Here is a 136,761-nt window from a genome sequence, read left to right on the forward strand (position 1 = left end):
GAATGAAAAGAGAGGAATTACAAACATTGCGTATAAACATCATCCTGCAACTACTTTGCCGTAAAGATCTGTGTGTTTGATTCTATATTGATACATATGTATCACACTTCAATACAAAATAAAGGGAAAAGCACACTTAAATCCACCAAAAGAACATACAAGGATAACCGGAAGTGGCTTCACTCCCAGTAACCCCAAACTGGAACCCCATGTCCAGGGATGGGGGTGGGTTCCGTCACCCATGGAGGCCACCCCGTGCCCCAAGGTCCATGCATCTCATAGACATACTATTGAGTGAAAAAAGTGAGAGTGGACTGCCTGAGCCATTCAGATGGAATTCAAAGCAGGCAAAGCTGCTGAGCGGGGGGGAGGTCAGAGCAGCGCCGCCTGTGGGCAGCCTGACTGAGTGGCACCAGGATGCCCCGGGGGCACGTGAACACGGGTGATTACAGGGGCGTCTGCATGCGTGAACATTATCTAACTGTACACTTAAGATTTGGACACTACTCCTCAATGAAAACATGTTAAATGAAGAAACAAAGCATGATTTTTAGCGTACACATGAGACAAGCTTTTTTAAAAAGCAAAACAAAACAAAAAACCTCACATGAACACTTTATCCTGGGAGCAGCCCGGGCGGGGAAGGACGGGGTGGGGCCAGGGTACAATGATGGGAGGGAAACTGTGTGAGCCAGGACCTCATCCCAGCTCCCAGGACCTGCCCTCGGCTTGGCGTCCACTGAAGCCTCTCTCTCCCCTGCCTGGCCTGCCCTCTCCCTCCAAACCGCCCCAGCTCACCGAGGCCCTGGGTCCCGGAACCCTCTCCGACACCCCAGACCACAGTCGGCTTCCGTCCTGCGGCTGCCGGGCACAGGAAGGGGACAGTAATCCGTGCTGTCACCTGCCCCCGCGCTGAAGGCCACCGAGCCACGCCCACCCGCGTGGGCTGCGAGGGGATCCGACAGCACCTGGGGCCACCCACACAGCGCCTTGGGCACGTGAAGGCGCAGGGGGACGTCCCACTGCAGAGACCCCAGAGGGAGCAGCCTTGGGGAGCGGCTGCAGCAAGTGTTTTGGAGAGAATCCAGCAGAAGGGGGAGCCCTGGCACTGGGGCCCCCTAGGCCTTGGCCGCGAGCTACCCGGGCTCATGGCCCACAGGAGAGGAAGAAGCGGCAGAGGGCGGGCCAGGCACAGCAGCGAAACCCCCACAGTCCTGGGGGGCAGGAGCACAGTCCCCACAGCTCCTGCCCCAGGGCTGCCGCCCCCACGCCAGCCGTGCAGAGGCCCCTGCCGAGTCCCCACCCGACCCTGGCCTGTCATCGCCCCGCCCCGCAGACACAGGGCTGCCCTTCCAGGTCCCCCCGCGCTCTGCTGGGCTCCTCCAGTCCCTCACTGGCCGCTGCCTGCACCCACCCCACGGCTTCAACACAGGCCTGTGCCGGCCGCTCCCACAACCTGGTCCCCAACAGGCCTCTTCTGCTCCCCTGTTTCTACCACAGCCCCCAAGCCGGTGCCAGAGCTGAGGTCACCTCCCTGTTACCTCCCAACCATCCCTGTACCCTGGTACCAGGAACTGGGCCCTGCCTCACTGACCCCTCCTCCCATGCCGGGTCGACCACGCGGGCCTTCACCACTGCGGGGCGCCAGGACCAGGGCAGCAGCCCCCCAGCTCTCCGCTCAGTACACCAAGTCCCCTTCCTGCGTGCAAACCCCACCACGTCGAGCGCCCGCTTGAACCCCCTGCTTCCCATTTCTCCTAGGACCCCCGAGTTCATCACCAGTCACCCCTCTCCTCTCTAGTCTCCGGGAGTCCGTGTCACTGTAGACCTGAACTTCCCAGCTGCGGACAGGTCTTAGCACGTGCAGTCACCCCCACCGCGACGCCCTTCCACTTCCCCAAGAACACCCCCATCCTTCTTCTATCGCACCCCTGATTCCCGCGCCCCCGCAGACACTCAGCTTTCTCCCGTCCTCTTGCCTAGAACGGATGGAGAGGGGGCACCCCCAGTGTCTGCCCTCTGGGCCTGCGCCCTCCACCCCCGGCGGGAACCGAGTCCATCCGCGTCAGGAGTGTTAGAAGTGCTGCATCTCCCCTCAGTTCCGCGCTCGGCGGCGGCGGGGGTTTACGCCGCGAAGTCTCTTAGCGCAGCGCGGAAAGAGGGGAGCCCCGCGCGGGGCGCTATTGCGGCGCGGCACCGCCAGGTGGCGCGCTGGTCGCGGGGACCAGACCACGCGGCCTTGAGGCCACCCTGGGGATGCTGACAGAGCCCAGAGGCTAGGACAGGGGCCTCTCTCTATGAAGACACCCAGTTCCAAGATGCCTCTCGTAGCCACAGAGCACCAGCGCAGAGCTGGCCACCGTGTGGCCTGGGGATGACTTCGGATGCCCCCTGTGCAGCTGCCCCAGTCCTCACAGCTTCCCAAATGGAACAAACCACTTGCGGGGGGAACCGTCATTTGGGAACTTAAAGCGCGCGGTTTGCCCTGCAGGGCCGGCAGAGACAGCTGTGGCCCATCCTCCTAGGGTCCGGGTCACCCGAGCACAAGAACCGAGGTCCTGCAGCCTCCCACAGCCCGGCTCCCAGCCCTCCCACCGGCACCCCTGCACAGCTGGCTTGCGCTGTTGCAGACGTTCCTTCCTCCTCACCTTGTTGCGTCCACACAGCAGCCAGGGAATGCGGTCAGAATCCATGCTTGATCCCGTCCCTTAGCGCGACAAACCCTCCAGCAGTGCCCACTCACTTGGACTCCACGGGGCTGCGCGGCCTGTGTGCCTTCCCCATCCTCCCTCAGCTCCACACACCGCCACCTTGCTGCACCCACATGCCAACAAGCTATGCCTGTCTCCCTCTGCCCAAATTTCCTCAGGGCCCAGGCCAGGCAGGCCAGTCCTCACCTCGGCCTGTCAGCACCTGGCATCCCAAATACTCACTTTTCTATTTGCATATTGGGTCAGGGACTCTGGGGGTTATCACATACTTGCTCTGAATGGACACCACCGTGGCCTCTGAGTGCCACCATGTCAGTGTGGAGGGTTGGGGAGTAAGTTTGGACCAGGTCCATTTCATAGTGGGGCCAGGGGTCCCTTGGACCTGTCCTAGGTTGTCTCCCGAGTTCCTGAATGCACTGAAATTAGACAGACTTGGCCACAGGTGTCATCTCCATTTCGGGTCCCAGCGCTCCTGACATCAGATCTGGGGGCAGGGGGGCTGGCTCTCCCACACCAAGCAACTCCCTAATTCTAGGTGAACACCGACGGAGTGCCCTCTGAACCTAACTGTCTACATGAGATGGCATCAGACATCATAGACCAAGGACTCAGTCCCCTGAGATGGTGCCATTGCAGACGCCACCTGCACATGCAGGCTGTCACCTGTGCTTCTGACTATGATGTGACGATCGGGGTTCCTGTGCTCCCTGCTTGGGTTCAATAATTTGCTAGAGCGACTCACAAAACTCCGGGAAACACCCATTTCTTACAATGGACACTGATGGACAGCCAGATAAGCGGTCCACGGGCGGGGGGGTGGGGCGGAAGGGTCCCAAGCATAGGAGCTCCTGTCCCCGTGGAACTGGGGTGCGTTACCCTCCTGACTCATGGAGGGTAACCAACCAACAAGTTCATCAAATCTTGTTCTTCAGGGGTTTTTATGGAGCTTCATCTCCACCTTCCCCAGAGGTCCAACCCTCTACTCACGTGGTGTTTCTGGAGACAGAGGCTATCAAGGGACCCCACCCTAAGTCACCTCATTAGCATGAAGGCAGGTATTATCCAAAAGGGCTCCTTACATATAACAAGACACTCCTGACACTCAGGAAATTCCCGCTGTTTTAGGAGCTCTGTGCCAGGGACTGGGGACAAAGACCAAATATCTTTCTTACTATGCCATGGGCAGGAAGGACCAAGCAGCACTCCAGCCTTGCCAAAAATATAACCCAAAGACACAGCATATCCTTCAGGAAACTGAAATTAGTATCCCGTTAAAGACTTGAATAACAGGGATGGTGACTGTGAATAATGGTCCCCCAAAGAGGTCCATGTCCTAATCCTTGGAACCCTGGAAGCTGTGTACACAGGACCTCACACAATAAATGGGATTTTGCAGATGTGATTAAAGTAAGGGTCAGCCCTACTGACACCTGACCTCGAGCTTCTGGCCTCTAGAACTTCCAGAGAATAAATTTCTTGTTGCAAGCCACCCAATTTATGTCACTTTTTTACAACAGCCCTAGAGAACTAAATCAGAAGCACTGACCCACTTCTGAAGTATGGAGAGCAGTGGACAGTGTGGCCCTCAGCCCCAGAGTATGGGCACTGTCCCAGGGCCCATTCATTAGAGTCCCCTGCCCTGGCCTTCCTCCCACCCAGGGAATATGCCCCTCACAGCCTACCTCCCTTCCTTCCCCACCATGCTCCGGGAACCTGAAACCACAGAATTCCTGCCCAAACAGCACAAGCCTGCTTCCCCTGCTTGTTCAGGCCCTGTCCACAGGTCTGGCCTGGGTGGGACACGATGCTGGTGGGCACACATCCAGGTTCAAGCACGGCCACTTGTGCAACAGAGTGACATGCTTGGCCTCTCCGACTCCCTCTTGTACAGGCTTGCTTTGTGCCCATGGCCTCCAGGCTAAGGGCTCCTGCTTAGTCTCGCACACAGACATGCCAGTCCTTAGAGGGATTCTGCTCCTGGCTTGTTTTACAGAACGAGCCCTTACCAAAAAGTGCCTCTCCCAATGAGGCAGGAAAGTAGGCACAAAAATCATGATTTTTTTTATCAAAGATATGCAGGAACCTCATGACGAGACTCAGATCAACTAGAGTCAACAGACTAAGAACAAGGAAGTTTCACAATCTTCCTCGGACCCTTGCTGGCACTCCAATGTCAGCGGTGGTCAATCACCTCTTGCCCCTCCCATGTCCCCTTCTCTTGACAAAAAAGAAGCCTGAACATACTTTCTTGAGATGTATTTGAGGTACCACAAAGGCTCCAATCTTCCTGCCTCTTCCAGCTGCTGGTGGTGGGTGCAGGTGCTACATTCCTTGGCTTGTGGCTGCAGCACTTCAGCCTCTGCCTCTGTCGTCACATGGCGTTCTCCCCTGTGTGTGTGTGTGTGTGTGTGTGTGTGTCCAAACTCCTCTCTTCTTATAAGGACACCAGTTGAATAGGATTAAGGCCCACCCTAGTAACCTCATCCTAACTTGATGACATCTATAAAGACCCTATTTCCAAATCAGGTCGCATTCATAGGTAGCAGGGCTTGGGATTTCAACACAGTGTTTGGGGTACACAATCCAGCGCATAACCGTTACAGATAACAGAATCCACTCTAGCTTGTTTAAGCAGACAGGGATTTATAAGAAGTTATAAGATGACTCACCGAGCAGGCTAAGCTTCTGGGAACAGTGCGCAGACCCCCAGTCAGACAGGTCTGGATGAGGGATCTACTGTCCCCACCAAGCCCAGAACCACTGTCTCTGCAGCAGCAGGAAGTTGACACCGTTCCAGCCCAGAAGTATGCTGCCTTTACTGGGAGCAGACCCAGCTGCCCACAGATGTCCTGGTGTAGCAGCCCCTTCACACCAGAAGTCGGATGCCTGCCCTACTGGCGAGGGGAGGCAGATCAATGTCATTCTTCTGAATTCTAAGTGGGAAAATGAGAGGCAAGCAGGCCTGGGCTCAGGTGGTTGGAGTGCCGTGCTCCTAACACCCTAACACCTGGGAGTTCGCAGGTTCGAGTCCCACACGGGCCGGTGAGCTGCGCCCTCTACAGCTAAGATCGTGAACAACAGCTCTCCCTGGAGCTGGGCTGCTGTGAGCAGCCACCACCGACTGGGACCCGACTGGACTGGCAACTGACTGTCTCAACCGAGTGGAGCGCAAGGCTCATACCAGCCTGGGCCAGGGAGCTGTGTCCTACACAACTAGACTGAGAAACAACGGCTTGGAGAAGGAAAAAGAAGTGGGAAAGAGGATTCATGATGTGGGAACTATCAAAAGGCAGAAAGGATACTGAGAACTGCTGCGCAGCAGCCACAGTGCGAGATGTCCAGCACAGCCCTCCACTCTGCTCTTTTGCAGCCCCCGCCGCCCAGGCTTAGTGCCCACTCCGCTAACCGTGCTGCCCAGTCTTGGCCGTGACAGGCTTCTGGCCAGTGTGACGTAGCCGGAAGCGCAGTGGGGAGCTCCTCGGCTCCTGCTGCCCACCCTGGGTGGCCGCGGGGCGCTTGAGAATGGTTCGTCCGTGCCTCCAATATTAAGTAACAGTGCCAGGCACTGATGGACACGCCCAGAAAGACAGGGTCCCTATCCTCAGGTCGCCATCGCCCAGCAAGGAGGCGCACAGGGAAGGAAGTCCAACAGGTAAATCCGACGGGGAAGTCGGCGCCGAGTTCCAGCGAACGACTGTGGCTCATTCATTCAGTTATTCTCATCCAGCGCGCAGGAAGTCGGCCCCGCGGGCAGCCCTGAGGACACAAGTCAGCCGACTGCACAGTCCGGTCCTCCCGGAGCGAACACTGGAACCTCAGTCCACACGTAACTTAATCACCCAGCGCGGCCGAGCGGAACCCGCGGCCCCGCTCGCGTTTCCGGGGGGACTATATGGAGCGGGCCGCGCGCCACCCCACGTGACGCCTGAGCGCGAGGGATGGGCGACTGCGCGTGCGCAGTCTGGCCGGCGACTTCCGGGTGAGATGCCGGCGAAGTGGAGGGTGGCTGCTTCCCCGCCGGCTGAGTCGGCGGCCTGTGTCCTCCGTCGGAGGTGCAGGGCACTTTCTCCAGCAGCCCGCCTTCTGGTGCCACCTGTCCAGCCGCGGTGTCAACTCGGGGAGGGCGGGGCGTGACGACGTGTCTCTCTAGAAACGCCCCGGTGGCATCAAAGAAACGGGCAGGTGTTAATAGAGAGTGAGGAGGGGGCGTGTAACCTGGGACCCGGACGTTCGCACCCCAGTCCCCGAGCCCCAACCCCTTCTAGCCGCCCCGCCAGGGATGACTAAGGCGGGCATGAAAGCACCCGGAGCGAAGGTCCAAGGCTGGTGACGCCAGTCCTTCGGGCGCAGAGGCTGCGGACGGGCGCTGGGCGAGGCGGGCAGTGGGCAGGCTGGTCCTGGCGCACGGGGCGAGCAGAGTGGACGGCCTTCCGAGTGCACGAGAAGCGCACAACTGACAGGATCTAATTCAGCCGTTGTTAGACCGCTCCGGGGACTGTTTGGAGGCTGACTGGCTTGGACTAGGGTGTTGGCCCTGGAGGTGGAGAGACCCGACATATACTAGGCAGGCAGAAAGCACAGGACTTTGTGGGAGTGGGGAGTGCGGTAAGAACCAAGGGTGACATCCAGGCTCCCAGCTTGAACACGGGCTCACGAGGGCTTCTATCTAGTAAATGGGGGCAGCTGGGTGAGGAAGGGGTTTGTTGGGGGTACGGGCAGTTCATGTTGTGCTCCTGGAAGGTACTCAGGACGTGTGCGTGGGTGTTGCATACGTGAGTGGAGTCGGGAGCTTACAGCGGGCAGCATGGCTTCAGGGGGCACCAGCAAAAGATGGCACCTGTCGCAATGGAAAGAGACTCCCTAAGGAATGGGCGTTCACAGAAGAGAGTCAGCTGCGGCTGAGTGCCAGCCCGAGAGATCCAGTGGAGCTGAATAGCCGGTGAGGTAGAAAGAACATGGAGAGGCGCATGGGAAGGAGGGAGTCAGCTGAGCAAAATGCTGCTGAGAAATCGAGGAGGGAGTGTGATGATGTGAGAGCCTCGTGAAACTGTTTCTTGAGCAGTTTGGAGGAGTGGGAGAGAAGGTGTGTCGGAGTGGGTGGCAAAGTAAACAGCTTTTCCCCTTGAACTAGATGAGCTGAATCGAGACTTCACATGGAAAATGAACAGGCAAAAATAGTCAAGAAAACTCTGAAAAAAGAAGAGGAAGGAGAGCAGTGGTCCTCCCAGAGATCGTAACACGTGCTAAAGCCCCACGCAGTGCAGCCATGCAGCACGGCTGCAGGGAGAATGTGGACAGAGCGAAGGAAGGGGCGGCCACAAACAGCTCGGCAGTGGGAATTCATGCCATAAGGGTTGCTCTCTGGCCAGGGAGGGTGAAGATGGACAATTTTAGTAAATCTGAAGAATGATAAAGTTAGACCCATAGCCTGGTCACATACCAGTTAAAACTAAAATGATCAATGGTACAAATGTAAAGAAGTGAAACCATTAAAAAAAAAAAAGTAAGAAAAAAATGGTGATTTCCTTAACACTGCAATGGAAGTAGAAATGCCCAGTAGGAAAATGGGCAAAAAACATGAGCAGAATCACCCAAAGGAAATGGGTGAGCCATGCACACAGGAGGAGCTCTTTAACCTCACTCAGTAAGAGAGACGCGGGCTCAAATGATACTGAGGTGCCCTTTTTCACCCGTCAATTTTTGAAAAATCCCAGTTTGATAACCACCCGGGGAAAAGAAGATGGGCGCAGGCGGTCTGACTTGCTCACAGGTGCTCCTACACATTGAGGTCTGTGTCCCGTCCCTCCCTGTGCCACGGTGCACGACAAGGTTGTTTGCTTACAACAGCAGAACTTTGGGCACCACCCAGGTGTCCGTGTGTAGGGAACCACCCTGATGTCCTTCTCTAGGAGACAATCCACAGAGGTTTGACCACACTATGAAACACTGCAGCTGCGTACAAAGCAAAGGGTCATGGAAGTGTCCGTGTGCTGATGTGGAAATATGTCTGGTCTGTTTTTAAGTGAAAAAAAGCAACGTGCAGAACAGCATACGTGCTCTCATGCAGGGTGTCAGGCGGGGTCTCAGCTCCCGCTCCCCACATAAGAACACAGGATATGGTGAGGCCAAAAAGGAACACCCACGGAGCCATAGGTAGGGGAGTCATATTACTATATTCTCGCTGGTGGCTGGATTGGAGACACAGGAACCAGGAGCCACACTGTTCGCAATCCTCACTGTTCCACTTGCAGGCTCAGCCACCATCTTCTTAGTAGCCCCCATTTTCTGCTAGCGTAGCCACAGCAGTTATATTAGGGCCCAATGGCTCACTGGTTACAGCTGACGGCCAAGTAGCCACAGCTGCTGGCCATTTGATCACAGTCGATGGCCATTTACTACCTAAGCCAGCACCTTTCTATGTGAGGCTGAGAGCCTGGAAACTGCTCTTTGGGGCTCTGTCCCCACACGTGCTTTGCCACCTTTTGGGGGTAATGATGGGGAGGAATACTGGCTTGTATTTACAAAAAGAAACACTGGCAAATACCCAAGAAATGAGTAATCGTAGAAACCGAAGTCATGGACAAGTGGGGTGGGGGCACAGAGCGGGCGGGGGCAGGGTGCAGTTCCTGTCTATATCGTTTAATGACAAAGAATAAAGATAAAAACAATACTTTGGGGAAAAGGAAATAGAAAGTACACAGAATTAAGCAGTCACGTGAGAAGTCTTGTTGGAAAGAACAGGAAAATGCAAGGAAACATGGATGAAGGAAGAGGCTTCAAATTTTAATCCAGTTCATTTGTGTTGGTAACCAATAATCATTGGTAATGTGACTCAAGATAAAAAAAGGTCTCCCCGCTTTTCCCATGCTCCAGGCATCAAATTCCCTCCCTACAAGTGACCAAAATTTCCACGTTATCTATTTCTTAAACATCCTTCCAGGAATATGTTAGGCAAATGCAAATGTATATTCGCACGCTTGTAATTTCGCCTTTTTCCTCAAAGGGAGGGAGAGCTATTACAGACTTCTGCACTTTATAACTTTCACTTAATATCAGAGCGCCTTCACTTCCACGGCTCATAGTATCCTGTGCTACGCAAGGACCATGTTTATCCAGTCTCCTGGGAAGGACACTGCCGCCTTTTCCAATGCTTTCCCATATCGCACGACTCTCTAGCACCTCCCATGGAAGTGGGAGCTTATCCCCAGGACGAGTCCTAGAGCTCTTGGGTCAAAGCATTTGTGCCCTTGTAATGTGGACGGCAGTTGTCAAGTGGCCCTCCCAACCAACGGTGTGCCAACTCAGACCCTGCTGGTGACGTATTACAGAGTGGTTGCCCACAGCCTCGTACAGTAAGTACACTCCCTGCACCCACCCCCAGTTTCCACAGCTCTCGAGCCGTCATTCTGGGCACATCTAGACCTTCATCTGTTCTTGTCCTCCCAGGACTATTGTAATCTTTATAGTTCATGCATTGAAATGCAAAAATCTTAACTGTAAATTTTGACAAATGGCTATACCGACGTAGTACACCCTCTATAAAACTTTAGAAATGTCCACACGTCCCAAAGTCCCTCGTGGCCTTCCCAGTCAGGCACTCTCCCCGCACAGGAGCTCTGACAGGTGCGCGCTCTCTGCCCTCACAGCGGTGACATGCACCCACTGTCGTGTGTACGGCAGCCCCTCCCCTTTGCTATTGCATGCTCTCCATTGCGTGAATCAGTGTGTCAATTCTGCAACTGCTGGACACTTGGGTTTCTAGTCTTTGGTCATATGGACAAAGCTACTCTGACCATTGCGTGAGGTCCTTTTGCGGACACGTTTCATTTCTCCTGGATGACACCTAGGAGTGGAATCGTTGGGACAAATGGCAGGTGCATACTTAACTTCCTGAGAAACTGGCCACGCCTTTCCAAGGTGGCATGCCATGTCAGAATTCCCCCCAGTGCTTGCTGTGGCCACTCTTCCAATTTCACGGTGGCTGTGGCTGTGGCGTGGTATCGCACCGTGGCTCTCATTTGCGTCCCCATGATGGATGGTGCTGAGCTCTTTTCCATGTGTCTGTCATACAGCCTCCTTTGAGAAGTGTCTGTCAGACCTGCTGCCACAAATGCACACATCTCATTGGTTGCAGTTTCGGTTTTTTTCAAGGATGGGTTTCTTTCCAGTTTCTGCCATTTACTCACTCCATGCCTTCAAATAGATTTTTGAAAGCTATATGTTTTTGTCCAGAGTTTCTCACTGTTACCCACGGCAGGGGCGGGAGGGGGACCAACCCAGCCAAGTCAGCATTCCCAGATGTCATGCCGTTTATTTGCATCTCTCTTTTTTTTTAACTTTTTTTTTTTTTTATTTAAGTGTTTCTCCAGGACCCATCAGCTCCAAGTCAAGTAGTTGTTCAATCTAGTTGTGGAGGCGCAGCTCACAGTGGCTCATGTGGGGATCCAACTGGCACCCCTGGTGTTAGGAGCATCACCCAACTGAGCTGACAGGACGCCCCTATTTGCATCTCTTTGATTGCATTATTGGGAGTGAGGCTGAGCAGGTTTTCACAGTCCTGGAGTCTCCTGCCCTTCCTTTCTTATTGGCTGCACAGTGCAGGGAATGTCTGCATTCATCCAGGTTTGGGTTTTCCCAAGGAGTTTCGTAGGAAAAGAGGGGAGAGGCTGGATGCTTGGTCAGGGGAGGGAGTACAGAGCGGGGAGGGGAAGATGGTGAGAAGGTGGCCAGGTCAATGGATTCAAAACCACAAGGCCAAAGCGTGTTTACCGAGAAGCTGCTTGACCAGGCAGACGGGAAATGGAGCTTGTGTGGAGTGAGGGAGACTGAACTGCAGCTTCCAGAGTGGGTGCTGTTACTGGCCACACCTGAGAGCCGGGAGTGGGGGTGACGGGGCTGGGGGATGCAGAGTCCAGGGCAGGGGGTGGGTGCGTTTTCCTGCAGACCTGGATGGGCCTCGGTCACTAGAGGGGGAATGAAGGAGGCAGCGCCTGGAGCCAGAGCCTTTGAGAACAGGGGAGGAAGGCAGGGTGGTCCCCCCAGGGCACGAGCCTTGAGACAGCTGGGATTTTGTGAGAGGGACCTGGCAGAGATGTCCCCACCTCCCTTCCTGGCCCTGGTTGGTAGGGACAGATGGAAAAAACAGCTTGACTGTGACACTGAAGGGGAAGCAGAGTCTGGGAGGGACAGCCAGGTGGGACACAGCAGGGGACATTCTGGGAAGAGTGAGCCCTAGGGCAAAATGTCCATCTCACACCCAGGAAGTCGGCCCTGGGATGAAGCAGGCGACGATGTGAGATTCAGGTGATCGTGGACCGGGGAGCGCATGGGCAGAACGGGATCGGGCCTGGGCGGCGAGGGGATCCCCTGAGCTGTGGCTCTGAATGCCAGGCGGGGTCAGCTGTGCCCAGCTGCCCATGAGTTGCCCAGCACATGGAGGGTGAAAATGGAAATGTCAACAAACGTCACAGAGAAAACTGCAGGAGGCTCAGGTCTAGGCAGAGCCAGGTTGGACCTGGGCCTCCCGGCTCCCAGGCCAGGGTCCTGTGGCCTCCATGTCCCTCTGAAACACCAGTGTCCCCCCAGATTCATATGCTCAAGTCCTAACCCCCAGGACCTCACAATGTGGCTTTACAGAGGTGATCAAGGTAAAATGAGGTTGTGGAGTGGGCCTCAGTCCAGTCTGAGTGTGTCCTTCTAAGAAGAGGAGAAAAGGACACAGACACAGAGGGACGGCCACGTGAGGACGCGGGGAGCAGGCCCGTCCACGCGCCCAGGAGCGAGGCCTCAGGAGGAACCAGCCCTGCAGGCCCCCGATCTGGGACTTCCGGCGTCCAGGACTGGAGAGAATTCGTTTCTGCTGTTCCAGCTGCCCAGGTGTGGTGCCGTGTTATGGCCGCTGGAGCAAACAAATACAACCAATAAAGAAATACGGTGTGATATGGTGACTTATAATAAATACATATTGGGTCTTCATTCCCATTCCTGGCTCAGAGCTACCCAGACCCTTGGAATTTTGGGTGATGAGAGTGACAAAGGTGTCTTCTGTTATGTGAATGGGGTGACTTGGAAAGACCCAAGGTCACCTAAGGATGGCGGCTGGTTGCCAGGGGAGCCAACCCTGCGATTAGAGGACTGGAACTCTCCAGGAAGCGGAGAGGGCCTGGAAGTTGAATGGATCGCCGACGGCCAATCAGTTAATCGTGTGCCTGTGTGTGAAGTCGCCATGAAGACCAGAAGAACGGGCTTCTGGGAGCTTCCAGGCCAGTGCACACGTGGAGCTGGGCGAGAGTGGCCCCTGGAGGGGCCGGGAAGCCCCTCCCCTGCCCATAACTGGCCGGTCGTGTCTTCACCTGGCTGTTCCTGGGCTCTCTCCCCCTGACCTGCTGAGTGAAGGTCTCCTGAGGTCTGTGAGCAGCTCCAGCAAATGAATCAGACTCAGCAGGGGTCACGGGAACCTCCCATCTAGAGCCTGTTAGTTTCCTGGTCAGAAGAACAGGTGACAGCCTGGCAGGCGACTGGTGTCTGCAGTGGGGGAGGGGGAGTCCTTAGGACTGAGCCCTTGACCTGTGGGGTGTGACGCCGTCTCTGGGGTGATAGTGTCAGAATCGAGCCCAATTGTAGGACGCCCCGCTGGTGTCAGAGAATTGCTTTTGGGTGTGTGGGTCCCCCCCACCCCACGACACACAGTGAAATTGGGTCTAGAACCTGAGTTACAAGCTTCTCTTTACACAGACTTCTGTCCACACTGGTGAAAACAACTGTTTGGGTCCGACTTGGGGAGGTGAGTCCTGGCTCCCTCAGATTTCCCGGGATCCCACCCCCCCATTTTACCTCCCTCCACTGACTTCTCTGCGGGGCTACCTGGGGCTGGTGGGCATGCCAGACACTCAGCTGGCCTCTCTGAACCGCCCCCAGCCCCCAGCAATTCCAGAGGCAGAGTGGCTGGAAGTCTGGAACCACCCCAGCCCTCTAGCCAGCTGGCCCCAAGCTGGTCCACTGCCACCAAGGTGCACTCCTCTGCCCTTCGCCCAGGGCCCATCAGCGATGCTCCTCAGGCTGCTGGCACCCACGATCCCACCAGGCCAGCACCAAAGCCCTGGGGACGGCCCCAGGGAGCAGGCCCGTTACATCCTCACCGTCAACAGCAGCACTACCTGTGTGCTCACTGGGCATTGCCCCCTCACCTGGAACCCCGTCTGCCATTGTCCCCACTGCACAAGTGAGGTGGAAGAGGGACCTGACCTGGGACAAGGACACGTGCTGCTGCCTGGGACAGGGGCCAGGCGGCCCCCCCTCACTGGCGCTGGGGGGCCAGAGGGTGTGGGTGGAACAGGCAGGCCCCCACTTTCCCTCCGTACACATTTCCTTCTGCCCACGGCAGGGCTGGAGGAGCTGGGGGCTGCAGGGAGGTAGAAGGAGGCAGTGAAGTCCCACTGGGCATCACCCTTTCTCCACGCAGGACTCAGCTTACAGCCAGTCAAGCACGAGGTCCTCAACTTGGGGACTGGGCTAGGTTGAGGCGTCAGTCTCCTTGGGCGTACCACAGCTCCCAGGCAGCAGTGAGCAGTGGAGAGGGAGGGGAGAAGAGGCAGAGTGATGACAATGACAGTGTCAGTGCAGGCTCTGGCTTTAGAACGGAACAAGGACGGCACTGAGATGGGAAGGAAAGCCCAAGGAAGTGGGGAGGCAGGCCTGCGCCATCTCTGTGCCCAGTGTGACATCCTGAGTCTCCTTGGGCATCTGGGTGGTGAAACTCCCTCACCAACGCAAGCTGTGGTGCCATTCATGAATTTGGGGAAGGATGTGGGCAGCTGGCTGACCCCATGGCCAGGGGCAGAGCACGTGGGGGAGGCCAGAGGCCACCAGCACTGCTCTGACCCCTCCCTGCTTCCCTGCCTGGCTTCCCAGGCCCCCAGCCTCACACACCGCCAGTGACCACTCACCCTGTCTTATCACCTTTGCAGTGGCCCTCAGCCTGGACTGCCATCTCTGTGCTGTCCACCCGAGGACCCTGAGAGCCCACCCCGCTGGGGCCTTTGGGAGCCCTCTCACCTGGGCCGACCCAGGAGTCCCTGTGGGCTCCTTTGCTGCCCTGTGGCGCCACCGTCCCGGGAGGGCAAGTATGACAGTGCAGGGCCCATGCCAGCACTGCCAGGCAGGAGCCAGGGCTCCTGAAGTTGGGACAGGAAGTTCTGGGTTTGTTACCACCTGGCTTTGGGGCTGTGGGCGGGAGCCAGGCCCTTCCAGGTGTCTCAGTTTACCATGCAGACAAGGGGTGAGGCTGAATGGCTTCCAGGGAGGGTGCTAGGAGGGTTACCCTGCTCAGGAACCCAGGAGCGGGGCTCCCGTCCTGAGCACAGCTTGGCAGAGCTGGATGGGTGGGATGGGCCCCCTCCCTAGGGCAGACCCTCCCTGCAAGGGCATCTCCACCCCTGCCTGATTGGCATGGCAACAGCCTCCTCCCAGTTCTGAGAAGGAAGGGCTGAGCACGGACCCAACTGGGAAGAGGACAGGGCCTCCCTGCAGGACAGCGGCTCCGTGGGAGGCAGGCTGGGCGAAGGAGGTGCCAGGCACCACCTCCCAGAGGCAAAGACTTGCATTTGAGGTCAGGACTGGGAAGGCCTCAGAGGTTGGCCCTTGCAGGGTCAGATCAGCTCAGCCTGATGATCCCTGAGCACGCTTGGCAAGCACTATCCCCGCACCTTGCCTCAGCTCTGCCCCTGTTGGAGGGTGCTTGACAGGACTGGGCTTGGGGAACACATGAGGTGGTCTGCCCATCTGCCCCTCCTCGGGCAGGCCTGCAGGTGAGAGTGGGGCAGGAGGCCTCTGAAGGAGCTGGGGTACAAATCAGGTGTGTGGGGGGAGGACAGACGAGCGGGCAGGAGAGTTGGGGTAGCTTCTGGAAGACGGGAGCACGAGGACCCAAAACCACAGGCGTAGGAGGCCTCAGATCCAAGCCCCAGGGCTCGTGGCTGCTAAGCAAGGCCCCCCGCCCCCAAGGCAAGAAGCCATGATGCCTCCTTCTTGGTGCCAGTCTGCATCCTGCCCCTCAACACAAACCTGCCTCCCTGGACACCCCTCCCACAAACTCAGGGTAGGGTGGGGGGCAACATGGGGAAAGAGGGTGTGCCCTAGCCCACTCTCATGGGACACGGCTGGTGGTGGCATCTGGGACAGGGCTCCCAGAGTACCCACCAAGCCCCAGCATCACAACCCAGCAATGCCCACTCTCTACACACTGTCCCCAGGAATCATCGGGCTATCTCCACATCGGATGGGCTTTATTCACCACTGTCACCATGAAGACGACGATGTGAACACAGGGAAACAGCACTGAGTGCAGACTGCCTTGGCTGGCACGCTGTGCGCACAGACGATCTCCCACCGACAGTGAGCGTGAACAACTGACTGTCCTCCAGGTGTCCTCCCTGCCCCCCGCCCCCCAGGGGCAGGAGGCAGGGTGGGCCCTGGAGAAGCCCACACAGCAGGCACCACTCACAACGCATCTACATATGCCTCTTCTACATGCTCCCACACGATTAATGTCTTAAATATGTATATTTCATTTGAACTGTGCTGGTTATCAAATTAAAAACTGACCACTTCTCTTCACGTGAACTTCACAGTAACGGCTCGCAGAAGACAATGAATCCAGTGTTGATAACTCAGGGCCCACTTCCTGCCCCAGGAAAGTACTTTTCTTCCCCTACGGAAACCCCTGGGGAAAACCAGGGCCACTGCCACATCCCTGGCTGCCCATCACTGCTGTCGCGGCTCAGCCCTGCCATTTGCGGGATGCACGCGGACGCACGCATGCGCACGAGGACATCCAATCACAGAGTACATCACCGAGCACTGTCATGCGGCGCGGCCCTTCCGGCGGTGGGGCCGGGCCAGGACGATGGGAAGCAGAGGTGCCCTTCACCCAGCTCTCTGGTCCGCAGTCAGTCCAGGGCCTCCGAGCCGCCAAGCATCGATAGGCCGCCCACACACAGGGAGGGAGAGCCGAGGAGATGCACCCATCTGTCCACCTGCTGGAAGGTCCTTTCACTCAAGACCAGGCAGGTGAATAAATACGACATCAAGTGTTGTCAGGAGAAGGGAAAATAACTTAAACTTGGCCGGACTCTGTCCTCAGCACCACTTTCAGTCACAGCAGAAATCGCCCTTGTGGTCCAGGGAAACCGGCGCCCAGGCGGCTCTACCACCTGAACCCAGAACTTGGGGCAGCCCCCGCTCAGAACCACTGAGGTTCTGGCAGCGAGATTTACTCAGTGAGTAGGTGGGTAAAGCAGGGTGGCCCCCGCCAACTGCAAACGCAGTGCCTTTCACATTGTAGGAGCTTCAGCCTCCCAAGGCTGTGGATGAAGGTGGGGAGCTGTGACCCCAGCCCAGAGGCCAACTGCCCTCTCCCCTGACTCCTCCCTGTGCAATGGCCACTTTCACCCATGCCCCACTGTAGGGAAGAGAAAACCGACAACGAGTGGTCCACGCCTGGTAGGAGAGCAACCTCTGGCCCTTGCTCAGGGCTCTGGAAATGACCAGCAGTTCCAGGGATGGACAAGTGACCTTCAGGACCAGGCCCACTGAGGCCCAGTAGCGGCCTGTGATTCTCATGGTCCAGCGCTGCATTCCTGCCACCCTGTGCCCCCCCCCCCCCGGGAAGCTCAGAGGCACCCTGGCCCCTGGCTCAGGCAGGGAGGCGGCACGGCCCATCACCCACGGGCAGACATCTGGCAACCTCAGGAGGCTTGGCATTTAAAGAGAATCATCTCCAAATACCAACTTTGTCTGCCCTGAGTTACAGTGCGGTCAGGACCACAGCTGCCTCCGAACACCGTGCCTGTAACTCCACAGCCGGTCAGCTTCTGGCTGCTTCTGCTCCTGTCGCCCTGGGGTCCCCACTAGGGCCTGTACCCACCCCCCGCCCACCAGCTGTGCCTCGATGGCCCCTGGTGTGCCTGGGGCCTCCCCTGCAGGGGATTCTGCTGCCACCACCAGGAGTGGCCTGTTCGGTGAAACAGCCCGCCCTGTCCAGGGCCTCACACCCAGAACTGTGATTCATGGTCCTTCACCGAGTGGGGCCAGGCTCACAAAAATGCCAGTGAGGTCAGGGAAGCCCCAGGAGAAAGGATTCACTGGCCGTCCTACACCGAGGTGTTTGGGCCACACTTGAGGGCCCTTTAGACAGCCCTGGAACTGGCAGGAAAGGAAGACTGTGTCACAGTCTGGGCACCGCCAGGACAGAGTGAGATGGAGGGTGGGGGAGGGGGCAAAGGCATGGAGGAGGGCTGCAGGAATCACTCTGAGTCTGAGGCCGCTGGTCCAGGTCCAGGCGGCAGCAGGGTTCTTTCTGCTGGGAGGGTCCAGCTCGGGGTCCCTCACACTCCATCCCAGTGCCCCACCTGGGAGGTCTGGTCTCTCCTCCCCCCCCACCCCCACTCCCACCGCCCGCATCACACCAGCAGGGACTTGACCAGGCCGCAGTGAAACTTGCGGACGTGGCGGTAGAGGTCCCCGGACTGCGTGAAGCGGCGCTCGCACCAGCGGCAGGCGTGGGGTTTCTCGCGGGTGTGCACCACAGCGTGACGGCTCAGGTTGTGCGAGTACTGGAAGCTCTTGCCGCACTGCGCACACGTGTAGGGCTTCTCACCCGAGTGCGTGCGCTCGTGCCTCTTCAGCGTGTATGCGCAGGAGAAGGTCTTCCCGCAGAGCGGGCAGGTGGGCATGGTGCCGTCGGGCGAGAGCCGGGCCCGCGCGCTGTCTCGCTCCCGGAAGTGGGCGCTGAGGTGCAGCTGCAGCTCGTGGGCGCTAGGGAATTGCTTGCTGCACAGTGGGCATGTGCAGAGGTGCCCGCCGGGCCCCAGCTCGTCGTCGCTCGCCCCCGGCTCTGCATCCAGCTCCACCTCCTGGCTGCCCACCCCGCTGACTGGCAGTGGCTCCATGCCCCCTGCCAGGCGCTTGGCTGCAGGAACACAGGATGGCTGTAGAGGGCTGTGGGGTCCCAGAGGGCCCACGCTGTCCTGTTCGGACAGTGAGTTGCGCTCGTCCTTCACTGGCCGTGGGGCCCCTTGCTGCATCTGACTGCAGGGGGCTGCCTGGAGGATGCAGGGTGGGTGGACTGGCTCCCGCCTCTGGCCAGGCTTTAGCGACAGGTCGAGAGCCCGGTCTGACTCTCCTGGGGCCTGCCAGAGAGGAGGCCCCAGCGCTCGTGGAGGGAAGGCGGCCTTGACCCCAGCCCCAGGGAGCCTGGCCTTCTGGGCAGCTGGGCAGAGCTCAGGGGTCCAGGCGTGCAGGGGGCACAAGAGCTGGCCTGACAGCTCTGCCCCAGGGGCGGGGGTCTCCGGATGCAGCGCGTGATCCTTCTCCCTGAGCCTGCCCTTGCAGACCTTGACAATGTCGTACATGTGCAGGTAGCTGGCGGCGGCCAGGACGTCCTCGACCGGCAGGCTGCGCAGGTCCAGGCGTCCCTCGTACATGAAGTCCAGCAGACGGCCGAAGGCGGGCGCCGTGACGATGTCGCCGTTGAGCCGCACCGTGTCGCGGCTGCCCGAGGGCCGGTCCCTGTAGAAGAGATGGAAGTAGACGCTGCACGCGGCCAGCACGGCGCGGTGGGCCGGGAAGCGCGCGTCGCCCACCAACACGGTGCAGTCGCACAGGAAGCCGAGCTCGCGCTGCTGCCTCAGGCGGCCCAGCAGCCGCCCGCCGTGCTCCGGGAACTCCATGCTGCTGCCGTCATCACTTGGGCACAAACGGACGCCTGTGAGCGCGCCTGGAGACGCCGTGGCCGCCGCTGCCCCGGCCGCCCGACGCGCGTTTCCCGGTGCCGGCAGGGCGGAGAGAGGGGCGCCGGGCGCCGCGCGTAACCCTCCGCCCGGAGCCACCCTGGGCACCTGCCCCGAGCAGGAAAAACTCGATCGAAAGTAAACAGAAGCCGCTCCGCCGCGGGGGCGGGTCCCGGGGCGCGGGCGGAGGGGGCCTGAGCCGCGCGAACCTGCGCGCGTCCCCGTCTGGGGGACCCCTCCCAGCCCCGGCGCCCCCGAACTTCACTCTGGGGCGGCCGTCCGCCGCGTCCCCCGACGCCCGAGTCGCTACGCCGTCGCCGCCCCAGGTCCGCGCCTCCAGCTGTCGCCCGGCCCTCCAGATGCCGCCGCCGCCGCCGCCGCCGCCGCTGCGGGCCCCATTTATGGCAGCGCGGCCGCGGGGAGCGGGGAGCGGGCCGGCGGGCGGGGCGGGCTGAGCCGGGCGCCCGCCCTCCGCGCTCACCTCCGCCGCCAGAGCTCCTCTCCGGCCACCGCCCGCGCCACCCGCCCTCCCCGGTGCGGCCCCGGCGCGCGGAGCTACGGACAGCGCGCCCCGGCGGGGAGGGCGCGGGGACCGGGGGGCGCCGGGCGGGGCGCACTCTAACTTGGCCGACCCGGCACCGCCCGCCACTCGCCCCGCCCCGGAGAGAGCGAAACTCGGGGCGGGGGCTGGAGGGGGCGGGCCGAGGCGACTTCCCGGAGCGGCGGAACCGCTGAGGTCACCCTCGCCGCCCCTTCCCTGTCCGCCCCGCCTGACCGGGCCCTGCGCGCGGCCAGCTGGAGCGCTGGGGTGGGAGGGGATGCGGGGCGCGGCGGGGGAGGGGGGCTCTCTCGCGATACATGCCGCCTCCGTCTTGGTGTCTCCCCCATGGGGTCCCAACTGCGCCCGTCTGCTAAGGGACCCCTTCCGAGGACCGGCATCCGGGGACGCAGCCGGAACCCCGGCCTCCTGTCACTTCCCGCGGCGCCGGCTCTGGGATGGAGGAGGAAGGTCGTAAATTTGAAAAAGATGACACCCCTTTTCGTTGAAAGCCAGTTTTTTAATTTAACTTAATTTAGCTGGGACCCTCTTCCAAACACTTAAGCCGGATCTCGACCTTAGAGTCCACAACAGGGGACTCCCACCCTTTCAACGGACCCTCGCTCAGCGTTTGGGTGGGGAGCTGTTTCTCTGAGAGCCTAGAGGACAGGGCACGTCCCAGCAGACATGGCACTGTGATAGAGGGAGGCCAAGCCGCTCCAGAACCCAGAGTAGGCAGGAAAGTGTTCTGGGAGGAAGAGGCACCGGGAGGGGTGGAGTTGATATTCTGTATGCAGGTATTTCAGGTGGAAACGCACCCAAGGAGTGAGGGGACACCTAGTCCTAATGCAAGAAGGAACTGGCCCCCAGAGAAATAGAGACATGATTTTGGAGAGGTTGCCCCTTACGCCCAAGGGCGGGGGAGCACTTTCCTGGGGCCATCACCTAAGGCGGCTGCCCTTACACGAGCAGCATTGAGGCTTTGCTAAATACCGCGGGACCACTACTCAGCTCAGCTTCACAACCCCCTTAATTAGATGCTAGAATTATCACACCGCATGGGTGGGGCACTTTAGGTAAGGTGACTGCAGGCAGCAAGTCGCTGAACCAAGGTTCGAATTCTGCAGTCCCCAGAATTGCCAGGGTACTGACCAGCAGCCCCTAAATGGAAGGTGAGCAGGGGAGGAGGAGCCCCAGCCAGGAGCGGGGGTGGAAAGGAGGCCTTAAGTAGGGGTTGGGGAGGTGCTGGAGGAGGGGCTGGGTCACAAAGGATGGGACCCCAGTCGGCCAGGTATCCGTGGGCAGAGGGAACAGGGAGCCCTCCAGCCATTTTCCTTGATGCCCCAGAGGAGGGCGAGCCCTCCGTGAGAACAGAGTCCTGTTCAGCGCTGTGGGCGGGTAGGATGGGGTGGGGGGCTGAGGAGCCCCCAGAGGCCCTGGGGCCACTGCAGTTAGATCTGCTGTCTGTGGGAAGGAGAGGCACATTCTTCCACTAAAAAATTATTCCTTGTTTGTCTGATATTCAAATTTGACTGGACATCCTGCATTTTTATTTCCTAAATCCAGCAACTGCCGCTCGGAACCCTGGACTCTCACTGTACTTGGCCACTGAGACTGCCCTGGCTCCCAAGGCCCATCCATCTGGGGACCCTTGAGGAGGGCCACGCCCCTGCCTCCAGGCCCTCCCCCTGCAGAGGGAACTGAATTCAAATGAGGTCCCTGGGAGCCCAGAGGGTATTGCCCCCCCCTCCATCTGGCGGCTTCAGAGCCCCGCCCTGCCCCCTCCCAACCTTGATAACGACGCTTGATCTCCTTGAACCTTAATATCCTCATCTGCAAAATGAGAAGAATGACTGCAGGGCCTGGCACAGGGAGACCCCAGGCCATTCACTGGCCACTCAGGCCCCTCCCCAGAGAGCCCTCCTCCGGCCGTCCCCATTGCTGTCTGTTCCAGCGGGGCACCCCCAGTGGTCCATCATCACCACCCAGCTAAGCCCCCCCAAGGCCTCGTTTCTCTCTCACAGCCTTCTCCTGCTTCACAGCCCTGCCCGTGTGATGTGACCATACTGTGACACGGGTCCCGCCACCAGTGGGGTTTCAGTAAGTGTCTGAAGGGAGTGCATGGCTCCTGTGAGGACACCCACAAGAGTGCCACTGCTGCCCTGAGTGCCACAGCAGTCGATTCCGACTGCTGCCCGTTGCCCAGCTGTGCCCCCAGGCTTGGCCCCTGAGCCCGCGAAGGCAGGGCTCTGGGTGGCGTGAGGCCCTGGGGTGGGCAGCGTGCCCTGCTTGCCCTGCCTGGCTGGTGGGACAAAGCACTCCTTGGACACCTGACACAAGTTGTGGGGCACAGACAGGGACCAAAGCAGGCGAGGACACTGCGGGCGAGAGCCTGGGGCTGGGCCTGGGAGGCCAGCAAGTTAAGGATGGGCCAGGGAGGAGAAACATCCCTGGGGCAGGGGACCGTGGGAGAGAGGCCCTCTGTGCCTCTCCAGTTACAAGGTCTGAGTTAAGCCCTCCTGCCCTGCCGCACCCCGAGAAGGGACTGTCCTAGGCAGCCCCAAAATGGCACTCTGGAGCTGGCCACCACATGGCCCTTGGGTCCCCTATCTGGCCCAGCAAGGTCTCAGGCACAGGGATGACAGGAGGTGTCGCAGTGGTGCAGGCAGAGCCTCCCTGGATGCAGTCAGCCAGGCGGCCATCTGGCTTGGGAGCTGCCTTGAGGCCCCGCCCTGCAGCTGCTGCCCAGACTAGGCAGCCGGGGGCACTGGCCCAGGAGTCCTGCCCGATGGCCGGCAGCTGCAGAAGGTGACAGGGCTGGAGGCCCCTGTACTCAGGGAGGGATCAGGCAGCTGCCCTCCCTGGGGCCGGTGCAGCAGTTTTTGTTGGAAACATCTGGCCAAGGGGCTCCCCAGCGGTTCCAGCAGTGGCCAGGGCTGGCCAACAGGGCTCGTGCTCTCCTTGCCATTCTGTTTGGGGGGTGGGAGAGGAGTGTTCTTGGGGAGAGGAGCTCCCTCCAGGAGCTTTCCCTCCTGGAGTCCAGTGGAGGAGGGGGCTGGTCCTGCCCACAGGGATACGCCAGTCACAGGGCAGGCTCACACAGAGGCCAAGACAGGACTGGGTGCTGCACAGACAGGGTGGGTGCAGGGCTCGCAGAGGGTCCCGGGTACCCACTGTGCGCCAGAGCTCCGGACGGAGCATGTGGAGAGGCCCCTGGAGACGGGGGCTTTGGACCACCTCAGCGCAGCCTCCTGTTCAAGATGCGGATCAGCAGGCCGGAGAGGAGCCTGGGGAGTCGCCACGTCTTCCATGAGAAGGCACCTTCCTGGTCCCCCAGTCGCCACTCGCTGACACCTCACCATTCTCCTCCCATCTTCTGCCTTCTCCAAAGCATTGCTGAATCCAGGATGGGGTGTGGGTATGGAAACCCCACCTGGGAGAGCAGTATGTCGGTGGGACAGTCCCAGAGGAGGCCCCAGGCACCCATGGGAGGATTTGTGGGGTGAGCGATGGAGAGATGTCAGACATCTGGGGGTACCCTTAGGTCAGGGATCTGGCCCAAGCAGCACAGACGGGCTGGGTCTGTCACTTGGCCCCTGGAGGCAGGGCCCTGCCTGGGGGTACACAGTAAAAACTGAGACAACTGTGCTGGGGTGGGGACACAAGGGCCAAAGGGAGATGTATGGAACTGGGGCCCCTTTCTAAGGAGCGGGTGTCCCCTGAGCAGGGGAGAGAGTCCTTCCCTGAGAAGCATCCTTCTCTCAGTCAGCCTGAGAGGCTGGGACAGAGCCCCAGTTTCCGCTGTAGACGCTGTCCTGGGGGTTCAGCCGGGCTGCACCTGCTTCTGACCCAGATAAAGTGTCTATACACTCAGGCTGAACTCTGACCCTGGATGAAGAACAAAAATGTCCCCCCCCCCAAAAAAAAAGCAAAAACAAACATACCACCCCAGGAAGATAGCTCACAGTGGTCTTCATTTCACAGAAGGATTACTATCAACTTGGAGGCCTCAGGGCTGGGGGGAGGGGCAACTGTAGGAACCTGAGGCTCCCGTGGAGGGCCAGGGCCAGGGAGGGCTCCAGGGTGGAGCACAGTCTGCAGTGTCCTGGGAATCTGTAGGAGGAGGGTGCTAGACTCCCTCTGCCTCTGGTCCCTTAGCTGCCCCCCAGTGGACTGTGGGTGCCCAGGGCCCACTGAGACAACAGGGAGGGGCTTGGGCGGCCTCTGCTGTCAAGACCCTTCTCTTGAGCCTGCACCCAAACCTGCTCCCGCTTTGGGTATGTGCTCCCAGCTCAGAGAGGGCAGTCCAGGCCAGGTGGATGCCCCTCCACTGGTTCCTGTGCCCTCTTTTCCCTCTGTCACCGTGGGAAGAAGTCCCCATCCACTTTGTAGCCGCCACGTGTCAGCATCTTCCTTCTGGGGGAGGGGAAGTTTCTGGAAGCCCCCTGCCAAGGAGGGAGGGCTCAGAACCCCTGTCTCTCCAGGGCCTGGCTTGCCCTCATCAGTCCCCACGTCCCCGATGGCCCAGCCTTCCAGGCCCACCTCCAACCTGCCCTCCCCAGCCTCCTGAACCGGTGGGGCAGGGACCTCTGATTGGGTCTTTCAGGACAATCTTGGCGCCTCTCTCCCTGGACCCAGTAGGGTGCTACCCACTTGGGTCACAGCACATTCTGATATCAAACTAACCTACATCCCATCCCACCCCCATCCCATGGAGACAGAAGCCCTCATTCGTCCCCGTCGCCGCACAGAGAGGCCGAGAAGTGCGGTTCACCGGACAAACCGGGAAACTGAGGCCAGAGAGGGCGTGCCCGGGGACTGGCAGAGCAGTGGGCGCTGGGCGGGCGGGCCCAGCCCCGGCCCCCGCCCTCTGAGCCCGGGTGGGGGCGCAGGGCCGCGGAGGCGGATGTGGGCGGGCGGCCGGGCGGGGCGCGCGGGGCGGGGACGGGGCGGGCCGGCGGCGGCGGCGGGACGGAGCGGCGGCGGCCGGCCCAGCGCGCGCGCAGCAGGCACCGGAGGACGCGATACGCGGCCGCGCACGAGCACCGGGCCCGCGGCGCGAGGCCCGCCGGACAGCGCCCGCCGCCGGCCCGCGCCGCCCCAGCCCGCCCCCGGCCCGGCCCGCGGGGATGCGGAGCGGCGGGCGCCGGAGGCCGCGGCCCGGCTAGGCCCGCGCTCGCCCGGACGCGGCGCCCGGTGAGTCCCGCCCGCCGCCGCCGGGGCCCGGATTTCCTCCCCGCTCCGCCGCTTTGTTCCCGGCCGGCCGGGCCGGGGCGCGGGCGGCGCGGCCGGAATGGAGGCGCGGGAGCAGGAAGTGGCCGAGCGCGGCCTGGGCGGGGAGGGCGCGGGCTACGGGTGCGGGCCGCCGGTCCCGGCCTCCCTCATGACCTTGGAGAAGTGGCCCGCCGGCCGGCGAGGCCCAGGCTGGGGCGGAGGGGCGCGGCCGGGCCCGGACGGGGGCATCTCTGCGTCGGGGGCTCCCCGGGCGCTCCCTGGGCGCCTGGCCAGCGCTGCCCGGAGCACAGGAGGCTAAGGGGCCTTAGGAGAAGGCTCGCCCCAGCCCTCCTTCCAGTTTGTGGGTGGGCTCTTGGAAGGAGACCTCATCTTCCCATAGACAAAAAGTTGTCCCTGGTGGCGAGGGGCCCAGGCCAGTCCACAAAGGACTCCTATCCCTCGTGGGCCCTGAAACTGCTTCCTGACCTGAGTGGGCTGTGGAGGTGCTGCCCACCCATCCTAGAGGCTGGGGTCTGGAGGGCAGCTAGGGCTTGGTCCCCAGATTGGAGGGTGGGGGCAGATGGTGAGCTCAGTGGGTGGGACTGGTTTCAGAGTACTGCCCTGGTGGACAGAGTGGGGGCATGGGCCTGTGATCTCCGGCCACAGGGCCTCCTCCTTCACTCCTGGGCCCCTGGCCTGCCTCCAGGCCACCCCTGACTGCTCTGAGCCCCTGGTGGGAGTGAAGGCCCTGCAGCTTGGTTCCCTGCCCCCCCCCACCCAGCTGAAACATACAGTTTACAAACCAATGTTGGGAGGCAGAAGGAGGGTTTCCTTTCGGAGCACAGACTACTTTTTAAGAAGTTGTGGCTTTGGTAATGACAACAGTCGCGTAGTGTCTGGTGAAGGCACTCAGTACCGGGCAGCAGGACACAGGTCCCCTTGGTCCTGCCAGTCCTGTGCAGAGAGGCAGCCCGGGTGTTGGGCTGTGTGTGTGTGTGTGTGTGTGTGTGTGTGTGTACAGATGTATTTTTACACATGGGCTGTCGACAGCTGTCTGACTCTATCAGCAGCAGGCCCTTCTCAGGCCTGGGTGGGGGTAGGGTAGGGGGACATCCAGAGGCCTCGGAGTCCAGCCCTCTGTCTCCAGGCCACGCCCACTCCGTGTCACCAGAGCCCCCGGTGCCCACTGTGCTGGGGCTCAGAGCCCAATCCTGACACCCTCATATCTTCCCGCTGCTGCCCATGGGCCTGCTGAGCACTTCGGCACTTGCTTTCTTAGGCAAAGTGTGTCATCCCTGTCCTGGCATCACACACAGGCAGTGAGTGGGGTCTAACCACCCTCCTAAATTTAGCCTCAGACCATCAATGCACAGCAACCTTCTCTGGGTGCCCAGCCCCTGCCTCAAGAGGCCGGTGAGGTGATCTGTGGGAGACCATCTTCGTGGCTGTGGGAAGACCCATATTGGGATCCATTCCAGTGGTTCTCAGGGCTCCCTGCCTGGCCCGGGTGTCCCAGACTGGAGTCTCTTAGGGCCTGCCCTCCGATTGCCCATCTGGAGGGTAGCAGAATACTGGGATGCCCAGAACGGGTGATGTGAGCACTGGGTTTTGAGGGATGTGTAGGAGTTTATCCAGCAGGGGAGCCATGGGGAGGGTCATGCAAGATGAATGGCCAAAGTGTCTACTTAAGAGAGGGCCACTGGTGGGCCATTGCGGGCGGGTGCCAGGACCGCTGTGTGTGTACAGCGCCCCCCATTGTTTGCCTCTTGGATGCTCTAATTACAGACCTGTAACCACCCTGGACTGGGTACTCCTTATAGACGGGCCCGTCTGAACCCCTTTGTCACCAGTGCCCAGTGCTGAGCCTGGCAAACCAGAGGTGACTGATCTACACTGGCCAAATGAATGAACCAGATTCAGGCCCGCAGGGGCACCGTGGTTTAGGAGGGGCCGGGGGAGGGGTTCAGGTCACCCTGGCGGGCTCTGCCCATTTACGCCAGCCGCCCTTACTTCTGGTGCTGCCTTCTTCCTGTTTGAATGTCTCTCCCAGTCTGGGGCAGGGAGGAGGAGCCTATGGGTGGGAAGACTGGATGGAGAACAGGGCGCCCTCACCAGGAGCCTGGGGAGGTTGAGTGGTGTGCCCTGAAGCAGTCGGGCTGCCTGCAGGGGGTTGCCTGCCGGGCTGGCTGGTTAGGGAGGCTGGGGTACACTGGGAGGGCCTTTTGGGGATGGAGTGATTTGTACAAAAGCCAGGGGGAGTGGGAATGGGCTAGGTGAGAGGGACAGGGAGCTCTGAGGGCCTTTTATTAGGTGCCGTGGTGGGAAGAAAGTGAGGGGTGGCAGTGACTCAGGGCTGAGGGGAGCAGGCCACACGGGAAGGTGCACCCGGGCTGAGGCCCCAGGTGGGACGACCCTCCTGGGCTCATCACCAGGTCGGAGGAGTGGCCCCTAAGCTAGACACAGCCTCACACTTCCCTTTGCTTCTTCCAGAGGCTGTGGGTGCTGGCTGGGCTCCGGGAGACCCTACTGCGAGAGGAGCGTGAGTGACGCCTGGGCCGCCTCGGCCCGCAGCAGCGCACAGCATGACCGACGTGGCCATCGTGAAAGAGGGCTGGCTGCACAAAAGAGGTCAGTGCCCCTGGGGGCGGGGCCTGGAGCCGGGGCGGCCTGAGCTGGCCCACAGGCTTCCTTCAGGTGGCAGGTGCTTTGGTGGCCTGCTGGATGGGAGGGGCCTCCCTTGGGCTCCCAGACCTGCCCAGGTGAGCCTCCAGGGCCCAGTGTCTCCCACGGTGTGCAGGGCATGGCCTTGTGTGTCCCCTGGGTGGGGACATGAGGCCCGAGGCCTGTAGCCTGTCTGGCTGGCGGTGGAGTGACCGCCTGGCTGGGCCTGGTTGGCAGGGAGAGCTGCTGCTGCCTCCCTCCCCACTTTCCTGGAAGGCAGCAAGGACGCTGGGGCTGGTCCAAGGCCTAGCTCACTGGTGGCCCAGGGCACTGCCTGAGGGCTCCTGAGGGCAGGGCAGGGCTGCTGGGCCTGGGCTGTGGGACATGTTTGTCTGGATGCCCGCCCAGCCTGCCCGCTCCTCACTCACGCAGCCCTGTGCCCAGGGAGGGGCTCGGGCAGGAGCTGTTGGGATGGGGCTGAGGCTTTGGCCCCTCACCTTCCAGCCCTGCCCCCACCCTCTGTTGCTCAGGGACAGGCAGTGGGAGGATGGACAGGCCTTACCTCCAGGTGCCCTGGGCGAGTCACTCCCTCCTGCCCAGGACAGGGATTGGTCAGTCATCCCCCTCACTTCCTCTTCTTCCAGACCTGTTCCCTCCCAAAGTGCTGGTGACCCCATGCCCGCCAGACCTCCAGCCACCTCTCACACCCCCCTCCCACAGAAGGTGTGTGGGCATCCCCCTCGCCACCCCAGGATCCCTCTTGAGAGAGGGAACCTCAGAGACAGATGGAGCAGACAGGGAGGTGTGGCGAAAGCGGGTGTCAGGAGCTGGGTTTTGTGGGGTGCATAGGAGTTCCCCAGCAGAACAGGGAAGCTGCAGGAGCTGGGGTGGGAGGCAGAGGCGTGGCGGAGATGAGATCGGGGCTGCAGAGAGCTCGAAGCAGGGGACCGAGGATGTGGTCAGTTGTGTGTTTTTAGAGCTCATCTGGCAGCGGTAGGGAGGACTGCTGGGCCTTGACAGAGGCGAGGCAGCTGCAGGGGCCTGTGGTCATGGGGAGCCCTGGCTTCCCCCAGGCCTCCTGCACCCCCTCCCCCAGTGCTTACCCTCTCCTTGCTCCCCCTGTCCCACTTCCTGTGCTGGAGCACCCCTGCCCCGCCCCCCGTCAGGTCCAGCTCCCGCCCCACCGCCCATCCTGGCCCCTGTTCCTCTCCTCTGCGCCTGGCAGCCACATGAGGACACGGTCTCCCACCTGGGACCAGGACCTCTTAACCTTGGCAAACATTTGTTGACTGAATGTTAGACGAAGGACTCACCCGGAATGCCCCTGCGATGCCTGGGTGAGCTGAAGTTGTCAGTCAGGGTGTGTGCCTTCTGAAGGGGCGGGCGTCCAGAGAGCTGGCTTTGGACTTGATTTGAGTGCCCTGTCATGGGTCCCTCTGCAAAGGGCAGGTCCGTTGAGCTCCTTGGGCCTTGGTGTTCTCATCTATAAAAAGGGGGTCGTGTCCGGAATACCTGGAGGAGTACAGAGTGTGGTTTGTGAGGGGCCAAAGTTGGGGTGCAGCCAGCCTCCAGGCCAGGAGAGAGGGTCCTGTGCCCCCACCGTGCCTGCTCTTCCTCCTCTGTCCCCAGCCCAGGCATGTGTGCTGTGGTGTGGTGGGGGCGGGGGCAGGGGTGGCTCCTTGCATAGCCCAGGAGGGGATGTGGCTTGTGCAGGGGGGTGTCGTGCTCCAGCCTGGGCACCATGTCCCACCTGGCTTGCCCGCCCCTGCTTACCAAGGAAGGCCTGTCCTCATGGGCTTCCCTCATTCCCCCAACTCCCCATTCCTGGGGCCCCTGTGTCGCAGACACGTTTGACTGCCCCCGGCCAGCTGCCTCCTCCACAAATGCCTCTGTCATGTTCTCTGCCGTCCTCGCGTCCATCCTTTTACTAGTCTGCTCTTCCCCACAAATGTTTGGGCTCTTCCTGTGTGCTGGACTTTGGGGTGACTGGGTGAGGGGCACAGGTCACGGAGCGGGGAAATGGGTGGTTTTGGGTTAGCTGTTGGGGGAATCAGGAGCACCCCTGATTTGGGGCTGTTGGGGGAGTGTCAGGGTGACGTCCTTGCTTTGCGTCCAGCTGCAGGTCCCCGTGCACTGAGCAGACAGGAGGTGACGGCTGGAAAACCGTGCTCATGCCTGGCAGCGGGGGGCCCTCACCACGTTTCCTTGTCTCACCCAGCCATTCCAGAAGGTCCTACCTCCCTGCCACTCTCCGAGAAGCTGCCCCAAGCTGCCCTGTCACGTCTTCCTCCTCTGGCTCCTGGCTGTGGCCTCCGGTTTTGTCCTCAGGCTGTGTGCTCTGAGCTAAGTCTGCAGGCCCGAGTCTGGGCAGCTGTTCTGAGGTCCTCCCTGAGGCTGCCATCCCCGCCCACTTTCCCTACGCCTGATGGGCTGGCAGTGCCTAGGCTATTGCCCAGCTCGTGGAGAGCTGCTCTGGCAGAGCCGCTGCTGTGTCCCCAGCCCATGGACAGGCCGGCCGCACCAGGTGGGCCGGGAAAGGGGAGGAGGGCAGCGAGATGAGGGGACACAAAGTGAAGGAAGGGGCTGTGGGCTCTTGAGAGCAGGTTGGGCCTGGGACGGAGTGGGTACCTACCTGGGCTCATGCAGGCTGACTGCTGGCCGGGAGGGACCCAGCACAGGAGAAGGACTGGCTGTCCTCAGCAGGCAATGGTCCAGTAAGCGGGGCTCCCCTGGCCCTGGGACCTGCCTGGAAGTGGCACCTGTGCGGTATGTGGGTGTCTGTGCCATGTTTGTGTAGGAGGTGTGTCCGAGCCCCGGGTGAATTCCACCCCAGGAGCTGCATAGGGGCCGGGGGGCTGTGTCCACAGCGCAGCGGGTTCTGGTGTGTCTCAGGCCTTGCTGTGCCCCCACCCTGAACCTGTTCCTGGCCCAGACCCTCCCCCAGCTCCAGGCCCAGAAAGGGGAGGCCCTTGCCACCCTTGCTCACTAGGTCCCCAGCGTCTGTTCAAATGGGACATGGGCTGCTGGAGCCATGGCTCCTCCAGTCGTGGGTATTCCCTGCAGCCCTCATGTGGCTCTGACATGGGGACAGCGTGGGTGCACATTGCTGGCATGACCCCACCACAACTCTGGCCCTGGGGTCCCTGTGGGGAACGTGGAGTGTGCAGCCTGGCCCCCTTAGGAGGAGGCAGTGGCTTTGCTGAGCAGACCCCAGGGGATGCAGCCTGTGGGTGCCTGTGTAACCCACTTGTGAGTGCAAACTGCTGTGGAGGCCCCCCAGGGCTACTCGGTGTCACATGGATGTGCCCTGCAGGGAAGGGCTCAGCGGGATGCTGGGAGAGGGAGCCTGCTTCCCTCGCCCTGTGCCCCTCGTGCACCTCAGTTTCCCTGCCATCAGGCAAAGGGCAGCCCTCGATCTCATCCAGGTCGCACGCCTGTGGCTATGGCTTTGGTCCCAACAGTTTGTTTGGTGGGCTCTGCAGCTTGTGCAATGCCTTGCGTCCAGGACTGCACCCGAGGGTGGCAGCAGGGGCAGGGCCTCTGCTCTGAAGGGCAGTGCCTGGGAGGGCAGGCACCTGTTCCTCAGGCGCGGTCGTGGGTTCCTGGCCGTGGCATGAGGCCATGCATGTGGCCGTGGCCGTGGCCGTGGCCGAGGCCGGGCTAGCAATGTGGGGCTGAGTTTCCTGTTTTGTGAGTGTGTTGAGTTCTCCCTTCAAAACAAACAACAAAAGAGGAAGCTTGGGCCTTGCGCCGGGGGTGAGGGGTCGCTGCCCGCCCAGCCCTGGTCCCTGGGCCCTTGCCTGGTGGTCCCAAGTGGGCAGCGCTCCAGCCTCCTTCCTGGTTGCCGGGCGCTCTCTGGCCACAGCTGCCCTGCACTGGGCTGGACTCGATGGGGGTCACAGAGGGGAGGGCCTGGGGCCCCGGGACAGCCTCTGTTGATACCCCAGCCTCCCTAGGTAGCACAGTGCGTGTTGTGCAGAAGGGAAACTGAGGCCTGGAATGAGAGGGGTGTGGGTGGCATCGTCTTGAGCCCCGCGCCCAGATGCCGCCACCTCCAGCTCTCGGGAGCCCTGGCTGGGTTGCATCAGGCCTGTTCCTAGAAGTGCCGTGGGAGGGTGAGGGCAGGGAGCTGGCTCCGTCGCGGCTGGCGTCCCCTCTGCCTGGGCACACCCGGCCAGGCTTGGGGCCAGCACCCTCCCTGAGGGCCATCCCGTAACTGAATCTGGCGGCTGTCTCTCTGCCTGCTCCCCAGGGCCACCCCACAGTGGGCAGAGGCCACCGCCCCTGCCCACTCACCATGCCTGGCCCAGGCCCTGCCCGGCGGCCCCACCAGAAGACCCCGCAGCCCAGACCGGGCCCTGGAAAGGTTGGCAGAGAGCCCTGGAGCTCTGCGCTGGGCCTGGTCAGGGCGAACCCCTGCTCCCGGGAGCGGCGTGCCCCACTCCGCCCCTCTCACTTCCTTTCCTCCTGGCCTAATGCAGCTCTGACACAAGAAAGAACAGCCTGCAGTTCAGCTGTGTTGGAGTTGGTGTGGGGGGTTCTTTGGTGCCGTTGCTACCACCTCTGGGGGCTCTGGGGAGGATGCCCAGCTGGGCCCCAGGACTGCAGCCCCCCCACTCATCTCCCGGGGGTCCCGTCTGCCCAGAGGCCTCAGCTGGTGTGGTCCCTTTTGGTGGTGGGGATCCCAGGACACTGCAGGTGCCTTTGGGGGGAACCCAGTGCCCCGGGAGACCCACTTGGGCAGGTCACCAGGGCTTCTGCTGGTGAGCACTGACGGCCCTCTCGGGCTGGGGCGTGGGGGCAGCAGACACGGTGGAGGGCATATGGTGAGCCTGAGGCTGGGCAAGACGTGTGGGGACAAGGACAGGATGTGAGACGACAGGGCTGGGGGCTGGGAGGACACAGCCTCCACCAGGTCACTCGCAGGAGGGGCTGAGAGCACATCCCCCACCACGTGGCCCCGAGTTAGGGCAGAAACAAACGAGAGCGGGCGGCTGTGGGGCGGAGGCCCCTTCTGGAGGGCTCATCCCATGGCTGGCGTGTCCGCACCCCCACCCGTGCTTTCTCCTGGGGGTATCGAGGCTTAAGGCCCATGCCCCCGACAGTGCCGGGAGCCCTTTGCTCCAGCAGGAGAGGCTGGGGCCACTTAGATGCAGGGGCTTAGCTTCCCGCTTCTGAGTGTTTGCAGAGAGGGGCTGTGCGTGGGACTCGCACATGTCGCTGTCCTGGCCGCCAGAGCCCTGGGAGGAGCCTGCTGTCCTTCTCGGGGCCGTTCTTAGGGGTCTGGGCCATGTGCTCCTGTGCGCTCCCTCCTCTCTCCTTGTCCTGCCCAGGAAACCCGGCGCTTTCTTGGCACAGGAGTGACAGGTATGTCCCTAGGGCACGTTCTGGAAACCCAAAATCTGCATTATGTGGCCTCGGGCAGGGGCCACCTGACAGCCTGGGCCAGGATTGGGGCTCTCAGGACTCCCCTTTCCTGGGGCCTGTGACCTAAGAGTCTAGCAGATGGGGAACCTGGGGGACTGGCAGGCTCAGGGCTGCCCACTGCCTCTCCCGACCCCCCAGGACACCCTTCATAGGGAGGTGTAACTGTGTCTGCCCCTGAACCCCAGTCCCAGCCTGGGTCTTTGAAACCCAGCGCCCCCGAACCCCACCGTAGTGAGGCCTGGCACATATCCGGTGGGGAGGGCAGGTGACCCAGAGGCTGGCCTTAAAGGATGGCACTGAGGCGTGGGCTGTTGGCAGAGTGCCCACATAGCCCACCCAGGGAGGCCAGACAAAGCCCATGGGGCTGGTGCAGGGAGAGCGGCTGGCGGCACAGCCAGTGGGCACAGCAGGTGGCACCTGGACAGTGGGGCTGTGGCCCGAGAGGGTCTCCACACAGGCAGTGACATGGGTGAGGGCTGTTGGGCTCTGGCGCAGGAGACTCGGCGTGAGGCTGTGGGCACAGGACCAGGGCGGAGGCTGTGCGGACCGAGCCAGCGGGCAGGACTGGGGGTACCCTGGATGCAGCAGCAGCAGGGTGGGGCCAAGGGTGGTCTCTTTTTCTGGCCTGCAGGGGGGTGGTGACGTGTGGCACCTGAGGAGGAGGTGGGGTTTTGGGGGAGACGGCCAATGGGTTGGGTGTCCAGGCAGACGTGCTCCAGTTGTGGGTGGTTGGAAGGGGAGGTTGTCCTGACGCCCAGGTCCGGATGGCATCCTGGGCAGCAGGAAGGAGAGCGGCCCCCCAGCTCACCCGCTATGCTCGGTGCCCCGACTCGGCCCTCCCTCCTACCTACCCCACACATGCCTGTTTCCTCTAAGTTGACACTGGGCTGTGGCCTTGGGGCTCGGCCTGCGTGACGGCAGAACCGAAGACCTGTGAAGGGTTGTTTGTGTCAAGGAGCGAGCCCAGCCCCGGCATCAGGGCCTGGGTCCCTGGTCACCACCTGCCTCTCTGTGACCTTGAGAGTCCCCTCACTTGAGCCTCAGTTTCCCCTTGTGGGTGTAAGGATCCCTGCCTGCCAGGGCAGGATCATGGGTCGGGGAGAGGTCCGGGGGCTCGGTGCTGTGTCAGGAAGCGTCAGTCCTCTGCTTGGCCCCCGCAAGGAACCCGCGAGTGCTGTCCTTGGAAAGGCTCAGCCCTGTGGATTCGTGCCCGCAGACCTGGGCTGTGCTGGGCAGGGGGTGCGGCCCCCCCTTCCCCTGACCCTGCCGATGGGACAGGGACCATGCCTGGCCCAGGCAGAGGCCCCTCGAGGTGACCCGTGCTGCTGCCTGGCGGGTGACGATGAATGGGCCGCCGTCAGCAGGGCCATTTGCTCGCTGTGCTGGGGAAGGTAAATGGGCGCCCGGCAGCTGTCGGTGCGATGGATGTGTCGTCGGCGGGGGAGTGCGTGGTGGCCGCTGCTGTCAGCTGGCGGCGCTCCCCAGGCCTGCTGGGGCTCGCTTTGCTGTGGAGAAACAGCTCGGTGCCGCCTGGCGCCCTGCCAGCCACCGCCTGCCACCGCCACCACTGCTGCGGCAAAGTGTTTATCCAGCAGTTTCCCCGAGAACTGGGGACTTGGGGAGAATGCTCACGGAGCTCAGGGCGTGGTGGCCGGTGGTTGTGCCCAGGTGCCATGTGCTGGGCGCTGGAGGGGCCGAGACTCCTGGCAGCATGGCAGGACTTAACCCAAGCTGCCCACGGCACACAGTCCCCCAAGTCTGCTGCCTGGGTGCCTGGGACACGTGGCTGGGAGGTGTGGCGACGGGCCCTTGGCCTCTGCCCGGCTTGTCTTGCCCCCAAGCCCTGGCTATGTGGCCTGTGAGGTGATGAGGGCTGTGGCCGGTCCAGGCTGCCAGCCAGGAGTCTCCTGCCTTTGGGGGTCCTGCAGCCCCTTCTTGGGATTGCGCTGGCTCCTAGGATGATCAGGACACTGGAAGGGACCCCTGGTTAAGGGCACTTGGGGATGCCAAGGTGGCTGTGAACTGAGGGGCCCTGGGCGGGGGAGCCCTGGTCTGGACACACGAGTCTGGCTAAGCCTGTGCACCCCCACCCCACCCAGGGCAGCTGCCTCCTGGGACCTGGAGCCCTCACTGTGGGTGTGCTGGCCTGGAGGTTGAGGTGCAGGGGGCACAGCCCCTTCCCTGGTGCCTGGCTGGGAGGAGGTCTCGGAAGGGCAGTGCGGGCCCCTCCGCACCTCAGCCCAAGTCGGGTTCTGAGAACCCCAAGGGGGCACCACTGAGTTTTCACCTGGCCTGCCTGCCTGCCGGCGGGTGCCGGTGGTCCTTCGGGGTGGGGTGGGCACCGGAGCCCCAGTGCTTTCCCAGGCCTTGGAGTGTTTGCACGGGGCAGGACTGGGGGGCCCTCTGGCATCCAGGGCTGAGCGTCGGGCGTGAGTGGCAGGCAGGGAGGAGACACGCCCTGGGCCTGGTGGCAGCCAGTTCCCACTGCCCACGAGTGCCCACTGCTGGGGAATCAACCTGGTTGTGGGTGGATTTCTGGTCCTGGGGGAGCATTGGGGACCCTGTTTAGGGAGCAGTGCCCTGAGGGTAGACTTAGTTTCCCTTTGTCACCTGCCTATGTCTGTGCCTGGAGTGAAGGCTCCCATGGCCAGCACTGCCGATGTGTCTGTCCCCTGCCCCTCAGGACTCCAGGGCAGGTGCCCGCCCACAGGCATCCTGTGGCTGAGAGGATGGTGGTGGCTGGTTATGGGTGGCCACCTCCAGCCCCGGGATTGCGTGGGGCCCCAGGGCCCCTGTTTGTCTGGCCCAGTGCCTGCCTGGCATCCTGTCTGGGCTGGACTCATTCAGACCACAGGCCACGGCTCAGGCTGCAGCTGGTGCGGCTGATGGCCCCTGAGGGACCTCCTGGCTGGACCTTTGTAGGCGGGAGCATCCGAGACACTGAAGAAAGGGGTCTGTATGTCTGGGAGCCTTGGCCCTAGCCTCCCCAGGGCTCCCGCTCCTCCCTGCTGAGCTGCCAAGGGTGAGCAGCCAAGCGAGGTCCCCATTCCTGGCTCTGGGGCTCAGCCCTGGGGGGTGTAGGCAGGGGCAGCGCGGGTGACCCTGGCCCCTCTGACCCCAGCCTCTTCTGGCGAATGTTGCTCCCTTGGGCCCCCCAGTTCTGGATTCTAGAACCTTCCCAACCCTGGAAGTGGGCTTGTAGGGTGCAAGCTGGTGGAAGGCAAGTGCAGGGTCACATGGCTGGGTGCGTTCTGGGGGCCCAGCAGCTCTTGCACCCCCTAACTCACAGTGGGGAAACAGGCCCAGGCTGGTGTGCAGGTCCCACCAAGTGCAGGCACAGTGTGCCGACTGCACACGCAGGGCGCGGCACTGGGGGGCCGGCGGCAGTTGGTGCATCAAGATGGATTTTTGGGGCTGCCTGGTGAGGCGCTCATCACTCTCCTCGCTCAGTTAGCGTCCTGGGGAGCGGCAGCTGGCGGGATGGGAGGCACTCCATCAGGGTCCGACAGCTCCAGACTGGCGCGCAGGCGGGTGGGAGCAAGCGGCGGGCGGCTGGCATGCCCCTGGAGCTGGCTCTGCTGGCGCCCACCCGCTGCACAGGCGGGGAAGGGGCACGTGGGAGGCTGGTGGGGCCGTCCCAGGCCAGGGCAGGAGCCAGCGTACGCCTGAGGGTGGCTGGACCACAGCCTTGCCAGCCGCCCATCCCCAGGGGCCTAGAGGGTGGAACTGGATGAACGCCCGCTAAATGCTCAGTGCTGCTGGGTGGGAGCAGGTGACTAGCCGCTGCTCAGGTCTTTCCTGGGCCTGTGGTGTCTGGGCCAGGTGGTGATCCCCACCTGGAGCTGGGGACGCAGCCTGTCGGTGAGCTCCCTGGGAAGAGCGCTGGGAGTGGCTGGAGCCTCCATCTCCCCAGCGGCCCTGGGTCACAGACAGTGGGGGCAGGACCTCAGAGGCCACACCCAGGGGCACTGGGTTAGAAGGGTCCCGCGGGCCCTTTGGTCCTGTCCAGGGCTCAGCTTGGCCCAGAGTCAGCGACCCCACTCCCTCCCTGCCGCTGCCCAGTCGCTCCTGTGAGGAAGGGCTGCCTCATTAGTAAGTTCTCTGCTGTTGTTCAAACTCCTTGCTCGGCAAAATGTAAATGAAACATTTTTTCTGGGTGTCAGTATGAAAAATGACAGTCACTCGAATATCACAGAGGACATCTGCTCAGTTCCCTTGTGAATGCCTGTTTACGGCTGATGTCGCAAAACTTTGGGGGAAACTTTGCCGTGGACCTGGGTGACCTGTGGGTGGGATGCCGGGGTCCAGGGTGGCCAGTCTCTGCCTGAGGACCATACGGCCGCCCCCAGGCCTGGCTTCACCATGGTACCCATGATGGTGCTCTGTTGTCACACTGGCGGTGAGGGCTCTGTTCCTAGTGCCCAGCTCGGGGACGTGCTGCAGGTGGGCAAGCCCAGGAGTCCCACTGAGTGTGGTGCTGCCCTCACCACTGGATGCCAGGCTCCATCCTCAGCCAGGGGTCAGCCATGGTGAGCTGCCCACCTGCCATTGTTATCCCAGTAACTGTTTCGGCCAACATCTGGCCGGGGACAGCTCTTGGCATTGAAGCCCTGAGTGGGTGGCTGTAGCTGGTGCCTACTGGGGACGCGCTGGCTTGGCGCCACCTCCTCCAGGACGGCCCTCTGGATTGGGCCAGACTCCTGTCAGTTGCGCCCTTCCCCCCATGTCCAGGTGCCCACCTGGCCACTTTCCAACACTGGTGGAGGTGGGCTTTTCATCAGAGGTGGGTGCTTTCGCAGGGTGAGCCCTGCCATCTCTCCCACCCTTCCCACCTCCGTAGGAGGTGATAGTGGTCCCACATTTGGGTGTTCTGGGCACAGCTGTTGGGGGCTTGAGTGGGAGGGAGACATGGCCTAGCAGCACAGCCCCTCGTGGTACTGTGTCCCCAGGGGAGTACATCAAAACCTGGCGGCCCCGGTACTTTCTGCTCAAGAATGACGGCACCTTCATTGGCTACAAGGAGCGGCCGCAGGACGTGGAGCAGCGCGAGTCACCCCTCAACAACTTCTCGGTGGCGCGTAAGTGCCTGCAGGGCCGTGTGGGGACGGGAGCACTGGCTGGGCGGCAGGGCGGCAGGAGCCACGCTGAGGTCCTTCTGGGCCTCGTTGGGGCCGGCAGCTGCCAGGGACCAGCCTGGGTAGTGCTGGCTCCGAGTCACCTTGGGGACAGGTTAGCAGCCAGCTCTGTTTGGTGGGGGTCTCTGTGCCGAGTCCCAAGGCTGGCTACCCTGGAGTTGTTCTGGGGCGCTCTTGCTCTGGGACCGGAAGGCCTGGCCAACTGGGGCGGGGGCAGCCAAAACCAGGGCCCCTCAGCAGGGGTCAGAGGGAGCCCTCCAGGGCCTCTCTGCCAGCCCCTGGGTAGGGAGACAGGAACAGAGTACACAAGGGCACCCAGCTTCTGGGACCTTCGAAACTGCCAAGAAAAGCCTGTGGCTGTCCCCTGGAATTCTCAGAGGCCATGGGCCCCATGGTGGTGCGTTTGTTTTGCCATTAGCTAGGGTGGGGGCTGCCCCACCTGAGGGTGGGCAAGGGGGCATTGCTGGCCTGGGGCATCTCACAAAGCTGGGTAAACTGACACTTTTTCTAAACTATGTGCTGCTGTGTCCTCATTGTCTACCTGTGCGGACGGCAGGCATGACCCTCCCCATGGGGCTGGCAGGCCAGGCAGGTGTGGAGACGGGCCCTGTCCCGTGCTCTGTCTGGGGGCTGGCCCGTGACAGGCCGGTGGGTAGGTGAGTGACCAGCTCAGCTGAGCCCCAGGTCTGTCCTGAGCTGCTGTCTGTAGTACTGGGTGCCGTACCCCCCATGGGGGTCCCAGGCTCCACCCCTGTTTCCGTCTGATGTCCCCACCCTCGGGCCAGCTCTGTCCTCTGCCATTCAGCCCCGTACCTCTCCAGACCCCAGGTTCTGGTCCAGGGTCTCAGGAGGATGTAGCACAGCTGGGCTGTGCCCAGGCTGACGGGGAAGGACTCCTGTAGAGGTCGGGCCATCCTGGCACTGTGGCTGCCCTGCCTGGGCATTGCCAATGCACCCACTGAAGGCCTCTGGAGGTGGGCGGAACACAGCTGTTGCCACCCAAGGCCCCAGGCAGAGAGGCTTTATGGGGAGCGGTTCTTGTGAGCACTGACCCCCCACCCCTGCTCCTCATGCCTCTGCAAAGCAGCTGGTAGAGTAGGGGCCCCGAGTGAGGAGAGGCCAAGGAGGCAGACACCCCCATCCTGGCAGCTGTTCAGGCCTTGCCTGGCCTGGGAGCTCCAGGGCTCCAGAAGGAAGCTCGGCCCTGGTGGGGGCTGCCTTGCTGGGGGTGAGACCCCTTGGGAGTGCTCCCCAGGCCGAGCGCATGCGGCTGAGGAGGCACATGGGACGGCCAGGGGCTGTCTGAGCGGTGTGGGGGGGCGGGGCCTTGAAAGCAGGCCCTAGGCCGCTGGCACCGCCAAGGGACAGAGCTGTGCCAGACGGGGAGGTGGTGCTGCTGGGGCCTGCGGCCAGGGGTCGGGGCATGAGAAGCTAGGCCCTGGAATGGGTGTCCGGCGTTTAGGTCGCAGGAGCGGGAAGTGGGTGTGCAGGGACCTAGGAGGCCGGCCTGCCCTTACCCCCATGTTGACACAGGCCACCCTCCCACATGGCCAGCCCAGGCCTGGCAGAAGCTCCCCGTGCTTGGCTGAGCCTGGCGGGGTGCCCTTCCCGTTGCTGGGGCCAGACATTGGGATGTCAGAGCCCCTTCGCTGGCCCCACAGGCTGGGCCAGAATCCAGCCTGGGAGCCCTCAGCGGCCCCCACACTCATGCACGCCCCTCTCCGGGCCTGGGACATTCCCAGTTCCTTGGCAGCAGGTATGCACGCTCCAGGTGTGTGTGCTCAGGGGTGTGTGTAATCCAGCTGTGTATAATCAGGCCCGACAACCTATACTCCCGTGGAGCCCAGACTCCCCGCACCCCCGGTGGCAGGGCTGGCATCAGAGGAGTGTGTCACATCCTCCAGCCACCTCCAGGACAGGCAACCTCCACCTGGGATCAGCCCTGTGAGAGGCGGTGGGGCTGGCAGTCATGGCATGGTTGGGGAAATAGTGGGTGAGCTGCTTTCCCACGAGGTCCCCACCCCGCCAACCCTTCCCAAGACCCTGTGGCGAGTCGAGGGCCATGGCTTGGCGTGCAGTGGGGGCTCAGAGACTAAAGGGGCGGCAGGAGGCTGGCCTCACGCAGCCGACACCTGCTGGGGTGGCTCCAGAGCAGCGTCTGAGCGGGAATGGGGTCCCAGCCCCATTTTACGAGGGGAACTGAGACATGGAGAGAGGAGGGGTAGGGCTTTCCAGGACTCGGTGGGCGGGGCCTGGGGCGTGCCCGCAGCGCTCACCTGCCGGCCCCGCCCCCAGAATGCCAGCTGATGAAGACCGAGCGGCCCCGGCCCAACACCTTCATCATCCGCTGCCTGCAGTGGACCACGGTCATCGAGCGCACCTTCCACGTGGAGACGCCCGAGGAACGGTATGGGGGTGTGCGGGCACGTGGGGTGCCCCCTGCTCATGGCACCCTCGCTCTCCAGTGTTCCCAGGCTCTGGGGTAGGGCCTGGGTCTCAGTGTCCCCAGGGTCCCAGCTCCTAAGTGGCTGTGGCCTCACCTGAGCACTCTGCAGGGAGGAGTGGACGACCGCCATCCAGACGGTGGCCGACGGGCTCAAGAGGCAGGAAGAGGAGATGATGGACTTCCGATCAGGCTCGCCCAGTGACAACTCAGGGGCCGAGGAAATGGAGGTGTCCCTGGCCAAGCCCAAGCACCGTGTGGTGAGGCCCGTCCCACCCCCTCAGAGGCACAGCACTCACAGGGTCCCCGCGGGCTGGCCTTGGTGCTCTGGGACCCCCCCCACCTCCCTCCTGGGCTCCTTCCCTGTGGACAGCAGTCTGACCATCAGAAGCCCGTGTCAGAAGGAAGGCACAGACGCTGGGGTTCCAGAAGGCCTGGGCGCTGTCACTCCCACCGTGTCCCAAAGCCTAGTGCTGACTTGGGGTACATAGCCCCACATTGTCCCGTGACCTGTGGACTCCCAGCCGCCCAGGGCCCCACATGTGCCAGCCCAAGGTTGGCCGTGGTAGCCCTGGGCCCATCACCCTCTGCCCCCTGACCCTGGCCCCCTACCCCTGCAGACCATGAACGAGTTTGAGTACCTGAAGCTGCTGGGCAAAGGCACGTTTGGGAAGGTCATCCTGGTGAAGGAGAAGGCCACAGGCCGCTACTACGCCATGAAGATCCTAAAGAAGGAGGTCATCGTGGCCAAGGTTGGTGCAGGGCCGGCACGGGCGGAGGCAGGGTGCCAGGGGTGGGCAGGGGCTCACTCAGCCTGTCTTCCAGGATGAGGTGGCACACACACTTACAGAGAACCGCGTCCTCCAGAACTCCCGGCACCCCTTCCTGACGGTGAGTGGTCCCTGTGGTCACCTGGGCCTCTGGGCAGAACTCGGCCCTTCTGTGGCAAGTGTGCTTGCGGGAGCAGCCAGGCACCGGATCAGGTGGACACTCACCAGCCTGTATCTAGGATGGAAACGGGGCGTCCTGGGCTTCAGCACTCCGGCACTGGTGGGCAGGGTGGAGGTGCCTGATGCGGGCTGGTGGGCCATGCTTGCTGACCCCGTGTGCAAAAGGGGGCAGGTGACCTGTGGTTTCTCTCTGCTCTGAGCCTTAGGAAGACCCCCAATACCCGTGCCTGCCCTTCTGCCCACAATCTTCCAGATGCTTCCCTGTGGGGCTCAAGTCAGGGAGGGTCCCTGTCCCAGGGGACTTGGCCCAGGAGGAGTGTGCAAAATCCTCAGCTTTTGGCAACAAGGAGTTAGCTAGAAGTTGGTTTGCCAGGCTCAGCCAGCTCCTCGAAGGCATGGGCAAGCTGGTCAGCAGGTGGCTGCAAGGGCCCCCACTCTCCTAGGGGTCAGGAATCGGGTCCTGGGTGGCGGGGCCAGCCTCTGGGATCTTGCAGGGCCACAGTCAACCGCATGGCATGGGGACCCCGCCCCTGCCCAGGACCGCCCCAGGCTCTGTCCCTTCTGCTCAGCACGGTGCTGAGCTTGTCCCTTGTCTGCATTTCTGTGACCCGGGCTCAGTTCCAGCTGCTCGACTAGATCCAGGGGCAGCATTTGTGGGTGAGACTCTGGTGTCCGCCTGTGGGGAGGTGGCGGGGCAGCTCTGCATGGAGGCCATGGTCACCCCTCGTGGGGTCATTGAGCTGCTGCCCACTGCCTTGCCGGGGAGCCCCCGAGTTCACCGAACTTGCCAGCTTCTAGATGCTCCTGCCGTTCAGACACTTGCCCCACACCCCACGTTGCTGGCCCTCCGAGCCTGGCCCCTAGGGCAGCGTCACGTCCCTGCCCAGCTGGAGGGCCGCTGTGCCAGCCCTGTGTCCCTCGCAGGCCCTGAAATACTCCTTCCAGACCCACGACCGCCTGTGCTTCGTCATGGAGTACGCCAACGGTGGCGAGGTAGGGCTGCGTGGCGGGCCTGCACTCTGAACCTCCCAGCGTGGGACACTGCTACAGCCCTGGTGGCTGGGGCGGGGGGGTTTCCCCGGGCCGCCGCTCAGGCTCCCGTCCTGCAGCTCTTCTTCCACTTGTCGCGGGAGCGGGTGTTCCCTGAGGACCGGGCACGCTTCTATGGGGCAGAGATCGTCTCGGCCCTGGACTACTTGCACTCGGAGAAGAATGTGGTTTACCGTGACCTCAAGGTGCGCCTCCCCGGGTGGGGGCGGGGTCTGAGGGGTAGGGGGTGGGCATTGACCCGAGACCCCTCCCACAGCTGGAGAACCTCATGCTGGACAAGGACGGACACATCAAGATCACCGACTTTGGGCTCTGCAAGGAGGGCATCAAGGATGGTGCCACCATGAAGACCTTCTGCGGGACACCCGAGTACCTAGCCCCTGAGGTGCGCCTGCCGCGTGCCCCCGAGTGCCCCAGCCCCTGTGTCCCAGCCACCTGTGACCCGTGCCCGCGTCCCCCAGGTGTTGGAGGACAACGACTACGGCCGCGCTGTGGACTGGTGGGGACTGGGCGTGGTCATGTACGAGATGCTGTGCGGCCGGCTGCCCTTTTACAACCAGGACCACGAGAAGCTGTTCGAGCTCATCCTCATGGAGGAGATTCGCTTCCCGCGCTCGCTCAGCCCTGACGCCAAGGCCCTGCTCTCAGGGCTGCTCAAGAAGGACCCCAAGCAGCGGTGAGCGTTCTGGGGCAGCCCTAGTGGCTGTGTGTGATGTCCTTAAGCAGGACTGGCCCAGGCAGAGGGGCCGAGCCGGCTGGGGCTGGATGGGACTCCACTCCTGCCAGCAGCTACTGCCCACCCAGCATTCCCAGCTGCTGGGGCTTCACCAGGGAGCTGTGTGTCCCCACCGCCCTGGACACACACCCCACCGTGCCCTCCCTGCACTGCTCAGGACCGCACCCCGTGGGGGAGGGCCCTGGTGGATGGCCTGAGCCCTGGGTGGGCGGGGGCAGCAGCGTCACCCTGCCCCGTGTCCCCCGCAGGCTTGGAGGGGGCCCCGAGGACGCCAAGGAGATCATGCAGCACCGCTTCTTTGCCAGCATCGTGTGGCAGGATGTGTACGAGAAGAAGGTGCGTGGGGCCGGCGCCTGTCCACCCACTCACACCCACACAGCCACGTCCTCACCCACACTCACAGATGCACACTCCCTTCCACCCCTGCACTCACATCTACCCGCCCACACCCTGGGGCTCAGGGGCTCTGCACGGCTTGTTCCCTCCTGAACGCGGTGCAGGGTCCCTGCTGCAGGAGGAGCCGCGGGCGTGTGGGCTCCCGTGAGCCGCATCCCATCAGGTTTGGGCACCAGGTCTCCCTCCTAGTGCTGTGCGCTGAAGGCCCGAGGTGCACTCAGGGCACTGCCCCTGCCCTCAGTCTCTCGTGCTCCAGGGAGAGCCCAGGCCTGCTGTCTGGGTGTGCGGGAACGGGACCGACCTGCTCTACCTTGGGCGGGACGCGTCCCGGGAGGGAGGCAGCTGCTCCCCGCACACAGCCCTGGCCCAGGTACCTGGGTGTGCTATGCGCCATCACCAAGCACACGTCTGCCTGGTTTCCAGCCCACCCTGTCCCGCAGGCCTGTCGCAGGCCACACACGGCTGGCTAGGCCTCTGTCCTCCCTGGGAGTCCCCCCACCCCATCCCCACTCCCACCCCGCTCCCTACTCAGCACATGTCCTGGTGGCCAGCCCTGAGGCCTGGCTCTGCCCTGCGAGGGCTTGACTCCTGCCCAGCCTCAACCGAAGACCCCCCTAGCTCAGGAGGGGCAGCCCTAGGCCAGGGTCTGCAGAGTTTTGGGGGTGCTCACCGACAGCAGTCTTCCCGTATGCACAACCCTTTCCAGTTACCCTCAGGTCCTGGGTGTCCTGGGTCATGAGTCCTCTCTGCAGCCAGACTCAGCCGGGCCAAATGTTTGTCCTTGAGCCGTGAACGGGGCTGGATGGACCCCACACTCAGGACTCACCTCCTTCCTGTCCCCCAGATGGGAGCTCTGAAGGGCAAGGCCCCAGAGTCCCCATCTTCATCTCCTGGGTGGGAAGATGGGCAGGGAGGCCCCAGGAGCCCTGTGGGTTTGGCAGAGCGTGGACAGAGCAGTTTCTCTGGTGCTCCAGGGCCCTTGGCTGGGGCTGGCGTGGGTGGGTCCTGGGCGTGGCAGTGGCCCACTGCTCCTCGGGCCTCTCCCGGGGCTGTGTCGCAGGCCCGGAGCCCTGCCCTCCAGGTGGCTGGCATTCGCCTCTGCTCCCTGGGCCTGTGGGAGGCACGGCTGCCCCATGGGCCCGCTGCACCAGCCAGGTGGGTCGAGGGACAGTGGGATGTGACTGTCCATCATGAACTAGCCCAGCGGAAGCCCCCAGCAGTCTGGTCAGGAAGGAGTGTAAATGGCATCTTCTGGGGGAGTGGGGACCCCGCCCCATACACCTCGTTCCATGGTGTCCTTTTCATCACCAAGAAAGCCAGAGGAAAGAGATGGGTTCATTGTCTCCTGCCTGGGGGGTGTGGGGGTCCTGCTGAGCTGTGACACGGGCCCAGACCACCGCCCTCCCCAGCCAGTCTCCTTCCCAGAACTTTGTGGGTGGGTGACGGCTTGGACGACCTGGAGACGGCAGTGGGAACGTGGGGCTGGGCTCGGCCCCCGTGGTGTTCTGGGCCATGCAGAGCCAGCCTGTAACTTCCTGCCCCACCCGCAGCTCTGTCCACCCTTCAAGCCCCAGGTCACGTCGGAGACGGACACCAGGTATTTTGACGAGGAGTTCACGGCCCAGATGATCACCATCACGCCACCCGACCAAGGTGAGGGGCCACCTCCCGCCGACTGCCCCTCTCCAGACAGGAGAACTCGGGCTGCCGTCTCTGAGGCCTGTGGTGCTCACCTTTCCTCGGAAAGGTCCCCTGTGGAGAAAGGTGGTCAGGGTGGCTGTCCCTACCCCCAGCATTGGGGCTTGAGCTCACTGGGTGCAGATGTGGGGTCCGGGAGGTGAGCCCCGACGCCTGGCCCGGGGTCTGAGCCGAGTCTCCCGCCCGCAGACGACAACATGGAGTGCGTGGACAGCGAGCGGAGGCCCCACTTCCCCCAGTTCTCCTACTCGGCCAGCGGCACGGCCTGAGGGCCAGCCCCGCCGTGCTGGTGGGCGCAATGTGGACTGCCACACTCCTCGTGGACCGGGAGGAAGCCTGCATGGACCATCTGTATTTAACGTTTTCCTCACTGGCTGCCTTTGGAGGAACCACGCCCTCCTCAGCACGGCTGGGGACATCTGGGGACATCTCATGCCACTGGCAGGGCTGTGCATCTTCGAGGCGGTGGCTTCCCGGCCGTCCGGCAATTGGGAGGAAGGTTGTCCTGCGGTTTTTCTTAATTTATTTCATCCAGTTCTCCAGACAAGGCCTCGGCCTTCAGAACGATGAGATTCACGGAGGAGACGTTGAGGACTCCTGCAGCCACGTGCAATTGGGGGTCCGGGTGGGCCCCGCCCTGGGCCCCTCAATCCCTCCACCAGCTGTCCCTGGCTGTCACCTTCTTGGCCCAGCCCGGAGGCACCAAAAGCAGCCCGGGCGAGGCCTGCTGGCCTGCTCCCTTCTCTGTCGGGTGGGGGCATGAGGCAGCCCCGTCCCGTGGCCGAGATGGGGCCTGCGGCAGGCGGGGCGGGGGTGCAACCCTGGAGAGGGGGCAGTTGAAATCTTGCTGTGCATTTGGGGGGGTTCATCTTAGAAAAGAACGCCCCTCTTCCCCTCCCCTCCTTCCCCTCGGGAGGCCTCACCTCGATGGCTGCCCCAGCAGCACTTGACCTTTGTACAAGCTTCACTCTCCCCAGCGCGCCAGCCCCTGCCCAGCGCTCCTGCGTCCTCCGCACACTGCGCTGCACCGTGGCGGTTTTTTTTTTACATTCAACTTTAGTATTTTTACTATTATAATATGAGACTTTCCCTCCAAATTCTTCAATAAAAATGGCTTTCCAACTTTGTGGCTTGTTTTGCTCTTGGGGAGCACCCTGTCCTTTGGGCCCTGAGGCCCGAGGACAGCCTCCAAGGGAAGGTCTCCCTCCCCTAGGTCCCCTAGGAGCTGCCCAAGCGGGGTGCCCTGGCTGTCACTGTCGGTACCGACTTCACCCAGCCCCATGACCCCGTGGAGGCCACCGAGGCTGCATGGCCACCTAACCACCAGGAAGGACCTCACAGGGCCCAGAGCTGGCCAAGGTCACGACCTGGGCCACAGCCAGGCCACTGCGACCCAAGGAGGCCTGAGAGCAGCGTGCTGGAGGTCACACAGCAACCTTGGACAGCGGGGAGGACGGCGCCCCCACTGGAGCAGCCCAGCAGGATGTGCTGCGGGCGCCACCTAGTGGTCCGGAGGGGAGCTAGCAGCGCAGCAAGTAACGCGTGGGTGGGTGCCCCGCCCAGCAAGAACCTCACTTCCTCGTCCCTCAAGCAAGCCCCATCCGCAGGTGTGGCGGGATGCCAGGGAGCCTGGACATACGGGGCGGCCCCCACAGCACCCCTTTTGTGAGGGGCGCCCTGCGGAGCATAGGGTGGGGAGAGTCCAGGTCTGGGGGCACATATAAAGCAGCCCCAGTCCTCTGAGTCCCCCTATCGCCCGTTTTGACAGGGTGTGAATTATATCACACCAGTGGCAATGTACACAGCTTTTTTTCTAAACCACAAACGCGGACCGTCACACAGGATGCTTCCGATGGAAGAGACATCCAGGTTTCAGACACATAAAATCGTGCATCAGATGGGCCCTGCGCACTGTTAGGAAAGTAAACGGTGCAGCCTGGCAGACGACGCTGTGGTCCCTTGAGAGATTAAAAATAGAACGACCCTGTGACCCAGCAATCCACTTCTGGGCATATCCCCCAAAGAACTAAAAGGGTCCCAAAGACATGTGCCGCCACACAGCGGCACGCTTCACCACAGCCAAGATGGGGAAGCCACCAAGGGTCCACAGTGGCTGATGGGTAAGCCAACTGGTCCACCGACAGACACACTGGGACGTCACTCAGCCTTAAAGAGGACAGCACCCTGACACCTGCTACAACACGATGGACCTTGAGGACATACACCTAGTGAAATAAGGCAGACACACAGGGACCAAGTCTGTGATCCATTCACCTGAGGTCCCTCGAGGAGTGGGGTCCAGAGAGACAGGAAGCAGATGGTGGCGCCAGGGCTGGGGGCGGGGGGCAGGACTTAGTGTGAAGGGGCGCGGCGGGATGACAGGAGTTCTGGGGATAGAGGGAGGGGATGAGTACGTAAGGGTGTGACCGCTGAGCTGCTCACTTAAAAATGGGTAACACAATTTTGTGCATTTTCACGCAATAAAAAAAGACAAAAACATGCATTGTAGAAACCAGAAAATACAGCTATACCCTTCCATTATCCCCAAACTTTAAGCAAATGGCTACTGAGAGTGGCAGAAGTGGTGCAGACGTGGGGAAGTGCCTTCAAAGCTGGAGCTGGCGTGTCAGGCGGCGGCCCAGCGGCCAGGCTGAGGGTAATGAGGTCCTCCCCACGGAGCCCCCGTCATGATGGGGCGGGGGGTGCCTGAGGGACGCTCCTACTGGCCAGGAGAGGCTTCAAGGTCACAGGCATGACACAAGCAGACGTTATTTTGTGTCCCATCTCAGGTGAGTGGGGTCATGAGCGAGTGAAGGGTGGGATCCCTCAGTCCTCCCCTGCAGCTGTGTCCAGGGAGAGCAGTGAGAGTGCCAGGAGACAGGCACCTCAGAGGAAACTCCTGGGTGCCATCTGCCCTGCTCAGCAAGGTCAGCACAGGCAGGCGCAGGCCATGGCTGGGGCCTGCTGCCTCGTGGCCTGGGACTGTGGGGGGGCAGTGAGGGCCAGCAGGCTGGGGGTCCACGGCCTGGCCTGCAGGGCAGCCGTACGACCTTCCAGTGTCCCACACAAGGCCAGCCTCAGGAGGGACAGGTAGAAACAGAAGTGACTTCAGCACTGGGACTGCCCGTTTCTGCGCAGGGTACATGAGGCTCTGATGGGGCGCCCGCCCAGGCCCTGGGGGCTGCGGGCCAGGCCAGCAGCATCTCGAGAAGGCTGACAAGGACGTGGGGTCCTGCGTGGTGGGAACAACCCTGGGCCAGCCCCCCAGGCACCACCCCTGGAATGTCTGCTCAAAGACAAGTTCAATACATCCTTAGGCCATCCTCTCTCTTGCTTTTAACTAGTTGTGTCTTTATACTTAAAGTGAGTTTCTCGTAGGCAACACAGACTTGGGTCTCGGCTTGTTGTCCTTGTTTGAAGGATCTAACAGCCTGTGCCCTCTAATTACAGTGTTCAGACTTATACTGAATTTAACTATAGATATGGATGAACTTAAATACCATCTTGCTATTATTTTGTTGTGCCCGTTTGTCCTTTGTTCCTTTTCCTCTTTTCCTGCTTTATTTTGGGTTTAATAAATATCTTTTTAATCATCCCATTTTATCTCCTTTATTGGCTTATTTCGATTTTTCCAATTTTCCCTCTAACGTGCCTTTCTGGTTCCAGGATCCAATCAGGATACCGTGCTGCCGCTGGAGTACCTTTGGAACGAACGAATGTGGGCCCAGCCGGCTGCTTCAGGACTCACAGTACACGTCACAGGCTATCTTCCGGGTGTCATACCACTTCACACACAAGGACCCTAAACAGCAGACTTTCATTGCCAGTCTTTGTGCTACTGTCATGAATTTTATTTCCACGTATGTCAAAACCCCCAAACTACATTATTATTTTAGCTTTCATTAGTTACTTGTCTCTTAAACATTTTGATATTTTTTATTGGTAAAATATATACAGAATTTTACCACTTTAACCAATTTTAAGTGCACAGTTCAGTGGCATTAAGCACTTTCACTGTTGTGTGACCACCCCACCATCGGTCTCCAGAACTTTTTCATTGTCCTAATCTAAACCTGTCCCCATTAAACACTAAGTCCCCATTCCCCCTCCCCCAGCCCTGGTGCCACCATCTACTTCCTGTCTCTGTGGACCTGACTCCTTGAGGGACCTCGTGTAAGTGGGTCACACAGGATTTGTCCCTCAGTGTGTGCCTTATTTCACTTTACATAGTGTCCTCAGGTCCATGTGTGCCATCGCAGGGGTCAGAGTCCGTCCTCTTTAAGGCTGGGTGACGTCCCAATGTGTGCATAACTCCACATTAGTTTATTCACTCGTCCGCCATGGGCACTTGGGTTGTTGCCACTTTTGGACCATGTGGATAACACTCTATGAACACTGTGTGCAAATAACTGTTTACGTCCCTGCTTTGTGTACACCCAGAAAGGGGATCGCTAGGACACATGGTAATTCTGCCTAATTTTCTGAGGATCCTTTGTTTTGTTCCCATGGTGGCAGCACTGGCAGCCATCCTAGCGGGTGTGAGGTGCTACCAAGTTGTGGTTTCAGTTTGCATTTCCCTGACGAGGCGTGACGTTGAGCAACTTTTCATGTATCTGTTGCCCGTGTGTATATCCTCTTTGGAGAAACATCTATTCAGGTCCTCTGCCCATTTTTTAAATTGTTTTGTTGTTGAGTTTTAGAAGTTCTCTATACAGTAATTGTCCTTGAAAAAGATTTTAAAAACAAGAAAAAAAGTCTGTTCTACTCACTCATGTACTGACCAGTCAGGCGCTCTCCACACCTCTGCAGGGTCCTTTTCTCTGGTATCACTTCTCCTTCTGCCTGCAAATCTTTTAGTATTTCTTGAAATTCTTTCAGCTTTTGTATGTCTGAAAAAGTCTTTATTTCACCTGCATTTTTGAAAGGTATTTTCACTGGGTATAGAATTCTAAATTGATAGATTTTTTTCCTTTCAAAACTAAATTTAAAGGTACGTTCCCCCTTTGGCTTGCAGTTTCTGAAGAGAAGTCTGTTGCCATAGTTACCTTTGTTCTTTGAAACGTCAAGTTGTCTTTTTCTCTGGCTGCTTTTAAGAGTTGATCACAATGGTGTTGAGGAATTCATCAGGCTGCGCTTCCATGTAATTTTCTCCACGTTCCCCCGCCCCTGAGCCCCGGGTCCCCATCCACAGGCACGTCAGGGGCTCGAGCATCTCAGCTCAGTGCACTGGAGCTCTGCTCACTTGTTCCCAGTATTTTTTATTTCAGTGTGGGCAGTTTCTATTGCCATATCTTCAAGTTCACTAACATGTTCTTCTGCAGAGTCTAATCTGCCTTTAATCTCGTCCAGTCTATCTCCTTTTCCATCTTGACACAGTGTTTTCATCTCTGGAATTCTGTTTGGGTCATTTTAGGTCCTTCCTTTCTTCCCTTAACATGCTCTTTTTCTCGACCTTTCTGAGCACGTAGAATGTACTTATCATAGCTCTTCTGATGTCCTTGTCAAATCTGCCACCTGTGCCATTTCTGGGTCTATTCCTACTGATTTTCGTTCTCCCTGTGCATTGTATTTCCCTGTTTCTTTGCATGTCTGGTGATTTTTTTTCTTATTGGACACTAAACATTGTAAATCTTATCTTATTGGATTAAAAGTTTTATTTTTGAGTTTTGTTCTGGGGTGTTATTACATTACTTGAAACAATTTGGTCTTTTTTTAAAAAATATTTTATTGGGGAAGGGGAACAGGACTATTGGGGAACAGTGTTTACTTCCACGACTTTTTTTCCAAGTCAAGTTGTTCTCCTTTCCATCTTAGTTGTGGAGGGTGACGTTCAGCTTCAAGTTGTTGTCCTTTCAGTCTTAGTTGTGGAGGGCGCAGCTCAGCTCCAGGTCCAGTTGCCGTTGCTAGTTGCAGGGGGTGCAACCCACCATCCTTTGCGGGAGTCGAACCGGCAACCTTGTGGTTGAGAGGACGCGCTCCAACCAACTGAGCCATTCCGGGAGGCAGCTCAGCTCAAGGTGCCGTGTTCAATCTTAGTTGCAGGGGGTGCTGCCCACCATCCCTTACGGGACTCGAGGAGTTGAACTGGCAACCTTGTGGTTGACAGGACGCGCTTCAACCACCTGAGCCATCCGGGAGCTCAGCGGCAGCTCAGCTCAAGGTGCCCCGTTCAATCTTAGATGTAGGGGGCAGAGCCCACCATCCCTTGCAGGACTCGAGGAGTTGAACTGGCAACCTTGTGGTTGAGAGCCCACTGGCCCATGTGGGAATTGAACCGGCAGCCTTCAGAGTTAGGAGCACGGAGCTCTAACCGCCTGAGCCACCAGGCCGGCCCGTTTGGTGTTTTCGAGGCTTGATTTTAAGTTCTGTTAGGAAGAAACAGAGCCATCCTTAGGGGGAAGTGGGCCTCACTACTGAGGCGTGCCCATGAGTGCTGAGGCCTCCCCACCTGGGCTGTGGGGTGGTGCCTTGTGCCCGGTCTTCTCCCAATGGCTGCAGCTGCGGGCAGTCTCTGCATACACATGAGCTTTCAGAGGCTCGTTCTTTCTGTGCATCCACTCCAGCATCCAACTGTGCAAACTCCGGCCGCCTTGGCCACACTTCTCAGCTCAGTGAGGCCCCTGAGCCCACGTCCCCCAGTGGAGCAGTCTGAGAGCTCCCCTCTCTCAGCCACACCCTGGGTACATCTCATCTGCAGCCCAGGGTGCACCTCATTTGCTCTCGTCTGTCAGGGTCACTGTCCTGCAGTTTGCTGTCCAATGTCTGGATAGTTTGTATTTTTTAAAAAGTTGTTTACGGGCAGAGCACAAACCTACTCCTGGCACTTCACCATTGCTGGAAGCCCAACAAATACTTGTCCCAAACAAACATGCAGGCACTGCTCTGCTGAAATCCCGGCGCTCACGGAACTCACCTCACAGTTAGGAGACGGAGCAGTAACAAATACAGATCACGTCAGGTGGTGAGAAGTTAGGAAGGTAAGGGGGACAGTGACGCAGGGGTGTCATGCTGGGGGCTGAGGCCGGGCGCACCTGGCAGTGAAAAGATCCAGCTGCTGTGAGGACACACTTGAGGGCAAGGCAGGGGCTGGGAGCCCAGGCAGGTGATGGAGCCGAGCACACCTGCCAGCACGAGTTGGGACGGGCTGAAGGGACAAGAGGAAAGAGCTGACGGGTCCAGCTGGAGCTGGGCCCCGGGGGTGGGCAGGCAGAGGAGTGAGGTAGCAACACGAGTGGAAATGAGGGCGTGGGGTCAAAGTGTGCCAGTGGACACCTAGAGGGATGCCAGGTGAGAGATGACCCTGACGAGGACGGCCAACAATGGCTCGCTGTTTCTGGGCCCATGGCAGACTGCCCATCAGCCAGATGACCTCAGGACGCTCGCCCTCAGGTCAGATGACCCTAGGCAGTCACATGCAACCCCTGTCCTAATCGCCTCTCCACAGCCCTCCCTGCCCGCGTCAGTGGTCTGTGCTCAGCCCATGGAACAAACCGGACCTGGGCCTGGCTCCGCCCCATCACCCAGCTTCCTCTAAGAATCAGTGTCCCCACCCCTCAAAACTAGCCATGACCCCACTGCCCACCAAACACCGCCCTAGCCCCACGAGCACAGAAGGCCGCATCCTGCCCCCAGTGCCGAGGTGGCCCTGCAGGGGCCTCGTGTGGGAACACGCAAACTACTTGTCCGCGACTGTCTGTGCCTCCTGCCAACGCCTCTCCTGTCGACTCCCTCAAACTTCAGGCCACGCAAACTGCACTACTGCATCGCCCCCGCTGGCCACTGCTCTTGGAGGGCAGGGCCTCTCAGCTACCCAGGGCCCCCACCACACAGGCACCCAAAAAAGCGAGCGGACACAGGGATAGGGGCATTACGGCGCCATTTCAGGGACAGTCTGGTGCGCTGGCACAATGGTTACCCACTCTGGAGTCAGACAACCCGGGTTCAAATTCTTTTTTACCATGACTGGCGGGGTGGACTGGTAAGTTTTATAGATGGGAAAACTCAGGCCCTGACCTCAGTTTTCCCATCTATAAAATGGGGATGACCAGGCATGCACTTCACATGAAGCCCAGGGGGCATTAAATGAGCTGCCAGGACCCACTGTGGGCTGCCTGTAGCACCAGCTGGTCACTCGTCCAGGAGGCAGCATCCTCTGGACTGTCAACACAAGCAGGTCCTTGCGTCCAAATATAAAGGGATTTATTCACTTCTGCCACCAGGAGTACAAAACATAAAACAGAAAGCCCCCCCCCCCCTACAGCTGTTTTCTGCGTCGATGCCCGTGAGGTCATCCAGGCAAGGCTGCCGTCCACTCCAGGCCCTCAGGCTTCGAACATGGCACAGCTGGCGCACAGCACTTTCTCATGAATGTCACTGCAGCTGCGACATCGCAGGGAGAAGGGAGAAGAGCTGGTGTTAGGGAGCTGAGTTGTGTCCCCCCAAATATGTTGAGGGGCTAACACCCAGGCCCTCAACCTTGTTTGGAGACGGGGCCATTCACTTCATTTGTGAGGATGAAGTCCCCCTGCGGTAGGGATGGGGGGCCCTGAGAAAAAGAACACGTGACGAGAAAGACACACTCAGAAGAAAGGGGACATGAGGACACGGAGGTCACCAATGTGCCAGAAAGCACCGGAAGCTAGGAGAGGCCTGGGCCAGGTCCTTCCTTGCAGCCGCAGAAGGAACCAGCCCTGCTGAAGCCCTGATATTGTACTTCCGGCACCAGAGCGAGGGCACAAAGGCCGCCTGTCTGCGGTGCTCGTTGCAGCAGCTGTGCTGAGACAGCCACTGAGCCACTTAGGGCCCCACCTGGGTTTCAAACGGGATGGAAGCCCCCAGAGAAACTGCCCCGGTGTCCAGCTGGGATTTCCTGGACTCCGATGGTTCACGCCCGGAGCACGAAAATAGGGTCAAGAAGAGGAAATTCAGGGACCCGCAGGGACATTCATCAGGAGGGGTCTTGAAAGGACAGGAAATTGGCAGCATGTTATAGGAAACACAAGGAAGGCTGCTGAGTCTGAGATGTCGCAAGGAAGTCAGAGCTGCAAGCTACCTGATATTTCAGATAAGCCCGTTGTCCGCAGGTGAGCTGGAACCAGCCAAAGCTCATGCCAGGACCACCCGCCAGCAGCCGGGCTGTGAGCCCCAACAAGCCACGCTGGAAGCAGCTGGGGAGAGGCAGGCGGCTGTGGGCACAGCAGGCCCGAGGCCTGGCTCCCAAGCCTGGGGACGCAGCTCAGCTTTGTGACCTGGAGCAAGTTGTTTGTTCATAAAACAGGGCAGAGAGCCCACACCTGGCTGTGGCCATGAGAAATGGGCGTGTGCGTCGTGAGGTCGCACCACAAATCCTGTGAGTAGCTGGGGAGGAGGAAGCAGGAAGTAGAGGCCAGGAGGGAACTGGCAGGGGAAGTCCTGCAAGGACACTGCGGGCAGGAGGAAGTTCCCCGCGACATGGGGCTGGCAGGGTGCCCACCGCCCCTCAGCCTGCCCTTGTGCTATGTCCTCACGTGAGGAGGCTCTGCGAGGCCCTGCCCCGTTTGCACATAAACAGGAGGACAAGAGTTAAGGCGGTGAAATCAAGTTACACTCGTACCTCGCCCAACAAGAGCACGCCCCAAATGGATGGCGTGAGTGCTCCCCAGTCCTGTGTCCCACTCCCTGGGACTGGCCCTGGGGCCTGGGGCCTCCCAGAGCCCCCACCTGCCCGGCTTTCTGTCTTGTCAGCCGGCCCACCTAACTCCCTGTGCTTGGCTCTGAAGACTGTCAGGGTGCAGGCAGTTTTAGGCAGCTCCCAGTCTGCTTGGGGGAGCGTCCTTCCTACAAGACACTGCCCACACCGCCACCTGTCAGCCCCGGGGGGCCACTGGGGTGGGACCAGTGGTCAGCGCGCACAAGCTCACTCACATGCACGCACACACGCGCACTCAACTAACGGGCCAAGCAAACACTGTTTCCTGCTCGACGGCCCGTAACCAGGCACACAGGACATGGTGACACCTGCAGCGCACCTGCTCTCACCTATCGGGCTTTCCTCCAATAAGGAGACACCACGTAGGAAAACCATGTGCACAAGTCCCAACGTGAGGGCTTAAAGGACCGAATATGACTATTTAAGACAGAAGGCCTCCGCCAAGCACAGAGCTGGCAACCTGCGAGACATGACCCCCTGAGAAACGACCGCAATCTTCAAGGGCCCCCAACCCAGCCAGGGGGCCCCACAGTGCGAGCACTTACTCCACGAGGGCGCACAGGGCACAGGCCACGGCTCCACAGCCACTGCAGGTGCGCACACACCGCCCGCACAGGGCGCGTTCGCACTGGCCACACGCTGCCGGCCCGTCCACGACTCGCACGCACGAGGAGCAGGCTCTGGACGCCACTCCGGATGCGTCTGTGAGGAAGAAACGCCGCCTGTCAGCCCGGCAGGGACGCGCAGTGCTGAGGCTGCGGGGCCAGCGCCTCCCCACCTGGTCTGCCCGGATCCTCAGGACAACCCATGAGCAAGGACAGCAGGGTAGCTCTGTGACTCCAGGCTGTGTCCCTCCCATTACTGCTCCCCAGACCCCCACACCCTGGATGCAAGGACCAGCTCTTCCCAGGATGCATCAGAACTCTCTTGGCCTTTGTCCTGTGACTGGCATCTATGTCACAGGTTAACAGAGATTCCTGGGCTCTGCCCAGACTCAGGGGTGGGCTGGGGTCTCTGTTTTTAAGCAGCGACACCGATGACAGTCTGACACGCACTCTGAACTGCACAGACACCAGACCAGGCCGCTCCCACCCAGACAGGACTCTCAGGAAGCTGCAGAGAAAGCGGGCAGGACATCCTGGTGGGTCGCTGCTCCTTTCTGACCCGACTGTAACAAGCCACTTCCCAAGTCCCAGAGCTGGATGTCGGCGGGGGCAGCCTCCACATGTCAGAGGCCTTCCAGGCTTGCCCCAGCTCCAGACGCTGGGCAGACAGTGTCTCAGATGGGGGAAGTGCCTCACTCACCGGCTTCGCAGGCCGGGGCTCGCCTCCTGGTCAGCCGGCCGTCCGGTCCGATCAGCATCTGTCCAGATGTGGCCCGTGGGGCCTCTGTGGGGCCGGGCTTCGGGGACTCTGGCAGGTCAACGATGGCGCAGCCTTCCTCCCACATGTGGTCCATGTAGGCCTGGGCCCCGCGAAAAAGCAGCTGCCTGGTCTTCTCTGGGGAGACAGAGCACCCCTCCGGTTAGGCCTTTTGGCACAGAAGCCCTCACACAGCCATCTCATCCTCCACGCCGGGTGTGTGGGGCCCCTCTGTGCTGTCCTCTGGTCACCCCTGCCCACGCCGCTCCCTGGGGAACTGCACCCACACTGCCTCCCACCCATCCTGAACCAGGCTCAGCTGCTACTTCCTACAGGAAGGTCTGGGGCTCTGCAGCCCCACTCGGGCGCCCTCTCCGGTCACTCTGCTCATTTTCCATACAGCGCTCTCAACGCATGGCCTCACCTCATGACTGCTCCCCTCGTCCCGTGCCCCACCAGCCAGCTGTGTCCAGCAGAGGAGCTCTGAGCTATAAAGCACGGGTTCACAGGCAGAGGCTCAGAGCTGGGCCTCCAAACCCAGCCAGTGTGCGCCTCCTTCACCCATTGCACAGCTGCTGGCAAGACACGGCATCAACTGGCTCCTGAACTTTCCAGACCTCTGTAGGCTCTGGACAACCCGCCCACAGAGCTGAACTGGCAGCTCAGCACCCACAGCAGTGGCTTTCCTTCGGGCCACATGTCAGTCACCTGGGGACTTTCACAGGATCAAATGCCCATTGCCAGCCCCAGAAGTGCTTTGTTTGTTGTTTCTGTCTTGTCCCAACAGAGCCAGGGTGGGGATCCTGGAAGCTGGTGGCTCTGTGAAATTGACAGGAACAGTTACTAGGTAATTCAAATGGAGTGGCTAATGACAGCCCAGCCACCAGCTCCTCCTCCTTTGGGCTCTCCTGTGCCCTCCCCAACTCACAATGGGATGGAAATGGGGGGGGAAGGGGTGTCACATGGTGAGGCTAATGTTTATCTTCAAGGTCTTGTGGTCAGTGTCATAGCCTTGAGCTTGGAATTTGCTACACAGCAGTTCCAACTGGGCGTCCTGCCCTTACTATGGAATGCCCAGGGCGCCCAGCCCCTCTCCTTGGAAAACCTGCAAGTCATGGGGCCCTGCAATCGCTCCACGACGGGCGCTCAAGGGAGAGGGTAAAGAGCCAGACTGCCTTGGTCCCCACTTTTAGTCCTTGCTGCTGGTCGTGTTTATGTTTTTGAATGTCCTGACGGAATACATATGCAGTTCAGCCACAGGCCCCATGGCTTCACTCATTTTCATCACCTGCACGGCCTTGGAAAGCATTTGCGTTTGCAACCCGAGTGAGCAAGGAAAGAAAGGCAGAGTGGGTGAGGATGGTGGCAGTTGGGGTGGGGGGAAGACGCAGAAAACTGGGGTCTCCCGAGGCTGGGCTCTTCCCCACGCCCCTAACACACAGCAGCACCACTTAATTACAAACACCCAGGTCACTTTCTAACTGCTCTGCGGGTGCAAACCTTGTGCCTGTGCCCCCGACCTCTCAGCAAGGTAAGCTTTACCTTACAGCTGTCCCAGAGTATCAACCACCCCACATTGGGGATCACTAATATCAGCGCACCTAAAAATCTGTACGAGAGCCAGGTAAGGAGGACTCCAGTGGCTCACTGCCCTCACCTCTCACCGGGAGGTGGATACTCCAGCCACACGAATCCTACTCCACTGTTCTGCTTCCCGGCTTTTGCACATTCTGTTCCACCTGCCTCGAATCCTCCTCTCCCTCTTTGCCGGCCTAACTCCTGGTCACCCTGCAGAATTCCGCTTAGGCGCTGTTCCTCCACCGGACCTCTGACACCCTTGCAGCGGGTCCTGCAGCGACCTGGGCCAGCCGGATCGTCTCTGGACATTCCTTCTCCTGCTGGGCTCCCACTAGACCCGGGAGCTCCCGGAAGGCCGCGTCACACGCGCAGCCGCAGTGCCTGGTAGGGAGGGCGCGCTCCTCAAATACCTCTCGATTAGACCGGGTACTTCTGCGGGCTTACTCCACCCAGGACGTCCCACTCCCTGACCTCTCGCTGCGCCTGAGGCGCCCTAGCGCTAGTCAGACAAGGGCTAGTTATTACAGCTACGACGCGAGTTCGGCATCCCCGCAAATCCAAGCCCGGGAGCGGCCCCACGCAGAGGCCGCTCGTTTGGAGAGGGAGGGGCACTTCTTGCGGGTTGTGGCCAGCGCAGGTGGACACGGACGCGTTCGCCCCTCCCGCACCGCTCCAAACCCCAGCTCCCGGGTGGTCCCAGACCTCCCAGCTCCTGGGGGCGCGGCCTGCGGAGACCTGCCCAGGCCCCGCGTCGCAGAGAGGAAGCCCTACCCCGCACTCACCGAAGATCTCCTGCGAGTAGCGCTCGGCGCACATGCCGCGGCCTAGCTCCCTCCAGCCCACTCGAACCTTGAGTTGTAGCGGGGCCGCGTCCCCGAAGGGGCAGCCCCGCTTGGGCATCGCCGCGGGCCGGGGGAGCTTAGCGTCCGCCCCGCGCCTCGCCGGTGACGTCACAGCCGCGCGCCATCCCCCGCGCAGGGCGGGGACGGGGCTCGTGCGCGGCGCGGAATAGGCCGAGGGCGAGTGTGGGGGCGGGGCTGGCGGGCTGTCCGGCGCGGGATAGGCCAGGGGAGATACCGGGGGCGGAGTTGGCGGCGCGGGAAAGGCCCGGGTCGGAGTAGGCTCACCTGGGCGGGGGAGTGGGAGGGCGGTTTCGTGAGCTAGAGGCGCGGGATAGGCCGGGGTGAGGTTGTGGGCGGGACTCTAGCGCTGGGGGCGGGTCCTGTGTGAGGTGCGCCTCCTCATAGGCAGGAGGCGACATTGGGACGGGATTCGTGGTGCAGGAGGGGCGGAGTGTCTCATTTTTTTTTGTTTTTTTTCCTTGGTCCGTAAACTGGTGAAACTGGTTATAGTTCCTCTTTCAGGTCACCAGAGTTGGAGGATGATTTCCTTCCTCCTAATTTTGACTTTGAAGGAATTCCCATCCTCACGGAAGTGGAGAGTGGCCAGTGCACGACCCGGGTTGTCCTCGGCGCGCGTCCGGCGCTGCCACGTCACATCCGGCCCCGCGACGGCCGCGCGGGAGCCGCGGGGAGAACACGTGCTCATAGGGCTCAGATTCCTCCGTTGCCCGGAGGTGCCTTCCCACAGCCTCTCCGTCTGGCTTCGGCCGGCCCTTCCGTCACTGCATTTCCAGTGACCAGAGCTGCTTCTTCGGTCTGACGTGACACGTCACACGTGACGTCAGTCAGCCGGCAAGCCGCTCCAAGCGGCGCGGAGACGGTGCCCTGGGGGGGTGTCCTCTGCGGTAGGAGTCCGCCCCCATCGGGCGCCCACCAGGTCACCTCACGTCGCTGCTCAGTCGCGGCCTTGCCCTGTGTCCTGGTAAGAAACGTCCAAACCTGTAGAGAAATTTAATGAGTTTGTCTGAGCCAAACTGACTGACACTTGCTGGGAAGCAAAATCTCAACGGGTTAAGAACATGCTTCAGAAAATGGCAGTTTTGCAGCTTATTTTATACCTTACAAAGAAGGAGACCTAAGGAGGGTTCATGGAATCCATGGGTGGTAGGTTAAGGGGGCGGGAGAAAGCAAAGCGGGGCGATCCCGGGGGTTGGATAGAAAGTAAAATGGAGACACACCCTTCTTTACAGTGGTGGGTACAGGGTAGTTAATAGCAGTTTACTGCTCGTAGAGATGGTAATCGGGACTGGAAGGACAATGAGGGATTCTCTAGTTTCCTGCTGTGGTGGGGTGGGCTGTGCCCTGCGGGATCCGGAAAAGGGGAGTCCTCGGACATTCCAAGGGTCTGTTATCTTAGATGCAAAAAGACGACAGACAGGCTCACTTCAGGTAAAGACTGACCTTTGTCAAGGGAGCTACAGGCCTAGGACGTGACTACCCGCCACGACCCGCCTTTCGTTAGGAATTGTGATGTTCAGACCATCCCGTGTGGTCACTTTCGGTCTCAGTTTGTACGGCCTGCAGGCTGGACACCCCTGAGCTTGTCAGGTTTAGTCTGCAGCCCCTTTTTCATCCACACCTGTTTTAGGGAACTGACTTGGTGATTGCGCAGTCACTTAATCAAACACCATTTGGTTTGCTTCATCCCAGGAAGAGGTGCAATTCTTGACAATATTGTTTTTAATCTTAGGAATTAGGAATTGCTGGAGAGTTGTTGGTGTTCAGATTGAAAGTGCCGCGGAGCCTTTGAATACTCAGTGAGTGGACAACGGGAAATATGGCACCACGGCCTGCGGGGCTCACACAAGACAATTATTGTCTCCAGTCCTGGAGGTGGGAAGTCCCAGGTCAGCTGTCAGCACGGTGGGTTCCTCCTGAGGCCTCGCTCCTGGGCGTGTATATGGCTGTCTTCTCGTGTCCTGATCTTTTCTTGTTAGGACACCAGTCAAACTGGATTAGGGCCCACCCGTATGACCTCTTTAAAACTTCATCATCTGCTGGTTCCTCAAAAAATTGAAATACAATGACTACGTTGTCCAGCAATCCGACTTCTGGATATGCAGAGGAAATGAAATCATGTCTTGAGGACAGGTCTGCACCCCCATGTTCATAGCAGCGTCAGTCACAAAGCCACGGAGACAGCAGACGATGGCGTACGTATATACAGTGGAATACTCCTCAGCCACGAAACGACACCCTGCCCTTTGCCACAACCCGGACTAACACTGCAGGTGTTATGCTAGCATTGAAGGTGCTAACCCGGGTTATGCTAACCCGGACTAACATTGAAGGTGGTTATGCAATAACCCAGACAGACAAAGAAGAACACAGTCTGATCTCACATGTGGAATATAAAATCATTGAACTCAGAAGCAGAGAGTAGAAGGGGTTGCCCAGTGTTGGGGGTGGGGAAGTGGGGAGATGTTGGTCAAAGGGCACAAACTTCCAGGTATAAGATAATTTCCGGGGGTCTAAGGTACAGCGTGCTGACGACAGTTAACAACACTGCTTCGTGTACTCGAAAGCTCCTAAGAGAGTAGGTCTTAAATGTTCTCTCCATAACGACAACAAAATGGCAGTCATTTGGGAGGTGACGGATGTGTTCACCAACCTTATTGTGGCAAAGATTTCCCAGTATCAAATCACATTGCACATTATATGTCAAATTATCTTACGTATCAATTATATATCTATAAAGCTGGGGAAAACAACTATCTTCTTAAACCCCATCTCCAAATATGGTCACGTTCTCAGGGATGAGGAGTTGGAACTTCAACATGAATTTTAGGGGGACACAATTCAGCTCCATAACAAGTGCCAAGCTCTGTGCTAGGCCCTTGGGGTGGCGTTGAGCAGAGCCAACAGGGCCCCTGCCCTCTGGTGGGACAACTGTCACGGAAGGGGAAACCCAGAGTCAGGAGACCTGCCCTGCCCAGGGTGGGGTCACCCCAGGAAAAATGGCTGGCCAGGACCCGGGCTCATGCAAACCATTTCTGCTCGGCACAAGTGACCTGGGAAAGTCGGACATTCTGCAAGTGAATGTTTATTGGACTGACGAAGGAACACACCTTCTGTTTTCCTGTGGGCAGTGCAGCAAACGTCCTCTCCAACAAATGCACAGAAGCTGAGGCTGGCTGGAAATGTGTTCTTTAAAATGCTTAATCAGAGTTGCCTTGATCCTAACATTTTGAGTAATAGTCGTCTCAGAGTCCCGAAGCTGTGTAGTGTGGTTGGACTACTTTCAGGAATTTTTAAATCGGGTTGTAATTTACTTACAGTGAAATCGTACGCATTTATACCCAATAGGATGCCCAGATGGTACGTGTGCAATTCATCCCTCAGATCTGCACGCCGGGGTGACCCCCTCGCCACTCCACGCCCCTGGCAGAAGTGACCGGTGATCTGCCCTCAGTCCCTATGGGTAGCGTTGCCATCCTAGACCCTCACATGTGCTTGAGTGTCTAGTTGCTCCTCTCAGCACATTGACTTTAAGGCTGTCCATCTTTTCGCACCCTCAGTGGCCCATTCCTTTTGTGGCTGAATGTGTTCTGTGCGTGGGTCATGTGGACCACAGCTCACTTACCTGTTGATGGACACCTGGGTTGGTGCCAGGTTTTGGCGGTGATGAAGGCAGCTGCTTGGAACATTCTCGTATGCAGCTTTGGACGTCTGTGTTCCTTCACTGTGGGTCAGTGCCTGGGGCTGGAATGGCTGGGGGTGGGCAGATGAATGCTTAATTCTAAGGAATCTGGCAGCTTTCCAAAGTGCCTGGAAGCACATTTTACCAAACAACATCACCAAATTCCTTATTTATCTTTACCCATGTAGTGAGCTGAGACCACACGAGCTTGTCTACACGGAGACTGTTGTTGGTGCAAAGTAGAGCAAGCACCTTGTTACAACTACGACGACCCTCCAAACATCTGTTAGTGAGAAAGGGGGATGTCCGTCCGAGCCCATCACCACCCCTGGCCATGCGGGAGTGACAGTCGGCGCTGGGGAGCAATGATGTCCCCTAGAAGTGAGATATGTGTGACAGGAAAGGGCATCGGAGCTGCTCCAGGGGATGGGGTGGGGACAGTGAGTTCCTCACCCCATCTGCACCCGGCCGCCTGTCACTGGATGTAAAACTGTCCCTGAATGCAGGGAACTCTGAGCCGCTGCCGCACAGCTATACGTTCCTGTCCTCCTGCCTCTACGAGCCTCCCGCGCCTTCAAGTTGGACACTGTCTCAAGGCTTGGGGCTCTGTCTCCAGGCATGTCCTCCTACGGGCCCAGGGAAAAACTCTTCTGAAATCTGCAGAGGCTCCAGTCCCGTTTTTGTTGACATGCAGCAACACGGTCTGGGGGGTGGCTTCTCAAGATTTTGTCCAGAGATGGAGGAGAAAGAGCCATGGCTTGTGTTGGCAGGAGGCGTGTTCAGCAGCCACTGCAAAATCTCCCTCTGAAACCTTCCTGCAGCTCTCATGTGTCCCCCACACACCTTGCAAAGCAGGCTCATAGCTTTTTATGTAGCACGGTCATGGAAGCAGGTCCCCCAGTCATGGAAGGTGGACCCCCAGCCATGGAAGCAGGTCCCCCAGTCATGGAAGGTGGACCCCCAGCCATGGAAGCAGGTCCCCTGGTCATGGAAGGCGGACCCCCGGTCATGGAAGCTGGTCCGCCTGGAGACAGTGAGGCGGGGATCCTAAGAGCTCACCCTGCCTCGGGTCGCTCTCCTTTTATCTCTCTTGTATCGCGGACCAGAGGGAATAATTCTCGGAAAACTCCGAGACAGCTTCTACGTGTGCCTGTCACCCACGGAGCTGGGGAGCTGGTCCCGAAGCCAAAGGAAGCTGAAGCATAACCGTGTTTTCCTGACTCCCTTCAAGTCGCTGATGTGGTTCGGGCACTGTCTGAGGGGTTTGCTGGCATGGTGAAGTCACTGGGTTTTCAGACTGCGGCTGCTCATCTGACACATGTCACAGGAGTCAGCGTCCCCACGGGTGAGGGTGGCGGGGCTCATGGCAGCTGGCAGCGCTGGCACACACCAATTTCAGTGAACCCAGCCGACATTCTCAGCGCCAAAAAGCCCGGTGTAACTCTGGCTGAATCTGGGCTTCCCCATATATAATTCCTTCCCTCTTTAAATTATACCAAAAAGGCAGTTACTTTTCTAAATTGACCCCAAACCCTGGAGTGTGGTTTAAGGAGGCTACTCAGCTTCAGGGTGAGCACAGCGTATGGTTGGAATGTGCCGCTTGGCCAGTAGGGACAAGCTCATTCAATGCGGGACATCAGAGCGCCACGTGGAGTGCCCACTGCAAAGACAAGGGGCCGCCCTTCGCACCACCATCCCGGCAGGGACGGGCTCAAGGCTTTAGAGTGAAATTTGTTTAAATGTTTGGTTTTGGAAAACATATTCACTGCTGCGGTCTCTCTTTCATGGGCTGGTTCTGTTCTGTTGTCTGAGCAAACAAACTTGGCTTTGTGTCACCAAACACATCTGTCACCCAGGCTGTTGTCACAGTGAAGTGTCAGTGGTGACTTTTAGTGTTTAAAAGTCAAAACAAAACAACAAGGTCAGAACAAAACATGCATGACCACTACTGTCCAGTGGCTGTTGGATATGTTTATTGTCAAACTGCTCCAACCGGACATACAACCATGTGATAATTAAAGGTCTGTGTTTCGAGCACCTCGGCTCATTTCGATAACAGGATTTTGAAAATGTGAACAGTGCTGGCTTTCGGGTGTTGAAAATCATCATAGAAATCAACGGGTTGAGCTGAGGGCTCAAGGAGAAATACAAAAGTCCAGGAAACAGTTTTCATATTTGTTTATGGTGTTGGTTTTGCCTCCGAGGAACAGACTACGGCTGTGGATATGGGAACTGGTACCTGCTGGGCCTGCTGGGTCAGCTCTGTCTTGGTCTAAAACAACTGAATGATCGACTCCCTTGATTTGCCGACACCAACCCATTTCACTGAAAGGGAAAAGGGTCATTGAGGCTGGGGTGCCGCAGGGGTGGGGGGAGGGCAGCCGGACACAGGACACCCACCTGCCACTCCGACATGGTTTTCCACGAAGCGGATGTAGCTCTGGGCCTGCAGGGGGAGATCCTCCCACTTCCTGGCACCTGTGGTGTCTGCTTTCCACCCAGGCAGGGTCTCGTACTCCACCTCCACCTTCTGCAGGATCTCCTGGTTAGCTGGGGACATACAGGGGTGATGAGGTCCATCACCGGGGCAGACGCTGGGTAGCTGGGACTCCCAGCCCAGGGCCTGTTTGCCTGGGGGCTGAGTGGCGAGGAGGGCAAGTCACCCTGCTTGGTTTCCTCAGGGTTGGGGAGTGGCTCTTGGATACTGGCTATACCCCTTTCAGACCATGTCTACCCTGCATGCAGATTTGCTACATGCTCTGTTGGAACGTCCACAGGTGACTCAGCTATGGGACGCCAAGGACCTCGCTTGGAAATGCTAAGGGCTCTGGGCCCCGGAAGTGTTAGGAAATCCTGAAGGGTCACAGCAGATGCCAGCCATCCCTTACTGATGGAAGGTGCTGGAATGAGCCATCCACTCCGAGAGTCATTGAGTCTCAGCTCCTCTGAGTTTGCATGCTCCCCGAGGCTCTGGACCCGGGATCACACCACTCTCCTTGTGCGCCCTCCCAAAGGTCAGGGGTCAGTAGGGCCAGGGGACACTGACAGAGAGGACACATACAGCTCCTGCCTATCGTAGCCAGGAGGTACTGGTGGGTCTACACAACCAGGGGAGCGAGAGGTGGCCCACTCACAGCTGTGGAGGAAGCTGCCGGCGGTAGTGGGGTCAGAACGTGACCCCCAGTCCAGGTGCATAAATAACTGAAACCCAGGAAGGCAGTATCACCTTCATGCTTCTGAAAAGCAGGGCTGTGTGGTAACAGAAACCTCAGCCAGGATGTTTTCTTAGGGAAAATAGTCATCTTCCCATTTTCACAGTTTTAGGCTTTCCAGAGAAATCCATGTCTGCTAACTTGGGTGAGTGTCCAGCTCTCCGGGAGCCAGGCCTTGCTGCCCAGGTCTCTGGGTGAGTGCCGAAGTGCCTCCCACCAGCTTACCCAGGCCTGTCCCTCTGAGCGCTTCCCAAACCCTGGAGGCACCTGCAGCTGCCCCGAGACCCAGCCAGGCCTCCCCACTGTAGTGAGAACCTGTGACGGGTGGGTCTGCAGACAAGCACTTGCTCTGCACACTTCATGTGCAGACCCTTCTCTTGTCTCCGGGGTCCACAGGCCAAGTCCGCCCCATGGTGGTTGAAGCTGCCCACAGAGGAAGCCCCCTCTTGCCCATACCTGGGAAATAGGGGATCCTCTTTCCGTTCAGCTTGTATGACACGCCGACTTTGATCTCATCCAGGGCATCCAGGATGTCCAGTTTGGTTAAGGCCAGCCTGTACAAAACCAACAGATGGGACAAGCGGAGAAGCTGTTGGCAGTGTGCTCATGGCTCTTCTGGCTTCCTCCCCTCACTTCTCCATTTCAGTGACCAGAAAATAACGGTGAGGCACCCCCAGAGAAATGCAGCAGACAGCTGGGCACACCTGCTGCCCCCAGGTCCTCCTCACCTCCAGTGCCCCCAGGGCGGCTCTTACCACATCTGCCCTCCATCCTAGCCGCATTTAGGGCCTTAGCACATTCCCACTGCTCTGCCCACACGCCCCAGGCTGCCCCGTAAACACCGAGCCCGTGCACACCACAGATGCCGACCACGACGGTGTCCACCTTGGCAGTTCTTCCTCCACCAGGCCCAGAGCCCAGGACCTCATATAAGTGTCTTCCCTTTTCCCGTTTCCTTTCCTCCTCCCTTCACGGGTGGGTCTCCCTGTGCTCCCCAAGCCCGTGGTCACAGTGCGCTTGGAATGCCCGTCAGGTGCTCGGCTATGGCACTTGCATCCCTTGGCCTCCTGTTGGCAGACTGGCCCCATGGGCATGGAGGAGGCATGGCTCGCATTTGCACTAAACAGACACTCTGATGAGCTCTCACCCTGTGACAGACGTTTGCCTCTCAGCCCTGCCAGGCTCACTGAGCTCAGGAGGAAGCAGCCAGTCCCCCATTCAAACAAAGCCCCTCATTCCCCAGAAGGTCCTGAGCCGCTGGACCTGTAACTGTCACCAAGGGGCAGCCCCGGCTGCCTGATCAGTCTCGGGAACACCGTGGGGGCCCACCCCACTGCCCCATGGGAACACCACTTCAGGAAAACAGCTACATGACATGAAGGATCCCTTCTCCGGGGTCACCTTCCCACCCCACAGCTATGGAAAGCTGGCTCACAGAGGTGGCAACCTGCGGAGGCCCCTCTGATGGGACAGAGAATGTGGGACAGAGCTCTCTAGGTTCTAACCAGAGCTCCACTCCCACTATTGCCATGCGGTGGGGGGTATGAGGTGAGCTTTAAAGGTAGCCTTTCCCCCGGGGGGTCGGCACCCTTCTTACAAGCCCGGTGTCATCCTGGTATTCAGGGGAAACTGAATGGAGGACAATTACTGCTGGCACAGGCCAAGGCCCTGGAGCTCCCATCAGCCTGACCCTGACTCTGACCCTGACCCTGGAGCTCCCATCAGCCTGACCCTGACCTTGGAGCTCCCATCAGCCTGACCCTGACCTTGGAGCTCCAATCAGCCTGACCCTGACCCTGACCTTGGAGCTCCCATCAGCCCTGACCCTGACCCTGACCTTGGAGCTCCCATCAGCCCTGACCCTGACCCTGACTTTGGACCTCCCATCGGCCTGACCCTGACCTTGACCCTGACCTTGGAGCTCCAATCAGCCTGACCCTGACCCTGACCCTGGAGCTCCCATCAGCCCTGACTCTGACCCTGAGCCTGACCTTGGATCTCCCATCAGCCTGACCCTGACCCTGACCTTGGAGCTCCCATCAGCCCTGACCCTGACCCTGAGCCTGACCTTGGAGTGCCCATCAGCTCAGCCCATCCTAGCCTACGAACACCACTTCGTTGTCAGTGCTCTTGGTTAGCAGCTCCCCAGTTCACTCTCTGCACAGAAGCATCTCAAAGAGCCAGGTCTTTCCTAGGCTCAGAGAGCCCTGTGGGAGGCCTGCCTGCTTGGCCGGCTCCAGGGGCCTGTCTGGGGTCTCAAAGCTCACAGCATGGCCCCCTTTGGTCCTCGGTCACACACTGTGTTGAACAGAGTCTCCCCTCCCCACAACCCCAGCCCTGCACCCTAACAGCCCAGAGGTCTGGACAGCCAGGTTCAGCTGGCCCAGGCCAGTGCCCACGTAGCTGCGTGCTGGGTCCATCAGGACAAGAGCCCTTTGGCTCTGGGTTTACCTACCCCGTCTCTAGATGAACTATTTTAGCCTCTTACAGATGCCAAGATGCCCTCTGCCTTCGTGGAGAAGACAGGCCCAGGCTGCAGGGCTGGCTCTGAGCGCCGGGGACAGGCCCTGCCGTGTGGAAGGGTCTAGTTAGGGTGACAACGCCCCACGGGGGAGACAGGCCCTGAGCCCTGACCCCCAGCTCCACTTGCTCTGGTGGCGTCCAGGGAGTCTGAGACGGGACCCGGTGTGGACGGCAGCGGAGTGACCATGTGGCAATAAGTACGATGGTGGCTGCTTACGCGGTAAATCCATTGACCATGTGGGCGTATCTCAGAATCATGAGGTCTAACCAGCCACAGCGCCTCTTCCTGCCCGTGGTCACCCCCCACTCATGGCCGCGGTTCTGTAGCAGGTCTCCGATTTCCTGCGTGAGAACAGAGCAGGTGAAAGAGAGCCGTGCCCGGCCAACTCTGCTCACCAAGCCCTCTGGCCCGCCATCCCCCACGCCTTGCCTCAGGGCAATCTGGAAGCTGCACCCCCTGTCAAATTCACTCCCCATAGGCTGAGGCCCCCAGCTGAGGCCCCGCCTTGCTGGCCAGAGGGGTCCGGCGGAGGGCGTCCTCCTGAAAGCAGGAGGACTCTGCCTGGTGGACAGGCACAGGCAGCCTTGCCACCCTCTCCTCCTTAGCTCCCACCTGCAGGGAGGGCAGGACAGACCCAACCTGTCCTGTAACTTAGCTGGGGGCCAGTGGGGATGAGTTTATTTCTCCTGGGGTCCCCATCCCTGTCCCTGTGCTCCCTGCCCCAGGAAAGCCACCCGCTATCCTTCCCACTCTGGACTTTACACACACCTGCTCAGGACAAGGGCTTCCTGTCCTCGCAGACACCAGGACACAGGCCAGACTGACAAAGGCAGGCTGGTGGCGTCCTGAGGACTCCTTTCTGAGCCAGGGAGTCCCTGGGCAGCCCCACCCCGGGGCTCAGAGGTGACTGTGGCACTCCACACGCATGCAACACCCCTGAGGAGTGGGGCGGTGTGGACACGCGTGTGCACAGTGCGTCCTGTGTAAGCCCACACGGGCCATGATGCCGGAGCACGCAGCCTTATATACATGTCCTTACGCACCGCCATGGCGCCTGGCCCCCCCATGTCCCCAAGGGGTCCCGCAGCAGCTGGGCACTCACATTGATCTGCTCGGTGGGGAAGGCGCCGATGCCCACACGTGTGGTGTACGCCTTCACCACCCCATACACGTCCCCTATGTTCTGGGGGGGGATGCCCAGCCCCGTGCACACACCGCCCACTGTGCAGTTGGATGATGTCACAAACGGGTAGGTTCCTACAAGACAGAACCGGTCAGGGACCATCCGCCACCCCCACAGGTCACCCCAGCCCAGGGGTCCCTCTGCGCAGAGGACAGCGGGCAGATAAGCCCCCTGCATGGCCCCTTGGTGGGGTCTCAAGGGCCAACTAGAGGGACCTCCTGGGGGAGTGGCCCCCACAGGGTCGTGAGGGGGGAGAAGAGGGAGATTTCCTGGCTGGCACCAGGTGGCCTCGGTGCTGGTGTGACCCTGGGGTCGGGAAGGGGACGCAGAGGCCGGCATGGGACAGCCTGAGCTGTAGCTCTAGCAGCCCCGCAGCACCCGCCCTGTCAGGGTTTCTGTTACCCTCCGTCCTCTCATCTCCAGCTCAGCTTCTCCCTTCCCCGCCCGCTGAAGTAAGAATAAGGGGCAGCTGCACCATTTCATGGCATGGGGGGCAGCGTGTCTGAGGAAGGGACCCTGCCATGCCCCGGGCCCGGCAGACACAAAGGGAGGGGCATTGGGGTCAGCTGGCCAGGACGCACCGAAATCAATGTCCAGGAGGGCTGCGTTGGCGCCCTCCACGAGGATTTTCTTGGGGGGGCCGTGGAGCGCCTCGTACATGAAGTAGACGCCATCTCGGACCATCGGCCGGATCCGCTCGGCAAAGCCCTGGGAGAAGGAGGAACGCTGCTGCGGGGGGGGCCTGGGCACGGCCCCCCAGCTCCTGCCTCCTCCTGACAGCCTCGCTCAGCCAGCACGATCCTTCCCAGCAAGGGGCCTGGTCTGCAAACATGACCCCATCCGGGTCTTGTCCTTGACACTCAGCACTGGCCTTAGTGACTACAATGGGGTGAAGTGTGTCCCCCCCAATTCATATATTGAGGGCCTAACCCCCAGGACCTCAGAATGGGACTGTATTTGGAGGTAATTCAAGTTCAAATGAGCTCACTAGGATGGGTCCTCATCCAGTATGACTGGTGTCCCTGGCAGTCCGTCCCTGTTCTCATTTATGGCCCTAGATAAGGGCTGGAGCAGGATCCTAACCTTGGAAACTTCCAGAAGGGCTCTGCGCTGACATCATCCTGTCCCCAGTCCCACCTGCCCCTCTCACCTTTACCTACTGCCGCAGATAGGACAGTGCCGGCCTCCCTTCCCCAGCACGTCCTGAGTACCTTCCCCAGAGAGGAAGTGAGGGCTGGGCCAGGCAGGTAAGCCCCGCCTCCTAAGACCTGGCTGACCACAGCCAGCCATGGTCCCCAAGAAGGCCAGCCACCCAGTAATAGTGCCCTGCAATGGGTGCGCTCCGTGCGTGTTCAAGGGACGTGGCCTAGTCATCAGAACCACACGCTGCCCAGCCGCCCCAGCTCTACCTTGAGCCTTCTGAGTTGACCTTCAACGTCTATTTCCAAAGTGGGGAACATGGACTGGTGCTGATGGGCCAGGTTCTTGAATCTGCAGAGGTGACAGTGACTGGGACCCCTCGTTTCTGCTGGATCCCCAAGCCCCTCCTCACTAGGGGGGGCTCCCTGGGGCTGTGGGCAGGCAGGTACCTGGCGGAAAACTCATCGAAATCTGACAGCAGGTCACAGATGCGCAGGCCGGTGCGGGCCGCTTTGGATGCGTAGGCTGGTCCAATCCCCTTCCGGGTGGTGCCAATGCTGAGAGGGAGTGGCTGTGAGCACGGGAGCCCGCCTGGGAACTTGGGGTCCCCGGCCAGCCCCCCAGACCCCCGTTTCCACACCTGGGTGACATGTCAGGCGCCTCCCTAGCAGCAGCACCCAGGGGCTGGGCGGCTATGAGGACCGACCAGCCTCCTCGAATTGCCAGCTCTCAGGGACCCAGGGGCTGGGCAGTGACAGATGGTTCTGGGCCCCAAACCAACCTTCCCTTCATCTCGCCACCTCCCTCTGGGACCCAGTGCCCATGGGGCCCTCCCATCCCGTCTGTATTCTGTCCAAGCGCCCCTCTTGACTGACTCTGGGGACGCTGCTTCCTCGGACTGGGAGCCAGCTGTGCCCGCCCTGCACGCACTGGCCAGCGCATGTGTTTGTGTGTGTACACAGGAGTGTGAGTGTGTGCACGAGTGTGTAAAAACATGAGTGCACACGTGTGCATGTGAGTACATACCCGTGTTCATGTGAACAATGTTAGTGTCTACATGTGTGAGAGCATGTGTACATGCAAGCGTGTTAGCATGCACACACATGCGTGAGTGCACATGTGTACTGACATGTGCACACATGTGCGAAGTGTGAGTAAGCGCATATGTGCACATGTATGTACTAGATCTGACAATTAAGTTTGCGAACTTGTTGCTAGCCTTTTTTGATATCAGAGGGATTATTCACTATGAATTTGTACCAACTGGACAAACAGTTAACCAAGTTTACTATTTGGAAGTGCTGAAAAGGCTGCACGAAAAAGTTAGACGACCTGAACTTTTCATCAACAATTCATGGCTCTTGCATCACGACAATGCACCAGCTCACACGGCACTGTCTGTGAGGGAGTTTTTAGCCAGTAAACAGATAACTGTATTGGAACACCCTCCCTACTCACCTGATCTGGCCCCCAATGACTTCTTTCTTTAACCGAAAATAAAGGAAATACTGAAAGGAAGACATTTTGATGACATTCAGGACATCAAGGGCAATACAATGACAGCTCTGATGGCCATTCCAGATAAAGAGTTCTAAAACTGCTCTGAAAGGTGGACTAGGCGCTGGCGTTGGTGCATAGCTTCCCAAGGGGAGTCCTTCGAAGGTGACCATAGTGCTATTCAGCAATGAGGGATGGAGCACTTTTTCTAGAATGAGTTCGTGAACTTAATTGTCCGACTGCATATGTGCATGTGTTAGGTGAGTTTGCATATGTGTGCACGTGTGTGCGCGCAGTGCATGCTGGTCTGTTTCGCCCCTTCCTGGCTCTGTGAACCACAGTCCCAGCTTATTGGAACAAATATCCTTGGGGGCCAAGTGTATGACCATCAGGTGCTGGTGGGGCAGGATTTGGGGGCGTGTGTTGCTGAGGCCGTGGGTGGGGTCGAGGCTGGCTGGGGATCCCAGCAGCGGCAGTGGGCGTGGCACGTAAGAGACAGCACATGCATTCCTGGGGGTGAGCTGGGGAGAGGCGGTGCATTCGGGCTTCAGGGGCCAATGCGGCTGTTCTCCAGAGGCTTTGAGGGGATCCAGGTTCCCCTCCTGTCACACTGGATGGGATACACCCCCAGGGCACTAACTAGGGGACTAAGCAGCCAAGAGAAGTGCTGGTACTCACTTCTTCCCCTCCTGGGCTTGCCGCTGCACCTCCTGGAGCCCGTCCACTGCCTGGTGAAAATCAAACACTGCAGGGCCAGGTGAGGGTGCCGGGAGTGAGAGAACAGACAGAGGGTTACAGACCACCCCTGCTGCACCCGGACCGTCGCAGAGCGGTGGGCCAGTTTGAAAGGGGACAAACTGGAATCCGGCCTCTGCTCCCCACCAACTGATGTGTGACTGTGAGGCCCCCTGGGCCTGTTTTCCTGTCTGCCATGGGGACAGTGGCCCAACTACCTTGCCCAGGAAGGCCATGTGGAGCTCTGTGGGCTGTGCAGCCAGGGAAGAGGGCCATGGTGGGGTCAGTATGCAGGGGGCTGGCAGGCGGCGCTACCACTCACCGAGGTGGGCTCGATCAGAGATGACAAGCCTCTTCTCCCAGTCCTTGAGGCCTGCGGCAATAGGCACAGGTGAGGGCCAGGCGGGCCTCCCGACCCAGCTCCCCGCCGTACCCCCTACCCTGCAAGAGGCTACCATGGTCACCTCTGGCATGTGGCAAGTGACAGGTCCCCCCACACCCCGTAGTCTCCCCACTGGGGGTCTCAGACCCGTCCCCCAGGTAGCCCAGCAACACCTCCCCAGGGCCTCTGTCTGGCCACCTGCAGTGTCCCAGGGCCAGATGCCCACCTGCCATGAACTTGGACCCTGAGGCTGAGCCTCTGCTTCCTCCATGGACCCTCTCGGGTCTCAGGGCTGCTGCTCCGTGGGCAGCCTGACTCTGGACACCCTCCAGGGTCTGACTCACCCGGATGCCCTGCTGGTGGCCTCAGTCATTGCCTACCTGCCTCCTGTACCCAAGGAACCCCAGGAACCATGTCCTTTCCTGGAGGCAGAGTTGGCCCACCAGAGAAAATGCACAGCAAGGTGCCAGCCAACACGGCTGCTAAAGACACTCAGGGGCTGGGACAGGGCACCCCCACGGGCACTGGGGCCTACCTTTCTTCTCATTCTTTTCTGCTTCTTCAAACAAGCCTGGTAAATGGACAACCACCCCGTTGCCTGCAACACACAGACACGAGACTGAACTGTATCACAGACACTGGGCCTCGTGTTTAAAATGGCACGGAATCTGCACCCCACGCTCACAGCAGCACCATTCACAACAGCTAAGACGTGGACACCACCCAGTGTCCACCACAGATGAGTGAGTAAACGTATGGGGTCCAGCCACACACTGGGACGTCACCCAGCCTTAAAGAGGACGGACTCTGACCCCTGTGACAACACACGTGGACCTGAGGACACTATATAAAGGGAAACAAGGCAGACACAGAGGGACAAATCCTGTGTGATCCACTTACACGAGGTCCCTCAAGGAGTCAGGTCCACAGAGACAGGACGTGGATGGTGGGGCCGGGGCCGGGGGCGGAGGGGCTGGGCAGTGAGTGTGTAATGGGGACAGCGGTTCAGATGTGCAGGATGAGAAAGTTCTGGAGACGGATGGTGGGGATGGTGACACAACAGTGAAAGTGCTTAATTCCACTGAGCTGTGCATTTAAAATGGCTAAGATGGTACATTTGTGTTATGTGTATTTTACCACAATAAAAGAAAGGGCCCAAATAAAACAACCCAGCCTGAAGCATTTACAGAGTAGAGGGGGTAGCGGGGCTGGGTGGGAGGGGGACGACCAGCAAATGGCATGGGGGTCTCTCGGGTGACGACAGTGCTCAAACACTGAGTTGCAATGATGGCTGCACAGCCGTGAGTGAACTTCAGGGCGCATGAATTCTGCCCCAATGAAGCATCACGATTTATTTCAACGGCCTGACAGTGGGAGAGAGGTGTGATGAAGCCCCAACCCCTCCCAGGGTCCAGCGGGCCCCCAGGAGCTGTGCTGCCCCGTCCACATGAAACTGCAGCAGGACCCACATGGGCACACCAGCCCAAGGTCACCCAGCATGTTCGTGTGGGTCCAGGTGAAGCTGAGCACTGGCACTTTCCTCCAAGACCACAAGGTGCCAGGCTGGGCCACCGTCTCCTGCACCGGTCCCTGCTGGGGCTGGCAGTGGCACAGGCTGGACCAAGGAAGACAGGGCATGAGTGACTCAGAGACTACGCAAGCCACACCAAGCACAAAAGGTCACCTAAATGCCATGCGTCCTGAAATGACCACGTGGGAAGGGCCTGGGGAGTCCAAAAGTTGAGAACAGCTGTGTGAGCTCCGGCAGTCCGCACAGCTAAGCCTGTGTCGGGCACCGTCTGACCACGCTGACCGATGCTCCCTGGTGCCTGCCCGGCCTGACCTGTCCTCAGCTCCCCCGAGACCCAGCAGAGCACCCTCCTTGGCAAGCGGGGCCCCAGCAGACAGGCTGACACTGAGGGGCTTCCTGCAGCAGGACCCCACCCTGCCAGGGCCAGGCTGGGGGCACAGGCTGGGTCCCCAATGTGAAGTGCAGGTTGTCACCGCATGTCCTCACCCACTGCTGGGGCCCGAGTCTGCACCCACATGGAGAAGACACACATGCATCCCCGTCACCCGACTGCATGCGGCCCCTCACCCAGTCCCCTTCCTGTCTCACATGCAGGGAGCTGGACCCTGTGCCATCACCGGGCACACTCCTGCCCTGCAGCCTCCACTTCCTGAGCAGTGAGGGAGGGTGCAGAAGGGTCACGAGTGCGGTGAGTCATGGAAAGAGCCAGAAGGAAAAGTACTGGGAGCTCTGAGAGCACGTCCTATGGGCCTGGAGACCAGAGAAAGCGTCTCTGAGCAAGGGAGGCTAGGAGCTGAGACCAGGATGGGCAGTCAGGCCCTGTGAACATGGGCAAGGGGGGGAGAGAAATACACACACACAGAGGGAGGGAGAGACAGAGGGAGAGAGAGATAGGGAGACAGAGAGATAGGGAGAGAGCAGAGATAGAGAGGGAGACAGGGAGACAGAAGAAGAGAGGGAGAGATCCTCCCAGTCCTGGAGGTGGCTGTCTGTCAGGGGCACTAAAATGTCACGGGTGCCTGCAGAGAGGGCAAGGGTGAGGGCTGGGGGCAGGGGGCTGCAGAGGGGAGCATGGACCCTCGCGCAGGGGACAGGGGAAGCACAGCGTCCCCTCACGGGCTGGGCTCCATCCACACAGCAGGAAGCCAGGCCCGTCACACCCACACACACGTGCAGGCACGCTCACTCGTAGGTGTGCACAAGCGCACACACGTGCAGACCTGCACAGACGCGCACGTACGCAGGCCTGCTCAGTGCCCTCGGGGAGTCTGGGAGCTCCTCCGGCCGCGGCCCCCTTCTCCCTCTGGCCCTGGCGCCCCCACCGGCCGCACAGGCTGAGGACAGGCTCCTGGCAGGCGGGGCAGGGCGCCTGGCACTCACCAATGAAGGAGATGGCCTTGGTGTTGATGATTCCGCTGGGCAGCAGGTGGAAGTCGTACTCCTTGCCGTCCACCACCACCGTGTGGCCAGCGTTGTTGCCCCCCTGGGAACAGAAAGCCGGCTGAGTGTCCAGGAGCCCGGGCCTGCGCCACCCAGGCAGGCCTACCAGGCCAGCTCCCACAGCAGGGGTTCAGGAGCCACCTGTGGGTGGCGGCTCTGTCCCGAGTCCACGCGTGGACCTGGGAAGCCTGGCGCAGTGCTCGGCTCTGACGCGCATCTGGGCTGTGCTGGGTTAGTGCCGCAGGGGCTGGTTCCAACACCCGGGCTCGTGGGCACATATCAGCGTCCAAAGGAGGTGTCTCACTGTAGGACCCTGAAGGTGGAACACTCGGAGCCCCTCCAGGGGTCCCTCCTCTGATGTAGGAATGAGGGGGCCCAACCCTTCTGGAAAGCATACACTCAGGCCCCAGGGCCCACCCTGCATGGTGGCACACAGCTGAGGGGAACAGGTACCATCACGGGCCCGTGGGGCCAGAGCACCTCACTGCCTCGAGTGGGACTCCTCCCTTTGGGCCCATGCCTCCCACGTACGAATAAAGAAAACGCAATTTTGAGGCCAGCCTGTTCTGAGGGACACACAGGCCACAGGCTTTTCTCGTGATGGGTCTTGTGCTAACAGTGGGTTGGGGCCAGAGCTGGGGTTGGGGGAGCCCCAGGTAGGTCCAGTGGCAGAGGGATGGCTGGTCTGAAGCCCCACTTCCCAGCACTGGAGTGCATTGTGCCCCCCAGGGCATGGGTCCCTGGGCCATCCTCGTCCCCCCAGGGAGTGACACAAGCTTGCTGGTGCCCCCTCATTGTGCCTGCTCTGTCCCCAAGACCTTGGAGCCTGGCCCGGCCCAGCCCCACCTTCCTGCCTGCGTCTCCCTGGGCTTCCGTGCTGCCACACCCTGCCGTCCTCCTGCCTTGCAGAGGGGTGGGGGGCTGCAGGCTAGTGGGGCCTCTGCCACCCTGCAGGGCCCAAAAGGGCGGGGCTCCACCCTGCCTTCCTTGCCCCACCCCAGGCAGGGCTGAAGGACAGGCCTCCTCCCCTACCCCCACCAGGAGCACCTGCTCCTCACGCATGGCTAGTCTCCCAGCTCCACTGAAGCAGCCCAGCCAGGCAGCGCGGGGGCAGCTAAGGGCAGCAAAGGGCAGATGCCAGCAGGCCCGGGCCAGGGGCACTCCCTCCTGGGCCTTTTGCCCACATCGCTACATTAAGTGGGGCTGGTGCCCTAACTCACCTCCTGCTCCCCCTGCCTGCTCCGCCCTCCAGGCCCTGCTGAAAACCAATCCTACCAGGGGTCTCACTTATGACACGCATGCAGGAGGCCTCTCTAGGCCTGTCGCCAGTGCCGCTGACCCGGGGTGTGGAAGCCATGCACGACAGGTCTGCCCACACAGACTCCTGGGGTCACCACCATCCGGTGTCCCACAGCTTGGCTCCCGAGGGCGGGCCTGCTGCTTCCCCCGGCGCCCCATGACCAGCAGGAACTGAGGGGACCTGGGAATTCCAGGTGCTTGGCTGTGGGAACTGCACAAGAGACAGGGGAAGCCGGAGGACAAAGGGGGCAGCAGGGGCGTGGGAACCGAGAAGGGATGCCCCACGAGCCAGGGTTGGCAGTGGCCCAGGCCTTGGGGACTGAGGATGGAGACGGCGCTGGGAGGTGAACCTGGTGGTCCACCCTAGGAGCTGCCGGAGGGGAGATGAAGAGGCTGATGTGGGCGAGGAGTGGGGTGGGGAAGAGAGGCCAGGGGCTCAGCCTCGACCATCAGAGTGGTCAGTGGCACTGCCCGCAGACCGGAGCCCCGCCCTGGGGTGCTGGTTCAGTCCATCGGGAGGCTGGGAATTCTGACAGCCCACGCGTGACTGACAGCCCCGGGCTGCGGGATCACTGTCCTCCCAGAGACCCCATGCTTGCTCTGCCCTCGTCTGGGCACATGGGCAGTGAGTCCCCTCAGCGAGGTTCTCCACCCACGGTCATGCCACAATCGCCTTTGCCATAGGAGGGGCAGCCTGGGAGGCGTGGCATCCACAGACAGACGGGGAAACCGAGGTCCCCAGAAAAGGGCGTTTGCGGCAGAGCACAGGCCAGCCTGCCTCCCTGCAGACACTGTCCCTCCGGATGCCACACATTTGCCCACTGCTGAGTCCTACCTGCCAGGCTGGGGGCTAGAAAAGCCCAGACACCCTGCCTTTCTCTCCTGCTGAGCGCCCAGTGCCAGTGTCTGCTAGCCCGAGGATACACAGGCAGGCATGAAGCGCCTCTGAGCACAGCCCCACCTTTGTTTGGGGTAAACATGGGTGCCTAGGAACAGGCACAGGCCATTGTGGACCAGTGGGCATCAGATGACCTCTGCCAGCTGCAGGGCCCAGGCATCAGGCCACAGTCTATTCCCAGGGGCATGAGCCAACCCATTGCTGAGCCCAGGGCCTGCCGACCACCAGAGATCCTGGTCTGCGCTCCCCTGGCTGCACACAGGCCGTGGTGAGGTGGGAGCAGGGCCACTCGAACCACTGTCCTGTCCTCAGGCTTTGGCCTGGCTGCTGTCTGCAGGCCCAAGGACAGCCAGGCCAGAGGGTGTCTGTTGGCTGGGGGTGCGGCTCTGTGCACTCAGGCTGTGGGCTGGTTTGGAAAACCACGTGGAGAGGGCACTTACCCAGGGTCCCCATGAGACATGAAAAGGACTATTCAGGCGTCTGAGGAGTGGCCCTCTCCTCCTGGGCTGCTCTCAGCCTCTGTCCCAGGTAGGCAGGTCCAGAGGCTGTGTGCCCAGTGCCCTGTGACAGTGAGCCAGGACCGTCCTGGGACCTCGGGGCAGCGCTGGGGATTCCCAGCCCTCAGCCTCCCGGTCTGCTCAGCAGCACCCACTTCCATGCCCCTGGGAGAACAGCCCGGTCAACGGGGGTGGGGCACGGAGGTGGGCCTTAGCACCAGCCCCTCAGGAGTCTCCCCTCTGTGCTGGAGCCTGCGGTCAGGCACAGGTCTAAGCCCCTCTGGGGACTGAAGCCACCCTCATTGCCCCTGCCCAGCCTGGTCAGTCACTCAAAGTCCCCAGTAGATGCGAGCTGCCTCCCTGGCAGGGAGCTAAGATAGGGCAGCTTTCTCACTCCCGGACACAGTAACAGGACCAAGCCCACTGCGGAATCTGACCAGCTCTGAACTTCCTAGCCCTGCAGGCATCTGAGCAGCCCACCCTCCTTGGGGCCAGGGAGGGCGGGCCCGGGCTCAGTATAGGGTGCTCTCATCCTGGGGCTGCCTGGGCTCAGCTCCATGCACACTTGTCCCCAGAGACCCTGGGTGGTGACATTAGGCCATGCAACACACCCGAGTGCTCCCCAACCCCCACCCTGCATCTAGAGACCCTGGTTGCCTTGTGTGGCCTCTGCCACCCTCCTAAGCACCCCAAGGGTCATGCAGCCCTGAGACCCAACCCCGATGTCCCCATGGGGTGCCTCTCCACACTCCTCCTTGCCCTCACGTTCAACACCAGCAGGGTTCTCGGGATGGAGTGTACTCTGTGAGTGCTGTCCCCCACGTGTGTCCACAGCCTTGCTCTCTAGTACCATGTTTCCCCGAAAATAAGACTTATCTGGACAATCAGCTCTAATGCGTCTTTTGGAGAAAATATTAATATAAGACCCAGTCTTATAGTAAATATTATAGTAAAATAAGACCGGGTCTTATATTAAAGTTTGCTCCAAAAGACGCATTAGAGCTGATTGTCCGGCTAGGTCTTATTTTCGGGGAAACAGGGTATGTGTCCTGTGCTTGGCCCCCTTTCACAGCCCTGGCCCCTTGTACCCCGCTATGTGCCTGGAGGTCCCCCACCCACATGACTCACTCAAGGCAGCAGCTCCCCCCTCCACACAGGTGTCCACACTGCTCAGAACGGCTCCTTAGGTCACACGGCGCCTACTCAGCAGGTTCCCAGGGAGGCGCCCGCCTGGCCTTTCTCCCATGATACAGCCCCCTGCCAGGACCCTGTCATCAGCACTGGGGGCCGAGGGGAGTGATCTCCTGTCTAGGGAGGGACCAGCTCTCCCACCTCCGTGTGCAGGATGAGGGGACAAAGTGAGCAGAGAGGTGAGTGCAGGGTGGGGCTGACAGCCCCTCAGAGGCCGTGGGTGGTCGGGAGAGGGTAGGTTTCATCAGGATGGTGCATTCCACGCAGCCGGCCTGCTCTCAAGGTGGAGATGCCTGGACCCCTCCTGGTGAAGCCTTGCAGCCCCCGGCGATGCAGGGCTCCACGAGGTCTGGCACCCACCAGCAGGTCCCTGCCACTCATTCATTCAACCCAAACCAGGAGCTGCTCTCCACTGGGTGACCAGTGCCATCTGAGGGTGCAGATGTGGAGGGAAGCCTGCTTCTGGAAGCAACACCAGGCATTCCGGGCCCCTCTGTCCCCAGAGGCCCCTGGACCAGCCTGGGGGGCCTGGTGACATGTTTCCCGATAGTCCCCTTGGAGAGAGGCCCCAGAGCACCGACATGGCCCTCGGGGAGTGAGGCCACTTTGCACATCACCATAGCTCTCCACCACCAGCCTGTGGCCCTTCACAGGGGAACTTGGATGGACACAGCCCTGCCAGAGGGGGTGGTGGCATGAAAGCTCCTGTAGAAACTAAGAAAAACCCAGCAGGGTGCCCTGTACTGAGCCCAAGGGCACACTGAGCCCCGGTGATGCCCTCACTGCAGTCGGAGGGGTGGGTTCTAAATCCTGCCTCGGTGGTCAGGAGCCTCTGATGAAGGTAACTCTGGACATGGGGGTACAGCTGGGAGTGAGCGGCTGGCTACTGTAGACCTGGGGCCACCTCCAGGCTGGGGACAGGGTGCAGCAGGGGAGACTGCGATGGCCAGTGAGGTGGGCAGGCCCTTAGCTCCTGCCTGGGCCTGGGGGTGGGGTCAGGCAGCAGGAAGGAGGCACGGAAAGGGGGAGCCAGGCAGTGGAGGGGCAGGGACTCCCAGAAGGCTCATATCCCAGCAGAGAGCACAGAGAACACCAGCATGGGGTGGCCGATGATGGCCTCAGGGTCACTGTGAGGTGGCTGCAGCAGGAAGCCAACAAAGAGGAAAGGCGCAGGCAGGCATGGCCACAGCCCAGCCCTGGGGGACAAGCTGGGGGTAAGGAGAGAAGGAAGGTGGCAATGGGGCAGGAGAGTGCCTGTGCTGGGGAGGGTACAGGAGCCGCCCACGGCCCGAGTGCCGGCTGGGAAGGGCTGCTGAGGGTAAGAAGGCATGGGAGCTGTGGCGGGGACCAGGACACACGACATCAGGTCAGCGGTCAATGGTCAGCGAAGAGGAAAGGCTGCTCTGGAAATGGGTCCTGGAGGCGAAGAGAACAGCAGGAGGAACCCAAGGCCGAAGGCTGGATGGGAAGGAAGGTGCTGGGGGCTCCTAGGATGCAGGCTGGCCACAGGCCCCGTATGACTGAGACGGGGATAAAAGAGAGGGCAACCGCGGGGGCACAGCAGCCATTCAGGATGGCCCATGCCCAGGTGACAGGCCAGGTGACGCAGTCATGGGGGGGGGGGGCGGGCTGGCTGTAGCCCTTTCAGGCAGCCACCCACATGGGACTCGGCCCCAGCCTGCCCCCCAGTGGCTGGTTCCACCTGCAGCTCTTTCAAGTGACAGGAGTGGGCAGGGCTGGCCTGCTGACCCAGGTGGCAGAGCAGGGAGAGCTCTGCTCCAGAGCCGGCTCCACAGCCAGGAGAGGCGGTGGTGGCCTCAAGAGGCGGGTATCAAGAGTAACTAACTGCAAAGTCACTTCGAGGAGGGCAGATGGGCTGACCAGAGCGGGCGGTTTACGTAGAGGGTCACGGGCTCACTGGGGCACACAGGCGGAGGAGGGGGTGCTCTGTGCTGGGGCAGGAGGGCACAGGGATGGCAGCCACCTGACCACACACAGGCCCCTCACGCACACAGCAGGGGTCCTGAGGCTGCCTCTGGCAGCTGGGGCTCTCAGCGGTGGGGGTGAGCTTGCTTTCCGTGGCTTAGAACAGAGACAGGGAGGGAGACCCTTGGGAGCACCTCCCAAGAAACCCACTGTCAGCATCCAGCAGGAGTGGTCCAGCTGTTGAGGTTTTCCCCGGCCAAGTGGGCACTGGGCCCACCAGCTTCTCAGGGGGCTCTAAGCCCCAGCCTCTGGACCACAGAACCAGGGAGAAGGAGCTCGGTGGGTGCCCCTACGCCATTTTGGGCAGCAAACCCCAGTAGTTCCAATGCAGACACCCCGAAGCCAACCCTTTCCAACCAAGCTCCAGGTCAGCCCACACAGCACATGTGGCTTGGCGGCCCTGGCATGGGGCAGTAGCCCCCAGGGAGCGCCCAGGGTCCATCAGAACAGAGGGCGCTGAGAGCAGCTTGCAGCTGGCAGAGGCCCTGCCCTGGGCCCTCAGGGGACAAAGCCTGTGTTCTGCCTCCTCGGTGGTACTGCCAGCCACTGGTCACCCTGGCCGAGAGGTCCGTGCTTCCTCCCTCTCCCTGCGTCCAGCCGGGACCCTCCTGTCCTTGCTCTGCCTTCTTTCATGTCCTGCCCACAATCACGCCCGCACCTCTGCCCCCTCTTGGTAGACCCCTCAGGGTCACCCCCTCCCAGAGAGGCCTTGCTGGCCCCCAGCGACCCCCGCCCCAGCCCTCTCTGGGTACGAGAACCCTTTGCAGAGTCAGCCAGTCCCATCCCAGACAGAAGGAAGGATGGGAGTGTCCTGGAGTCTCTCAGGGGAGCTGAGGTTCCCACCACCCTCCCCCACTGAAGGGCCCAGCGTCACACCCGAGACTCCCCACCCACCCCCTGAGGATCGGGTGTCCCCAACTCAGCAACTCTTGTATTTATAGCTCGGCCCTGGCCCACTGCAGGGGTGGGGGCTGGGGCTGGGTGGAGAAGGAGGGGTGCCTAGGGGCGGGAGTGGGGGAGGGGTGTCTCGTGCAGGGAGGGAAGTGGGAGCGCCTGAGTGGGTGTTGGAGTAGGTGGGGGTGGCTGCTGGGAAGGTGTCCGCGGAGGTAAAGACTCCAAGAGGCGTGTCGGAGTCTGGGTGGGAGGACTGGGGGGGCTGGGTCTGTCAGGGTGGGGGACCGTCCTGGCGCACCTGGCAGCGGCTGATGATATCGGCGTCCGTGGCCAGCAGGTCCACCACCTTGCCTTTGCCCTCGTCCCCCCACTGCGCGCCCAGCACCACAGTCACCCGGGAGCCGGTGGCCGCCGTCTCCTGCTGCAGCCGCCCCCGTTTGACGCCGCCCGCGCCAGGGGGCCGGTCGTTGGAGGCTCGAGTCGCCGACATGCCGCTTGGCTCGTCCGCTGCGCTGGGCCGCCCGAGAGCCCGCCGGCCCGCGCGCCCCAGCCATTAAAAGGCGCCGGCCGGGGGCGGGGGCGGGCCCCGTGACGCTCGCTGACCTCCGGCCGCTGGGCCCGCCCCCGCCGCCGCCGGGAGCTGAGGTGGGCCGGGCGCTTTGGGGGCACAAAGACTGGCGACGCGCTCCGGGGTCCCTCCAGCAGGACTGGGCAGGGCGCCCCATGAACGTAACCAGGACGTTCGCGGCCCCCGCCCAGGGGCAGGCCTGGGCTCAGCGAATCCACCCCCGCGGGCCCAGCGGGCCCCGCGGGGTCCCAGGAACTGTGGAGGTCCCTTCCCGGGCGGAGTGCGCCTTGCAAAAAAGGAGCTTCGTCTCTGCGCCCCACCCGGGGGTACGCATGCGGAGGGGCTAGGGGCGCGCGCCTGACCCGTAGTGATCCCAGGTTCCCTGAACCGGCGCGCGCGCCCTCTGGTGGCCACGGAGAGAGAGAGAGCACAGCGTGTTCCCCTCTCCCCCACGCCCCTCCCCCACGCACACGCAGCAGGGGCCGGCGTTGGCATAGGGCACGCTGTGGGGCCGCGCCTGCCCGCGCCGGTATCAACAGGCTGGCTGCCCTCGGTTCTCAAGGGCCTGAGTCCGGGGATAAGGGACCGACCCGTGCTGTCAGGGTAACCTGGCCGGGCAGGGGAGGGGACAGGGTCTCCGAAAGGCCCCACACCAGACCTTTCCTGTTGAGGCCTGTGGAGGGACTGGGTACCCAGAGAGGTTGAGTGATGGTCCGCTGGGTTCCTGTGTTCTGAGCTGGGCGCACTGCCTGGTCCACCCACACACACACCCCTTCCAAGTGGACTCTGGCTTGGGCTAGGCTAGCCCCATGGTTGGCAGAAGGGGCCACCCATGGTCCTCTGGGGGCAACGGTGCCCTCTGAGGCATTCAGACCAGTGCTGGGAGCCCCACTCTTCCTTCCCACCCTGGGGTTTTGGTGCAGAGCAGCCTGGAGCTCCCAGGCTGGAGACAGGGAGACCAGCCAGTCCCCAGGAGGAAGAGAGTGGACCCCAGGCTTGTCACACAAAGGTCACTCACGTACAGTTGACTCAAGCCCCAGAAGAAGGCTGCATTGCCCAGCCGCTGTCCCTCTGACTCTTCCTTCTCCCTTCCTCACACCCTGGGCTCCTGGCTCTGACCCTGGCACGGTTACTTGGCCCCTCTGTGCCCCAGTCCCTCATCTCTCACACGGGGGCACCAACAGTTCCATTCCCTCAGCATTGTTGCGGGGTAAACCCCATAATGTAGGTTCCAGGCAGGGTGTGGGGTGCAGGCATTACGTCTGCAGCCTCCTTGGTGATAGCTGGCCCGGTGGGGGCAGTGAGCAGCACCCCGGCCACTAGCCCCTGGGAAGCTGTAGGCCAGGCGTGAGGCTGTAGGCCAGGCGTGAGGCTGTAGGCCGCGCGTGAGGCTGTAGGCCAGGCGTGAGGCTGTAGGCCAGGCGTGAGGCTGTAGGCCAGGCGTGAGGCTGTAGGCCGCGCGTGAGGCTGTAGGCCAGGCGTGAGGCTGTAGGCCGCGCGTGAGGCTGTAGGCCGCGCGTGAGGCTGTGGATGCCACGCAAGGCCCAGCCAGCTGAGGGTGGGGCATCCAGCTGGGGCTGTGCCAGGAGCTGGGGTTTGGAGGTGGGAGGGAATTTGGGGCACAGTCATTGGCGGTGTGGACAAGGAAGAGGCTGGATTGTAGTAGGAGGGGCTAAGAGGGTTCCAGAGGTTTCTTTGCTTGTCTCCAGATGAAGGAAGCTGGGCCTTTGGTCAGGCGAGGCATTTGCTGGATTCACATCCACTGTGGGGGTGCTTCCCTCCGCCCACCCTGGGGCAGTGCTGAAGACTGGGGGGGGGGGGTGGAGGGCACTGGCCCTGAGCCCTTCTTGGGGGAGACCCAAGGCTCTGTGCCAGCAAGTGTGAGAGGGGCGCCCAAGGGGACCATGGGGGATGGGCAGGCTCTGCAGGGCCAAACCTGGCTGCACTGGCTGCCACACCAAGTCCCCCAAGCCTGGTCTATAAATAGTCAGCAGGCCCCGGGGGAGTCCCCTTCTATAAACAGCCCTGTCCAGGCCACAACTGGGGCCCTGCCAGTCACATGGCCCAGCCCGAATTAGAACCCTGCCCCCACACCACCCAGGGTGGTTGCAGTACAAGTCACCAAGCTTGGGGGCCCCCTGTGTGACCTCCAGCAAGCCCTCAGGGAGGACATGGACTCGGCCACCAGGGTTTCCGCCCTGTGGTGTCCACACCTCACTGTGGGACCACACCATCCACAGATACCCACACTTAATGCTTGTACACTTCCACTCAGTGGAACAGCACATGATGGGAATGAAAAACGTGGCCACTATGGAAATCCTTTGGCAATTTCTTAAAAAGTTAAACATAAACTTAGCCTATGACACAGCCGTTCCCTCCCCGTGCGAGTGTCACAGGGCATGTTCACAAAAGCCTCACTGGCAACAGCCAGTGTCCACCGACAGGTGAGTGGCTACCAAACATGCTGTCCATATAATGGATGCTACTCAGCCGTGAAAATGGGGCAGTGCTGACACGCTACAACACGGATGCTCGGAGAACATGCAAATGAAAGGAGCCACAAAAGGCCAGGTACTGTATGGTTTCATTTATCTGGTATTCACAGAAAGCAGGCCTGTAGAGACAGAAGACAGGTCTGTGGGGGCCAGGGGTGAGGGAGAGTACGAGGGAACCTTTTGGGGATGATGGAAACATTATAACCCAGACCACGGTGAGGATCGCACGACTTTGCAAAGCTGCGGGTCACTAGGCGATGCCCTTACAGGGTGAGTATATGTGAACGGTGCCCCCGGAGAGCAGAGCGCATCGCCCCACTGCTGTGGAGCCTGTTTGTCACGTGCTCTGCCCCTATTCTAGGTGCTCTGCGGGCAGGCCTGCCCTCCACCATCCCCTCAGGCCCACCCCTCCCTCCACCCACATCACAGTAGCTATCGAGGGCTCAGGCCCCCACCACATTCACAGAACACAACAGCCGCAAGCTGGGCCAGCTCTGTACTTTATTGGTCCAAGTCCCTCCAGCTTCCAGCGTTGGCAGCCGGCCTGGGGCAGGGGCAGGGCTTGGGCAGGCTGCCCCTTGCTGGGTGGGGCTGTGAGGAGAGGTGGCAGCCTCTGTCCCCTAGGCCTCCTCTCAGCCCTTTGGGGTGGGGCAGCACCTGTTGACAAGGTGGCCAGGTCCTGGCATGGCAGCAGGGGCAGACACCTCATCACCTTCAGTGCTGGATGTACTGGGGTGGGGGCCAACTCCATGCGGTCCCCAACCATCTGCTAGCAGGGGCACCCTGTCCTGCCCACAGCACAGTCGGTCAGCCTGCCCCTACCCAAGGCCCTGGGGTGCTCGCACCCACCCACCCACCCATCCCCAATTCAGCCACCACAGGACAGCAGAAATACATAAACAATCGTATTTTGGTTAAAACCACTCTGTTCCAGCCCAGCTGAGGCAGGTTGGGGGCAGAGGTGGGGGTCTGGTGGGGGAGTGGGGGCTCAGCTCTGCCTGGCTCCCATGGCTTCCGGGGAAGGGTCTGTGAGGACCTAGCTCCAGAAGAATCTGGGTGTCGGCTCACTGGAAAGTGGGTGCAAGCTTAGAGGCGCCCCGGGAATGCAGCCACCTGACGCCCCATGTGTGCAGGCAGGCGGGCGGGCGCCATGTGCATGCAGGTGCAGGCGCGGGCATCAGCTCTGGAAAGCAGAGGGGCTAGGGGCGTGCAGGTGGGCAAGCGGGCGCCAGGCAGGCCAGGACAAATGCCCCCGGAAGGCTCCAGGAGGCTCATGTCCCTGGCTGGGTAAGGCACAGAGTTTTGGTTTCCCAGGGCCCAGTCCCAGCCTGGCCCCACTCAGCAGCACGTCCAGAGCCCACGGGGTCTGTCACTTGGCTTTGGGCTTGGGCCTGAGGCCTGTGGGGAGAAGAAATGACATGGTTAGGAGCAGCCTTGCTAGGGCAGCGCCAGGGCGCCATGTCTGGGTCCCCAGGCCTCGGCTGTCCCTCTGTCACCACCGCCCAGTAGGCTGTGCCGTATGTTCTTGTGTCCACTGACCCAGGCCTGCTCTTTGGGCGGTAAGGCTCCGCCCGGTGGAAGGGGCCAGGGTGAGCCCCAGCAGGTTGGCTCCTGTCCCCCCGGCCCCGTCTAAGCTGGGTCTCGCCTCTGAGGTGAGCAGGGTCTGCATCTCCGGTGTCTCAGACCCAGGCTGCACTATCTATGCTCACAGTCCCCATGGTTACCACCCTTCCCGGAGCTCCCTGTCCCTCCCACAGTGGCCCTCCCGCTGGACTCTTCCCGCCTGCCCTTTCTCCAGCTGGGTCCTAAGGGCACGGAGGCCCGGCCCCATTGGCTCCTGCCACCTGCATGGCCTCCCCACTTGTCCATCTAACACTCTCTGTGCTCTTTGGTCCAGCGCCCTTGCTGCTTGTTCCCTCCAAGCGCCCCGCCAGGTGCTGTCCCGGCCCCTGGGGGTCCTGGGCAGTCGCAGATTTGAGAACCACTGCAAGGAGGCAAGTGGGGCAGAAACATGCGGTGAAACGACGCTCACAGCGGAGTCAGTCCCATTCCCCACTGCAGGGCGCCAGGACTAACAGCAGGAGCAACGGCCAGGCCCAGGGCAGGGCAAGGCAGGGACAGTGGGATGGAGGGGACAAAGGGGGCAGTGTGGGCCTCCAGGAGCATCGCCATGGACCATTGATGGGTCATCCACACATTAAGACTCACGTCATTAAAAAACAGGAGAAAGGCAGTCTGTGGGAGGAATGGTGGAACAAACCACTGTTCTGCAGCCTCCGTGCAAACCAGGAGTCACTCCTGGCTCCACTAATCAAAGTGTGGAAACGGACTGGGTGGCGGGGCTGCTGACAGCACCGCTTCAACCTGGCGATCGCCATTACCGTCAGTAAGCACAGGACAAACAGCCCCAGCCCCTCCTGAGATGCTCTGGGGGACACGTGTCACAGGTATAGAATTCCTGCCCCAAAAGGCATTCCAGGCCCAATGTGTGTGTGTGCAGGGGGGAGGGCAATTGGACATCCCCAAAATGGAGGTGTCGTCCATGATCTCAGTGTCACACAATACAGGAAGAGGCTGGCGACCAAATCAATAACGACGCAGGTGTGACCGGGACCCCTGGCGGTAGGGGACTATGTGAGAGCAGCAGGGACATGAGCTGGTATGCTCACTGCCTGGCTGTCCTGAGGACAAGGGCCTTGTTCCCAGGAGACCCCTGGGGCAAATTCAGGGGCCATGATGTCTATAAGTAATTCGCAAATCGTTCAGTAAAGTTGTGGGGACAATGTACCAAATAGGAACGATTTTGCTGTTTCGCAACTTTTTGCCACTTCAAGGTGAAGGGGGAGTGGTATTTGTTTTAATCTCCACACAGATTTCCTGTTGGGTTGAAGTTTTTCCAAATAAAAAGTTGGGGAGACAAGGAAGTGGGATTGCTTCCTCCCGCCCTCACCCACGGGGATGGCAGGGCTGGGCAGGGCGCGGCAGAAACTCACGCCCATAGACGGGGCTACATGCCTGGCAGGCTGATTGTTAGCTGCAGTGGCCACACGTGGCTGCTGGCCCTCGAACCCACAGGCCGCGCAGCCCAACTGTTGCTCATTTCCAGGGCCAGGAGCAGGGACCCACAAAGCTAAATCCTGGCCCCTAAGGGACATGCCAGCACTGTTTTAAGGGGCACATCGGTGTTTCACACCACAGCCAAGCTCAGCACGTAACTGGGGCCAACCCTGGAGCCGAGAGTAAAGGCTGGGCGTAAACTGTGAGCGTAAACTGTAGAGAGAGGTGCCTCCTCTGGTACCCGCAAGACCGCACCTCTGTGCCCTGGGTCCTGAGCCCCCGTCCAGTTGGTCAGCACACGGCTGTGGCACCAAGCCGGGCCTGGGCCCAGCTGGGCAAGGCTGGAGGCGTGTGGGGACAGATGGCCCCACGCTCACGGCGCTCATGATCGCTGGGGGCAGGAGTGAGTCTGTGCACTAGTGGCCCCCACACAGCACAGGCCGGGCGCAGCAGGGACCTGGGCCCATCTGTGTGGTCGCATCCCGGGCCACAGCAAAGGCCCTGACTGTCCTGGCCGCAGACAGGGTCCCGGGGACCCTCGCTGGGAGGTGCGTACGTCTAAACAGACCCACTCACTGTGTCGAAGGCCCGGCCTCCAGAGAGCAGGCCTGCACACCCCGCGGCGGGGCGTTTCAGCCTGCTTGTCCCTGGCAGCCCATCCTTGGGACTGTCCCTGTCCCTCACTGTCACCCTGCAGGCAGGCGTGGCAACCCCAGGGCCAGAGGAGGGCTGGGTTGTGCCCTGTGGACAGACTCAGAGTAAAGGTGCTGCCCTGGGCCCCAGGGTCAGAAAAGCCCAGGGTTAGGGACAGGCACCCTCAGCCTGTCCAGCCAGGCCTGGGAGGCCAAGCAGCGCCTGCCCCAGGCCCTGCAGCCCTGCTCCCGGAGGGCGCCCGAGTGGACCCTGTCCACCCACCCTCTCGAGGCCCAACTGCCCAGAGGGTAGCTCTGAGGTTGCACCTGCCACAGTGGAGGCGACCGACACCAGCTAAGCAAGGCTGCTGCCCCTGGAGGGTGGGGACGAGGGGCCAGGCGAGTCCCACCACAAGCGGCAAAGGCGGGCGGCAGGGAGGCCAGGGGTTAGTGTCAGGACGCCAGCGCGGGCCCGCCTCCATCGCCACCGTTAGTGCAGAGCGCCAGGTGGAGCACCTACCTTACTGGATCACACAGAATCTTTTGGTTTTAGTATCATCAGAGTCAGGGGCAACCTCTGCTTTCAAACAAAAGACATGCACTCAACAGCTTATTGCTGACTAGCAACCTGAGCTTGGACACTGGGCCAACACACAGCCGGCCCCCGGCCCCAGGCCCCAGGCCCCAGGCCCCAGGCGGGGCAGCCTTCCCACTGCAGGCAGGAGCTAGTGGCTTAGGGTGCAGCCATTGGGCGACGACCCTCAAAGCTGCCCTTCCTGGGGCAGAGGCTGCTGCCTCCTCTCCTGCAGGATATAGGACACCCCAGGAGTCATTCATTCTTGGGGGGAGGGGGGCTGGCTGGCTGACGCAGAGGACCAGTGCCCCAGCCCTGCATGACTCGCCCACCTGGGTCCCCTGCTTGGGGGACAAGAGTGACGGGAGGGGCCCCACGTTACCTTCCTGGTTCCATGATGGGCGCTTCTTTCTTCGCCTGCCAGTCCCCTTCGAGGCCCGGCTGCGGGATCTGGGGAGGGCGCCAGACCCTGAGGAGTCGGTCACTGAATCCTCGGAGAAAGACCTGTCCAGGGATGTGTCCAGAGTGGAGTCTGGGGCCGTGTCCTCCTCGTCCCCCTCCCCGCCGGGCTCTGTGGCAGGAAGGCCGGCGCCGCGGCCGTGGGCAGCTGTGTCCTCCGGTCCCTCGCCTGTGCTGTCGGCCTCAGCCTGGCAGAGGCTCCGAGGGGCTGTGGAGTCCTCAGTGTCATGGCTCGAACCCATGGCCCCAGGGGGCTTGTCACTGGAGAACTGAAGAGGCTTCAGGGCCTGAGCATCCCCGAGCACCAGCGGCCAGGCCCCTGCCGATGGCTGGGGGTCGTGGGGGTCCTCCACAGACAGAAAATCGCTGGCATCTATGTACCAGGAAGAGCGTCTCTCCTGGGGCCCGGGGCCGCCCTCTTCCAACAGGCCTCCAGTGGGTTTCGGGCTGGGGGTGGCGGCGTCCGTGAGATCCCAGTACTGACGCTCCCGGGCCCCTGTAGTGTCAACACCAGGCCCAGAGGCAGGGCAGCTGGTGCCTCCCACGGGGCCTCCTGTGGGGTCCCTGGCGGCCACTGTGGATGGAGCACACGTCGGTAGAGGGCAGGACACCCCCAAGCTGTTCCGATGGACCCCTGCTGATAATAAGCCCGAGTGGGGGCCCTCCCTCCATGTCAGCTTCTACCTGAATGTCCCTGCTCCTGGGAGCCTTCCTGCTCGTCTCCAAGCCAGGGTTCCCACAGGGTAGGCCCGGCTCGAAATCCTGTCTGTCCGCAGTGGGGGACAGCAGGGGAACTGAGTCCCAAGGCAGTAGTACACACCCTGTTTCCAGGGTCCCCATGGCAGCCGCCCCCAGGAGTGGAGGTGCCCCCTTAAGGCCTCAGGCTGCCTCTCACCACCTCGGCCCCTCTGAGCCCACCCCAGGGGCTGCACACATGGCTGTCACACCAGCCGGGAGCTCTATGTTTCAGAGGAGACACGTGGAAGCATCGTTGGGGCGAGCGGCCTCTCTAGCCCTGCCTCACGACTGTCCCCTATCTCAGGGCGGCAGGGGAGATGAGAGGATTTCCCTGTGAGGTCAGGGAGGGCGTCCTGGAGGAAGGGAGGCCCTGGGCAGCAAGGACAGCACAGGGGGAGGAGAACGGTGAGGAGGAGGGGCTGGGGGCTCACCAGAAGCCTTGTCCCTTTGGGGGTCTGCGGCCACCACCCTGCTGGCGCCTTCTGGGTCCCCTCGGCCACGGGCCGTCTTCCGAAGCCTGAAGCCCTTCCTGATGTCGGCCAGCAGGGCGTCGATGACACACACCTCTTCCTGCTTCCTGCCTCCCTTCCTGACTGAGACGCCCAGAGACGCTCAGAGACCTTGCTCACAGGGTCCCCGGAACCCACCAGGAGCCCTCGAGAGATGACCCACAGGGGACGGGGGAACCCTGTGTGACTCTGGGGGTACGGTGGCCACAGCACAGATGGGCCGCCCACCACGGCCCACCCCTTCCCTGGGCCTGGCCTCACCGGGCTTCCCGTCGGCGTCCCGCGGCCTCTGCGCCTCCTCCTGGGCCAGCTGCTGCTTCCTCCTCTCAGCCCTGGCAGCCTGCTCCTGCCGGTCCTTGTTCTCCTGTGCAGGGGAGGGGAAAGGGGGAGGCGGGGGAAGGGGGAAGGCGGGGAGGGCCGTCACACAGAGCCGTGAGCCCAGCGCCCACTGGGTGCACCTGCCGGCCCCGCCTGAGGACAGCCCTGCCCACCTTCAGGGCACGGACAAAGAGGTCCCGGAAGGTCTTCATGGTGCTGAATGTGTCCTCCAGGGACAGGTGCTGGACATCCTCGCACAGGTAGTGGGCCAGCTCCAGCTTCTTCTGCTCGATGGCCTGGAACACCTCCTCTAGTGTCTGGGAGGCTTCGATGCAGGCCTGAGGGAAAAGGGCATGGTCACCGCCCTGTGAGGGCCCATGGCTGCAGGAGGGAGATGGCCACCGGCGCAGGACTAGGGGTCTGGACGCTGCAGCCCCCAGGATCAGGGTAGGCCCCTCACCTGCAGGAACCACATTGGGGGGGGGCCCAGAAGAGCAGAGCCGTCCTCCTGACAAGGTGCCTGCTCTGGCTCTCCCCTCCCCACGCTCACCTGTCCTGCCCATGTCACGGTCCTACCTTGCGGACCCCAGGCCTGGTAGGGGCGGGGACTGGGAGACCACATTCAGCACCAGGGAGTCCTTCCCCAGCCCAGGGCCCCGCCCAGCACACCTGCCTGGAGGCGGTGGGCGTACTGCTCCTGCACCTCCTGGATGGAGGAGGACACCTTCCGCTCCATCTCCAGAAGCTTCTTCAGGTTGGTGCTGGACTCTGAGTGGATTATCTCCAGGTTGATCCTGGAAGCCACCGAGGACCAGGTGGGGTCAGGTGACAGCTACTGTCCAGCCTTGCACACCCGCCGGATGCCAGAAGCATGTCAGAGCTTTGGGATGGGCCGACCAGTATGGGAACAGGTACCCGCCTTCCATAGCAGGCGCTGGGCCTGCAGTGTCAAGGACCCCAAGGGCTCAGCCTATCCTCGCCTGACCCCCTTCAAGGTTCAGCAGCTCAGGAACCAGAGAACTGTCCTCGGCAGCATGGACCCTGGGCTCAGACAGCCTGGGCTGCTCTCCCAGAGCTCCCCACTGCGGGTTTTGTGGCCCCACGGACGCGGGCCTGCTTGCTAGGCCTCGGTTCCATCACAGCCTTGCTCACGGGTTAACCTTTAAAGTGGTTGTTAGACCTGCCCCCAGCATGACCAGGGTCAGGCCACTCCCTGTGTCTTCTCGGCCTGTTTCCTCCTCTAAGTCACACAGGACAGGCCACAGTGGACACGAGGTCCTGTCCCAAAGAAAAAGTGACTGATCTATTAGGCATTGGTTCCTGGGGGACCTGGGGTTGTACTGCAGCCGTGAGACCCAGCCTGGCCTGGCCACCCTGCTAGCAGAGACCAAAGGAGGGCATGGGCAGGGTGCACGGGGTAGGAGGTACCTACCCTGCCGCCTGGGACGGCTGCTCCAGATCCCGCGGCAGCTGCAAGAGGTCTGGGTGGCTCTTCTCCACCTCCTGCAATAGCACGTGTCCGGTGGGACCCGCTGTGGTCACCCCCAGGCCCCGAGGATGCCTGAGTCCCGTCGCCCCTGCCCCCCCAGCAGCTAGGGGCTTCCACACCCTTCCTCTGGGCCTGGATGGGAGCTGGAGAACGGGGCGGGGGAACCAGGAACCTTGAATGGGGGGCTCCTGACAGGGCCTATGGGAAGGGAAGAGCGGCCCGAGAGCAGGGAGGCGCCAGCAGGCCACCCAGCCCCGCCAGCCCCACCTCCAGCACGTGGTGCAGCAGCGTCATGCGGCTCTGCTGGGCCTTGGTCTCTGTGAGCTTCAGCAGCGTGCCGATCTTAAATCCGTCAGCGTCCCCGGTATGGCTGCCCTGCGAGGGACAGCAGTGAGTCTCCCTGACTTTTGGGGGTGGGGCCAGGGCGGCTGGGGTGCAGCCACTTACGTAGTTGAGGAAGTTCCCGATTCTCAGGATCAGCTGGCAGAAAACGGGCAGTTGGTGGCTGGTGAGCAGGCCTGAGGAAGGGGCCAGGCTCAGGCTGGAACCCCCACCGCAGGCGAGCTCGGGGGGCTCTAGAAGCAAGCCCCCTAGCATCAGTGCTCACTGAACCCTCACAACCCCGGGGAGCCGATGACCACCACTCCATTCTGGGGGTGAGGACGCTGAGCAGAACCTTCCAGAACCTGCAGCTGGCCTGGTGCTCAGCTAACTGTCCTGTGGGGCTTCAGGAAAGGTGGCCCTCCCGGCTCTGTGGCCAAGATGGAGTGGACATCTACTGTGTGTGTCTCTAGCAGAAATGAGCTGTAGCTCAGGGACCAGGCCCACTCATATTCCTGCCCCACGGCTGCAGCAAGTGCCTCCGACTCACTCAGACAGTGGTGTGTGTGCAGTGTGTCTGTGTGTGTGTCTGCACGTGCACAAATTGCGTGTGTCTCCACAGCGTGTGGCTCAGAGCTGGGATGGTGGTCTCAGCAATGCTGGCGGTACAAGGAGCTGGGTGGGCACCCCCTGCTGCTGCCCGCTCACGGCTTCTGGGCCCCACTCACTGTCACAGGCGGCTAGCACCAGCTGGGCCTTGGGCTGCACCATGTCCAGCACGACGGCTGTGCCCTCGCACAACAGCATGCACTCGACCCGCAGCTGGTAGCTGGGGGCACAGCAGGCAGTCAGGGCCCGGGGGCCGAGGCCCACAGCTCCACTCAGCACAGAGCTGGGGGCCCCACACCTGTTGGTGCTCTACGTTCCCAGGCTGGGCCCAGGGGCGCATTGGGCAGGACCTGGCTGGGGCCCAGGAAGGGGCATTTCAGGCCAGCACCCAGGTGCCTCAGGTGCCCAGTCACCGCCCTGAGGGCACCTCTCCCTCTTACAGCAGGCGGGTCTGGGCTGCGGTGTCCCAGGAGGGCCTGGGCGATGGCCGCACAGCCCTGCTGTCTCCTGCAGGTCTGAGCCCAGCTGCCGCCCTTGCCCGCGCAGGCCAGTCCCAGCTCACCAGGGAATGCTCAGCAAGAGGAGGTAGAAGTGGTCAGCACTGGCCAACTTGGCTCTGTCCTCCGTGAAGGAGCGTAGGTTCTCGATCTGTGGGGAGGAGGCCCACGCGTGGGATTCCAGTTTCTGCCCCCCCCCAGCAACCCCCCAGACTGCCTGCTGGTCTCAGCCACTCACATCTGAGCACAGTGGGCGAGAGTGCAGCCGGCCCTCCCCTCTTCTCTCCCCCGGCTGGGAGCCCCAGGCCCACATTTCTCCCTGCTGACCTCATGCTTCTCAGGAAGGAGCTTGAGCAGCTGCTTAAGAACCTCCACGTCAAACTTGGTGGTGTCCCCTGCGCGGATCATAGCGGTGACCTCCTCATTGGAGCTGAAGGGGGTGAGAGCACGGGTAGGGTGGGGGGGAGTGGGACAGGGACCCCGCCAGCTGGGCGGGGACAGCCCTCGGCCCGCGACACCTCTGCTGATTACACCAGGGTCTCCTCCCATAGCCATGAAGTTGGGGGCACAGAGTCGGTGAGCCACCTGCCTGGGTGACACAGCAATGAGGCTGGGGCTGAACAACCCACTCCCTGTAGGCTAGAGCACCCTCTGCGACCCCTTCCGGGGGGTGGGGTGGGGGTCATGCTCAGGACACAGACTCAGCAGCACCCAGCAGCCCCCTACAGGAGCCAGTGCCTGACACCTGCAGGGAAGGCCTGGGGGCTGAGATGCAGGGCCAGGTCCTCACTCTGGCTTGGCTGCCTGTCACCTGCCTGTGGCCTTGGGCAGGGGTCCCAGCCTCTCTCTGGGTGTTTCTCCAGGGAGTCTGGACTGATGGCCTGTGCCCCCAGCTGGGGCAGTCTGTGGATATTACCCCACCGACCATGTCCTGCCCCAGACACAGGATGTTCACTTTCCAGGAGCGGCCTGCAGAGGGCACTGCTGAGCCCGAGATGGGCGGTTTGGGCGGCTGGAGGAATTCGGGCAGGCAGGCCGGACCAGAAGGCGGGGCTTGGTGGGAGGGCTGGCCCCGAGACACTGGCCCTTTCCCTCATCACACTCACCACTTAAACTGCTTCAGGAAGATGTTGAGGTTCAGGCTCTTCTTGGCGTCCAGGAAAGTGATCTGGAAAACAGCCCACCCGTGGGCTGGTGTCTGGCCGTGGCAGGGAGCTCCCCCTCCTGGTCTGAGCCCCAGCCCCGGCCCAGGCCCTACCTCCTTAGGCTCCTTTCTGGCCGGGGCTGCCATGGACTCCTTGGGCTTGGCCACGGGGAAGCAGAAGAGCCGCTCGATGCTGGAGAAGTCGGGCTCCACCACCGGGGCGTCCGGGCTGCTCAGCGAGGCCCACATAGAGCTGTGCTCTGTGGGTGAGGCAGCCGTCAGTCCCATGCCTGCCAGGGGTCTGAGGGGCTGGTAGCTGGGCAGAGAAAATCCCCCATCTGCCGGCGCCCGTGTGCACGTGTATGGATCACACATACACACGCATGAGTCCAGGCTGGCAGTGACCTTGGCCGTGACCTCTGAGCACAGCACCCCCAGCCCCCATGGTGACAAGCACCCAGCCAGGGGCCTGAGCAGTACAGGGAGTGTGGCATCAGACACACATCAGCCTACGGGGTGTGTGGGAGGGGAGGGTCCTCACAGGTGACCTCTGACCTGGTTCTACCTCTTGGACTGGACTGCCCAGGGGTGCCAGGTGCCAGCACACATGCTATAGATACCACCTGCCATTCTTCCCAGCAGGGCCCAGGCCCCCACCTCCAGAGGGAAGCCACCTGTGGGGATCCAGGGCCCCCACCTTGTGCCACATTGGACGGCAGCTTCTGCCAGTTCAGCTTCTTCATGCGCACTGTCGGGGGGTTCACCCTCCGGTGGCTGGGGACCCAGGAGGAGCCCAGGCTGTGGTCCACCTGGGCTACAATGATCTCCTCCACACCACCCACTGTGGGGGTGCCAGAGGTGCTGGGCAGGGGTGGGGGTGGAGGGGGACCCCAGCCCACGACGGGCAGTGGTGGTGGGGGAGGGCACCCCATGTTTGGGAGGGGTGGAGGTGGGGGAGGGAGGGGTCCACCAGGGCCAGGCAATGGGGGGGGTGGGGGTGGTGAGGGGAATGAGGGCCCCTGGCCCGGCAGGGGGGGTGGGGGAGGGGGAGGGGGGATTGAGGTCCTGGGGCCCGGCAAGGGAGGTGGGGGAGGGGGTGGAGGGGGAGTGGAGGATGAGGCCCCTGGGCCTGGCAAGGGGGGAGGGGGGCAGGTGGTGGAGTGGGGAAGGGGAGGTGCAGGCAGGGGTGGGGTGAGCGCCGGCTGTTCCAGAGCTGTTGGCTGTTGAGCCACCTCTGGGCTTGCTCTCTGGCTGGTGAGCATCACCATTGGCTGTTGGCCCTCCACACCTGCCCTTAGGGCTTCAGTGTTTTGGGGGCAGCTGCCTCTCCGACTCTGGCCTAGGTCGGCCTGGACACTCTTATGGGCCTTGTCCAGGCAGCTTGGGCGGGGTCGCCCCTTGACAGACAGCAGCCGCTCGACCATCTCCTCCAGGGTGCATTCCTGGTCTGTGGTATGGGTGGCTGGGGTCAGGGCAGAAGGCCAGAGAAGGCAGGTAGGGGCAGCGAGAAAGGTGGGCCCCTCCCTCAGGCCGGGGGCAGGTCAGGGGTCAAGGATGGGCACCGCCCACAGTCTGAGACTCCAGAGTCTGCCCACCAGCGGGATCGCTCACCATCACTGGCCAGGAGCACGGCCCGGTTCACCAGGCTCTCCAGGGCTTCCCAGAGCAGCTGGCTGGAGCGGAGGGTGGGCTCCAGGTGCAGGAGGCCCTGCAGCACGGACAGCAGCTGGGCAGATGCCGGGGAGCAGCTCACCTGGGGGGGCGGACGAGTGCAGGTCAGTGGCCCTCCCCTCCCTGGGATGGCTGACAACTACTGGCCTCAGTTTACCAGAAGCATGCACCCCCGACCACTCCGTGCCTCTCGGGCCCTGGCGATCAGCCTGCGCCAGGGCCCCCCAAGCCCTGCACTGGAACGTGTGGGCGGACCGCTCTCCGGGTGGGGGCTGCTCTGTGCACTGTGGGATGTTTACCAGCATCTCTGGAAGCCAGTAGCATCTTTGCCCAATTGTGAAAACCCAAATATCTCCAGGTGTGTCTGGATGCCCTCCTGGGGACGTTTGCTCTGGGCTGAGAGCCACTGGGTTCAGCAAAGGGTGGGAGGTCCCAACCACGGAGCCTGAGATGGACCAGAATTCAGCCTCCCGGTCTCTCGCCGGTTCTGAAGTCCCCTTAGTCCAGCTGATGGTAGCCAAGCTGCTGGGGCCCAGGACAGCACAGCCACTTCTGGGCAGCCCTGGCCTTGGAACCCTGTCCTCCTGGGTCCTACAGCCCTGGCTCTGTCCCAGGGACTGCCCAGACCAGTCCTGGGCTGCCAGTTCCAGGCTCCTCGTCTTTCCTGCGCCTGGTCCCTTGCTGCTCCCTGGGTGTGGCTCCAGATCTGGTCCCACTGCTTGCCTCATTATGGTGGGGGTGGGACCTCCTCCCTGGAGACAGTCCCTGGGGGGCTGCCCCAGCAGGCCCACCTTGTGGAACAGGGAGGCGAAGACCTCGTGATGGCTGTTCATGTCCACGCCACCGCACATGTGCAGCAGCTCCTCCTCGTCCTCGGCTTTGGCCTCCTCGAAGGCCTCGAGCTGAATCAGCAGGTCAGCGTCCTCCAGGTCCCTGCCAGGGCAGGGTGCCGGGGTGGCTGAGCCTGCAGCTCCCACCAGCCCCCCACCCGGACAGACGCACAGACAACCCTGAGCAAGGCTCGTGGCCAGCCCATGGCCACCGCAGCCAGGTGGCAGCCGAGGTCTGTGGGGCTGGCACCCCTGGTCAGGGGCAGTGGCTCACAGGTCTGAGCCTGGCCCCCTCCGGGCTGCCCAGGAGTCAGCAAGCAGCTTATACCCCTTGGGAAGGGAAGAGCAAGTTCTCACCCACAGGGAGAGATGCAGCCCAGAGAGGGGAAGGATGACGTGCTGGAAGGGGCACAGGATGAGGGGAGGGCCCCTTCCGGGTGCTGGGATGGAGGCATGAAGACTACAGCTGCGGGGGTCCACTGTAGAGGGGCAGGGCTTTGCCCTGAGCAGCAGAAACTTGAGTGTTCACTGGGCCCAGGACCTGCCAATCTCCTCAGCCTGGCCAATGAGCTGCACCCTTGGGGGCAGGGTGCTAGCACCCTCTCAGCACTCTGCAGGTACTTGCCTGATGCCAGTTCAGCACCAGCCAGTCACACCAGCCTCACCTCTTCTTCCCAGGGTCCCCCAACCCAAGCTGACTTCCTTAAAGGTGGGAGCCCCACCCTGGACAGTGGTCCTGAGGCCCCAGATGGGGGTCTCAGCTGTGTGGGTACCCAATTAAATTTGAATTTCAGATAAACAATGAATGGTTTTTAGCATAAGTCTATCCCATTCAATATCTGGTATAAACTTATACCACAAACACGATCTGCAGTCTATTACAACCGATTTCACTGGTTGTCCTGTAGGGTATCTGGCAACCCTATTTTCTAGAGGCAGCTGCCAAGCCCTCGTTGGGGAAATTCCAGAGCAGCCTGTATGGCAGGGGTTCTCGCTGGGACCCCGAGGCCCTCCCTGCCCATCTGGACGCTCTGCTGGGGACCCAAGTGGGAGGTGGGCCTGGCTCTGGGGACACACCTAAGCCGCGTCAGGACGTCCAGCAGCTGCAGACCTGTGGAGGGAGACGGAGTCAGTAGGCCTTGCAGGCTGCGCAGGCCCCCACCCCAGGGTCACTTGTACCTTGTGACACCGTCCCCTGGGCTTGCTCCCACCACCCAGAGCACTCAGCCGGTGGGGGCGGGAGGGAACTCTGCCATTCCCACGGAACACGAGGGATGCAAGGCTTGGAGGGAGACATCTCGCTGGACACACAGAGGTGCCTGTTAAATGGTCACTGTCACAGCTGGCAGGGCTGGGGCTGGGAGTCGAGCATCCGCCTTACACTGAGAGCCCTCCAGGCCTAACGTCCAGGGTCCTGAAGGACCTGGCCCACCGAAGGGAGCAGGTGGGGGAAGGAGGCTCCCCGACTTATGGCAGAGCCTTCCTCTGGGGCCTGGGGTGGGGCCGGAGTCAGGAGAGCTCGGCATCTCTGAGGGGTGTCAGTGCAGGCCAGGCTGGCAGAGGGGTCCCGGCAGCCAGGGGCTAGGGCACTGTTACCGATGAACTCGCCACGCAGCTGGGTGCGGGCACGAAGGTCCTCGGGGCCCAGGATGATGGCGTTGACCACACTCAGCAGGGTGACCACATAGGGCACGTTGTCACTGTTGGAGAGCTCGTTCATGATGACGCTGAAGCGGTACTGCTGGCTGTACACCGTCTGTGGGCATGAGGGCTTAGCCTGCGCCCAGGCCCCCGCCACCCCGCCACCCGCCACCCCGCCGCTCACCTTGTAGTGGTCCAGGGCATCCAAGGCCAAGGCGTGGCCCTCGGGCGAGTAGATGCACAGGGCAGCCAGTAGCTCAAACACCTGCTTTTTGACCATCACGTTGGATGTGTCCAGAGCTGCGGAGGGCAGGGGGTCTCAGCGAGGCCCACGTCCCCAGGCCCGGCCTCCCCCTCCTCCCCATCAGCTCTCCTCCCACCTGTGCCTGCCTCCGGCCTGAACTCCCACACTTTGCAGGCAGACACATGGCGGGGCTGTGCACCTGTTCACCCCCACACCAGGTGCTGACCTCTCCAGGAGTGCTGACCTGCTTCCCCAACCCCAGGGGCAGCCCCAGTCACCAGGGTCTACCTTTAGTTCTGCCCTCTGGCTCTGTGCCCTTGGCCTCATCAACATACCTGCCCCGGGCCAAGCCCGTGTCTTCCCCAAACTCAGTGCCAACAGCCTCCCACCTCATTCTCTGAGCTGGGAAAGTTTTAGGGGTGTCCCTTGGATGGCAAAGGACTTTACAGACGGGCACAGCCAGGCCCTGACCAAATCAGACTGGAATGAGATGACCAGTGTCACCCACACGGGCACCTGCCCCACCGGCTAGCCCACCTGTCACTGCCCTCCCTGGAGCCCGAGCATGAGGGCCCTGGTCACTGCCACGGAGCAGCACAGCCTGGTGACAAGGGGCACACACTGACCACTGTCTATCAAGGGCCACCTGGGGCCTCTCCCAAGGCTGAGGACTAACTCTGGGCATGGCTTAGGGGACTTTCTGGAGGAGGTGACGCTGAGCAGGACTTGCACCACACAAAGCAGAGCAGCCTGAGGTGGAGGTGGAGACCTGGGCCACTGTTCAGGAAGAAGTCCCCAGGCGGCAGGAGCAGGGGACAGGGTGGGGGGTGATGACGCCGCTGGCGGATGCTGGCCAGCCTGAAGGCTGCTACAAGGCCACTCGGGTGGACTTGTGTTTTTGACCCAGGTGACGTCGGCTGCCACAGTGGCATGGATGGGGGCTGGAAGGCCAGGGACCAGGGAGGGGGAGGGGCCTGAACCAGCACCGGGCTGGGTGGACAACTGAGACAAAGTCACAGAACAGAAGGGGCAACTAGGTGCAGCTGGTGGGGGGACCATGGCTCCAAGGTGAGCTGGCGGTCTCAGACTTGAGGCGAATGGGAAACTGGCTCCTCCTCCAGGAAGCCCTCCCGCCTCCCGGGGCCTGGAGCCTACTGACTCCCTAAGGTGTGCCATGCACCCTGCTGCCCTGCCCACCCTGGGAGAGCTGGCGCACGTAGGCCTGGTTGCTAAGGATGTACTGGATGCCAGGCTGCGAGTTCATGACGGCACGCACGCAGCTGATGCAGGTGAGCTGCAGCAGGGCGTCTGCGATGCGGGCCACGCCGCGGCCCGACAGCCGTGCCAGGGCCTCGAGCAGCAGGTCCAGGCCGCTCTGCTCCAGGAACTGCACCATCCAGCCTCCGTCGCTGCTCTCCAGGCGCTTGCGCAGGCCAGAGTAGTTGACCACAGACGGCACCTGCAGCAGCCGGATGCACAGCTCGGGGTCCGCGCTCTCCAGGTTGGCCTCCGTGGGGTCCGCGTCCTGTGGCCCCAGCTTTTCCTTCAGTGCTGCCCATTTGCGCTGCGCGCCCTGCTTCACCGACATTTTGCCGAACTGTGGGCCAGAGGGAGGCGGAGGTCAGCCCTGCCGGTGGAGGCCGTGTTCTCCACGGGGCATCTCCACCTGCCAACCAGGGGTTCATGTGCTTCCCGACGACACCCGACACCCGGGCCTCACAATGTGCTGGCAAGCCCTCGTGCCACCAGGGCGTCCCCTGTGCCAGGCGCTCCTTGCACCCATCACTGACTGAATCACCATAGCAACTAAGGAGGCAGCAGCACCTCCCTGCTGTATGCATGAGGACCCCAGGTGGCTACACTGGCAGGAACACCACTGACGCAGTGGTGATGATGCAACAGAAATGGCATTCTGGGGCTCCCTTATTTCACTCCCAGAGCGCTTTCCCTGCCCAGTGGACAGGGTCAGATGGGCACAATGAGTGGATGGTAGGAGATTCAGGACCCTGGGCACTTCTGGACTGCCCACAGCACCAGGACTGTGGCCAGGGAGCGGGGCTGACTCCAAGGTCAGGTCCAACGCCCATCCAATTTCAGACAAATCCAGGGCGCCATGGGTGAGCAGCCCTGCCAGGTCCCAGCTTTTGTGGGCTTCAGCTTGCCAACCTGGGTGCAGGTGGAGGATTGGGTAGTCCCCAGGTCCTCAGCATGTGGAGATTTACCCAGACTCTGCAGCAACAGTTGTGACCCCTGCCCAGAATATCCCCCCAAAGCGTGCCTCTCCCCAAAACAGAAAAGCAAGACAGGCAGGCGGACTCTCTGTGTCATCGCCATGCCCACCAAGTCCCCCGCCCTCGGGCCGTTAGCTGTGACGCTGTCCCCAACGACAGTGCCTGGGAACTGGCTCCAAAGGTCAGGGGCAGCCCAGGCTCTCCAGTGACCATGTATGGCTCAGGTCTTATATTTAGCGTCTGAGAAGGGCAGCGTGGAGTCGCTGGGAGGGAGCACGAGGGGCAGGGCATGGCGGCACCACCGTGCCTCCTCACGCCCAGGGCCTGGCCCCAGCACTGCCCACCCCTGACTCTCGGCCTCCCACCACCCCTGAGGCAAGCACTGTACACCCCCACTCTACAGGAGGGGGATGAAGGCGGAGCCCAGAGAAGCCAGGCCACATGCCACAGCCCCAGAATTGGAAACAGTTGGGCCACGTGAGACTGGACCCCAGAGGGGTGCCTGGAGCCCACAAGATGTTGGCCGGCCAGCTCAGCTTCACTCTAAGGGCTGCTGGACCTGGTAACTCAGAGGGGAGACCCCAGGGGCCATCAGAGGTCATGCAAGAGACAGAGGCTGAGTGGGGACAAGAGCCCAGGTATAAGTCCCGGTCCTGGAGGCCCTGCTCCCCTCTGTCTTGGTGAGGGTTCAGGTGTCCTCCCTTGAGGCTTCCGGAGCCCACCCCCCAGCCTGCTGGGAGCAGAGAACAGCCCCTGCTCTGTTTGCTGTGGGTCCTTCAGGAGGCAGCCTAGTTGAGGGGAAGAGAGGGCTCCGACCTGCACGTGCACCCAGCTCTGGCCCTCGCCTGCAGACCTTGGCTGAGTCACTGTCCTGTCTGAGCCTCAGTTTCCTCACCTGTGCCTTCAACATCAGCCTTTTGGGAGCATCCTGAGGCAGTGGGCATGGACGTCCCCAGCAGGCAACAAGAGGGGTGTCGGGGTGTTCATCAGCCCTCCCTCAGGACCCTCAGCCTTGGTCCTGGTTGATGGAGAGCCTGGAGCCCTCCCTCTCACTCCATGGTCAGACCCCCACCAGGTCTGGCCCCCATGGCCCTCTCGCCCCACACCGTCCACTCACCCAGATGCGCAAGACCTTCCTGCTGCCTCTGCCCACCCATTCCAGGCCCTGCCGCGGGCTGCCCCTCATGCTCTCCTGGCTTCTCATCGCTGCTGACCGCTGAGCTGCCCAGCTGCCAGCCACAGCCCTGGACCCTTCTGGGCAGGGGAGGAGGCCGCTCCCAGCACCATGAAGAGCATAGCAGACGGGCATCCACACACACTGCCACCCCCGCGGGTACTGCTGCTTAAAGAGGTACCCAGAACCAACCCCCCCTTCCCCGCCTCCATTGGCATGAGTCCCTGTTTCCTTGGCACAAGCTGAGTGGACAGGGCATGACCTCTCCCAGGCCAGGCCTCTGGGATCCCAAGTGTCCTCTCCAGCCAAGAGCCCCACGGGTCCCCGGATGCAGAAAAGCCACGTCTTAGAGGGAGCCAACATCACCTAGAGGTGCCCCACCAGCACTGCCCAGTCCCCAGGGCCATGGGCTCACTCCCCTAAAAGACCCTGCCTGTGGGGTCCCCTTGGTCTGGGGGGGTAGTGCGTGGGAACACAGCAGGGGTGACCGACCCCCACCTATCCACGGAGATCCTGTGCTGTGCACCCTGCTCTGTGTCCTGGAGCTGAGCTGCACAAGCTGGCTGTGCCCTACCTGGCACCCAGTGGGGCAGCAAGCATGCACAGGGCTCCGCTGGCTGTGGCCAAGGTTGGAAGGGTGTCCAGCCGGACAGTGAGCTCAGCTGGGGACCCAGCGGCTGAGGTGGGTGTGACTGTTGTCCCTCTGGGATGCCCACCAGGCTGCCCAACCTCCTTCAGTGCCACCAGCTCAGGTCTTGGGCCGAGGACATCTCCCCACAAGTGTTCTGACCGCTTTTCAGGGTGAGAGACTGAATATACAAGCAGACAATGGCCAAACCACATATAAAGATAGAGTCTGACCCACAACCTGCCAGGAAGCCTATCCTTCATCTGCAGGAACCAGCCTAGGAAGCAGCCTGCTCCAGTCAGACCTCTGTCTCCAGCGACAGCCCCGGAAGCCACACACCCTCCCTGTAATGGTCATCCATGCACCAGGTTTGATTGGTAACTGACGGCTTCCCTAACTCTGCCCCCACTTCCAGCTTAAGACCCCAAGCAATCACCTGGAATACCCCACTTCTTGCTGGCTGCCCAGATTCCCCAGGCCCTTAGGGCATCCCGAGCCGTTTTTCTATGAAACTTTCTATGCACAGAAGATATTTTAACAGATTAACATATATCACATAATATGTTTACATTACGTGCATATGTGTGGATATAGTAACAAGTAACATATAAACACACAAAAAACTACCGAGCTCTCCCATTCTCTGGCCTGCCCTGAGCGGTGGTGGTGGCTGAGTCCCAGCGCCGAATAAGCAGCCTTTGGCTTCTGGGTGGCCGGCAGCACGGGAGGGAGGCCCGCGTGTACTGCTCTCAGGAGCAGGTCTGCAGGGAACACCCTTCCCAGGACGCAGCATCCTGGAAGGTAGGGCCTGGATCCTGGGCTTACTCTGTTCTCCATTTGGAAAGCTTGTATCTCAGAGGGCTGCTGTGGGGCTCCCCACGGAGAAAGTGGACCTGGTGGGCACACAGTGAGCTCTCGGGAATGCTCGCGGATGTTGTAACATTGTGTGGATGCCAGGTCCTCCACCCTCGGCCCTGTCCAGACCGCGGGCTGTGTCTGGCTCCCAGGTAGGCTTGGTGCCCAGACCAGGCGTGGCAGCAGGGACCTTCCTGGGCCCAAGCTCACCAAAGTGGGGCGTGGCCCGCCTGCCCTGGGCAGGACCTCCTGTGGAGGCGGGGACAGAAACTCAGGAATGTGATGTAGTCTCAGAGCTTCCCCAGCTAAGGGGTGTGGCTGCCCTGCCCTGGGCAGGCTCCGCACAGTAATTTGCATTTGCACAGCTTTTCAGCCAACACCACAGGCCACTGCAGTGCAGGACCATCTGAGGTTCCCAAGGTCCAAGTACGCTGTGGCTGAGGCCAGCTAAAAGGTCTGGGGCGCTTCAGCACCCCCATCTGCCCTCCAGGCAGGTGTCCCTCCGCCTGTACCAATGGAACTATGGCGGGCAGGGGCCTTTGCAGGTGAAGACTGCGAGGCTCTGACGGGATTGTTCACCTTTTTCTACCAATAACGTGGGGTTTCCACTTGGAAGGGGTCATGCCACCCCTTCAGACTGCGACTCCTGAGGGTAGGGTCTCCCTCAGAGTTCCCGTGCGGTCAGCCCTCTGACCTGGCTGTCCTGCTGGCAGGTGCTTACCCAACCCACAAAGGGGCTGCCTTCAGGACCTGGAAGAGATGGGGACACTGGTCCAGTGGACCTCTTGGCCACCTCTGCTTTCCTACCCTGGCCTGGCCAGCCTGGCGCAGCGATGCTGGCACCTCCACCTGGGTGCCCATGTGCCCAGGCAGCTGCACTAACACAAGGAACTAGGAAGGCACTGCCCCTGTCTGGCAGTTGTCTGTCAAGCAGGGAGGGTGTGTGTGTGTGTGCGCGCGCGCGCGCAAATGTGTGTGGCTGGTCCCCTGGATTTCAGAGACCAGCTACCCAGCCCTGCTGTGATGGGGAAACTGAGCCACAGAGGGCGAGCCTCTGAGGCTGGCACCAGGGCCAAGCTGTGTCCTGGGCACACGGGCCTATTGAGCTTTGAGCAGTGTGGCCGGTGGGGAAGCCCAGACTCGAGGCTAGAGCTTGGCACCCTTGCGAAGGGGGTGCTGCCTTCTGTTCCTGCATTCCTGCAAGGGTGGGTGGAGAGGTTCTGGGGACCCAGGGCTGAGGGCTGGGGACATGGGCACCTGTGAGAAAGGCTGGCTGCCTGGGGTGGGGAGGCAGCTTCGGGCGGTCCTGTGAGCATCAGCAGAGGCCCGGGGTGCTTGTGGGTCTAGAGCCAGCGGGGGTGGGGTGCAGAGAGTGTGCTTGTCTTCCCTGGGGTGGGCGGGTAAGATGGCAGGAGCAGGATTCCGGAACCGGGTGGCAGGGGCTGCCACACTGTATTTTTAGCTCCTCCAAGAACCCAAATTTTTCCACTGCCTGGCAACGCTTGGATTGTGTTTCCTGGTGGCTTCCTGCAGCTCAAGGGCAGCCCAGGCTCTGCGAGGTGAAGGGAGACCCTTGGTGCTGAGACCGCCCTTCCGTGACCCCCTATTACTCTCCCTCCCACAATCTTGGCTCCTTTAGAGCCTCTGGTGCCTGTGTCATCTTCCCCACCAGGCCACGAGCCCTCAAGGGACCTCCACTGACTTGTGTGGGCTCAAACCAGGTAGGGGGTCCTGTGCAAAGTGAGCCTCAAGGGAATGAGGAAGAATCGAGCATCCACCCATTGCCGCCCATCCAGAGGTTCGGAGTGCACAGGGCCTTGGGCTGGCAGTGCCTTCACTGTCCCCTGGCCCGTTTCATATCCAAGCAGTCCCAGGATGGAGTGGCGGGCCCCTGCCTCACAAGCCCTCACTGCTGCATATGTGGAGGGCCCCTGTGGAGTGGCCCCCGGCCACTGCAGTCAGCATCCAGCAGCAGGACCGAAGGGGCCCCCTGGGAGGTGGGCGGGCACCGAGAGATTCATGGCAGTGCCAAGTTAAAACAGAGGCGAGGAACAGGGCACCAAGTCACACTGTGTAGAACTTCAACCACATGAAATATGTGTCACACAGGACATGTGCCCGGACACTAGCAGAAGTTGCACTGGGAGGAATGTGGTCATTTTCATAATTAGGGAGCGAGAGGACGTGAGAGAAGAGAACGAACAACACCTCACAGAGGAAGCGGGGCTCAGAGCAGCCACCCCCAGCTCAGGTCACCAGGGAGCAAGCGGCGGGGCCCGCAGCTGGGCCTCCTCCAGAGCACTGCAGCAAAGCACTGGTGGGCCCCCCCATAGCAGAGAGGGGCAGGGGTCTGGGCTGGCTGCTCTGAGAGCTGGGGGACATTACTGGTCAGAGAGCCAGGCCAGGACTCAGCCCACTGCGACCCTAGGATGTGGAGGCAGGTTGGAGTGATGTCAGACACGCTGTACCCAGGCCTGGCCTGGCCACATCCTCCAGGCCCCACCCTCCTAGGTTAGGAACCGAAGTTGCCAGAAGGCAGGGAAGGTGGCCCAAGGACTCAGGCACAGGCCACGCCTTCTGGGAGGGGAGCGCAGTGCGGCTGCCCATGGCTACCCATGCTCACCTGGAGCGGGTCCTCGGAGCACAGCCCTCAGCTGGGCAGTGTTTTCTGGGACAGCCCCTCCCCCAGCACATGGCCTAGCTCTGCGTGGAGGACAGGAAGGGTGGAGACACCGGCGCCAGGAAGCCTTGCTTTCGCTTCCACCTGCACTGAGGGCTGGCAGGGCCCGCTCTGCCCTGGCCTCCAGCTGTCCCCAGAGGGGCAGTCTCTGCGCCTCAGCCTTCACAGGTGCACAAAGAGGTGGGCTCATGGCGAACTCCCTGAGGGCCTGGCTACCTCTGACACTCCCAGGCTCTGGTCCAGAGCCTGGGGGCCTGAGGCGGGGAGGGCCTGCCCGAGTGCCCCAGCACAGGGGAGCAGCACGGCCACACCCCCATGACAGTGGCCTCTGTGCCTGAGTCAGTTCCGACAGCAGACACTGGAGCCAGTGATGTCTACAGATCTGTGGTTAGGGGTTGGGGAGGGTGGGGAACTCGGAGGTCCCGCAGGTGGCCCGGTGGCAAGTGGCCCGGTGGTGTCTGAATATGGTGCTGCTCTAGCACAGGCCCCAGCACCTGCACGGCTCCGAGGCTGCCCCAAGAATGCCCGCTGCCCGGGTCCCCCCTCCCAAGACCAGACGCAGCACAGAGATGCCCCATCCAGGAGACCCCAAGCAAAGGCCCCTCCCAGCCTGGGAGGCCCCTGGATGCCCAGGGAGGAGACAGCGCGGATGTGTGAGCTGGCCTAGGCCTCGGTGTTGGGATGGGACCTGAAGGCTGCCCACTGCCTGCCCCGGAGGGCGGCACCCAGCCCTGTCCCGTGTCCCAGCTCAAGCCTGCCTGCCCAGAGCAGTGAAAACAAAGCAGCAGATTGAGGGTGGGGGAGGGGCACAACCGGCACTGCCAGGGGCTGAGGCCAGGGGCTGGGGGTGGGCAGGGCACAGCTCAGGTTCTGGGTAAGACTAAGCTCTGCCACTGACCAGTGGGGTCCCTGGGACAAACCACAGGACCTCCCAGGCCCTGGGTCCATCCTCAAGTGGGGGTAAGCATGTCAACGCTGACCCCACAGGCCGTTGGGCCCATGTTAGGTTGGGCGGCCCCTCTTAGCGTCCCTGGGCCACCAGCGCCAAAAGCCCAGCCCAACCGGACGAGCGAGCTCTTCAGCATGTGGCGCCAGGCGCTGGTGGCACTGGTTGCTGGAAGCCCAGGGGTCAGGCCCATTCTGGACTCACATTTCTCACCTGTGAAATGGCCACGATGTTCTCCAAGGAGCTTGGGCTGGCTGTGCTGTGCAGCCCGCCAGGCCCCGCCTGGCTGCTCCCCCCACCTCCTCTCAAAGGCGGCCTCCTGGGTCCCACCTCTGGGCCTTTGTCTTGGCCTTCCTCCCAGCCTCCTGCCACCTCCACAAGCAGCACCCTCACTTCTCTGCCCCCACCTCCACAGCCTGGCCCAGCCCCTTGGGGGGGCGACCTGGAAGTAGCAGGAGGGAGCCATGGGTGCCTCTAAAATGGGCAGGATGCGATCTGAGCACCAGGGGCTCCTGTTCTCAGGCCAGTCAGGTCAGTGCATGGGGGGTGCAGAGCGCGGGCACAGGCAGCACCCCAGGAAGAGCAGATGTCTGCCTCCGCGCTGCTGTGCGCGGGTGGCAGTGCAGAGCTGTACTTGGAGCAGAAACGGGGACCGGGGACATGGACTGTGGGGAAGGCAGGCTGCACGCTGAGGCCACATCCCAGGGGATCGGGGACCAGGCACAGATGGGGACACTGAAGCCCTCTTACACAGCCAGCCAGGGTCCATGCTGGCATGCATGCCACATATACCAGCACTTGGCAAGAGCCAAGAGTAAGCTTAGGGGAACCACTGCCCCACTAGCCAGGTCTGCCAGGACTCCACGTGCCTGGGGGGCAGGCACGACTGGGCACCCAAGTAGCTGGGGCTGGCCTCTCCCACAGCAGCTGAGTGGGGGCTCGGAGGCCATGCAAGGACACCACCCCAGGGCCGTGCACGTGGCTAGACCTGGACGCCTGGCCCTCTCCTCCCTGAGCACCGTGCCTTGGTCAGCCTCCATGCTAGGCTTTGATGTGAGGTCTCAGTGGCGCCAACTGAAAAGTGGGAAGCACAGTTGGCCTCCGCCTCTCCAAGTGCATTTCCCAGCTGGCCTCCCACCCATGGAGGCCTGCACCCAACGGTCCTGGTCAGCCAATCCTCCCAGCAGCGCTGGCCATGCACCCCCTGCCCAGGAGGCCTCTGCCTTCCTTGTGGGCTCGTGCGAGCTGGTGGCTTCCAGTCCACCTTCCCTACCCTTCCTGTCCCATTGGGCTCCTGGGTGCTGTAGGGGAGACTAGAGGTATGGGGACGGCCCGAGCTTCCAGGCACTCCAGCAAGGCCAGCCAGTTCTCACCCTGACCCCAGGAAGTCGCCTTCTGTATGCCCAGTGTGGTGTCTGCCACCAGAGGCGACGCACACAGTAGGAGCTTATAAATGCCTCTTGCAAGAATGGCGGCACTGATTCTATAACCCAGCCACCCTGGCCTCAGTTTCCTCATCTGTGAAACGGACGATAATCACCATCCCCACACCTCACCAGGCGGGCATGAGGGCAGGAGGCTGTGGGAACGCGGCGGGCTGGTTCACTCCCTCATTCACTCATTCAGCCCAGACCCTGCTCGGGGCACCGGGCAGGAGTGCAGCAGTGGACAGGCCAGGCTCGGGGCTGAGGCACACCTGACAGCACCACGTTTAGCCACACCGAGGACGGTGCTGTGAGAGGACCAGCAGCAGTGGCCTCTCCTGGGGGGACAGGCCCCGCCCCCTTCCTGCCTGGCCGTCACCGCGGAATCCCCCTTCACCATGGAGGTGTCTCTGTGTGGTGGACAGAGGGGGGCAGCTGTGTGGACAGGCTCCACACCGCCTCAGGACTCAGGCTGTCCAGTGTTCAGAGGTAGACGGGGCTGGACCCTCCTTGCTAGGGTGAGGCTGGCTGGAGTGGGGGCCTCCCTAACAGGAGGCCACATGGTTGGACTCTGCTGTCAACCTCCAGTGACGGGGAGCTCACCCCTCCTAGGCACTCCCTCCAGCCTGCTCATCTGGAACATCCAGGCACCCAGGCCTGGCTGTGTCCACTGGGGACAGCCCTCCAGAGCCATCTCCCTACACACTCCCCCGTCCACTGTCCTGAAGCACTGGTGGGCACGCCTTCCCCACCCACTATCTTTGAACTGGTCACCTATCAGACACCTGCTATGTGCAAGACTGCAGTGGGGGAGGGGCCAGGCCGCTGAGTCAGGCCCTGCAGGGGAACTCTGCCTCCTGGGTCCTGCTCTGGGACCCCTCAAAAGCCCGGTCCAGAGCCGGCTGGTGGTGGTATGCCCTGCACCCACAGGCGGCGCCCTGGTATTACCCAGCTACTGTGCATCCTTCCCACAGCCTTCACCCGCTCACTTTTCCCACCCAGAAAAGAACACACCTGAATGAAAGGCGGACAGAATCTATTTAGGGCAGGAACTTTCAGGTCCCGAAGGTGAGGTGTATGTAGTTAGCTTGAGCCACACAGCACAGCAGCACCTCCACGACGCGGGGAGCCCCCTCACCGAACGGTTAACTCTGCCAGGAGGGAGCGGGCACAAGGGCTGCCTGGCTGGTCACAGAAGGACACCCCACTTGGTCACCTCAGTTCACTCCTCTCAGCAGCACCCCCCTTTCTGCCTGCCGGCTGTGATGACCTGTCCGAAAGCCTGGAGCGGAGAGCTTTTGGGGAACGATGGGAGGACTGGGCCAGTGGGCAGGAAGGGCTCACTGCACCAACAGCTGACCTGGGAAGGGGACAGTGTGAGGTCTCAGACCCCACACCTGGAACCGAGTTCTGATATTAGCTGCAGCACCCATTCCCCAAAAGTCCCCTACCCTGGGTGGCACCACGAAGGGGTTTAAGGTTCTGTGTCCCTGCCTCCTGCACTGCAGAACAACAGGGAGGGGGAGGTCCACACCTGAGCCACTGTCCCCACCCTTCAGAGTGCAGATAGGGAAACCATAGAAGGCAAGTGTCCTGGCCAGGCCCCACAGGCTGAGGGAGCAGGGGCAGGCCGGTGGGAAGGGAACTTCCCAACTCCAGTTCCCCTTTGTGGGCATGCCTGACCTCAGGGGTCCATTCCTCTCCTGGTTGGGGGTAGGGTCACCACCATCTTCCCTCTAACTCCTGCTGTGTTCAGCTGGGGCAGGACACTAATGCTGTGGCCACAACTGAGACGGTCACCATGCAGCCTGGAGTCCTGGGCCAAAGACCTCAGGAGGCCTGGCAGATACCTTGGCTATGCAGGGAGCAGCTGGCGGCTGGCGGAGGCACAGCTGGGCACCCTGGCTTCCCACCTGAGGTCACCATCACTCCTTGGTTTCCTCCCCAGAAAGGGGGTCCAAGAGTGAGACTGGCGGAGCACAGGCCAGCCTCCCAGCCCCACCCAGGAGGAGCTGAGAGCAGTGCTCGGGCTTGCTTCCCCAAGGCACCTGTAGGGGTGCCAGGGCCCCGTGTGCACCCGCCCGAGCGTGGGCAGCTACAGACCCAGCAGCCCAGGCGGGACCTCAGGCCTGCGCGCCTCGCGGTTCCACTCCAGCGGCGAACGCGAAGTTGAAGTTTATTTTTCCAACTGTGACTGATTTATGGTTAGGATGTGGCAGCCGTGAGGCGGGGAAACTGTGCCGGCACCGGGTGGAGAACGCCCGACCTTCGGTCCACCACCCGCGCGCAGCGTCTCCTCGCCGGGGCCGGCAGTCCCGGGTGGGCGTGGGCGGTGGGGCCCGAGGCGCCCTAGGGTCCCCGCCGAAATCCGGGGTCCAGCCGCTCTGCGCCGCGGGGCTGGCTTGCCGCCACTCGGGGAGCACACGCCTCTGCCCCAACCCCACTCCCCAGACCCAAGTCCCCACCCCCCGCCGTGACTCAGTTTCCCCACGGCTCCTGGCGGGCCCAGACGGCGCGGACTTACCAGGTAGGGGGGGCGGCCGGGGGTGGGGGCGGGCAGCCGGCGCTCAGTCGGGTCGGGTCTGGGGCTGCAGGCAGCCGCCGCACTCCGCGGGCTCCGCACAGCTCCGGCGCGGGCTCAGGCTCGGGCTCTGGCCGGGCGCGGGAGGAAGAGAAGGCACCGCCCCGCCCCGCCCGCACGCGGCCACGTGGGGAGCTAGCGTGGGCCCAGGGCGGAGCCCGGGGCGGGGGTCGCCGAGGAGGCTCCGCCCACTCTGACGGGGCGCTTTCAGGGGATCTCCCCACGCCTATAAATGCCCGGCGTTCTCCTGCGGAGTTACACCCCGTCTGGTCTCAGCGCTGCAGGCCTACGTCCTGTGGGGGTGTGACACACGGGGCGGGGCCTAGGAAACATCTGGAAGCCCTCCTACCTCGGACCTCACTGTCTGCCCCCTTTCCTGGTCTCTACTGCGCCCTTCCCCTACACTTCCTCAGGTTCCACTCACCTCTGACAGCTAGCCTTCGGACCAGCGGGTGGGACCTGCTGCCCAGGTGCTCATCTCCCTCCGCCCTCACGTGGGACCCCTGCTCGAGACAGCTGATCCCAAGTTCCCACGTCTGAGGTTCCCTCACGGGAGATTGCTCTTCCCCATCTTGGTCCTCTGGGATAGAGAGCATCACCGGACAGACCAGTCTGTGCAGCCTCCTCCCAGCAGCCCTCCCTGACTGCCATGGTGGGGTCTTGGTGGTCTTTGGACCACCAAGGACTGAAGCAGCTGCCCCTGCCCCCCACAGCCACGAGTGCTGTGGCCTTCTCCTCTGTCACCTCTTCCTGTCATGCCTCATCAACCACTCTAGACATGGCTAGGCACCCTGCCGTGACTCTCACCTTGCCCAACGTGGGGCCTGCCCATAGTAGGCCCAGGATGCCTGGCTGACTGGCTGGAGAGAGCCAGGTCCCTGGCTCTGGAAGTCCCTCTGACATCTAACCCTCAGTCAGAGCTAACAGAGAGCAGAGTGCACCAGGCTTGGGGGCCCAGGGGTGCATGAGAGGGCATGAGGGGGCCTGTGTCCAGCCCCAATCTGATGGGGGAGACACAACCCTGCCCTGAGGGCTCTGCTTCAGCACTCTTAGAGTGTGACTTGGGCTCAGACATGACAGGAACTGCTGAGCCTCAGTTTCCCCATCTGTAAAAGAATGACAAGTGCCTCTACGGGTTGTAACCAGCGTGAGATGAGCAAACAGGACGCTGGTTTTGTAGTCGCTGGTTATGTGTTGAATAGTCTCCCCTGAGACCTGTTGTGCACAGACCTGGGAAGGCAGGTGAGGTGGGTAGGGCTTGTGAGGGAGGGCGTGGAGCAGAGGGAAGGGCGTTGGACATAGTTGCTTCAGACTGGGGTTCTGGCGGCTTCCCAGCCTTCTCCAGCTTCTGCCCTGGAGCCAACCTCGTGCTTCTCGTGCCTCTCCGCTGGGTGGGGACATGTCCCGGAACTGTCCACTCCCAGCCCAGCAGTGCCAGTCCCTGGACGTCTCTGTGGCTTAGCCCCAGAACACGAGTAGCTTCTGGCAACAGGCGAGTGCTGAATGAGGGCCCCTGAGAGTCAGGCGTGCCCAGGAGAGCCAGCCAAGGAGGGTGCTTGCTGACTCCTGGACACCCTCCAGCCTGGGGACATGTGAGCGTGGTGCCGCCTCCAACGTTCTTAGAATGCACCTTAGAGTCCTTACAAGGGGGCTTGCCTCTGCCTGGAAGGCCACCAGCCCTCACCCACGGGCTCCCTGCCCCTCTCCTCAGCCCCATCCGCAGCTGGTGGGGCCTTCTCCTTGAAGCCTTCCTGCCCTCCTTCCCATCCCTAGCAGGGTTTCTCCATGCTCTCCTGAGGCCCTGTCCTGGCACCACCAGGAAATGGGGGCAGGAGGCACTGGCTGGCTGACTCATCGCTGTCCAGAACTGGCGCCTGGCTGCAGCAGGCTGTGGCTAGGAAGTGTGTTTGTTGATCCAGTGAACGAAGGCATGCAGGGGAAGAAGGTGGGAGTGACCTTCAGGCCTTGGGCCTGGGCTGAGGAGGGTGGCCCAGCTGGGACAGCAGTGCCAGCTGGGGCCTCCTCGCCCCCATCCCCCAGCTCCAGCCACCTGGTCCTGGTGTGGAGGCCAGAATCGTGAGCCTCCCCCAGAGACTGGAGCGGGATGCCTCGTGGGGCCTTTCTGGGGCACATCAGGTGTGAGGACCCCTGCATGGAGGGGGGAGAGGGAGACTGGACAGAGGTCAGTGCCTTCAGGGCTAGCTCCTGCCGGGGCAGATGGGCCCAGGGACTGGCCCAGTCCAGGCTCTCACAGTCCGGCTGGTGCCCTGGGAAGGCACCACAGAGGAGGCACATTTGTGCCAAACACTGAGGGTTGGGTCAGTTCACTGCAGCAGCCGCCTCCACGTACGCCCACGGAAACACAGGCGCTGGCCCTAGACGGACACGCATGTGACATGCAGACCTAGTAAGCCTTCAGAGAGCTTGCTGCTGCCTCCTGCTGGGAAGCAGAAACTGGAGATGGGATGAGGCCGGGTAGGTGATGCCAGCAGAACTGTGCTAGGAGCAGGCAGGCAGGCAGGCAGGCAGGCGTGGGCAGTTCTCAGAAGAGTCTGCTCAGCTCTATGTTTGATGTGGTGGTAAAGCCAGGACAGCCCTGAGTGTAGTAGGCAGGTACTTTCTGACCGAGAGGGGCGCCTGGGGCCCACCCAGGGACTCCATGAAGCAGCCTGGCTTTGGGTTTCATTTCATTTGTCAGTTCAGTACCCAAAATAATTTATATCTTTTTTGTTTTAAAATAATTTTCCTTTTGTATCCTGCAGTGGTGTCCTGAGACAACTTCTGATGCTGCTAACACTATCCAGCCAGCTACCCACCTACCCACCCATCTATCCGTCCATCCATCCATCCATCCACCCACCCATCCATCATCCATCCATCCATCATCCACTCATCCATCCATCATCCACTCATCCATCCATCCACCCACCCACTGCAGGGCTAGCCCTACCTGATGAGTAAGCACTGGGGTACCCAGCCTTGCCACCAAGCACCTATGGTACCTCAAGCAGCTGTTCTGCTTCCCTGCTTGTTGACAAGGACACCTCCAGACAGGTGGGCTGTGGTAGGGTGGCCACTGCAAGCCTGGCCTGGGCCCCAAGCCCCAGCCTCCCGGTCTCTTGTTTGGCCTTGCTCTGTGGCCTGGCAGCTTAAAGACTGTGGCCTTATCACTTCTCATTGCAGTCTTTCAGTTTCCCAGATTTCTCCTGCATCTCTCGGTTTGAACTCCTGAGAGCACCTGAGTGCCAGCCTACATGTGCCTGGCAGCAGGAGGTAGCTGTCAGTTAGGGCCCATCCTGGTCTGGGGAGGGGAGTGGGAGCCGGGACCAGACAGCTGCTGTGAGTGGGGACAGTGGACAGTTGGTCAGGCAGAGGCTGAGATCAGCCAGTAACCTCTGGCCTGTTCATTTGGATGTCAAACATGCTCCCAGGAGGTTCTCATCACTTGCAGATTCTGTATTTGCGATCTCGCTAAAATGTATTTGTAACCTTAAAACCAACAGTCGCTTTGCTGTCACTTGTGTACATGCACAGAGTGGCAGAGACACTGATCCCAGCTGAAGTCCAATAAGACAACCTGTACCTTCTTGTTTCACCCCTCACTGCAGCCGAGTGGCCCTCTCCTGGCCTGCCAGTGCCGTAGTTTTTGTATTTTTGTTGACGACTGCGCTGTTTAAAATGGCCCCGAATGTACACTGAGCTGTCCGCAGTGTCCTGAGTGCAGGAGGCTGGGATGTGCCTCCCGGAGCAAACCCGTGTGGTAGGTGGGCTCCCCTGAGGTCTGAGCCCCGGGGCTGCTGGTCTGAGCTCTGTCCACGACTCGGCCACATGCACCAAACTAGGAGTCTCTACTGGAACACACGGCACAGGTCCCGAGTTGGTGGGCTACTGAGAATGTGTGACCAGGGGCTGGCAGCACCCTCAGCCTGCGTCCCCGAGGAGGACGCAGTTCCTGCTCGCTGATTCCGTGTTTGTGGCGACTTGACCGTCGGTGCTGTGGCCTGGGCTAGCTGAAACCCTGTGTGGGTCCTGCAGCTGGAAACAGGGAACATGGGGACACACTCCTTTGCAGGCTCGTGCAGCTGTGCCCTCCATGTGGTCAGCATGGCCTGTCCAGCTGAGGAGGTGTCACTGCAGAGCCTGGAGTGTTGACAGAGCTGGGTCTGTGGCCTGATGCCCCTCAGGGGCCTCTCTGAGCAGCTGCACCAGCAATCCTGTAGCATCCCGTCCCCTCCCCCACCCCACAGTTAGTGGCTGGCCTCAGGGAGGGCTGGGGCCATGCCTGGACAGGAGTCGGGCTGGGCTGGGGCTGGTGGCCTGGGGCCTCTGCTGACCCACAGAGAGACCTGGGCTGTCCCTCAGCTTCCCAGCCTCCCTTGGTCACCTCAGTGGGCCAGTGAGGGTCTAGATGGGTGAGTGGTTTCCTGCGTGGTTCTGCACCGATAACCCAGTGTGATGTGGGCAGAGAGCGGTTCAGCTGTGCCTATGTGGTGTGCCGGGCCATGTCATCGCCATTTCCTACCACGGACTTTGCAGCCCTGGTTCTGGGAATGTGGGGGCGGGATGGGGGTGGGGGCATCCAGATGGGATCCCTGGAGGCTCCTCAGAACTCTGAGGGTGAGGACGGCCTAGACCAGAGTGCCCCAAAGCCGTGTCTGCACCGTACAGCGGCTTTCTGCTTACCTGTCCTCAGCCTTGAAGCCGCAGACGGGGAGGGTGGGCTGGGCAGGGGAGAGGGCAGGGGGCTGAGGGGCAAAGGAGCGGTGGGCAGATGGGGAGAGGAAGGGCATTCAGGCCGCAGGACTGGGTCCTCCCTGGAGTTCTTGGAGAGATGGTAATCGTGCCTGGAATTCCTTGCTGGTGTTTTTGGCCACTGGACCGTGTTGCTTACAGACGTGGCACCAGTCTGGGCCTTGGGGGTCTTGGAGGTTTTATTTTGGGTGAGGAGCGTGTCATAGAAGAACTTATGAATGGACCAGAACGAGGCTGCTGCTCGTGGTGGGTTGAGGGGTGTGGGAGGGTCCCTGCAGGTCCCGCCAGGCCCCTCCAGAATCACAACCTTCAGGCGTGGCTCTGAGCCACCCCAGGTGTCCTCGCAGTGGGCTCTGAGCTCCTTCACGCGTATGGGAAAGAATCCACTGGCACCTTAGCGCTCCCGCGACGAAGAGTTGACAGATTTCATGTGGGCGGTGGAGGAAGGCGTCCCTTGAGGCTCAGCGGCAGGGCTCCAGTCCCAGGGCCCCCAGAACGGGTCTCGGCCCCTGCCAGCCTGCCCCACTCTGCCGAATCACAGCAGAGCAGATGGAGGTTTAGGGGTAAAAACAGCCAAGTAGCCATAACGCACACGTGGCCCTGGTACCCACACTGGCCACAGCCCTCCGTGTCTTGTGTCTTTCTCCACCTCTGCCCAAGCTCTTGGTTCTGCAGGACGCCCCTCACTACAGCCCTTCTCCCCCACACCCCACACCTCACAAGCCCTTCGGCCCTGCCTCCCCGCCTGCCTGCGGCCCGGGGAGAATCACTCCTCTCCTGCTGTCCCACTGAACTCTGCCCTGCTCTCCTAGCAGAGGCCTGTGTGTGTGTCATCTCCCTCCCTCATCAGACTGCGGCCCAAACAGAGCAGCCGAGGGTCAGTGAAGCAACTGTGGTGGTGGCGGTGAGGGGTGGGGGTCAAGAGTGAGCTCTAGGGCCCACCCTGCTCTACGGGGTGCCTCAGAAGGAACCACACACTGTCCCCACTCTGTGCCCAACACACTGCCCTCCAGGTCTCTGTCCTGTGGGGCCTCAGGCCCCTGCTCCACCACTGCCATCTTCCTTCCTTCATGGCTCAGCGCACGTCCCCTTCCCAGGGGGGCCCTTTGTGGCCGCCCCAAGTGGTGGTACCACCAGTTCCTTTCATCCATCAATTCCTTATTACCTTGGCCATATTTTTGAAATTAACTGGAAATCAAGTTCTAATTTGATGAGCGGAGCGGTGACCGAGCACGGCCCTGGGCGCAGTGGCGGTGGCTCTCGCCAAGTCAGGGAGGCAGGCTCCCTGGGGTGGAGGCTCAGTGCACATCAGGGCCCGGTGGGGGTGCTGAAGGGAGCCCCTCCCCAGTAGGCCCTTCCCTATGTCCCCACAGCCCACAAGGGCCACGTCTAGTGCCATGAAGTGGAAGGACAAGTGCAGCACCAGGATTAATGTTGGTGGCTTCCAGGAGAACGTTCTTGCTCTTTTTTGCATTTTTAATTGGATCCACTTTTGTTCTGAACACAATGCATTTGTAAGTCCCAGACCGGAAGCCTGCGGGTGGGGCATCGAGATGCCCTGGCTGCTGTGGCTTCTTGAGAGCCTCAGCGCCTGCTCCTCCTTCCCGAGCTCCTGGAAGGTGCACCCCACGCACCAGCTCCCTTTCTCCGCGTCAGGGCCAGTCCAGGGCCTGGCTGGGAGGGAGCGGTGATGTTTGCTGAGTGAGTCAGCAGGTAGCTCAGTGTCCGGTGGGGTTACCACGTGGGCATACAGTTGGAGCGAGCCCAGAGACCCCACCTCACTGTCCCTGGTGTCCCTTCCAGCGGCTGGGGTTGCTCCAGCCCCCCTGCCGGTGGTGGCTCCGCGTGTGGGAGCGCTCCAGCGCTCCAGTAACCCAGCAGGCGTGTGGCTGTTCAGTCCTGGCCAGGGGTCCCTGCTGACCCCAGCTAACAGAGTCTGGGCCCTTCTGCCCCTCCCCTTGTGTTGGCAAAAGGATGTTCCTGTCCTTTTCCCTAGGCTGCTGACTCAGGCCTGAGTCACCACCCACCTCCTGTAGCGGCATAGGCAGAGGGGCGTGGCCAGTGGGGGCGGGCAGGCTGTGCACAAGGTGGGGAGGTGCAGGGGCCTGCGGGGTGGGTGCAGCCTGACTCCCGCCCAGCAGGGACCTGTGCAGGCAGGGAGTGCTGACTACAGGCTGCATTCCGGAGCTGTCGGCCTGGGTAGGCCCCACAAGAGGCTGGCCATGCCACCACAGACAGCGGGCAGTGTGGCCCAGTGTCCAGCCCAGGGGTCCTGGAGCTGGACAGCCTGGGCCCACAGCCTGGCTCTGTGCATATGTGCTGCCTGGCCCTAGGCAGGGACCTTGGCTGCAAGGAGCTGGGGCCCCTGTAAAGTGGAGGTGTCCATCTGATGGGGTGAGCTGTGAAGCTCTGCAGTGTGCAAAACACACGTGGGATGGGGTCATCCAGGCAGGAGGTGAGGCCAAGCCAGCAACAGCCCTTCAATGACCGGATGAAGTCCAGGGGTGGAGGCGACTAGGCTGCTTTAGCCTGGGGGGTGGGGGCCGGTTAGGGCAGCTCCTCAGGACATGCCAAGGGGAGGGAGGGTGAGAATCAGCAGATAAGGACATGAGGGGAGAGGTGGGAGAGCGGGAAGGGGAGGGCGTGGAGAGGGTGTGAGCAGGACCCCCTGGCGTGGAACGAGAAGCGGGGGCCAGGCTGTGGTGTGGGGCCAGCTGGCAGGATCTGGCTGGGGTCAGAGTGCGCGTGAGTTAGTGAGTTAGTGTGTGTGCGCGAGCGTGTGTGTGTGAGCATGAGAAGGGCCGGCTGAGGGTGAGCGTGCACATGGGAAGTCAGCTTTTGGTCTCCGCAGCGGGCACACGGGCTGGTGCCCAGCAGGGAGGACAGCCAGGTCCCCCGCTGTCCTCTGAGGTTGAGGTAAGCTGAGGTGTATGGGGACAGCTGACAGTTTTCAAAGGTTGGGGACACGCGGGAGCCTGTCTCAACCCCTGTGCTGACTTCCTCTGGGGCCTCATTCCCTGCTCAGCTTGTGAACCCCTAGAGAAAGGCCAGAGCAGCTGGGACTTCCCCGGGGCGTCCCACCCCACAGCCCTTGGCAGGAAACCCCAGGGTGACAGAGCCACCAGGCCTGGGACCCTGGGAGCTTGGTTATGTCCCTGGCCGTCTCTGGGCAGCCCAGCTGGTACCTGGCCTGTGGTTCACCACTGTGTGCTGTGGGCCATGCCCACGGCCCCAGAATGTGCAGCAGGCAGCCTGTGGGCAGAGTGACAAAAGGAGGTGCAGGCGGTGTCCCGGAAGGGTGCTCAGCGTGGTGCATGCACACAGTAGGTGCTCAGCATGTGACACCGGGGCGCCCCCTGAGGCTCAGCTCCTTTGACACTCACATGGCTCTGCCCAGCAGGTGCCGTCACCTCTTCACAGAGCCAGGCTCCTCCAAGGGGCTGAGGGCTGGCTGGAGGCCACACGGGCAGCAGGAGCCATGGCCCAGCCACATCCAAGCCTGCCCCCGGGGGTGGTATTGCCCGCCCTGGAGAAGACCAACTCCCAGCTCCCACTGCCCCGCCCCCTGGCTCCTCACACCTACACCAGGACTGTGGGGTCTGGTCCTCAACCTACAGGTGCAGAAACGGAGGCTCAGAGTGGGGAGCAGCGCTCAGCCAGGGGGACCTGCCAGGAACCTGGACCCACCCAGCCTGTGAACATCAGTGTTCCCGCTGGCGGTGGCCCTGGGGTCAAGAGGCCTGGCCTGGGTCTTGGCACCCCACACAAGTGCATGTCCCCCTAAGGAAGCTGTCAGCTGGGGCTGGGGCTGGGGGAGGGGTGGCCCTGGCGGCTCTCATCCCCCGGGGCTGGAGGAGGGGCTCTGAGGACAGGATTCTGTTTCCAGGCCCTGCTGGGTGAGAAGGTGTGTGTGCCGTGGGCTGGTGCCTGTGCCTGCTTTCTGGGCTGGGCTCATGGCCATGGCGTGGCAGGAGAGGGAGAGAAAGTGAGGTGTGGGGTGGGGTGGGGTGGAGAGATGCTGGTGGGGTCTCCCCAAACTCAGTGTCTTTGGGGGCTCGGGGGAGGGGGCTGAGAGGAGGAGGAGCTCAGAGGGACTGATTAATGTGCAGGGTAATGTCCCTGGGTGGGTTCCGCCCTCCTTGGCCTCTGGCCCACATTCCCTTGCTGCGTTCCTGCAACAGGACGCCCTGCTTCTGGAAACTTCTCCTCCCTCGGGGCTCCCTCCTAGGCCTCCCCTCCCCCTGCACTCAGCCCTCCCCTGGGCCAGGGCAGTGTCCTGGGAACCACAGCTGAACCTGACACCAGTTCCATGCCTCTATATTGCCCCCTTCTTCCCCCCCCAGGACCCTTAGGGGAACCCCTGGATGTGCTGCCGTCCTACTGTGTGCTGTAGGTGCCAGTGGGTGGGTGGGCAGGAGAAGCCTCACAGGGGTCTATGGGGGAGGGGTGTCCAGCCGGTCCTTCTCAGGGTCAGTCCAGGCTGGGGGACAGGCCACACTGTCCGTCCTAGGCCTGGGGTGAGGAAGTCCTGGCAGAGACTGTCCAGCTTCTCTGACCTGCATTCCCCAGGGGCGGGAGGAAGCTCGGGGAGGGGGCCCCTGGGGAGCCCTGGGCCCTGCTGGGTGGGGGAGGGCAGACCACAAGCTGCTGTGTGGGACTGAGGAGGCTGCTGTGGTCTGACTCACTCCGGAAAATGAAGGAAGGAGGCCGTTTCCACCATCTGTCTCCTTGGGAAGAGTGGGGGTGGGAGGGCAAAGGGCAGGGCTGCAGGAGAGGCATGCCACCTCAGTCCTGTCCTCTGTCCCCGGGCCTCAGGGCCTCATCCTGTGGTCTTCCTGGCCTCTGCCTTCTGCTGATTGGTGTGGGGTGGGGGTCTTTCCCCAGAGGGGAGGGTGTCTGATGATCTGCATAGCACACCCAGGCCGCACCAGGGTTCTTGCTGAGGGGCTTTTCAGCGACCCCTCTGGGAACCCTCGCCCCAGTTCAGGGACCCCAGCACAGCGCTGGGTGCCAAGTACCAACGCCTGCTTCCCCTGATGTGTTGTGGTGGTCCGATGTCCCCTGTCTCCTGGGGCCCTGAGAATCCTGGCTCAGACCCTGTGAGCAGCCCCAGCCTCCCATTCCCACGTCCCTGAGAACTACCACCCTGGGCAGCTGTGGGGTGGGGGCTGTAGGGTGACTGCGGGGGCTCTGACAGGGTGCTAGCCCCTCCTACTCCCTCTCTGGCTGGGGTAGCCCCAGGTGACACTGCCTCCCTCACCTCTGGGGCTGTGCAGGTGAGGCCTCAATGGCCCGAGACGCCCTGGCCTCCCCGCAGGTCTGTCCCGCGGCTGGGTCAGTGGGTTCCAGCGTGTGGCGTATCAGGCATCTTAGTGGTGGGACCTTCTGTCCAGATGGAAGCTTGCACAGACACTCACTGCTCAGAGCCGAGCTGCGTCTGCCTTTCCCGCACCCCCTTCGAGCACATGTGGGCCGTGTTCCTCTCTGGGCTTTGGGTTTCTTGTCTAACTGGGGAGGGGTGGATTCTGTGCTGCACCTGACACATGTCAGAGCAGCAGGAAGCCACTGGTAGAGGTGCCTGCAGGGCTGGGCCCAGTCCTGGTGAGGGGCAGTCCCTAAGACCGGGTGTGGCCGTTGTCCATGGATGCGGAAGTCATTAAAAGCCTTTGTTACAAGGTTCAGAAACCCCTCTTGGTGGAGGCAAGGAGAGAAAGCGGAATTGCCCGACAGAAGTCACACAGAGGTGGGCGGGGCCGGATCAGCACAGCCTCACCCCTCTCCTGTCCCAGCTCTGCCCTGCCAGAGTTGTCCTCCACCCAGGCTGGCACCGAGTCTGCCCGCAGCTGCTGGCTCACTGCCCGTTGCCTGGGACCCTCGAGGAAGGCGAGTTTGATGATGAGACACCCCACCCCCCAGAAGAATCCTGGGATGGTCTCATGGACATCTTTAGACAGTCCCTGTGGTGGGAGGGCCAGGAGAAAGAGGAGCTGGGCAGGGGAGACCTTGGTTCAACAAGGGGGCAGTTCTCTGACAGAGGGGAGGCGAGAGCTGGTTAGAGAGATGCCTGCTGGAGCTGGGCTGCCTCACCTAAGCCCTGTGCTATGCGAAGAGGCGACCGCAGTACAAGGCGTGGTTCCCATGGCTCCCATGATTCCCGGGTGGGACAGGTGTATTTGACTCAACACCAGCACTGCAGAGGCCTCTGAAAGGCTGTGGGGAGATGCTAGAGAGCTTGGGCTTGGCCAAGGGGGTGGTCAACTGTCTGGGAGCAGCTCCTTGGTGTTGGGAATTGAGAAGTCACCACTTGTGTGAAGTCCAAGACCACCGCAGGGCTTTGAAGCCTGCAGGTAAGTCGTGTTACCCTTTCCCACGTCAGGGACACATAGCCTAGGTCCCAGCGCAGAGGGCTTCCTCTTGTCTGGAGCACAACAGAGTGTTCCCATTTTACAGATACAGAATCTGAACACAGTGGGATGGGTCAGAGTTAGGGGTCTTCCCATCAGCAGGCACTTCCTTTGCTCCCACCCTGGCTCTGTCATGGGATCCTTAAGGCTCCTTAGTGTTAAACCCCTTACAGAATCCAACATCCATCTGTACATCCATCCAACCATCATCCATCTATCCTTCTGTCTGTCTGTTCATCCATCCATCATCCATCATCTAGCCATTATCCATTCAGCCACCCATCCATCCATCATCCATCCGTCCATCCATCCATCCATCATCCATTTCTCCATCCATCATCCATTTATCCATCCATCCATCCATTATCCATCCGTCTATCTGTCCACCCATCCATCTATCCATCATCCATCCACCCATCCATCCGTCGTCTGTCCATCCATCCATCCACCCACCCATCCACCCACACCCAGAACAAGATGTGGAGCGTTTCCAACACACCAGGATATTCCCTTGTGCCTCTTTCTGGTCTACAATGTATTGTGCACAACAAATTAATCAGAGAGAAGACTGAGGAGAGAAGTTGTGTCTTCTAGCCTGAGAGAGGTGTGCCCAGATTGTTCTCATCACCGAGGCCCTGCAGCCAGGTGGGTATTGGACACAGCAAATCCTCTCCCTGCTCCAGGGCCCTCCAGCTGGGCCTGGGGAGGAGCTGGGGGCACTGCAGCAGGGGGGACCCAAGGGAGCTACTGAGGCTGCCTACCCACTGAGACTGACATTCCTCCCGCTCTGGTGTCAACTAGGGGTCACTGGCCAGAGGGACAGAAAGCCTTTGTGCCAGGGGCACCATCTGCCCTGCCGTGGGGGAAGGAGGGGTGAACAGGCTGCATTCTTGGAGACGGGGTGAGGGGATGACAGGACACAGGGCCTTTATTTCTGAGCTGCTGGCTGAGTGTCAGCCAGATCTCAGGACCGAGGCGGGCTCTCGGCGGCTGTGGGGTGGCACCTCTAACCAGCTTCATGGGCAGTAGCAGGAGAGGGTGGGGTCTATTCCAGCTGCAGGGCCAGAGATAGGAGCTCATTCTTGGACAAAACTCAGAACCTGGGGACCCTGGAGCCTGCGGCTGGCTTCAGGGATAGTGTCTCAGTCAGCTTGGCCTGTCATAATAAAATGGCACAGACTGTGTGGCTTAAGTAACAGACATTAGATTTGTGTGTGTGTGTGTGTGTGTGTGTGTGTGTGTCAGGAGGGGGTGGTCGCAGCCCCCTTGGCAGGATCAGGCCCCCTCTGTGGGCCCCGACCTTCTCTCTCTCATTCACGCTGTCAGGTCAGGTCCCCCCTTCAACAGCCACAGGTGCCTACTCGGCTGAGGCTAAGACATCATCTCACACAGCAGAAGAGGGGTGTGGAGCTCTTTGGGGACAGTCTTCTCTGTCCAGGGCACCCCTAGGGCCTGTCCACTGAGTCCTGTCCAGATTCATGGGTAATATAGGCCCGTCCCCAATCACCTGGGGAAGCCACAGAAGGCAGGAGAGGACGGATTCAGGGAACCATGAAACCCAACCGGGTCCCAGTGGGGACCCCTGGGACCAAGGTCATCTCAAACTGGGGTGGGTGAGGCAGGGAGGTAAGGCGGGGAGGGGTTCTGGGGCCAGCAAGAGATGGGAGGTCGGCCCCATGGCCAGGCTGCAGGGGGGCCGGCGTGGCGGTATGCCTGCTGGTGGGAGGGGTTGGTGAGAACAGGGTGGTGGCTGCTCGTGGCCCCACCCTCCCTTCTCTGCCTCCAAGCCCAGGCGGGGGATTCCTAATGGGTGGGGGCTTACAGGGGAAACCCTGAGGAGAGGGCTTGCTGGAAGAACAGGTACAGGGACTAGGGCTCTGACACTGAGCCCTGTGTGGTTTTCCCCACACCAAGCAATTCTCTGACACCAGCAGGGTGTCCTACAATTGGGCTCAATTCTGACACTATCACCCCAGAGACTGCGTCACACCCCATAGGTCAAGGGCTCAGTCCTAAGGACTCCCCCTCCCCCACTGCAGACACCAGTCGCCTGCCAGGCTGTCACCTGTTCTTCTGACCAGGAAACTAACAGGCTCTAGATGGGAGGTTCCCGTGACCCCTGCTGGGTCTGATTCATTTGCTGGAGCTGCTCACAGACCTCAGGAGACCTTCACTCAGCAGGTCAGGGGGAGAGAGCCCAGGAACAGCCAGGTGAAGACACGACCGGCCAGTTATGGGCAGCGGAGGGGCTTCCCGGCCCCTCCAGGGGCCACTCTCGCCCAGCTCCACGTGTGCACTGGCCTGGAAGCTCCCAGAAGCCCGTCCTTCTGGTCTTCATGGCGGCTTCACACACAGGCACACGATTAACTGATTGGCCGTCGGCGATCCATTCAACCTCCAGGCCCTCTCCGCTTCCTGGAGAGTTCCAGTCCTCTAATCGCAGGGTTGGCTCCCCTGGCAACCAGCCCCCATCCTTAGGTGACCTTAGGTCTTTCCAAGTCACCCCATTCACATAGCAGAAGACACCTTTGTCACTCTCATCACCTGAAATTCCAAGGGTCTGGGTAGCTCTGAGCCAGGAATGGGAATGAAGACCCAATATGTATTTATTATAAGTCACCATATCATAGGGAGGCAGAGCTCTCGCCCTCCTTGAGCTCTGAGGCAGTATGACCAGTGTGAAAACCCCACCAGAACCAAAACCAGAACACGAGTTCTCAAGCAGAATAGCCGATATGCCAGGAGCAGAAGCCCAGGGAAGAGAGACCGCTACTGAGCACACCCACGGCGTGAAGCAACGTTATGGAACAGCAGGGCCGGGAGCATGAAACAAGCACAAAGACATAAAAGTACATTAAAGCAAATGAGACAGATCTATTTAACTAGATAAAGGAGGACATAATCAATAAGAAGCAAGAAAATAATCATGACAAGAAGAACCTATTGGAAATATTCGGTCTGGCAACCATAGTTGTTGAAATAAATAACACCAAGGCAAGTTGCAGGTGGATGCAGCTGAACACCTGGGCAAGTTCTCTGGACAGAGGAAGCATGTGGAAGGCAGTGGGGATCCACGGCGAGATGAGACGGAGAATACGCGCTCGGACAATGAAGTTCGCAAACTCATCTTAGAGAAAGTACTACATACTTCATTGCGCAATGTCACTAAGGTCACCTTTGAAGTATGGTCACCCCTTGGGAAGCTATGCACCAATGCCAGCGCCTATTCCACCCTTCAAAGCAATATTGGAACTCTTTTTCTGGAATGGCCATCAGAGCTGTTATTGTATTACACTTGATGTCCTGAATGTCATCAAAATGTCTTCCTTTCAGTATTTCCTTTATTTTCGGGTAAAGAAAGAAGTCATTGGGGGCCAGATCAGGTGAGTAGGGAGGGTGTTCCAATACAGTTATTTGTTTACTGGCTAAAAGCTCCCTCACAGACAGTGCTGTGTGAGCTGGTGCATTGTCGTGATGCAAGAGCCATGAATTGTTGGCAAAAAGTTCAGGTCATCTAACTTTTTCACGCAGCCTTTTCAGCACTTCCAAACAGTCAACTTGGTTAACTGTTTGTCCAGTTGGTACAAATTCATAACGAATAATCCCTCTGATATCAAAAAAGGTTAGCAATCGTTGCAACAAGTTTGTGAACTTAATTATCAGACCTCATAGGTAAGAAAAGCTGATAGACATGGAGGACAAAGTAGAGGTGCCAACGTCTGGGGCATAGAGGCCCCAGAGTGGAGGAAACATTTGAAAAACCAGGGAAGATACATTTCCCAGTGTTAAACGGAAACTTTCACAGCTGAAAGCTTTTCTGAAAGGAAAGGTTTATTGAGCCGTGTGCTAGCCAGAAAAGGGCCAGGTCCTGGGGCCTGCAGTCTAGGCCGCCAGCAGCAGGACTCTTTCATACTCAAGTAGGGGGAAGAGAGATGAAAATTGTTCTGGAAGCATTTACACTGGTGTAGACAAAGGGGAATAGAAAAGGTGAAGTGGGGCAGTTCTGGGTGTGGGGTGGTGCAGAGTCCAAGGAAGAAGCATTTGCTCCCTTGGGTTAGTCCAGAAAGTTCTTCTGTAAGAAGAAGGGGAGGCAGCTGGTAGTCAGTGGCCCCTGGCTAATCTTTGGATAATCGTGAAAACCGCCACCTGGAAGTCGATTCAGAGTTTCAAGACACGCTCAGGAATGTTAGTCTCTGTTGTTTGGGTCAGCTGTTAACTGGCTAACCCCTCTCGTCTCTTCCTTCCACCCTCTGGCCACTGTCATTTAATTCAGGAAATCTCAGGCGTTTTTCCTCGTCACTGGAATCAATGTACGAAGACCTCATGGGGTTCAGAGTGCCAGTGGAAGCACTTAGGACGCGCAGGTGTATTTTTGTTTCTGAATATTAAAGACTAAAAGAAAATTCTAAAAGCTTCCAAGAAGAGAGAGGATTGTGTACAAAAGAACAAAACTCAGGTTGACACCCGGTGCGTCAACAGCAGCACCGATACAGGCAAGGGAGCGGCGGATGTCGGGTGCTGGAGAAAGGCTGTGGAGCTAGAAGTGTGTGTCTGCTCACGTCACCTTCCCCGTGCAAAGCTCTCAGCACACAAAGGCCCCCATGGAAAACCCGTCTGAGGAAAGGACTTGGCCAGGAGAGACACGAGTCCAGGAGGAGGCAGGGAACTCAAACGCTTCCGCTCCAATTACAGTGTCTGAAACCGTCTGGGATGAACGGGAAGGAGATGAGATGTGTGCCCACCTCACCCCAGTGTGAAGTCCACGCCGTCCATAGGCTGGAAACCTCTGAGCACAGAATCAGGCCGCCTGTGAGCTCGGATGGGTAGGAGTCACAGCTTTATTCTCTCTACCCTTAAATTTGGTGCCCCTAACTCACTGGCCACCAAGGGCCCTGGCCGCGTTTCGCGGCAGGAAACCCTGCATACTGTCCCATCCCCACACGGCAGGGGTCATCAAATCTGCTGCTAGATCTTAATCAATTTATTAATTGGAAACCTCGTTTGTTACTGTACAGCAAACGAGACTTCTCATTATTTTGGTGAGAGTATTTCAATATAAAGGGTTTCCTCTGTAATTTGCTGCCTTTTATTTTATGTGTTTACAATCATTTCCTGAGAAGGGCTCCACAGGCTTCAGCAGGCAGCCAGAGGTGTCCAAGGACCAAAAAGGTTGAAAGACCCCCCCCCCGTTCCCCATCAACTGCACATAAACAGAGTGTGTGACGTCACATGGTCTGTGTTTATTTCCCCCTTAGTTTTGCCAAAACAACAGTCGATTACCACTAAAGCCTGAATTCCTGGCTCTCAGATCCCGAGCAAAGGTGATTGTTGCTCTAAGTCACTGAAAACTTCTAGAAGGATGTGGCAGAAGTGGCATTGGCCTGAATCACCCCACAAACACACAAAGCCACCAGGACAGCAAACTGAAGTATCTGGACACTGTGTGCAGTAAAGCCAGGCATCGTGTGTCCCTCTGTTGGTGGCAGGGACACACCACCACCAGCATCTATAGACCTCCGAGCAGGAGGAGGCTGAGGGAAGCAACTGGGGCATCCAGGGGGCCTGGGGACTCCGCAGCCGTCGGCAGGAACGTCCTCAAAAGCCAATGTGAGTGCAGCTGCCAATGCAAGATGGCTGGCATTCGCTGTGGACCTGGGCAGGCCTTGTAGTCGGGGACGCCTGGAGCTCTCAGAAGTAACCAGCCAGGCTCCCAGAAAAGAAAGTGCCGGGAATAGATCCAGACTGGGGAGCACGGGGACAGCAGAGATGTAGGAAAAGTAAGCCCAGGCAAAGGATGGAGGGTGGGCAGCTGGACTGTGGAACACTCCACGAGAGCAGCAGGAAAGGGAGCTCTTGGATCATGAACTGGAAAAGGGGTCTAGACCACGCCTCCATTCCAAAGCACAGGAAACCTGGTTTATGAAATATGAGAATGAGCAGTGGACTGTGGTCAGATCTTGTGCAGAGACACTCGAGGCAGAAAACAGGCAAGGAGCAGCACGACACCCTGCAGACAGGGACCGCCCAGCAGACCCACTGTGTCATTCCCTATGCTGCACAACAGCCACCAATCCCTCACCATCACAGTCCCTGTGGGCTGGTGTTTGGGGGTGGCTCCTTTGGAAGTTCGGCTTGGGCTGGTCATGCAGTCAGATGCTTGATTGGTTTGCTGTCATCTGCAGACCTGACTGGGGCCCATGGACCTGCTTCCAAGGGAAGTGACTCGCAGGGCGGGCAGGCTGGGTCCTCCCTGTGTGGCCTTCTCCGTGACGGTATCCTCATGACGTGAGGGCGGCTTTCCCAGGAAATCAAGGACAGGTTCCAGGACATTTCATGACCCAGCCACAGCAGTCAACGATGTCACGTCCCCAAATACTGCTATTCACTCCAATTTTAAACTGGGTGGGGCCTACGTGTGCGCAGGATTTCTGGAGCCCCGTATGAATGAGCTGTCTTGGAGCGTGGCTGCCACACAGACGAAAACACAACCTAATACCTCAAAATCAGAATTAGAAAAACTCAGAAAGGAGGCGATAGTACTTAGAGAATTAGAAATAAAGTGAAAATTATTTCAGAAATCAAGATTAAACCAGAGGGAACCCAAGAGTGAATAAACACAAAAGAAAGCATCCTTGAGAAAGATAAAAAGAATTGAAGCAAGGATTAGGGAGAAAATAGCAAATATGAAAAATAGACAAGGAAGATTCAGTGGAAACTTCCCCATCTGAATGAATGGCCAATGAGCACATGGAAACAGTCCCAACAATAGCAAATGCAAATCAAAACTTCAGTGAGACACCGCTTCACACCCACGAGGGTGCGGATGGTGAAAAAGACAGGAGCAGGAGCTTTGGGGAGGCCGTGAAGAAGGGGGGTGCTCACACACTGCTGGTGGGGAAGTAAGAGGTGCAGCCCACCCCGGTCCTTTAGGCAGAGCCTCAAATGGTAAGCACTGTCCATGGGGTGGGCATTTCCACTCCAGGGATACCCCAAGATAGTCGGAAACTATGTCCACACAAAAACCTATCCTGGGACGTTTGTGGCAGCATTATTCACAACAGCCAAAACGTGGAAAAAACCCAGTGGGCATCAACGGGTAAGCAAAATACGGCATATTTATACCATGGAATATTATTCAGCCATAAAAAGAAATTAAATACTGACACACGTGGCAACATGAAAAAAACCCTTACGAATGTTATGCAAAGTGAAAGGAGCCAGACACACAAGGCCAAATATTGCAAGATTCCATTTATACAAAATGTCCAGAACAGGGAATTCTATAGAGACAAAGCACAGACCAGTGGCTGCCAGGAGCTGGGTTGTTAATAGGTACGAGGCTTCTTTTTTGGGTGGTGAAGATGCTCTAATACAAGATTACAATGATGGTTTCAATGTGCAACTTTGTAAATATACTAAAAACCAGTGAACTGTATATTTGAAACGGGTGGATTTTATAATATGGAAATTGTAACTCAATCAAGATGTTTAAAAAAGAAAGAAAGAAAAGGAGCCAATATATGTATAATAGGAGTTCCTGGAAAAAACAAACAAGAAAGCATCGAACAAAGCAGATACTAAAAATTAAGATCCAAGACAGCTGACCTGATGTAAAAAGATTTGAAACTGATATATTGAAAGGACACATCCATACTCAAGAGAAATTGACCCGGAATGACCAACCCTGAGACACATTTTTTATAAAATTATTGTATATCGAAGGAAAAAAATCCTGTGGACAGTCAGGCAAATACCCAAGTCGTCTGTGAGGGAAAGAAAATCAGATTGTCTGGAGACTTTTCAAAAGGGCGCTGGCCTCGTTCCCGAGGATGGTTTACAAGGCCTGACAATGAAGTTTGTGAACTCATCATAGCAAAAGTGCTACCTACCTCATTGCTGAATATCACTACGGTCACCTTTGAAGTACTCCCCTTGGGAAGCTATGCACTGACGCCAGCATCTAGTCCACTCTTCAAAGCACTTTTGGAATTCTTTCTGGAATGGCCATCAGAGCTGTGGTTGTTATTACCCTTGATGTCCTGAAGGTCATCAAGATGTCTTCCTCTTTCCATATTTCCTTTAGCTTCAGGTAAAGAAAGAGTCACTGGGGGTCAGATCATGTGAGTAGGGAGGGTGTTCCAATACAGGTATTTGTTTACTGGCTAAAAACTCCCTCACAGACAGTGCCGTGTGAGCTGGTGCATTGTCGTGATGCAAGAGCCATGAATTGTTGGCGAGAAGTTCAGGTCGTCTCACTTTTTCACGCAGCCTTTTCAGCACTTCCAAATAGTCAATTTGGTTAACTGTTTGTCCAGTTGGTACAAATTCATAATGAATAACCCCTCTGATATCAAAAAAGGTTAGCAACATTGCTGCAACAAGTTCACAAACTTAATTGTCAGACATCGTATGTGCAATATTGATTAAGGCAAGTGAGTGGTTACGTAACATGTGTTAGATGATAATGTACAAAAAGCGGTGACGTTACGACTCTCACACAGATGTAAACATGAGCCCTTGTTCCAAACTCATCACACTGTTTACATTAAACACGCACAGGTTTTTGTACATCAGTTATATCTCAATAAGCTTTAAAAAATCCTCAGCACTTGCTGAAGAGCAGACTCAGCTCATAATGAAGGATCAGCCAGATGCGGGTTGGAGGGAACCGGCAACAGACACATTCATAGATCAGAAATACTGAGGTGGTATAAACTTTTATGGCCGGAAGCTTTTCTGAAAGAAAGGGTTTACTGAGTGCTAGCCAGAAAAAGGACTGGGTCCTGGGGTGTGCTGTCTAAGCCACCGGCCACAAACAGGTCCACCATCCTGGGGCTGATGGGTTCTGTTATGCAAACAGTTTGGGGAAGAAAGATGTGAGTTGTTTTGAAAGCATTTACATTGGCCATAGACCGGGGGTGGGAGAAGGGGAGGCAGGGCTGGTTCCAGTCTGTGCAGAGGTCAAGGGAGACACTTTGCTCTTCAGCACTGGTGTAGGTGACAGCTGGGGAAGAGCCTGCCAGCAGGACGCAGTGTGTGTGTGTGTGTGTGTGTGTGTGTGGCTATTCTCTTTAGATAATTGTCTAAATAGCCTCCTGGAGGCGCATCCAAAATTTCCCCACACACTCAGGGATGTTATCAGTCTTGGTTGGTTTCTGCTCGCAGCTGTTACCTGGTTAACCCCTCTTTTCTCTTCCTTCCACCCTCCAGCCTGCTGTTATTAATTCAGGACATCTCAGAAATTTCCTCTTTCAAGGTGAACTCAGAAAAGGAGGCACACTGGGTTTCCCTTGGGTGGTGGTGGTGGGTCCCTCTGCAGACAGAGTTCTTCAGCGTGCGGGTAGACAGGTGTCATTTTGAGTTGCTATCTGTTGTCTGCAGGCTGAGAAGCGCTGAGAAGCGCTGAGCAACCGGGAGCCGTTTGCATCCCTGGTGTGCAGATGGTGGCCTGGAACCTGCGCCCTGCTGAGAGGAGCTGTGACCTGGAGAAGAAATGGCCCATTCCAGCTCTGACTCCCTCCTGGGGCTGCAGTGCTGCATCACAGAGAGCCCAGGCCCAGGCTGTGCTCCCAGAGGGGCACGCGCTTGGGGGCCCTGGGCCTCTGCTGTCCTCGTCCTGGGTCCTGGTTGCTGGACATCCCCTCACCTGGCCGGCCCTCACCTTTTCATCTGGGAGGACGCGTGCCGCCTTCGTCCTGCAGGTCTGAGCTCAGCAGAGGAGGGCTGAGAATCCCCACTCCACCTGACCATGTGAGCTGACTCCTAATCCTCGCTCTCCCTTTGCCTGGAACCTTCCACCCCTCAGCCCGGCCTTCCCACAGTGGGGGCTCAGCAGCCCCCTACAATTCACGGCTGGCCCCGCTGGGTCCCCAGCCCACCCCTCGCGGGAGCTGCTCTCCCGTCACCGGGGCTTTCTCTTCCTCCATCGTCCTCAGCACCCTTCGGAGCGCTCAGGCCCATGGGGTTCAGGCTCTGCATCTTCTGCTGTTGACCGTAAACAAACGGCTCAGTATTCCTCTGCCAAAATGGGTTCATTTGGGAACAACAAAGAATTGTAACTTGGGAGGTGTGGTCCAATGGCAAACCACTGGCAAGTCCAGAGCACAAAGGAGAGGAAAGTTCTTTTATAGATGAAGGGGGCGTTCAGAAGGGCTGTTGCAAAGTCCACTGGAGGAAATTGGGAGTTGGAAGTGTCGGGGCTTTCCATTGGCTGAGCTGTAATCGTCTTTCATTGGCTGAGTGGTTGCTGGGAGGAGAAGCTCCTCCTTCTTCCTGCTGGAGAAGTAGAGTAGAAAACATGCTCCTGTTGGAGATGGAAAGTAAGTCTGTTCCAGTTTGGGGTAATTGAGATGAGTGGTGGGGGGTGAGAGCGCCCCCTACAGGTCCTCCCCACCCCAATTTAAATGGGGTTTCTGTTGATCAATCTTCCTACTCCTGCCTTTTGATGAGGTTCACCTCCCCTGCCAGAAGAATCCAGAGACCCCCTTCAAAAGTTCCCTCTTTTCAAGCTCCTGGGTTGTGAAAATAAAAGAAAAACAAGTCCTGAGGGGGTGCCCCACTGTGGACGGAGGCAGTGGCTCCCCTGTTGGCCCTGCCCACTTGTGGGGACGGACCCTGTAGCTGCCCCTCGACTGCACGTGGGCAGCATGGGGCAGTGGCCTCTCCCTTTTCTTTTTCTTTCAGGGTCTGTGCCTCTACTTCCATGATAAGTCGGCATAGTCAGCAGGACTCCAAGCTGGGGTGGGGGTGGGAGGCCCAGGACTGGAAGGCTGTGAGCCTCTGGGGACGCAGCCACCTGCGCTGTCCCCCGAGACAGTTGTGCGGTCGCAGCTGGGTGAGCCTGTCTGTCACCCCAGGTCACCCTCCCCACATCCTGAGTCTTTCTGGTGAAGCATCCAGCCTGGAAGGACCTGCCACAGGTGCACCCCATTCCGAGGTCCCAGGACCTGCCCCTGCTCCTGACCCTGGACTGTTGGGGTCTCCCACCGGCAAGACATGACTCAGTTGCTCAAATGGTAGGTTCCCCGTGGAGGGTCCGGGGACGCTGAGGCCTCAAAACATCCAAGGGAAATCCTGGAAAATGCCCAGCCCTGCGGACAGAGCGGGGACACGTGGGCAGATGGTGCTCTCCACACAGGTGCTGGAGGCGTTCCGGAGCTCTGCGAGTGTGAGGACAACCAGAGACGGCTGCTCAGGTTCCGGCTGTGCTCAGGACAGCACAGCACAACACAGTGTAACACAGCATAGCACAGTACTACACAGCATGACACAACACACCACAGGTGACACGGCACGCCGCAGGTGACACGACACACCACAGTGTGACACGGCACACCGCAGGTGACACGGTACACCACAGGGTGACAAGGCACACCACAGTGTGACACGGCACACCACAGTGTAACAGCACAATACTACACGGCACACCACAGGTGACACGTCACACCACAGGTGACACGGCACACCGCAGGTGACACGGCACACCACAGTGTGACATGGCACACAACAGTGTAACAGCACAATACTACACGGCACACCACAGGTGACACGTCACACCACAGGTGACACAGCACACCGCAGGTGACACGGCACACAACAGTGTAACAGCACAATACTACACGGCACACCACAGGTGACACGTCACACCACAGGTGACATGGCACACTGCAGGTGACACGGCACACCACAGTGTGACACGGCACACAACAGTGTAACAGCACAATACTACACGGCACACCACAGGTGACACGTCACACCACAGGTGACATGGCACACCACAGGTGACACGGCACACCACAGGGTGACACGACACACCACAGTGTGATATGGCACACCGCAGGTGACACGGCACACCACAGGGTGACAAGGCACACCATAGGTGACACGGCACACCACAGGTGACATGGCACACCACAGGTGACACGGCACACCACAGCACAACAACGTAACCCAACACATCACA

At 60.4% G+C, this 136,761-nt stretch overlaps 5 protein-coding genes across 14 annotated transcripts; 1 reads left to right on the plus strand and 4 right to left on the minus strand.

Moving 5' to 3' along the window:
* Positions 1-15,983: 15,983 nt before the first annotated feature.
* Positions 15,984-20,109, minus strand: ZBTB42 (zinc finger and BTB domain containing 42). Of its 3 annotated transcripts, none has more exons than XM_033109569.1 (2): positions 19,980-20,109; positions 15,984-19,277 (listed from the first exon to the last, which is right to left on the minus strand). In XM_033109569.1, exon 2 carries the CDS (start codon positions 19,190-19,192, stop codon positions 18,170-18,172), a length of 1,023 nt encoding a protein of 340 aa, XP_032965460.1. In that variant the 5' UTR covers positions 19,193-19,277; positions 19,980-20,109; the 3' UTR covers positions 15,984-18,169. The 3 variants fall into 3 exon arrangements, with proteins under 3 accessions (XP_032965460.1, XP_032965459.1, XP_032965457.1); XM_033109568.1 differs by lacking the exon at positions 19,980-20,109 and having other exon boundaries at positions 15,984-18,988; positions 19,103-19,851; XM_033109566.1 differs by lacking the exon at positions 19,980-20,109 and having other exon boundaries at positions 15,984-19,851.
* Positions 20,110-25,154: 5,045 nt separating this feature from the next.
* AKT1 (AKT serine/threonine kinase 1) lies at positions 25,155-46,872 on the plus strand. Of its 6 annotated transcripts, none has more exons than XM_033108500.1 (15): positions 25,155-25,232; positions 27,741-27,878; positions 30,028-30,435; positions 38,288-38,416; positions 40,769-40,880; positions 41,029-41,176; positions 41,537-41,668; positions 41,742-41,807; positions 42,791-42,859; positions 42,976-43,101; positions 43,173-43,301; positions 43,378-43,592; positions 43,901-43,988; positions 45,599-45,701; positions 45,936-46,872. In XM_033108500.1, the coding sequence occupies exons 2-15, from the start codon at positions 27,833-27,835 to the stop codon at positions 46,013-46,015; spliced, it is 1,851 nt and encodes a 616-aa protein (XP_032964391.1). In that variant the 5' UTR covers positions 25,155-25,232; positions 27,741-27,832; the 3' UTR covers positions 46,016-46,872. The 6 variants fall into 6 exon arrangements, with proteins under 6 accessions (XP_032964391.1, XP_032964393.1, XP_032964395.1 ...); XM_033108502.1 differs by having other exon boundaries at positions 38,288-38,383; XM_033108504.1 differs by lacking the exon at positions 30,028-30,435.
* A 7,058-nt stretch (positions 46,873-53,930) lies between these two features.
* SIVA1 (SIVA1 apoptosis inducing factor) lies at positions 53,931-59,358 on the minus strand. Its single transcript, XM_033108157.1, has 4 exons — positions 59,157-59,358; positions 56,740-56,934; positions 55,980-56,136; positions 53,931-54,125 (listed from the first exon to the last, which is right to left on the minus strand). Exons 1-4 carry the CDS (start codon positions 59,272-59,274, stop codon positions 54,068-54,070), a joined length of 528 nt encoding a protein of 175 aa, XP_032964048.1. The 5' UTR covers positions 59,275-59,358; the 3' UTR covers positions 53,931-54,067.
* A 5,514-nt stretch (positions 59,359-64,872) lies between these two features.
* ADSS1 (adenylosuccinate synthase 1) lies at positions 64,873-83,896 on the minus strand. Its single transcript, XM_033108156.1, has 13 exons — positions 83,624-83,896; positions 76,501-76,603; positions 74,125-74,187; positions 73,530-73,580; positions 73,151-73,217; positions 71,425-71,532; positions 71,245-71,326; positions 70,417-70,543; positions 69,755-69,909; positions 68,869-68,993; positions 66,585-66,682; positions 65,317-65,466; positions 64,873-65,241 (listed from the first exon to the last, which is right to left on the minus strand). The coding sequence occupies exons 1-13, from the start codon at positions 83,813-83,815 to the stop codon at positions 65,189-65,191; spliced, it is 1,374 nt and encodes a 457-aa protein (XP_032964047.1). The 5' UTR covers positions 83,816-83,896; the 3' UTR covers positions 64,873-65,188.
* A 2,582-nt stretch (positions 83,897-86,478) lies between these two features.
* INF2 (inverted formin 2) lies at positions 86,479-113,872 on the minus strand. 3 transcript variants are annotated; one of them, XM_033108876.1, is made up of 23 exons: positions 113,587-113,872; positions 102,322-102,721; positions 101,065-101,180; positions 100,836-100,995; positions 100,317-100,350; positions 99,201-99,342; positions 98,350-98,491; positions 97,436-98,185; positions 96,853-96,998; positions 96,701-96,762; positions 95,922-96,024; positions 95,660-95,745; positions 95,217-95,317; positions 94,615-94,685; positions 94,435-94,542; positions 94,111-94,181; positions 93,352-93,472; positions 92,852-93,016; positions 92,622-92,724; positions 92,283-92,444; positions 91,037-91,687; positions 90,601-90,657; positions 86,479-87,789 (listed from the first exon to the last, which is right to left on the minus strand). In XM_033108876.1, the coding sequence occupies exons 2-22, from the start codon at positions 102,710-102,712 to the stop codon at positions 90,602-90,604; spliced, it is 3,741 nt and encodes a 1,246-aa protein (XP_032964767.1). In that variant the 5' UTR covers positions 102,713-102,721; positions 113,587-113,872; the 3' UTR covers positions 86,479-87,789; position 90,601. The 3 variants fall into 3 exon arrangements, with proteins under 3 accessions (XP_032964767.1, XP_032964765.1, XP_032964766.1); XM_033108874.1 differs by lacking the exon at positions 113,587-113,872 and adding an exon at positions 104,473-104,667; XM_033108875.1 differs by lacking the exons at positions 90,601-90,657; positions 113,587-113,872 and adding an exon at positions 104,473-104,667.
* Positions 113,873-136,761: the final 22,889 nt, after the last annotated feature.

The sequence above is a fragment of the Rhinolophus ferrumequinum genome, chromosome 6 (assembly GCF_004115265.2).
Source record: "Rhinolophus ferrumequinum isolate MPI-CBG mRhiFer1 chromosome 6, mRhiFer1_v1.p, whole genome shotgun sequence".
NCBI classification, from domain to species: domain Eukaryota; kingdom Metazoa; phylum Chordata; class Mammalia; order Chiroptera; family Rhinolophidae; genus Rhinolophus; species Rhinolophus ferrumequinum.

Bases quoted from the DNA above. Each gene is read 5' to 3' on its own strand.
- ZBTB42 (XM_033109566.1), bottom strand. From the start codon at position 19,438: ATGGAGTTCCCGGAGCACGGCGGGCGGCTGCTGGGCCGCCTGAGGCAG.
- AKT1 (XM_033108500.1), top strand. From the start codon at position 27,833: ATGACCGACGTGGCCATCGTGAAAGAGGGCTGGCTGCACAAAAGAG. The intron at 42,860-42,975 runs GTAGGGCTGCGT...CCCGTCCTGCAG, and splicing joins AGTACGCCAACGGTGGCGAG to CTCTTCTTCCACTTGTCGCG. The intron at 43,302-43,377 runs GTGCGCCTGCCG...CGCGTCCCCCAG, and splicing joins CCGAGTACCTAGCCCCTGAG to GTGTTGGAGGACAACGACTA.
- INF2 (XM_033108874.1), bottom strand. From the start codon at position 104,664: ATGCCCGTCTGCTATGCTCTTCATGGTGCTGGGAGCGGCCTCCTCCCC. The intron at 95,318-95,659 runs GTGAGCTGGGAC...CTGTGCCCCCAG, and splicing joins CTCTTGCTGAGCATTCCCTG to CTACCAGCTGCGGGTCGAGT. The intron at 93,473-94,110 runs GTAGGTACCTCC...GGTGGCTTCCAG, and splicing joins CAGCCGTCCCAGGCGGCAGG to GATCAACCTGGAGATAATCC.
- SIVA1 (XM_033108157.1), bottom strand. From the start codon at position 59,274: ATGCCCAAGCGGGGCTGCCCCTTCGGGGACGCGGCCCCGCTACAACTC. The intron at 56,137-56,739 runs GTGAGTGAGGCA...TCTTCCTCACAG, and splicing joins AGCCCCGGCCTGCGAAGCCG to ACGCATCCGGAGTGGCGTCC. The intron at 54,126-55,979 runs GTAAGTGCTCGC...GCGATGTCGCAG, and splicing joins GCCCTGTGCGCCCTCGTGGA to CTGCAGTGACATTCATGAGA.
- ADSS1 (XM_033108156.1), bottom strand. From the start codon at position 83,815: ATGTCGGCGACTCGAGCCTCCAACGACCGGCCCCCTGGCGCGGGCGGC. The intron at 74,188-76,500 runs GTGAGTGCCAGG...TGTGTGTTGCAG, and splicing joins CAAGGCCATCTCCTTCATTG to GCAACGGGGTGGTTGTCCAT. The intron at 73,218-73,529 runs GTGAGTGGTAGC...CTGGCCCTGCAG, and splicing joins CTCTGATCGAGCCCACCTCG to TGTTTGATTTTCACCAGGCA.